This window comes from Balaenoptera ricei, chromosome 10 (assembly GCF_028023285.1).
Source record: "Balaenoptera ricei isolate mBalRic1 chromosome 10, mBalRic1.hap2, whole genome shotgun sequence".
In the NCBI taxonomy this organism is placed as follows: Eukaryota; Metazoa; Chordata; class Mammalia; order Artiodactyla; family Balaenopteridae; genus Balaenoptera; species Balaenoptera ricei.
Genome location: NC_082648.1, coordinates 59182973 through 59305383, shown reverse-complemented (window position 1 = coordinate 59305383; position 122411 = coordinate 59182973). Strand labels below are relative to the sequence as shown.

General features: G+C 34.6%; 1 protein-coding gene and 1 pseudogene across 8 annotated transcripts; one reads left to right on the top strand and one right to left on the bottom strand.

Moving 5' to 3' along the window:
• Positions 1 to 5457: 5457 nt before the first annotated feature.
• Positions 5458 to 118358, bottom strand: CNOT2 (CCR4-NOT transcription complex subunit 2). Of its 8 annotated transcripts, XM_059936490.1 has the most exons (17): positions 115225 to 115317; positions 76655 to 76797; positions 60178 to 60235; positions 49629 to 49751; positions 39166 to 39232; positions 28312 to 28459; positions 27380 to 27562; positions 25025 to 25104; positions 22259 to 22384; positions 20365 to 20489; positions 19225 to 19345; positions 18975 to 19131; positions 16343 to 16404; positions 16204 to 16253; positions 14254 to 14354; positions 12546 to 12690; positions 5458 to 6601 (listed from the first exon to the last, which is right to left on the bottom strand). In XM_059936490.1, the coding sequence occupies exons 3-17, from the start codon at positions 60196 to 60198 to the stop codon at positions 6515 to 6517; spliced, it is 1596 nt and encodes a 531-aa protein (XP_059792473.1). In that variant the 5' UTR covers positions 60199 to 60235; positions 76655 to 76797; positions 115225 to 115317; the 3' UTR covers positions 5458 to 6514. The 8 variants fall into 8 exon arrangements, with proteins under 8 accessions (XP_059792473.1, XP_059792470.1, XP_059792469.1 ...); XM_059936487.1 differs by lacking the exons at positions 60178 to 60235; positions 115225 to 115317 and adding an exon at positions 118132 to 118210; XM_059936486.1 differs by lacking the exons at positions 60178 to 60235; positions 115225 to 115317 and adding an exon at positions 118132 to 118208 and having other exon boundaries at positions 76655 to 76727.
• LOC132373847 (small nucleolar RNA SNORA18) lies at positions 66096 to 66208 on the top strand (annotated as a pseudogene).
• Positions 118359 to 122411: the final 4053 nt, after the last annotated feature.

The following is a 122411-nucleotide window of genomic DNA, read 5'->3' as shown; positions in this document are numbered from 1 at the left end:
ATTAATAGGAGACTAGTTCTGATTCATAGTGAAAATTTGTTTGTTTTCCTCAGCTAGTATCCTCAATTGTTGCTTAAAGGAACTACCACTTGGGGGACATAGGGCGTTTTATTTCACCTTCTCTAACAAAAATGTCGAAATATATTTGTGGTGTGGTAGAAAGAAGCCTATCAGGCCTTGGAAATGAAAACTTAGGTTTGCTATAGAGAAGGTAAGTAGGTTATTAGCTAAAGTATTTTGGCAAGTGTCAAGTGGTGGTCATAAGCTATTAGACTATGCAATAGTTTGGGTTTTCAACAGAGACAGGAAATTATGACAATGAAGACTATCATCACTGTGCATTTTCAAGAAGTCATTCATTTAGGGACTTCCCTGGTGGCACAATGGTTCAGAATCCACCTGCCAATGCAGGGGACATGGGTTCAAGCCCTTGTCCGGGAAGATCCCACATGCCTCGGGGCAACTAAGCCCCTGCGCCACAACTACTGAGTCTGTGCTCTAGAGCCGGCGAGCCACAACTACTGAAGTCCGTGAGCCTAGAGCCTGTGCTCCGCAACAAGAGAAGCAGCCGCAATGAGAAGCCCGCGCACCGCAATGAAGAGTAGCCCCTGCTCGACACAGCTAGAGAAACCCCGTGTGTAGCAACGAAGACCCAACGCAGCCAAAAATAAAATTAAAAAAAAAAAAAAGTCATTTAAATGACCGAGGGAAAACTGTGGCAGACAACTGAAAATATTTAGCTTTTTAAACTGAATATTGAATTCTTATAATATATCATTAAAATCTTGTCAGGTCGTAGTATTTATACAACAGGATGACTGGATTTTAAAAAAAGTTTGTTGATGGACATAGAGTTGATAATGCACATAGCTGCCCTTAGCAGTTTTTATGCATACAAATTGAAGTGGAAATCTAGCAAATGTATTCCTAGGAAATAGCTAAGATTTGAGGGGGGGGGGGGAAAGCATCTTTGTTGTGTTATACTTGGAAATGGATTTAGCTCTCCTCATTCTACTCTAATAAATGCTACTGTAATAATGTAGTTTCTGCACTAGAACACTGGTTGATACAGTAGAAAGTATCAAGTAAAAATGCCCCTGATACACAGGAATGCATTATCCCAAGATCAACTTAGTTGGGTTTCACCAGAATTTTATTTTATTCTAGTTAATACTTATACAGTAGGCAAAGTATAGTTTAAGTGTAATTGGTAGTTCACTAACTTCAGAAATGACTTGTGATACTTAACTAAATTTTGTATTCTTGGCCTCTCCCTAGACATTCAAAAATCAGAGTATGTAAACATGAGGCCTAAAATATATATTTTAATATGTTTTGCAGTTGATTCTTATGCACATTGTTTGAGAATTACCGAACTAGAGGATAACTTTGACTCTGGTGAGCTCCTGCAGTGGTCTAAATCCAAACTGAGCTTTTTATAATCAAATTTAATTATCAGTTTTATGAATAAGAGGATTATTGCTTAATCTAATTTCTGTGATCACTACTGTGGCAAAAAACAGGAGATTGCACACTAATGCAATGTAGAATTTCAGGCTGAAATTCACCTCAAAATTAACTCTCTCTTCACTCCTTTGAATGTAGAACTACATACATAAATAAATGCGGTGAATATACACATACATATAATTTACTATTTGTTGTGCTTTAATATTTCATGTTCCTATTCCAAAATTAAAAAAAAAAACTTGAGGGAAGTTGTCTTAACTCTTTTTTGATTAAATTTCTTTCCAAAGATATTGCAGTAATTTAAAGTAAACCTTACCTATGACTCAGAGAAGAGCACATTTTAGACTAGGTCAGTGTTTTAAGTATATAATTTTTAGCACTGATGACATCTTCAACTTCAGGTAAAGAAGAGTATCATCTTAAAAGAGCTTAAGTTATCAAATCCAACGTTATTCCCAGTCCTCTGAATAGCAGTTGATAGTCATCTAGTTTCTGCTTGAACGTTTTTGTTGATGGAATCCTCACTTCATGAAGCATTTAATACCGTGGGATAGCACCTTAAAATAGAGAACCAAAATCTGTCTCAACTTCCACCTGCTGGTTTGAGACTTGCCCTCTTCTTCATCTAAGACCTTCTTATATTTGAAGACGGCCGTTGTCTCTCCTTAGTTGTCCACTGTCTCTTCTTCAAAGGCTACATCTCATCAACTAAATTCTTCCCATGCATGACATCTTTGAAATTGCTATGCATTTTGTAGTTGATTTCTCATACTTCAATTGAACTTTTTTTTCCTTAGTGATATAAAAAATAATGGTGTACCTTAAAATTGTTGGCAAATAGGTTTGCTGAAATACAGTAATCCCATTTAAACATTTTTTCAGTCAATGACAGGAACTCTTTGAGGTCACCCAGTTCAACTCCTTACCTTATATACAGAACACTGTCCAGCCCGTCTCTCCTCGGTTATGTTGGATGAGGTTGAATTTAATGCCTTACAAACCAACTCATTTCAAAATCTCAATTACCTCAGTTACATTTTAATATTGTGCTGAAATCTTTCTTACGGGTCATTGTTCTGCCCTGCATTTACACAAATGAAATGTGTCTTTCACTGACAGCTCTTGAGTTTGATACTTGAAGACAGATACTGTTTCCAAAGTTCATTCTCTAATGCTAAACATTCCTTCTTCCTGTTTTTTTTTTTTTAATGATTATTTTGGGGATACTCAAAAACCTACCTCATGATGCTATGATGAAGACAATGTATTAATGCATGTAAAACACTTAGTATGTTGCTTGGTAGCTAGAAGGCATGCCACATTCTCTTCTTCTGCCTTCCCCAGTCATGGCAGCTCTTAAAAGACAGCAGACTTCCTACCTTGTTCTGAGCACTACTTTTGTTAATGTAGTTGAAGATTACTTTAGTATTTTTGGCAATAAAATCACAATTTACATTGATCTACATATGAACCACTCTTAAGCCATGGTATATTCCACCATCCTTTATTCTTTTAGAAACCAAAGTGTAAAACTAAGTAATTATCCTGGTGCAATATGTCCTATTTGATGTAACTTAAAAAAAAAAATTACTGGGTTAGATTTAGATTCCAATTTTGACTTTCAATGTGTTTATTTGCTTCATCTCCTAGATCTGTAATTTATTCATGGTATGATCTAATTCACTGGTAACACTAGCACCAAGGAGAGAACCTTGTGACATGCCATTAGGATCTAGGTTTTAAAGACAATTGAGATATGTCTGGCTTATCTTATTTTCCAGAGACTTGTTTTAACAGAACCAGTTACTAAGTATTCCTATATCTTCTTTGTTAACTACACAGACAAATCATGGTTAAGAGAAAACGTTAAAGACAGACATTCCCTTTCTTTACACACATGCACATTTAGGTTTTCAGCAACTTTTTTGCAAAATTGATGCTACCAACCAAATTTAAGTTAAAATAAGTGCAGCCATGCTCAGATGCCAAAGAATGGAAGATCTATGGTTTTGGAATGAAGGAGGATTCAGAGGGAAGGATCAGTTAGAAAGGGTAGAGTGGGAAAAATTTGAAAGTTTTGAAAATTAATTGAAAATACTTAAAAAAGATTCTCTTGAAAATGGAACTACAGCAAAAAAGTTATTTCAAAGCCAACTGCTTTAATCTGTACATTTTATTTTCAAATTAAAATTATCAATTTATACCATTCAATCAACATGTATTTACCAAGCACCTACTGTGTCCCTAGTTCAGTGGCAAAAAGGAAAAGACCAGTTAAATGGTTTATATACTGTAAGAATTTAAATAAATTTTCAGTTCTTAAAATTTGTTATATCTAAGGAAAACTATCTGTGCAATGAAAAATCCCTGAAGATGGAGTTTGTTATAGTATCACGACAAGAAGCATAAAATATATTTGAAACTAAATAGCTGAAAGGCCTTTCCTTTGCAACTAAATAGCTTTTGTTTCCAGAAAGCCAATTATAGTATAATCACAAAAATTGTTTAACATAATGTACATGGCACTAGTTACATAGGGAAAAATTAAGATAATTAAATCTAAGAAAGAAAATTTGAAATATTAGTTTATGTCAACTTCTGTACATGTACAATATAACCACAAGTTATAAAACCAAGGAATATAACAGTGTGTTATATTAAAGAGTTTAATATCGTATTTTAAAGATTTCAAATAGAATTTTAAAACTTGGATTTGGAGTCAAGAACATGGTAATTTCTGACAATTTTATTAACAAGTTATAAAAAGTTGGTTTACATATAAGAGTTTTCTCATTTTGATGATTCAGGGTAAATAGAATTCAGAAAACTGGAAAAGTGTGCACTTAAAACTTTGCATATGGCAGTTAAAGCAAACAGCTGGAGGCCAGACAACAAACCACTTGAGCTATTTTGTTTTTCTGAGTCATTCACACAGTACCTACCAGTCATGATGGTGGTGACACTTTATACTATTATGTTTATATTCATAAGAATAAAGATCCCCTTCCATTTTCTTTTTTCTTTCCAGCTGTTTCTTATGATTATGTAGGAAAAGTTACATTTTACGAAGTAAATTATTATGAAAAAATGTAACCTCTTTTTAAGAAATCGATTTCTGGATTTAACAGACGTCAAATTACATATGTGTTCTGTGAAGTTTTTTTGCACAAAAGTTAAACTAGAATTACGTAAGTTCCATTTTCCTACAGAAGAGATGCTTTGGTTTAAATCTAAAGATTAAAAAATCCTAATATTTTTATGTCAGTTTCTCATATCTCAAAATATATAGAAAAAGGTAAATTTAAGTCATTTTATATTCCTGATATACAAATACAGCAAGGTCATAAATGTTTCATTTTCAAACATGATTTGGTAGATATCAACAACTTCCACTCTTCATAGAAAAATATGTTAAAAATGAAAATTTAAAGAATCAAAACTCACTTTTTTGTTTTACTTCTATCTCTAGTTCTGCTTTCATAGCTTCAGTCTTCAAACATTTTTAAATATAGTATCTTTAGATGGAAAAGAATCCATCAACTTGTATGTGAAATAACCAGGCGATCAAATTGAAGGGGAAGTCTACCCCACTCCTCCTCTTTGGCTTACCTTAATTTGCACATTACTTCTTTAAGATATATCTCAAAGGTCTAACAAGAAATATCTTATACACTTCTCACAAAAGCAGAGTATTTTGATTGGGTCTCAAGAGTGTTCAGGAAGTTTTATTTCTAATGCTGCCATTGTTCATTTAAAAAATAGTTTTCTCTGTTCTGAACTTGGTTAATACTAAGAATGTCTACATTTTTAACCTACAAGTGAAACGGTATATGGTTCCATTAAATGACCTGTCAAAAGCTGGAAAAAAAGACTACGTTTTAAATTGTTTAGTCACACCGTTCAGTTGTAAAACTTTAGGTTGGTTTTCCTCTATTTTTCATGTTGAAGAAATAATTTCACAATTTCAAATCAAAGTCAACACTGCAGTGAGGAGAGCTTTTCTACTTTATTACAAAGAGAAGAAGCCTTTATGTGGTCAGAAAATACAAGATTGATCTTTTTTTCTCTTCCTATGAAACGCTGCTGTTCAAACAGCCAGAGTGAATTGTCTCAGTTCACTTCTTTAAGTCCCATCACATTCACTTGGGTATGGATGTCCTTGGCTGCTGAAAATCTGGCCCTTTAGTGCACAGGGCGACAAAGTCCCCTGACCAGCAGTTCCAGAATGTCCCATTTTCATATATTGCATCCATGCACACCTCCTAAAAATGAGGTACAGCAGGGCAAACATTTTCCAAAATAGATGTCATATATATAATATATACACATTCGTACATACATACCTTTATTCATGTGATGTCCAAAAATTTAAAAAAAATGTACACATTTATTACAAAATCGTAACAAAGACTGGACAGTGTTTTGCTCATTCTGGAAAGATGAAGCTCAGTAATAACACAACCCTGGAAACCATCCAGAGATTGTGGCAATATCTTTCTTCTAAACAGTCATATATTCTTGCGTTAAGCTTGGCGCAACTGCCTTTCAAAAACAGAAGGGGAAGTAAAATGAAGGAAGCAGACCTTGCTCATCTTTCCAAATGAAATACGAGAAGGATCTTCACATAAAAATGCACAAACATTTCTTATTTTATTACCAATAGTGCTACAATGAACAATGCAAATTTTGTGGTCTAATTCTGTTGAGTCTTTTGTGGGTTTTCTTTTTTACATTTTAGAAACTAAATGGTAAACTTCTGTCAGTGTACTTGCTTGTCTTTACAGACCCAAGTCTGTCTGCTGGCAAAAAAGAAAATAAATGAAAAAATTCAGACCCTGCTCGAACTAGAGAAAAACAAATTACAAATTTAGTTGTTGGGCAGCACATAATTAGTAAGGCAGGACCTCAAATGGTGACCCTTTGCGTAAGCCAATTGCCAGATCCTCAAGGAATTAAAACCAGGGTGCCTGAGCCACATCAGTTCTGCAGTTATGTTGAGTATTGTGCTGAGACAGCCATACCCCAAGAAAAGGGAAGTCTTTTTTTAGAAGGCTTGCTGAGCAGGGTTGTAGTTGAAGGTGGATGGCAGGTGAGGCCGTTCTTCTAATTTGTCATATTCCAGATGGAACTCCTATAAAACCAAATTTAAAAATTTAGATGATTTCCTTTCCATCTGATCTCACATTTTTGTCAAAATATATTTTATTTACTATACAAACAAAATAACTACAGGTATGAGAATGAACAGAGATATTAACAACTCTTTTCCGCTAAGTAAAATATAACTTGAAGAAAAATAATATGCTGTAGTTTCTATCTGATAAGTACAAAAATGTAGACTTTCTGCATAAAAGCCAGAGACTAGTCATGAACATTTATTTTATGACACAGAAATTCTATGCATTTTTTTTGCTCAAAAATAAAAGGTTGAAGGGAGCAATTACTATATCACTAATAAAAAGCACTGAAAATTATACGATATTTAAAGTAAAGCTACCTTCAATGAAGTATAAAACTTAAAATTTTACTTTTTTTTCCATGAAAAAAGTTTAGAAATAAAGGATTTTCCAATTTGTCTTATCACATGTTTTTTTAAAAAAAGCAAACAAAGTTATTCTAAACTTGTTATCTCGGGAAAACAATGAATTTAAAACTCACACATCTCCAGACTTCCCATTTCACAAACCCAAAACCCTGAGAAGATATAACTGCCACCCCAAACTAGACAGTAGTTTTGCTGTAGGCACATCTGAAGATGAACTATATAGCTCATTTTAATTAAACTTTCAAAACACTACATGAATTTTAAAATTTAAGAATGGTGAAGCAAATTCTTCATGATACTCCCCCAAGATCAAGAGGTGCAGAATATAACTTTGTATATTAAAAAAAAGCAAACCAAAAACATACCTTTTTAAAATCCAAAACCTAGAGGTTTGAAAATTACTAATTCTACAACCTGAATTCAAGTAGCACAAACTATCTCAGTTAATCCCATTTAAAACACTATGAACCGTAATATGTATTATGTACTAAAGAAAGCCAACAAGTAATGTTAGTACCATGGCTTAACATATTTCACCTTATCTGTCTTATTTCAAATTAATCCCATAGTAGATGTTTCCATTATTAAATTAAGTGAAAATTTCATTATTAAATTAAAATGAAAACCTAGGTCATGATTAAATTTTGAGATATAAAACCAAGTATTTAGAATTTAAGGATATTACAATAACAATTACAGAAATAGCAGGTATAATTTATCAGAAGCCTAATATGTGTCAAAACTAGAGACAAAGCTAAGTTTATTCTCATCTTTGTAAGCCTGTAAAGTAGATATCGTTATCTTCATTTTTGCATTGGAGGAAAATGAGGCTCACAAGTAACTTGCCCAAGTCATACAATAATTGGCAGATCTAGGATTAGGATCCAGATCTGTAGGACACCAAAGCACATGATTTTTCTAGTATAACACATTATTTTTAATATTTTTAGCCCAAGGTCCAAAACCAAAACTACTTAATTACACCCCTATCCATAAATAATGTTGAAAAAATTCAGTCCACTGACAAATGATGATAAAGAAGGCACCCTGTGATGACTTTTAAAAAGTTCACTTTAGAGTTAACTAAGGCACAGAGCTTCTTTGTCAGTAAAAACTAGCAAACACCAGAATCACCATCACAATCACCATAGCCTCCTTAATGCATTGTGTAGGCACCTCTCCCTCTCTCCCTGCTCTGTCCAGGCTTTAAAAGAATTTTATTGCCTGGCTGAAGATAAATATCTATATTAGTGGAGGAAGTATCTTCTTGCTGTAGCATACTTTTATTAAAATTGGCTAATTTTAGTTCTAAAATATGTGTAGTTATTGGGTAAAAAGTCTATTTGTAACTGACAAATCATATACTCCACTAAGTTATATAAATTAAAATTTTCTTCAATTGTCTTATCCTCATCATTGTGCACTGGTGAACTACACTGTATAATCAGAATTTAAACTAGAGTAACTTCATCAATGCACACAATTCCCCCCGCTACATATTAAAAAAAAAAAAAGATCAGTTTAAACCTAGGGAGCATAAATATTTTAATATGATAATTAAGAAAATCTCAAAGACCTTATATATCAGATTCAGAATCAAATTTTGTCTCCCATTTTTTTAAATCATTTTTTTCTCTTCTATGTATTTTCATTCTTCTTAAAAGACATAAAGCTTACAATCCATTTGCTCCCTAACTCTGATTACTGATAGTATCTTTTTTACATGTTTATGTTATATGTACACACACAACACATACCACCACACACACACACACACACCTTTGTATAATCTGTAGGGGCAAGAAGTGTGTCTGATTTGTTTATCACTACCTACTACTGAGAATACTACTGAGCTGCCAGGCTCCCAGGGCGTGTGTAATTAATGGCTGATTAATCAATGAACACAAGTTTTCTTCATTTGTTTTAGGAACAGAACACAAATTTTTTAAATATTCAAAGATCAGGTATTAGAAGTTCTATGTATATATTTGCTTTAATGGAGAAAAGATTTTTAGATTACAGTTTAATGGTTTAAAGCCTAGAAAGAGTTCTAGGTATAAAAAATCACATTTATAGCAGGTTATGATATGATAAAGAATCCTAAGCATTAAAAATCCTATTCAGTGTTGGACCCACAAGGTGAAGTCAGACTGAAAGAGTTCTGAAACTTTTAAGTCTTTAGTTTGAGAAAGCTATTGATAATAGAGGGGGAACTTCTATCACCTAAAAATTCTCTGTGGATAAAATTATTTTAAAAATCTTACTCATTGAGACTATATATATTATAACAAATTTTTAAATTAATGGGATACTGAATTATTCTAGCTGAATTACATATAGGATAGACCACATAGTCTGCTGACAAATCAAGATTATCTAAAAGAGAATAAGCAAATACAGTGTCAAAATTTTTATGTACATACATTACTGACATACAGGAAATTCTTTATATAAATAATGGGCTGAATCCTATAACTCACAGAATTTTTAGGGGATAAGGAATACTTCTGATTTAAATGATCTAATCCCTTACTTAAAATTACAGTTCTTCAATTCTCTGAAAATATTAAGTTATTTGCAAAAGTGAAAGAAAGAACCTCATACAAGTGAGATTAAAGACCTGATTATGGTCTAGATCAGGTCAATACTTTTCAATGATACCATGATAACATCAAGCTATTACTTATAATACTAATTCATACTGAAGGCTTCTTATGAGTTGAAGCTATTAAATGCATGTTCTTTACCTGTGAATTATAAACCACAACCACTTTACAGATGGGGACTTTGACTTGGGACATGGCACGTCAATGGATTTTCTGTAGTTTGATGAAGTCTGTTAATAAATATACTATGGAACTAAATTTCTTAATTCCTAATCCAATTTCTGGAAAAACACTGAAAACATCCTTAAAAAACAAAACAAACAAACAAAAACTCAGAAGCCTTTGTGAAAAGTTTATTCTGTGAATATAACACAACTTAAAAGTTTTAAGTCCATGAATTCTTTAAATATAATCAAAAGAAGTGAGCTGCATATTAATACTTGATAGAAACCAATATTTCTGCTTGCTTTCATCACTATGAAATGTTTGCTTTCATCACTATGAAAATAATTTTGTTGAAGAGTATCAGCACAAGTGGCCAGTAAATTACCTTAAGATTTTTCAAAAATAGTTTAATAATAATATTTCTCAAATTTTATTTTCCAACTTCACAGCTAAAAATTTTAAAGGTAAAAGTTAAGACAAAAGCTCAACTGTACATAGGAGAGATCAGATAAAATTAGGTAAAATTATTACTTTATGCACGCGCGCACACACACACACACACACATAAATAATTTTCTTTAACATGACATTTACCTGACTGAGGAATTGTTTTTGTGGGAAATTAGGGGCCTTATTAATGTTCAAGTTGTTTCTGAATATTTAATTTTATGGTGAGAACTTAGTTCTGGGAAACTGATTTTTTCACTTAAGTTGATTTCTTCACAGATACCAAACTAAAATTCAACTAAAATTACCCATCTATTATTGCAAATACCTATTTCTTTTTGTACGTATGTTTGGAATAATTTATGATGATATTGAGCAAAAAGCTTCAACTGAATAGAGAAAACTTCAGTCATTTACTATTAGAATTTTTCCCTTCCAAAGATACTCTTTCTCTCCTGAAGAACCAGGTTCTCAAACTATGAAGCCAAAGACCAGCATGATCACTGGCATCACCTGGGAAGTTGCTAGCAATGCAAATCCTCAGGTCCCATCCACAGACTTGCTGAACCAGAAACAATGGAGGTATGACCCAGCAATTTGTGTTTTAACATGGCCTCCAGGTAATTCTGATGCAAGCTAAAGGTTGAGAACCACTGACCTAACCTAACAACAACCAGAATTTTTCCATCTTGGAAGAACAGTTAACAAGCTGTAATAATAATGATGATAAAAACAACAGCAACAAACTACCACAACTACTCTCCTGTATCAAATACCCAATATACGCCAAGCACTGTACTCAGTGTATATGTGTGCCTGTGTAATATCAATTAATCTACATGATAAATCAGGAGGCAAAAATCATTTTGATTTAAAAGATAAGGAAGCAGACATGGAAAGGAAACTTATACAAGGTCCAAGTATGAATAGCAGAAACAGGAGTTAATTTCAAATCCTGATACAAAAAAACTAAGGTTTTCTACTTCACTACATTTCTTAAAGAACAGGTAACATACACAATGTACTGTATACTATTTGTAATTAATTATTTATTACTTATTTCATGGGTCTACCTTTTAAAGTCAAGACATGCATATTAATTAGAATTGTTAAAATAACTCAAATACAGTGTAGGGTGGTATACAGACTTGGTCTGAGAAGCAATGATATTTACCATTAGAGAAACACGCAAAAGTAATAATAAAAAAAGATTTAACCTTTTGTATGTGTCTTCTTTTGGGCGTTTTGGTTGGGCTCAGCCTTTCTATTTCTTTTTCATGTTTTATATGAAGTCTTCTTGTGATGTAAAATTTTGTAATAATTATCTGGTAAGCATTTTACACTATCTTTTTAAAATGTTTTACTCTTTTATCAGTTTAGTAAAACTGATTAAAAAAAAAAACCCCAAAACCCCAAGCCAACAACTAAAAAATTACCCAATGAACTGTCAAGAAATATTTTTTTTCTGTTTAAATTTAATAAAATCAACAAAACTAACTCTTTAGTTTTTAATCCTAAGCCTCATCAATGGAAAAGGCATTCAGAGAAATCCTGGAGTTATGAAATCAGATAATGTGAGTTATATTTTCTTCTAGGTGGACTAAGTACATACATAAGGAACTAAACACAAATGTGTAATATGCTATGACACTGATGCAAACTGTTCACATGGGACAGTTAGAAAGGTGTTTTTGTGAGGAAAAGTTGCAAACCAAAACAACTTTTTCCACTGGCCTCTTTCCCCAAATATTCAGCATACTAGTCAAAGGAACAATCATGATTAATGCTTGCGATTTTCTTTCTTTATATCACTTGCAAATAAAAACTCAAGCACACTTCCTGCAAAGAGTGCAAGTGTTTAAAAAGCCTATATACTGGTTTTATATGAAAAAATATATATATTATATAAAAATATATATAAAAATATATTTATACTGGTTTTAGGAAAAATCTCATATTTGCTTAAAGTAATAATAATATAAGAATACATGACCGGGATTGCAAGAGGGTATCTTTATTTTACAACTGAGTAGACACAAAAATATTTCAAATGTTACCAAGGCTTGTGAAAAATTACAAAATTTCTTACCAAATTCAATCATTTTCCTAAACTACAGGTAAAATGAACTGTTTCCAGATATTCTCCTAGAGTTTAAATCAAGCCAAGGAGGTGGAGACCTTTTAAAAGACTCAGCAAATATCTGGCACATTATTGGAATGGATGTACTGGTACATATAAACAGATAAAAGAGGACACTTCTTTTTAAAATCTAGATTTTTAGTTACACATTTGCACATGGAAAAAAATATACCTTAGCTACTTTCCTCCAGTTAAGACAGTCAAAGAAGTAATATGTTCCCCTCTCATATGTATTGGTTTTCATTGTTGGCTCCATGCCTGGTGCCCTGGTAATCCATACTCGTTCTTCTTTGTGGTATCTCCAATCACGGTTAAAACTTCAATTTTTAAGAGAAAAAGACAATTAATTTTTTCCTGTGGCTCACATCAAACATTTTCTACATTTTGTAAAACATTTTTCAGAAAATAGTCACACATAAAATACATAAATATTGATGCTTCTTTTCCCTGATTTTTGTTATTAAATACAACCTAGTAAAATAAATATAGGAAAAGACTTTCTTAATTTGCCCAAAAACCATACTCTTTAATTAACACACACATCTTTATTTAACTGAAGAAATTTTTTATGCAAGCGAAACAAGATCTTAAAACCTCTATGAGCAATGTGATAAAAACTTTGGCAGACCAAAGATACACTGTGTTCCAGAAACCTCACTCCTTTCTCATTCTTCTTAACATTCAATAGAAATTAAGATACCTATTAAAACAAACAAAACCCCCAACTATTTGAATTATTTTGTAAGAAACTAAATACAAAGTCTATTTGAATTAACTACATAAATTCACATAAAATTTGTAACTATGATGAAAAACCTCCATGCAAACAAATACCTTCCTATCAATACAATGAGGGGTTATTTTAGACATATATTTTATTTTAGACATATATTTTTTATATATTTATATATTTTTAGTCATAAATAAGATATGAGACAGAACTGCCAGTGATGAATGAATGAATGACTGATGAATTTATTTACTTATGAATAAATTAAAAGGAACAGGTAACAATTGCTATCTTACAAAAAATGAGGGAAAACATGGAAAAAAACATTCTCAATTGAGAAATAAAAAACAATTTATTATCAACACAGTGAATTTTACATTTTAAAGTATCTGATCCAAGGTCATTTATAGAAATGTTAGTAGGAATATTATAAAATACTTATTAAATCTATAAAAAGGTCTCCCAATCATTACATTGTAAGTTTTTAGTAACAATTCACTCTACAGTAAACATGATTAATAGAATAGTCTACTGGTAACAAAATGTTACCACCTGGACATATAAAAAATGACACAAAATTTTTATTCTTAGAGCATCAGGTAAAAACAAAAATGCTCAGAAAAACAATGTATTCAATGGACCAATTTCTTAAGACTAATTTATTTAAGTTGGCCAATAGGCTTCTGATAATGAATGTGGACTTTATCAATATTTCAAAATACACAAGAAATATGCACAGTGCCTTGCCCATATAATGCTCAATAAATATTTCTTAAATGATGAAATTCACTGTCATTAACATATGTGGTTCCACAAGGAGTAAGATGAACCACACACCCTATACTTCATATTTATAAAAATTAGATTCACCACACCCATGAATCAAGTTGATTCTATCTTCTTATACATTTACAGTTATTTAAGTTTGGAATTATTTTTATGTATACAGTGATTATGAAGACATGGTAATATAAGGTTTCAATCTAAATTAATTTTTACTAAATATAAAAAACTTAGATTTCTTGATGAAGAAATAGTTCCACTTTAAAAACAAAGACAAAAACTACAGCCACCATCATTTTAAAAAATGTTTTTAGAATAAACAATATCCACTATAATACAAAAGTTTTAAAAAATACTTTGAACATACAGCTCTACTGCAGCTAAAAGTTGTAATACGTCTCCTCCATTCATGTAATAGAGATAGAAGAGAAGGTCTTCTCCGTATCGACCAAGTTTTATTGCAGCCAGCTGGAAAAGAAATAAATTATTCTGAAATGTAAAATGAGTTTGAAAATCCTAACATATAATTGATTGCACTAAAGTAAAAATGGAAAGATAAAACAGAAACCCCTCTTTGTAGCAGATAACTGTTATTACATGATTACAGAAGTACAGTTATATAATTCTAAAGGGAAGTTTCATCATTTAAATGACTAAAGTCATTTAATAATTATTTCTGATACATTTATTTTAGGTACTAATAGGGGGAAAAAAGCTAAATAAAAACTTCTAAGCAAGACCTAATGCTGTCTTACTGGAGGTGTTTATTAATACTCAATGTGGCAATAGTGGAACACTGTGCTGCTCAGAGATGCAGGACTTACATTCAAGTCTTAATTTCATTACTTACTAATATGACCATATCCAAGTTATTTAATGTCTCTGAACTTTCAGTTATAAAATGTAGTCAACGATACCTATAAGGATTACTAAAAATGTAAATGAAATTAAGTGACACTGTGAATGCACCTTCTGTAGAGTGCCTCACAGAAGACTTAAAAGAAATAGTAACTGAATCTACATCTGACAGTGATTCACAAATCGATTATGTACTTTAGCAAATCACAGTTAAGTACAAAAATCATAAAGGGATAGTTCTTTATTTTGTTTAAATGGATGACGAAAAGATGACTGCTTCACATGTCGCTCCACAAAGCAGAAACATAACTGCCTATCAAACTATCAAACACAAGTTCAATAATCTCAAATTCTCACAGTAAGACAAATCTTTATTAAAAGCTCACTGAAATGAAAACATTCTTCTCTTTACCTAGTCCTGTATCTAAATGTTTAACCGTTGTTACACACTCTCTGAATGTTATTTTTCTGTCCATTCATATTATCCCCATTCAGGCAGCAGTCTTGAATGTGACAAATTCTCCTAAATTATTATTTCTTAAGCTGGCATAAGAAAGGGTTCTGGAACCCTCAGGTAATTGGAGCAAAAAATGAGTGCTATAGTGGAGGTGGCAGCAAATCATACAGTCCACAGACAGAAAAAACTAGCTCTCTCTATCTCGTACTTCTTATCTTCCATCTACTCAAGTATTACAAGACATGTCGAGAAATACGTGTATCTCTTTAGTTGCCTGTCCACCACATCAACAACCGTTTGGCTACACAACTGCATGGCACAGACGCAGAACGCTGTCATTTATATATATTTATATTATACATACTTATGCACCTAAGTATAACACAAATATATCATTTTTAACAAACTGTATCTATCCTTTCACATAACCAAAATCTAGATACCATTCTAACAAAACTGAACTCTCAACGCTTTCCCCTAAAGCAAAAGTGTTGTTTTCTTTCTCAGGAAAAAAAAAAAAGATTAAAGTTCTAATCTGTTAATAGTTATTTTATAACTAGAAATTCAGGTAATTAAAACACAGAAAAAGATGACATTAAAAAGTCAAAGATTACAGTTTTAAAATATATATTTTTTCATTAAAAACATTTTATCTGTAAACATAAAATGAGAATATCAGAAGGAAATTCATCAAATTTTCCAAGTTACTTTATTCCCATCAACTGTGGTTATGATTGTACTGTTACTAATAACTATAAGAAAGATTTTACTGGTCCTGACATTGTTTTTAAAATATTTTTAAAATATAACCCAGACCTCACCAAAACACAGGATTATAAACAAAAATAGAAATTAAACTGTTACATATAACTGAATGGACATACAAAAGCATACCCCTGAGACCACTGCTAAATATTTCAAAAATATTATGCTGTCTGAACTGCAAAACAGCACCTGAAAATAGATAAGTTCACGCTGAGTAGAATAATAAACTACACTCACCTTATCCCTAATGTGAATGTTCGTTAAGTACTCAGATGGAACATGGAAGTCTGGATAATAAAATGAGAAAAGCCTTATTAACTGATTCTCAGTTACAAATATATTTTTTAAAGGTCTAAACAAAAATAGATTCTCCTACCTATGTCTTGAGGTCGACAAGGTGAAGATGCCCAGGGTGATGCAAATTTGGGGTAGAGATTTCTGAATAAGGGAGAAAAAAAACATTCTGAAGTCCAAAGTAGAAAAAGAGATTTCTAATTTTATTTCAGCAAATCAGGAAAAACAACGACTTCAAATGTAAAATGAGCATCTTTAAATTTCTAATATCTTTTCTTGGTTTTACTATGACTTATACAGCAGGAAACCGAAACAAGGTTAAAAAAACATACATACATACACGCACATATCTGTATGTGAATTATTACTTCAACTCAGAATGCTTTAAATTCATTAATACAATGAATTAAAGTAAAATTACTTTCCCATTTATATGGCCAGAAAAAAAATATCAGTAATTATTAAAAACCAAAGCTCAAATTCAGCAAACACTGAGTGTCTATTATTATATGCCTGGCACTAGCATGCTTATACATCAGCAAACATAACAAAGACCACTGACAACGTGAAACTTACTTTCTGCTTGATGATGGTGGATTGGGAGGGAGGCAGACAAAAACAATTTACGTAATACATAGATAATATTCCATGTTAGTGGTGGGGTAGGGAGGGAAGATTAGTTGCATAATTAAATAGGGTAGTCAGGTTAGGGCACATTTAGAAGGTCACGTCTGAACAAAGATTTGAAGGATATGAGGGAGATAACCATATCTGTTATCTGGTAGAAAACTACTATAGTCAGAGGGAACTGCTAGAGCAACTAATGCAGAGTTATGACTGACATGTCTGACATACAGCAAGAAGGCTAGTGAAACCGGAACACGGTGAACAGAGGGAGAAGCTGTTAAGGTGTAGGTAGAGGAGAGACACAGATCATGTCTGTACAGATTAGGAGGCCTATCAAGATTTTGGGTTTTTAATCATAATAAAACTGCAAAACCTTACTGTGTATTGAGCAGAGAATGAACTTATTCAAAAAGGACTGTCCTGGCTGTCATATGAACAAAAGATTATAAGGGGCAAAGGGAGAATCAGAGACACCTGGTGATTGGCTAACGGAGTAATCCAGGCAAGAGAAGATGGTGATTCAAACCAGGGGGGGAGCAGTTAAACGTAGTGAGAAACAGGGAATTCCCTGGCAGTCCAGTGGTTAGGACTTGGTGCTCTCACTGCCGGGGCCCTCAGGTTCGACCCTTGGTGGGGACCTAAGATCCCACAAGCTGCGAAGTACAGCCAAAAAAAAAAAAAAAAAGTGAGAAATAATGTAGCAATGATTCCACTATGTCAGACGTTACTGACTGGTTAAGGAGAAGTTCCCAAAAGTAACTGCTGAATTTAATGACACAAAAGCAGTTTTAGTAAAATGGTGAGAGCAAAATCCTAAATGAAATGGGTTTAACAGAGAATAGGACAAATAGGAGATACAAAGATGGCTCTCCTGAGGAGTTTTGCTCCAAAGGAGAATAAAGAAATGGGGGGGGGGGGCAATAACTTACAGAATAAGCTGGATCAAGAGAAGGTATCTGTTAACATGGAAGAAGTAACAGTGTATTTGTATGCTGATGGAAATGATGCAACAAAGTGCAAAAAATTGTTAGATCCATATCTTTGAGTTTTCAAAGGTTTTAGGTAGAAAGCATGGATCAACTATGGCAACAGGGTGGAAGACAAGAGTAAGGTAGATGCAGATGGTTGTAGGTGACTGATTTCGTGGCAGGACTACGCTGACACTCTTCTGATTGCTTCCTTCGTTCTTAGTAAAGTAGAAATAAAAAGCAAGGTCACCATCTGACACTAAGCACAGGGGAAAAGGTATTAGGGGTTTGAAGAGGCAAGTGTAAAACAGTTGCACAAGAGAACAAAAGAATGAATGGAGTAGGCATGCCAGCTTGATTATGGCTGGCAGAATTAAGGGCTCATTCTTGAGGTTCCTGGCCATGAATCTGAAGTGAGACCAGGCAGTGAAGTTGTGTATTTTTCTCTAGCCAGACTTAGTAGCACAGGTCAAGAATGGAATAGGCAGATATAACCAGGGCTGTAGTTTTTGCCATGCAAGTATGACAAAGCAAGAGAGGGGCAAAGCAGTCAGGGGTATATGTAAACAAGCCATCATGACTGACCATAGAATTTAACTGGAGAAGAAGGAAGTGAATTCATCTAACGGGAAGAGAGACAGGGATGTTGAGGAATAGTAAAAAGGTACAAGAATCAGTGGGATGAAGATCCCAATGGAATCTAATGATTACAGGAGCCCACAGTAGAGGGAGAGAAATGGAAAACAGGAAGTGGCATGGCAGCACAATCTTACAGAGAAACTGAGGTTACCAAAAATGACGAAGTCAAAGGGATGACTAAAGAAGTGAGCAGCTGAGGTATGATGAAGGGTAAGATTTTTGGAAGAGAGAAATTCAAGAAGCTGGGATTTCAGGATTTAGGAAAGACCATATATGTGTATTTCGAAACTGCTAAATTATAAGAGGAATATTACTATAAAGTGAGAGTGATCCAGGAACTAATATAAGAGGGAATGACCCAAAGAGTCAGCAAATACCAGCAACAATGAGTGGCAGCAGATGATATAATTTGCAGACATGAAATTAAAAACTGCAGGGAGGTATTATACACAAATGTAGGGAGAAAAGAAAGAAACTTACTCAGGAGAGTTCAGATTGAGGCCTAATGTTGTTAAGTCACTTCCTAATGCAAGATGTACCATTCCTGGGTCTGTCTCTGCTGCCCTGATAAATGTTAACAGGCCAATCATTCCAAACTGGTCTGTCACCATCCCTTGGGGAATGTTAGTAACCCGACCTGGATAAGAAAAACATAGTCATTTTTATCTCTGAGGAAAAAGTAAAAAAAGTGAATTCTATAATATCTTTGATATATTTTATAGAGTCCCACCATCAGGTAACACCTGGATCCCTTTTTTCTGCTGGTTATTATTTTGTGTTGTTGAACTTTTATCTCCAGGGAATTTGGGTCCATCTGTACTTGAAGTTGTCTTGCCAGATGTATTCAAATTCTAACATGAAAAAAATTAAATGTGACATTAAAATTTGTTATGTATAAAAATTTCAAGTTCATATGCTAGTACTTTTCTATTCATTTTTTATTATATTTAAGTTGGTAGTAAATTATTACCTGTTTTTCAAGTTCTACATGAAATTTTTTGTTTCCACAACTGTGCCATGGTATACAAATAAATCCTGTATTGTACATATTTGAGTACTTAAAGGACAAGAAATATATGGAAAATATTCTTATTTATCTCAGATCTTCAGTCACAGACAAAAAAACCTCTCTATCTCAGAACTTTTTGTTTTGGGATACACTTGAAGTTACACTCCTCAATACTTTATTAGTATTTTTAGAAGTATATTTTAGAAGTATATTTAGAAGACAAACTAAATATAGTACATTACCTAAAATATCACCATAAAAGCCTCCAAGATAAGTTAGAAAATATGAACTTATTATTTTTTTAATTTTAATTATGAACTTTTAAAATTCATATTTATTTTAATTCTTACCCAATAATCTTCTTTTATCAATTATTTTAACAATATACAACTCCCATCACACACACAAAAAGCTATTTTCAGTGAAATGTGGAAGAAATAAACACACTCGTTAAGTCAGAAAGAGGAAGCTGGGTTGGCTGAATCAACACAGGAATAAAAATGTGTATAAAGATTCTTCAAGGAGAAAACTTACTCAAGAAAAACACAGCTCCTTAGAAGGCTATAATATCAAACTTCATGGGATCCAGCTGACAGGGACTACAATAAAAGTCTAAATTAACTCTGAGAAGTTCAACAGAAATTTGCAAACCTATATGAAATAGGGAAAAAAATAGGCTATCTTCTAAGTTATAAAGGTTTTCCACATTCTTCAGAAGTTAGATTATTACAGATATTCAAGATAAACAATTTCATAATAGTATTTAATAAGTCCTTAATATAGTGTACAAAACTGTTAATAAAACAGAAATCTGAAGGGAAAAAACTATATAATTCACATACATAATTCTCAGTTACTTACAGATTTACTGTCATCATTACTTGATGTTGGATCTTTATAACTGGAACCAGGTAACGCTGGAAAATCTTCGTTGTGTATTGAGAAGTCCTGGGATTGCTCATTTGCTGGTTTTGTTACCATCCCAACTATGTAATGAAAATAATCCAGAGAATTGCAATTGATATTTATAATATTTTGCTACAAATTATAAAAAGTTAACTTTTCTCACAATAATATAACAAAAGGATTTTTAAGTTACGCTATGAAAGCACACTTCAAAAAATTGGTGTTCTGGGTAACAATGAATAACTAAATTCTTATATACTGATTAATAACTAAATATACAAAACAGTACAAGGGAAATAAGTGGCAATCCTATAATTCTAATCTAATGTCATATATAGATGCTGAAAAAAACATAATTTGATATTGGTAATAATTATTGAAATTTTTGGTTTAAAAACTTGCTTTAAATATTTGACTAGTTATTATAAATACCAGTTAATTGTCAAATACAAATGAACAAAATAAATTTTAAAGAACATGTCAGTATTCTACTTGAAAGTGACTTACAGGGTGAGAAAATTGCAATCAATTATAAAACAACTCCACATTATTTCAGATTTTCTTGGACTCCATGTAATAGATGTAAAACATGCAAGAACTGGGAAGTAATCTTCCCACTATACTTGGCATTAGTCAGGCCCTTATTGGAGAACAATATCCAGTTTGGGGCTCCACAATTCAAGAACGATATGGAGAAACTAGAGATGGTCCAAGGAGAGCAACAGGAATGATTAAAGGGATGAAAAAATGGACCTATGAGGAAAGGTTAAAAACATTAGAGTCTGAACTGAGAATCAAGTAGCTAGGTACTCAACTTCCAGGGCAGATCATTTTTGTTTTTTTCTGGGGGGGAAGGCTAATTAGGAAACTCTTAATGTGTATAATAATAAATTTTTCCCTTCTTCACATGTTGTTATTTGTATTCATATTTTGAAAGCCACAGAAATCCCTCTTGGTTGAAAATGGGAAAAATAGTTATCTTAGAAAAGTGATGAAATGATCCCTCTAAGTTCATTGTTTCTGCTACTGGTCTGTATCAGATTCTACCAAAAGGAAACAAGTATGTGCAAAGGATAAAAAGAATATGGTTACATTCCTGTTACATAATTTTCATGTCTAGTTCATTTAGCATCTATTAGCCAAATCTCTTATTTATTAAAGACAGTGAAAAAGGGTATTAATGGTGACCAAGAGTCTACATAAACTATACATGACCCACAGGCAGTTCTCAACAGGAGGTAATTGTTTTCCCCATGAGACATCTGTCAAAATCTGGAGAGATCTGTGGTTGTCACAATGTGGGGGTGGGTGAGGGGTGCTACTGGCAGTGAGTAGGCAGAGGCCAGGGATGTTGCTAAATATTCTACAATGCACAGGACAGCCCCTCATTTACAAGAAACTACCTACTCAAATGTCAGTAGTGTGGAGGTTGAGAAACTGGCTTAGAAAAAATTGTTAATGTATGGTTAGTCATTATTAATCACTAGGAATGTGGGAATGTATTCTTTTAAAAAATGTGTGATGAATTGAGAAGAGGCAGACCATAGAATCATTATTAAGGTGAATTAAGGCAGAAATGCCTGAAGAAAATAACTTCTGAATACCAATGAAGACTTCCTTTTGGGATTTCTATACAAATTAAGTTTTCCCATTTAACTTTGCTATCATGGCATTCTGGGAGAAAAAAGCACTCTGCATTTATCAACTCTGACAAAATTACACTACTCTGATTAGAAAACACATAAACACATGTGTGTACACACACATGCATATACGTACATATATATATGTGTATGTGCGTGCAATAGAAAGTTTTCACTGGCCATAATTAAAAAGCTTAATTAATTACCATAAGGAGCTCTTCCAGCCAAGGGGTTTATTAATGGAGTTGGGTTACCACTTCCTTCCCTTCTATTTCGGTCTGCTAATGCTGGAAAATCTGAAAGGTCCAATCCTGTCACATTTTCACTTCCATCTAAATAATAAGAAAAAACACTAGTTACTGATTCTACAAACATTTTAAAGAGGTTATTAAAGACCAACTATAATAAAGTTTGAAATAACAGTGCCTTCTTCCTAAACAATGTACAGCACTGTACTTGGTATATGTAAATGTACAATAAATATTTGTGGATTGACTTCATGTGAAAGAATTTTATGAACAATTCAGCAAAGCAATATGTACTTACTAGCATAATAAAAATCCCAAATCCTAGAGACTTAACATAGAGAATAAGGAGTAAGGTGATACATTATTTCCCCTGTGAAAGATGGTACTCAAGTTATAGGATGTTAGTTAGCAAGAGGGGAAACTGTTGCGATAAAACTACTCTTTCATTATATCCAAAAGCAGAGGTTGTATCTGGAATGCTTGGCGCTTCATTTATAACACAGGTGTGACAATGACACTGCCTCCTGCAAACAGCCTGAATCATATTTGAGGCATAAGCAATGGAAGCAGAAGCCCTAAGGACTTCTTTTTTCCTGTGGCCTATTAGTCCCATACACAAATGTGTATGCATGTGAGTGTGTGAAAGTGTGTGCGTGCGCAAGCGCACGTGCGTGCGTGCACGTGTGTTTTGCAGCTGAGGGTATAAAGTAGGGTGGAGAATGTAGGTAAATGTAGGGTTCCCATGTCTAGTGCGTGAATTGTATGAGAATATGATACAAAGCCCAGAAGTTTATATTACCTATTACACAGTAGGCGCTCAATAAATATACAAGGAATGAATAAAACTTATTTTTGTTCATTTTGAATTTAAAAAATCAGTTTCTTTCCTTTTAAAAAATAAATTTAACCCAACATTTCTACTTTGCCTATTTTAATCGTCACCTTGATCTCTTCTCAACATTTATTATTCTATTATTCTTACAATCGTATAGTCTTAATTTTTGAAGAATTTATTTTCTAGCTTAGCTTTACCCTATTTTTCTTTAATCTGTTTCATCTAGTGTATTATAACCATGTTCAATTTATTTTGCCCCCTTTTCCAGTTAATTTTAATTTTTCTCTAAATTTCGTAATTAGAAGAATCTCAGAAAGAAACTATTAACTCAAGATTACTCTGTTGATAGAAAATGGTTACATTCCAAGTCAGGTGACAGTTTAAATTTATGAAGGGTAAAAGATAAAATCATTCATACCCATTGTTTTTAAAGAAATTGCAGTTCATCAATTCTGAATTTTAAAAAGATACTACTGTATAAAAGGGCAACAATAGACATTAACAATTTATATAGTGCTTTAATTTAAAAAGCAATCTCTTTTGAATTACTTGATTACAAATTAACTAAAAACTTTCAATAAGTATTAACTTTTAATACACTTCTTCAGGTCCTCTAAGATGGAGTTTAAAACTGCCATATGCTATTTGAGAATAATTTTAACCTAAAAATATTAACTCACAAATTTTTATTTTTAGGGTAAGACTTGGAAACAATTTTCCTAGTGTAAAATATACTTAGTTAAAAATGACTTTTAAAAGTAATTCTAAAATTTACAGAAGTGTATAAACCATAATTCAGAATATAAGATGGCACTGTGAGACACACTGTTACTTTATGGTTCATTTAGGGAAAAAACCCTCGCTAATTAAACTATGATATGCAGCCTAATTTCAGAGATATTAAAATATGAAAAAAATCTGCATTTGAGGAACAATGAAATAGGCTATTTCCTATTAGAACGCAAAACTTTAAATGCTAAAATTTGACATTTTCAAGTCTCACTTGGTCAATCTATGCTACTAAACATACAATAACACTGAAAAATTAAAAGCCGATAGCCAGAAATTCCATTTCAATTACTAAATCTTCTTGTGCTTTCACATACGCCCCATTTCATTGATCATTCTTTCACCTTCCACTTCCTTCACGTGTATTTCTCTCTCAACAATCATATTCATTTTTGCTCCTATGACCATAACAACATTCTTTATTTCCTTTCTCAGGAAAGGGTTTGGAGGCAAGGGTGGAAGAAGGTGAAACCTGAAGCAGAATAGCAACAAAGCCTCCTCTTCTGTCTGAAGCAGCTGATAAAAGAAATAAACCAACAGACTGCAAGAATTCTTTACTGTCAAAATCAGAATTGGTTTTCCATGTAATTAAATTCTGAATTTTACACATAAAACTGGATTAAAAATTTGTAAGAGTTAAATGCCAAAATTAGTATTATTAAAACTATTAAGAAAAAATTGTAAGCGCTCCATATAATTTTAAAGGTTTCTTCAATCTGGGTCTCTATAGCCAGAATGCCATACCACTCAACCTAGTTTAGACTGTAGTAACAGGACTGAGATAGGAAAAGCTCTTGAAGCAAAAAAGATTCTGAGGCACAAGTACAGACTAAGTAAATGTTTATGCTTTCTCCAGGTGTTAAGGAAACAAATCTGATGTTACAACACTATACTATTAACATGCCAAGTGAAAAAAATATATTTAACTATCTTTCAACTGTTCACTGAATTAAATCCTATTGCCTGTCAAATTCTCCCTAAATTAAGTTCTATCATCTTAACACAAAAATTCCTTTAATATTTTGACTAGTATGTTGAATTGCTTTATATTTCAAGATCTATCATATTTTTATAGGGTACTAGCTCCAGAATAAGCTTACCTGTTCCATTAAAAATGTTACTTGATAAGGAGTTATTCATTCCAAATGCCTGATTCCTGTTCATTCCAAATCCAGACATACTGGGTACATAGAAAATAATTTTAGATATACAGTAAGAACACTAACTTTCAGTTGAAGAAAAACAAAAGTGTTTACTTTTGATCTCCTCATATAAAACAACATGTTTAAAAACAAATACTAATTTTTTCTTGAGTTGAATCTTTATTGTTATTTAAAGCTTCCCTAAAGTCCTTCCATGAACAACTGAGAACCAAAACATCTTAAACAGATGAATTAAAAAACAAAAAGCAAAGAATTTATATAAGCCTTGAGGAAAATAGAGATTAAGGGTATAGTTTTGTATACTTGGAGAGCCAACTTACTGGATATAATGGAAGAAGTAATTAACCTCAAAAATATGCAATTTAGTTTAAGACTACTGTTCCTGAATACTTGTTTTTCTTCCACTACTGGTAAAATGTGCTATTATTACTTTTCATAAAAGATCTTCTTTCATACAGTCTGTCTTTCCCAACTAGAACATAAACTCCTCATGGACAGGGTTCATGTCATATACTTCTTTGCATCTCCTGCCCTTAGCATTCAGGAGGCTACAAAAGGCACTCTCAGTAAATGTTCAGTTGACGTGAATTAAATGGTGCTTTTCTTTAACTGAATTCAGTGTTCTAAAACACATCATCTAGTTTATCTTTTAGCTACTTAAAAAAAAAAAAAACTCTCCATAGTGCTCTTGATTCTAAAGTAAGGTATTTGGTAAATAGTTACCAAAGCTTCCCTTTTTTGCACAAGCCTAAACATGGGAAAACAAACAAACAAAAAATAAGGCTGAATTTAAAGCAAGGCCAGAGTAATTAAGCATGTCAAAAAGAATCGTTAACACAAATTCTAAAATGAAAGTATGCATCTTTAACATCAAATAATCTGATAAAAGACAGTGTATTAGTGTTATGAGTAAGGTTAAACTGTTTGAAGATGACAGGGTTTTAAATTTTTTGCCTAGATTTGTAAAACTAACTATGGCCAAACAATATTTTCATAAAATAATGCAGCTGGTGAAACACTCTAGAGAAGAGGAGAAAAGTCAATAGAAAGTTCTGTTTAATAGCATGTTAGAACTGCTGATGATATAGGTACCCTCAAACACTGAATAAGTAGTAAGAGATGAAAACATTCCATAATACATACAGCTTATCAATAGTAATAAGCAGGGCTTTAGAGACCCATACTTCATTGACAATTTATAAGCAAAGTATTTTTTAAAAACTAGAATGTGAAAAAATATGGAAAGGCAAAAATTTAAATATACATTCAATGAATGATACTACAAGAATGCAGAAAGATGTGTTAAAGCCCAAGAAGTATTATATCATCAGGAAACTGTCAAGGAGATGAGAATTTTGATAACCCTTTACAAAAATAACTTCTGTAAAAATTAAAAGAGCAGTCAAATTATAAAAGAAGTACTCAAAAGTCTAAATAAAAGTAAGAATTGGAGGTTATGGGATGAAGATTAAAAAGGAAATGTGCTAATAACCTATTTTAATTCAGAATTTACGAGTCCTAGATAAAAGAAAGTGAATTAAATGGCTTTGATGATAGCAACATCCTTTCCCCCCATATTCCCCATTAAAAAAAACGAACAATCAAACTAAAATGCTTTTTTTTTTTACAGTAAAGAAAGCCCTATTGCAGACATAACTCTCATATAAATTACCTGAATAGCTTTAAAATCCTAACAAAATGGGTAACTGTTTTTCATATTGTTAACTATTATTTGCATAGCAGTATATGCAATGACCAGTGCAAAAAGGAGTGAAAAGCACAAATTCATCTTTTTGTTTTAAATCCCAGGACATGACACTATTTTCAAATACTACAGATGTAGTCTTCAAAAAGTCTTTGTCATTAAGTCTCCAAAGAACAAAACTGAAATTCGGTTGAAAAGGAACTTAACCAAAGCATAAATGAAGGCAGTAATAGTCAAACATGTCTCCAGTCCTATTCATAGGTATAAAGCTCTTACCACACAGGTGACCAGCCTCATTTAATAGAGGAAGGACATATCAACAAAAAATCTGCCGGTTGGCAACCTAAGAACAATCCTTTTCTAACAACAGTAACAAAAAAGCAAACTGATTTTCAAAAGAACATGTCTTTAGTTTGGGAGGTTAAAGTTGTGATGTGTAACAGAAAGAGAAGCTTTGGTCAAAATATATGATGAAACACACTTAAGAAACAGAAGCCAAGACTCAAGAACAGAACGTTGAATATGAAAAGGCAAATTTGAAAATACCCAGAAAGAACAATTATACACAGTATCAATAAACATCTTACCTGTTCACAGTAAAAGGCTGTCGAGAAGGCTGCTGCTTTGGCATACATATTATGCTTGGCGAGCTTCTGTTGGGGCTACCTAACCCTGAACTGCTCATGCTATTTGTCCTGCTAGGAATTCCAATGCCCTGACCAACCTGGGAGTGGTTCATCATATTCCTAGGATTCATAGGCAAAATACCCCTGAAAAAGAAGTCCATTATACTAAATAAGCTCTCTACAATCACTCATTAAAATTCTCTGTAAATAATCAATTGGCCTAACCCTAGAATCTCAAATATACTTTCAAATTGCATTGCTAATTTTTATTCATTTAACTCTTTTGTCTGGACATTTGAAAAGAAAAAAAGCTCTTTGAAAAGCCAAAGTAAACAAACCAACAAGAAAGGGCAAATCACAGAAGAATATATGGTGATATCGAAGATGAGAGAACTACTGGTGTGACTATGACATAAAATACAAATGTATTTCACATATATATTTAGAATAATTTCATTCCAAATGTATGTCATTCTATCTTCTTCATACTAATATGCACCATTTTTGTAATCTGTTTTATTTTATTCTCACTAGAGTAATGGATGTGTGGTGAGGGAGCAATAAACAGAATTATCTGAGGAGTGATCTGAAATTGCACATACTCCTTTGAGGAAGAGTGCTTGCTTTTGAAAAAAAGCCCCCCAGGTGGTGATTAATCCTTGATACCCACCCCAGCTGATAACCAGTATGCTAGCTGCAAGATAAAAGCATCTTACACTATACTTATCAATTTGCAATGAAATAAAATGAGCATAGGGTATCAACTTTCTTTTCCTCAGTGAAAGGCACTGAACCAGAAAATCAAATAATTAGTTACCTTATTAAAAAACTAAAAAGCTTGCTTAATCTACAAAGATACATTTTGAGAAATATTCTGGTCCATCAATAAATACCTGCTTGGAGATGGAGGCGTGTGAAGTGACATTGTTGGTACCCCTGTTGTTGGCGTGACGTGGCTCGGTAACTGAGTGCCTTGTGATAAGCTGCGATTTAACTGAGGGGTATTGTTGCTCATCCCCCTCATTGGAAGGCCTAGTGCACCTATTAAAAAAATTCAGAAGAAGGAAATTCATTGCCATCAGGAATGAAATTGTTATCCATCTTCTGGAGTTGGTAATTTAAAACATTTAAAAATGACCTAACGTTAATAATATGCAAATTTTAAATGGAAATATTCATTTCACTCCAAATGGACTCTGATTTTAACAAAAATGTATGTCTGAAATTTAATATTATGAATTTTCATATTGCTTCCATTATTCTATCTTTCATATTTCTTCTTTGCTTTCATATTTCTATCTTCTTTGCATATTTCTATTTTACAATAAACTGTCTGCCAATGACTATAACAAACTAGATGACTTATGTTTCAAAATAAAAACATTTTATACAAATATGCCTTTAAGAAATTTGCAATCTTGTGTGTTTTTATGTTTTAAATCATAACTGAGGTACGCAGACATTTAATCCCCACTTTGCTGAAGTAGCTTTAATTATTATATGATCTTTTTCAAATGCATTTAAGAAAAAGTCTCTTTATTACTATTTACACATACATACTTCTCAACATTACAATTTTTTACAAACCCAACATAAAATGTCAGCAACTGTTAAAAACTCAATCTGATATAGCTATAAGAGACAAGAATATATAACATTTTAAAAGATTTCAAAGTACAATGACCTTCTATTTGTCTAGTATTTCTGGGGCCAGGTGTGGGAATGGATGTCCAATATGTGTATTTTTCAAAACCTACTGAGGAGTTTACCATTCAGAAACAAAACATTAAAAAGAAAAATTAACCACCTGGGATAAACTTAATTGTTTCCTGCCTTGTGTTAATATGAAATATAAATTATTATTTTGTTAATGATTCAGAATAATCATTGTGGATATTTAATGTTCTGGATGTTTTTTCCCCCTTTTATCCCTGAAAGCAAGGATGTTCAGCTATCACTTATGTTGTCATCACACCTGCCTATGGATGTCAATATGCCTCCTTGCCTCCATCTTCCTTACTCACACATTTTGGTGCCTTCTGTTACTAGTCTGCTGTGGAATGGCATATCAGTCAACCAAACATTCTAAACTGGAGGTTAAATAAAAGTGGTAAGATAGAATGAGAGTTAGTGAATAAGTAAGGACTTTAGCAGTAGGGATTTAAAGTGACTCCCTCCCTACTTTTTGGTCTAGTTTTGGGTCCAAGAATTTCAAAGACCTGAATATTTTGAAACTATGACTTCCAAAAACTGGAATATATATATTATGTTCTGAATATTTTCCTTCAAATATCTCTGCAAATTTATCTTTTTGCATAACAGTAACCTGTTTGTAACAGTAACGCTTTGTAACCTAGGGATACCAGTGAATCACAAAGATTTCACTGGAATCTGCCAGCTTCAGTACTCAGCTTGCAGCCTAACTGCTTCTCAACTGAACGAAGCCAATAAATCCAACTCAATATAGCTGTTATATTCTATGTGTACTCATATTCCATGAAGACCTGAGCTTGGTTCTGCATTTCTTTAAGTCACACAAAGGGAACTGATCTAGATCATATGTTGGTTTAGTCATTATATGTATGTCTGGTCACTACAAGTTTTGTGACCACGAGTATACCGCTAGCTACAGCCACTTTCTCTGAATTTGGGACAAGATAAGGAAGAACAAGAGATTAAAAACCAGCCTACGTAAGATTTCTTCAGAAGATACCAGTCTTTTCCTTTTCTCAAGCACACTAGTTTTCCTCTAGGCCCTCTAGATGCTCCCGTAATGAACCACCAACATGACACTTTTCACATCACTTACTCAACAAACATTTATTGTGTGCCTACCATGTGCCAAGCACTGTGTTAGCTGCTGGGGATACAACAGTGAATAAGATAGAAAAAGCTCCTACCCTCAGGGAGCTTACATCCTTTTCCCTAAATATGCTGTCCTAAAGTCAGCTATAGCTGCAAATTTCTCACAGGAATGTGTTTCTCAGTTACTGATAACCAAGAAACCTAATCCAATGTTCACATTTTACAGATGAGGAACCTGAGCCTCAGATAAGCTAACTGACTTCTCCAAGGTGACACAAAGAACCGAGACTCCTAGTGTTCTTAATGGCAGCCCTATGGGAGCCCAAGAAAACACTAAATGAGCACCCTTGTGAGTACCTACTGACTTGTAACACCTTTTATCTATTCTTTTTCTTTTCTCTTGCTTTCTTTTTCTGAATATGTTTACTTAAAACTTTTTCTAAACCAACATCTCTTATCTCTTCCCTCCATTTTCTTCCTCTTCTTCTCTATACCTGTCAAGTTTTCTTTTCCTCCACATTTACTTTTCCTTCCCATTTCACTCTCTACATCTTCATCATTATAAATATACATGTTCCAAAAAATTGCACCCTTTGGCTCTTCAATATAGGCCCTTCTAAAGACTCATGAGGTTTGTTTACTTCAACCTTTCATATACTTATTATTCTATGCTGTATTATGAAAATACGTAACTTCAGAAATATTTTAGAGATTGGAGATTATCTGAACATTAGTAAAAAAAATTTTGGAGAAGGAAACAAGAATGGGTAAGGTAATATATTTAGTCAATTACGGATTGGCACACTTGAATTAATTTATAGTGAGGAGAGTAGAGGAAGACAATATGAAATAAAGAACTCAAAGATTAGCATTTACTTTTATTTTTCCTTTAAAAAACACTTGATTTCATAAAAACAGCTAATAAATTCAAAAGCTCTGAGTTGCATTTTATTGAACCTGGTGGGTAGGAAAAAAGAAATCAAAAGAGAAGAAAGGAATGCATCAATTTCAAACTGGATCATCAACCCTTGAATACTTTATAATTGAGTTATTTTAAATTCTATTTAAAAACTGAATTCCTTTAAAACATATAGAATTAATACCACTGAGTAAGAACAGAGAAAGATTTATTTCTAGGAAACAAAATACATGGTCATTAAATTTGAGTTGCTTGAGTCAAACTATTACAACTGTGTAGGGTCAAGGGAGGGAAAATTTTACTTTTACTAGTATAATTAGAAACATGATAGAAAATTATCTAAAATGTTATACCAAGAAGAAGACATGTAAGCTGAAAGGCGGAAGAGGGGGAATAAAAAATTAGCTTAAAAAAAAAATTGACACGAAATAACTACAAGTAAAAAAACATAAATATGTATGCCTGAGCTTGTGCACTGGAAGGGCAGTAGAATTAAATTTTATCAAGCACCTAAGAAATATGTGAAGCACTATGCTACTTCATCTCCTTATAAAATATTATAGAGAAGGTATTTATCCCCTTTTTATAGACAAGGAATAAAAGAATGATCAAAAAAAAACAGCTATAAAGCAGTTTAAAAGGTTACAGTTTTGAAGCAAAGTTTTCTTTCTATTTGACAAAGTGATAATAAAGGATAATACCATATTAGAAGGAATACATGAACATATTCTAAGTAGATTCCTATCTCCTATTTGGCAGGGTGCTAAACAAAGAATGAACTGAATTCTGTATTGATCATTTTTCAGAAATCCAAAAGAATATGACCTAAGAAATGTTTCCATGAATTACTTCCATTGCACAAACTGATTAACAGCACATTCCTTAAATAGTTATGGAATGATATGCCATGCTTTAGTCAATCTTTTGCTAAAGATTAACAATATTAATAATAATACAAGTTATAAGAAAAAAAATACCAGCAACCAAATCCTTGAATACCTATACTTAAATGAAGTCTCCTGAAATCTTTAAGGAGAAGGGAGACAATTTTTAATTGATGCAAGAGGGCTTAAAGTATCCCCCATTCCATTCCCAAAGCAACTACCTTCCCTAAACTCACTGTTCTTGCCCACACATAAAGGGCAACCATCTTCTTACCTCCAACCTGTCCCCATGTCTTCTTACCTCCAACTTGTCCTGAACCTAGCTGGTTAATCTTCCCTGTAACACTATTGCATTATACAATTTCCTTAATTAAAATCAAAGTATTTTAGAGATAGAAAAGTCTCCAGAGAGTATCCAACCAAGTTACAGATGAAGATCATTTCAACTTAATTATAGATGAACTAACATCAGGCATTAAGTGACTTGCCCAAGATCACAAAAAATGAAGAATAAAAACCATGATCCAGGGACTTCCCTGGTGGTCCAGTGGTTAAGACTCTGTGCTTCCACTGCAGGGGGCATGGGATTGATCCCTGGTCAGGGAACTAAGATCCTGCATGCTGCTGATGCAGCAAAAAAACCCAAAAAACAAAAAATACAAAGCAAAAAACCATACACACACACACACACACAAACAAACAAACAAAAACATGATCCAATTTCTTGACTCTAATTTCAATCCCTTTTTTCAACCAATCACACTTTCCGCTTCTTGAAGTAGTTGCTAACCTTCACATCACGTGGGAAACTTTAATATCTGTGTCCCACACCCAGAAACTGTGACTTAGTCTGGGTCTGGGAAATTCATGGGCAGTGGGATTTTTTAAACTGTTTAGGTGTTTCTAGAAGGGCAGTCAGGGTTGAGAATCACTGTTCTAAAGTTAAATCCAATCACAGTGTAGTCTTTAAAATGCTCTGTCAAGACCCAAAAGATTCTTCTAATCTTTATTTTTCCCAGCTTTATTGAGATATAACTGACATAATACTCTTCTAATCAATTTTAATACTTTACTCACCCCAATACAAACTCTTTTTAGATACCACATACTTGACTTACAATCTTCTTTGTAATTTCCCTAGTCCCCTCCCCAAAATATGCCCGGGTATCTTTACTCATATCCTTCTCCCCACCTAGAATACTTTCCCTCCTCTTGTTCTACAGAGATATACAAGACTATTTAAAAAAGAAAACAAAAAAACCACCCAAAAAACAAACTGCTATGATCAAGGTGTTTACATGCAGTACATGTACAGTGTACTTGGTGTATATGGGGGGCAACACTCAGACATGAAAGTAGAATGAATTTGGGATCAGAACATGTTTGCTAGACAATACTGTATATGAACTCAATAATGAAAGAGACCTAGCCAGGCATTTGGTGGTGGTGGTGAGGAGTCAGGGGAATAAAAATGTCACACCAGTTCGGTATGAGAAAACTGCAAGATATATGAAAATGAGGACAAGTGATATGCCTGGAGGAAGAGTGGGCTTACCTTCTGGGTAGTAAGGATGTATGAGACAAGCATGGATGGAGCTAACCTGGCTTCAAAATCCTCAACTATGAGAAGTTGCTGCTGTGTTAGAACCAGCTGGGAGTCCCAAACATCTGGCTGGATCTTTACAGCAGGTGGCACTCCATCTGTGGAACAGCTCTGTGAATCTCCTACATATACTTTGTACTCCTCCTCCTCAACCTATGTTTGCATGATACATTAGCAGCACCCTTTCACAAAGTAATGCAGGTCTCTAACCTTAGATATCATCCTTGATCCCTCTCTTTCTTTCACATCCCACATCCCCAAATCATATTAGCTCTATGTCCAAAATATCCCAAATCTAACCATTTCTCAACACCTCCAGCACTAGTCCAAAGCCACCCTACTTTCCTGCCTGGACTACTGCAGTAATTGTCTTTTTCTTTTTCTTGTCACTTGTCTCTCCTCCACTCAGTCCATTTTCTACACAGCAAGGTGATCTTTTAAAAATGAAACTGTATCTTAAAATCCTTCCCATTAAACTTAGAATAAATCCAAATGCTTTACCAAATCTTTACAAGACTCCATGACCTGACACCTGCTACCCATTAACCTTCCACTTTCTTTGTTCATTATACTGGCCCTCTCATTCATCCTTTAACACATGAAGTTCATTCTTACATTCTCATGAGTAAGACCCATTTGCATTTGCTGTTGTCTGTACCTGAAAATCTCTTCCCCAGATCTTTCCAAGGGCTTCCACTTCTCAACAGACTGGTTTCCATTCAAATACTACCTCCTCAGAGAACAGCCTCTTTGCCTGCTCGAAAACTACTGATCCCATCCATTCATCCATTAACCTGACAATTTTTTATAGTACTTATTATCAGAATCATATTATTTATTTACTAAGTAAATAAATTTATTTGCATGCTTATTCTGTTTTCCTTCATTAAAATATAAGCTCCATGAAAGCAGGAACTTTGTTATTTGCCATACTCTTCAATCCTGGAATGATTCTTCACTCATGGTAGGTACTAGATAAATAACACAATAAATGAATAAATCCTATCATAATGCCTTAGTCAGCAGACTCTTGGAATCTGTGTATTTAACATATGCAGTTTCTACTGTGTGCAAATTGCTTTCTAGGGTCATGACATTCAGTAAGTAATATGTAGCATCCAGGTTTCAAAGAAACTGCTGTTCTCAACTCATGTTCACATAGTAAAACTTACAAAGTAAGGCAATCCTGGTTCTACTACTTACTACCTAGGCAAGTCCCTTAACCTTTAATCGGGTTGTTGTGAAGATTAAATGAGTTTATATTTATATCAAGTACTTAACATAGCCCCTGACACATAGAAAATACTGAATAACTATTAGCTTTTGGGGGGTGAGGGTCGGGTGGAGGGATGAAACATGCCTATGGAAAGAAAATCAACAGGTGGTCCTAAAGGTAAGATAAAATGAGATAGTCTAATGAAGTAACAACGGTTTTCACCTATAAATAGTTGTTTTCTGGGGGAAAAGAGTATGCTATAGCTGCGTTCTTGAACTTGAAAAGTAGCAAATATCTTGAGATAGATTCCATAAAATTGTGAAGATTTGTACTTCTTGGATGAAACCAATGTAACAACCTAATAGATTTCCCTTGTCTTGATAAAGCAAACCACTCAAAAATTTATCCCATGCTGCAGATTTTGTTCCCACTACTAAAACAACCTTACTCATAGTCTCTTCAAGGACAATGTCAAACATGACCTCATCTGTAAATCCTGTCCTGATCATTTAAGGTATGTGATTACTCCTACCTTTCAAGTCTCCAGAAAACTCTGTACTTCTTCCTCTATTCTGTAGGAAAATAACTTGTGTATTTATCCTACTAGATTATATATAAGGACCATATCTTGTTCATCACGCATTCAACAAACATTTAGTGAGTGCCTATCGTGTACAGAGTAATGAGGATACAAAGGCAATGAAGACATGCAATAAATAAACGCAGCAACACTGAAGGCGTATATACACTGTACAGAGATGGCATAAAAGAGAATGCTCTCTTCTACAACACATCTGCAGTCTCTAGCATGATGCAATATATATGGTAGGCACTCAAAAATATCTGTTAAACTCAATTCCTACCTCCTTTTTGAACCTTTCCCGTACTACTGTAGCTTACTGTGCTTTTCTCTCCAATCCGCAAGTCTGTCCATATCATTCAACATGATACCTTTTAACCTATGGTATTTAATACTTTGCATATAAATATGTCTTGACCTCCCCAACTATAAAATGCTTCTAGAGAGCAAGAACTCCCAGGGTATTCATTATTAATTCAAGTATCTGTTAAATGATCCTGCTATTTCCTAAAAGCTACCAAAATGTGTCACATGCCTAACTATACTGTCAACAGCATTATTTCTGAACCATTCCACCTGTGCTCTGGTTCCCCACAAAACAAGTAGCTTTCATATATGTATTCTTAAAATAGGAGGCCAAAGGGATGTTGTTGAAAGCATAAGGCTATGCCACTGCTTTTAAGCCAGGAGTCCGGATCCCAGAAAGAGAAGTTTATTTCCTTTCCCAGCTAGTGGTCTGGGTCCTCTGAGAATTCAGATACAAATGTATATAATGGATTCATTCAGACAGCTAGTTAACCGATGTGGCTAGATTATAGGCATATAAGAAGTACTCCTTTTTCTCAAATCCTCCAAGGCCCTAAATCCTGTTGGTAAGAAAGAAAAAGTCACACCAACGATACTACCACTTAATTTCAATGCATTGACTATCCAGGGGAAATTAATTCCTGGCTCCCTGTTCATTCCCATCTAGTACACAGCTTCAGGGAGCCCAGGGGTCTTTAAACCTAGACAGTGTACTTAAAATCTTATGCACAAGTAGAGAACAAGTAGAGAACATCATGCAACTTGAATACAAGATTCCATTCACCAGCTTCTACAGTTACCACTTGATGCACAGTAGTCACATAAACCCTTGGATGAAAAGTTACATTATTTGGATACAACTATACTGTACTAGAACCCATGATCACACAAGCTCCTAATCCAGCATTTTCTGGGTATCTTTGTGTACTATACAATCACTTCCACCCAAATCTGGAGAAAAGTCGCTTTAAGCAGCTCTGTATCCATTCCAAGAGGAATTCCTTCCCTTGTTTTAAACTCAGTGAGCCTCAGTTTTGGAGAGGGCACTCTTCCTTCTCCACCTCTAATCTCTCTAATCATCAAGAACACAAAACAGATAGTAAACCTACATTTTAATGGCTCAAATTCCTACTGAACTTTGCCAATCTGAATACAGAGTTAATGGTGGTACCCAATACACTTGGGGGGCAAAAGAACTTTGTAATATCAAGCCCAATGCACAATTAAAGTTAGCTGCCATAAGAATAACATCATGAATCTATTCCCACCTACTTTTTCTATCTCCCCATCCTTTATTAAGGTCAGCCCCTCAAGTTTTATCTTTCTGACTTACTTATACTACCGAAGCCCTGACCCTCAAGTCCTACATGTTAGCTGGTGTTCTCCTCTCTGAGAAGGTGTGTGTTCAAACTACTTAGCAGCTGAAAGACTTATCTGGCCCTGTCAGGTCTATCCTAACAGACAGAGACTAGGAATTCAGGCTCTGTTTTATTTTATTTTACTAGTTGTAGCTTCTAGATCTGTGCACTAGAAAGGAATAATTGTACCCTGACTTGAGACATTTCAGTTTCAGTTGATCTAAGGTTCATTTTTTAAAATAAGTTAATACCTACAATGTCCGTTAAAAGAGTGAGCCATGAATTGAAAATGCTGGTTCATCAATGCTACAATAATAAAGCCATTTATTATACTAAACTCCAACAGGAAATATTTGTCATATGTAACTTCTTTTTAAATTACTAAGTACCTTAAAATACTTTTCCTAATGAAAATAACTTTGCTCATTTATTAATCTTTGTATACCCTTAACCATCAGCACAATCATGTACACAAATTAAGTCAATAAATGTCTACCTTACCAATGAAATAACTATATTCCAAACCTAATCCATTCTATAACTTAGCCCAATTATAACTTCACATTTGTAGGTTAAAAAAATTAGATCAGATTTTCAAAGTCCATATAGCTGATTATATTGTAAAATAATTGCCATTCTCCTTCATTAAATAACCTTGGCTTCTCAAATATAATTTTTCTCCATTCCATTATCTACTTTCTGCTGTGATAAATTGTGGGCTTTAAAAAGAAAGCAATGTAAGTTCTTTGCAGTTTCTCTATAGAAATAAAGGGTAGCTTTAAAATTTAACTAGATATTTCCAACGTAAGGGTTACCAGAAAGATGAAAAGTAGTAGGCTTCAAACAAAAACAGTCCAAACGAAACAAACTGTTAGCTAATAATATTCCCTCAATAACTAGAATGAACATTTGCTGATAAATAAGCAACATCTTTTTTGTGTAATAAAAGGCTTAAAAATGTTTTCTACTTAACTAGAGGAAAACTAATATCTGTAATTAATAATTTTCCTTACTAATTCTGTACTAACAAAATTGTTTCATAGCAAAAAGAATGCCACAAGAGGTAGAGAGAAAAAAAATTAGATGGAAACTGTATTTGTCTAACAAAATAAGTTTTTTCCCCTTACTAAATTTCAAAATAAAATTGAAGGGTAAAGTGGTATGACAAACTACTCTTATATCTATCAAAACTTTGCCTTTCATTATACTGGGAAAGAGTTCCAAATCAAATAACTGATTTTTATTTGAAGCTGGTTAAATTATTTGGTCATCAGATTGTCTGCTTCAGTTACCCTATTATTCTGTAATCTTTGATGGGAATTTACATCCCTTTTAACACTCCCCTCCTACTACAGAGATGAGAGATTAGCAGTCTCTGACATTAAAAGATATGACAAATCTTATTAATATATAAAAGTTTGGAAAATTAATTTAAAAAAAAGGGAAAATTTTATAATTTAGTTTTATAAAAATTATGTCATAATAATAGTTAACATTTATTGAGCGCTTACTATGCGCCAGGCACTGTGCTGAGAGCTATAAAAGTATTACAACACATAAAAGAAATAAAATCTTGTATACGGAAAAAGCTTTGAACTGTTAGTCAAAAACAGAGATTGTATACCCAGACTGAGCCAAAGTAAAAGAAGTATTTGCTAAACAAAGAGAACATTTCACAAACTGCTAGGTAATGGGCTTACATTAATAATAAGACCAAAAAACACAAACAAAACAACCTACTTAACTGACCAATCAAAAAACCTTTAACTTCCTCCAACTGAAAACATAGAAAATGTCTATTTTTGTTTAGCAAATCTTCTTCAAAAATATTGCAAAGGAACATACACATACAAAAGATGAAGAAATAAAATTTGATCTACCCTGTATCCAAATAATTTTGAATTAGAAAGGTCTGAAATTATGAGGTTTTTTGCTAAGTAAAATAAGAAAAACTGAAAATTAAATATCTTTCCTTTTAAACCCTAGAATAAACCCACAAGGGCAGCATTATTCTTTATTTGGTAGTTATTTTTTTTCTTTAAATAAAGTATCCCAGAATAAATACAAAATTCTTACTTTGTTGCCCGTATAAACTTGCCCCAAACTGAGACAGCTGACCTGATGTAGATGGTGATGCCAGCATCTAGAAACAAATTAATTATATTAGAGCATAAAGAAAGTACACAGAACATTGCACTGACACTTTACAAATCTGTACAACATATTGTAATATGTGAGAATCAAATCCATATTTCCCAATCTTCAGAAAAACAAAAACAACATTGCATAATAAATTCCATGTTACTTAAGAGCGTATCACAATTGCATGACATCAAACTATGCAAATAAAATTAATTTTTGATAATTAAAGTTTTTTTCCCCAGTTACTCTAAATGAAACTATGACAGCATCATTACCTCACTTTTAAAAAAAGCAAACTATGCTAACAAATACATGAAGACAGTACTTCAAAAAGTCTAAATTTAAGTAAAATTACTTGATTCTTAAATAATATATTAAGCTAAATTCTAAATTCAGTTTATTAAAGTTGAAAATAAAATTACTTAAATAAAAAAGTTGTGTATTTTGTAATAGTTACTGATTTTTATATAGAAATATGTGTATCAAATGGGTAGAAAAATCTAACAAACATACACACAACCATGTACGTGGAGAGGTGATACAATACCAAAGGACAAACCCAAAATACTTACAAATATGTATAGGCATGGTATATAATGTACAGTGTATGTACATTCATGGCACTTGCGTACAATGCCTTTCAATTTTTTGCATCATCTTTTTTTCCCTAGAATAAAAATTCTTTGAAGGCATGTTATATTCATTTTTTACTTCTTCATAGAGACTAGCACTGCATGTGGCAGTGCTATAAAAAACTAGATACTTAACCTGAGTAAATGAAAATGTGTACGTGTAAGTGCATGTCTGTGTATTCCCTGTCTTATATTAAGCAACCATCAAAACACCGTAATTAAATAAGACATGAGCTACGTCATCAAAAGGGTTATAATCTAGTGGAAGGACAGAATGAATTACACAACTAATTATGTTCCAAGGCACAGTATGGTAAGTGCTCTTAAGGAAGTATAAAGCATCACTGGAGGAAGATATTTCTAAAAAAGGGTGAGGTAACAGGAATACTTTGTAGAATGGTAACATCTGATGTGGGTACAGATGAGGGGTCTTCCAGTGTGAGAATATGCAGTGAGTGCGATAAAAGTTAGTGACATGATTAGAACACAAACAAAATAAGAAACATCAGTGACTGAACAATAAGGTAATTAGGGAAGGGAGATAAGGCCTACCCTACGCACACTGGGGAATAGAAGAATGGGAAATAAAAGAGTGATGGGACCAGATGCAAAAGGTCTTCTTAAATGTTATGCAAAGACGGCTACTAACTGGCGATAAAGAGAAAACATAATTTTAAGCCAGGAAGTGACATGATCAAACTGTGCTTTGGGAAGATAATTCCAACAGCAAAACTGGATGGAAATGGTAAGATACTAAGCTAGAACAGGAGAACTGCGACTACGAAGGAGTCCTACTGAAATGGTTGAGATATAGGGGAAAAGAGATGGGTGGAGAATCACCAGACAGGGAACTATCAGAGACCTCTCTGGTTTCCAGTGAAGAACTGGGCTGACATTGACCACAGTAGGAAAGCCAGGGGGAGAAATATTTAAACAGTAGAGGTTTATACAATACACATTTCATGCTATTTTCATGTCAAAATTCAAAATTGTTTTAATTATTCTGAATTCACGCAAGTTTTTATATAACAGTAGTTTTAAACTAATGACATACACCAGACTCTTCTGGGGTTGGGCTAAGTTACTACTCTAAACACAGCAGTATTTAAATATAGTAACAAATTTTCTAAAAAAGCATCAAATCTTATAAATATTCCTTCTGAAATCCGGAGGGTATACAATATAAACAGTTAAACTGAAAGAATACGCATTTTATGCCTGACCAAGTTCTTCTGTTAGGTACAATTATCGTTACTATTACCACATAACCGCAAATATTTTAAGCACATTAAAGGTTCATTTCTAAATTGCAAGAACAAGATCAAAGAACATATGTAACATACAACGAAGCTTTAGTTGGTGACAGAAGGTAAAATGTTTATAATAAAATACCTTAACAATCATGATTTTCTGTTATCATTATAAGCTATAAACAAAAGTTAAGAGTATAGTTTCCAAAGGCTTCACATAAAAGATGCTGGTCAGCATGAATCCATGACTTAGAATGATCCATAATGTGAACATTCTAGAATGGACCACTAAAAATTTTACTTTTCCCAGAAATGTGTATGTTTATTGAGCACATAACTCCAAAGAACAGACATTTTATAGTCTACTTTCTCACAAAGGTTATACATCCACAAGTGGGTTATAGGTACGCCAACATATCACTCCTCTCAGCACTGGGAGATAAAGTAGAGAAGATGACACAACATGAAGGTAAAGGGGGAATGGCTCCCTGGGCCAAATATTTGAGTCGAAGAGCAGCAGGGTGACCCATTTACCAGTATGACATATTAAATATTATCATTTTCTCTATGTGTGAGTACATAGTACATAGAGAAGGTTAGTAAACAATGCTTTACAGAAACATGAAAGTAGTTTGTTTAATGGTTTATAACCTTCAGACCATCCAAGTAAAATAAGCATTGATCAGCTATACAAACCGATGTTAAAATGACTGCTTCAAAATGTGTCAAAAATGCAAATATATAATTTCTTATAAGATCAATCCTAGCGGTATGTATTTTTAAACTCTGCAAGCATGCTTCATGAAATGTATCAGTGCTAAAAAATGGATTTTAAAATGGATTTAACATACAATGAAGGAATATGGGGTAGAAACACTATTTACAAGCGTAAAGAAAATACACAAGAAATGTACTCTGGCACAGAAATTAACTACAATTAACAGATGATAGAAAATTTATATAATTTTTTAACTGTTGAAAGTTAATTGTATAAAGGTAAATTTCTTAGAAAAATATACAACTTTAGATCAAAAGACATATTAGAGTAGGGAATATAAGCATAAGTGGAAAGAGCCCGGCTTTGAGTCAGAAAAAAATCTAGGTTCGAATCCTGATTCTGCCTCTTACCTATGGGAGAGCCGAGCCTCTGTTTCCTTCCTGTAAGATGGAAATAACACTACCTACCTCATAGAGTTGAAGTGAAGATTAAATTAGATAAGATATGCACATATTAAGTGCTCAATAAATGGTAGCAGCTGCTGCTAGTAATCTAATCTTCCTCCCAATGCAGGACTCTCATTAATAGCAATCAGAGGGGCAGCCTTCGGGGAATTTATTGAATAGTACCCTAATTTTATATTCATTTTTGCTTAAGAAGCTAAAGAAAGAAGTTTATCAAATGAATTCTAGATAAAATAAGGAGCAGAACTTGTGTTCTTAGAGGGGGAAAATAGTAGAAAAAGATTAAATGTCACACAATCAGTAGAATGCTGAAACCAATAAGCAGGTTACTGTGTTCCCAGTCTAAAACCATTATAACAACTATATTCTTCCTCATTTCTCAAACAGTCTATAATACAACACTGCATTCAAACAACAATAAAAATCAGGAAGCAACTAGAAGAAACAGTAATGTAATACAAGTTATTTTCCTGACTCAACAAAGAGCTCCTTTATCCTTTTGCTTAATATACAGACTATCAAGGAAATCAACAAGTTAGAAACTGTATTTCTAAAATTATTTCCACTGTTACTAGATATAATTCTGAAATCCATGACCAAAAAAACTCTAAAATTATTTTGTTTTACAAAATGTATATTTGAAAAGCTTAATAATAGGCCAATCTGGCTCCTTCCAGCAATCCATAAAAGGAAAGAAGTGTTAATTATTCTATCCCCCTCATGCTTCCCAATAGTGATCACCTCTCGCAATTATTCCCTCCAATAAAAAGTACCTTCAATCACAAAACCTATTTCAAGAAACATTAAAATCAGTATGGTCAAGAAATAATTTTCTACATAAGAAATGACTTCAAAATGCAACAAAGTATTATTAAATAAAAATTCCCTGACCACAAAAGCAATTTAAAAATGAAATATATAAGTTTTTAAGTGTTCCTTAAAAATTCATTGTACAGTATACTTAAAGGTATGGTGATAATATAATTCCTAGCATTCTGTTATTTATTTCAGGATGAAAACAACAAAGAAATATGATTTTGCCTATATCATATCTACAAACAAAAAAAACCCAAAAAGTTTTAAATCTAGATAGAATATGAAAAACATTTAAAAATTAAAAACAGTATGGTTAAAAAAATAAGAAACCACTGAAGTCAGAATGAAATCTAGTAAACAAAAAGAAAGACTATTAGAAGATAATATATTAAAAAGACCAAAAGAAGAAAGGGACAAGAAAGGAAGCAGGCAGAAAAACAAAATAGTAAGTCATAGGATTTGGTAGCTTATGAATCAGAAATCAATAACAAATTATGAGTTTACCAGATATTTCAAGTAATTTTGATTAAAACATTAAGTTTTCAAAAATAACATTTTCAGAAAGTGTAATATATGCTGAAATAGTCAATGTAATTAATTCCTATAGAACATTTAACATTCAAAACATACTAAAGAAAGTATGGCAACGAAGATCTCTATATTATGTTGTCTGAATTTTAGGTTAGAGCCAAAGCACAAATTTAAAGGTATATTAAAGGCTCTTAATATGCACTGCTAAACTGTTTTCTACAAAGTTTGTATTAATTATGCTTCCACAGCAGTTACTTCAATGTTCCCTCACAGATAATGGCTACTCTTCCACTTAAAAACAAAAACCAAAAAACCAAACAACAACAACAAAAACCCTCTTTGCTAGTATGAAGAGGAATAAAATGGTATTTTCTGACTATGATTTTTTTATGATTGTTATTTACTGGATGAAAAATTTCGTAATTATTTTTATAGATGTATCAAAATTTGTTATATCTTTTAAGTATATCATTTTAACTCCCTTTTATAAATAGGCTTTTATCTTTAAAATAACAGAGTTTGAAGATTAAACGGCAATGAATTTAAGAGATTTTTAGAACACTGCCTTCAAATCATTTGACATTTAATTCTAATTTCTTTAAAGTCTGATTTATTTACATTTAACTCTATTAGGTTATTGTTGCCATATAAAATTTTGACATACTTATATACATTCAAATTAAAAGTTTTAAAGGTTATTTTTGAGTTTTTTTAGGTAAATAATCGTATCTGCAAATAATATTAATTTTGTTATTTTCAATATCAACTCATTTCCTTCCTTTTCTCTAACAAAAAGACTCAGTAAGAGCCCACTATCTCCTACATCTTATAATAAGTTTAAGAACACAGCAGTAAACTAGAGAGGCAAGGTCCTTGCCTTTGTTAAACTTAAATTCTAGTGGAGTAGACAGGAGAATAAATAATTAATAAATACATACTTCAGGAAGAGATAGTTGCTGTAACTGTTAAAATGCAAGAAAGAAGTTAGAAGGATATAGTAGTAGTAGTAGTACTGACAGTATATACAAGGCTACTTAGGAAAAGAGTGATCAGAAAGGCTTCTCGGGTAAGATAGATTAACAGATACCTGGATGTAGTGAGAGAGAATACCATGTGAAGATCTGAAAAAACTAAGCATAAGGTCCTGAGACAGAAACAAATTCAATGAGCTGGAGAGTCAGCCAGGATGACTCTGTATGTAGTTAAACACTAATCATGAGGATGACAACAATAATGGTGATAGAAGGTATCCTTATTTTATACTAGATTTTAACAAAATATTGATTATAAATTGGCCTGAGAGAAATCCTAGTTGGCATAATTGCTGTAGGCTAACACAAGTATGAAAGTTAGGTACGAGTTCAAAATGGTTGCCATTTGTCAAAACAAGGAAGTAGTCTACTCTAATCAGTTTCATGAGTTTTTTTTTTTTTTTAAGTAAGGATAGGTGCTACATTTCATGTCTTTACAGCACATATTAAAACAAGGGAAAAGAGGTTCCCACAAGTTTGTGCGTCTAAAATGATTATGCTTAATTAAGAATCACCAAATGAGTGCAACAAAGACTCAAAAGACTAGAAAATACGTTAGCAATCAAAATACAGATATAGTTTTTAAGAAAACCCTAAAATTGCTTAGATTATACTGCCCCCAAAGAGTTGTCTATTGTGTCTTATATGAATGTTTTTCATTTTCTATAAGTCTCCAAAAAAAGATTATAATTAAAAACAAATAATTAAAAATCACACAATTACATGATACAGGAACTATCAGTATCCAAGCTTTACATATAGATAAGGAAACCAAGGCATGGAAGAGGTCATATAACTTGCCTAAAGCCACAGAGCTAATAAATGACAGCGCTAAGATTCAAAAAAGGAAAAGGGAAAGGGAGAAATCAAGCCCACATCTGCCTACGATTTACTTAATCTTGTGAAAACATTTAAGTAATATATCTGTAATATTTATATTACTTTTATACCTCAAAAACAGCAAATTCAGCATTCTTCTGAAAGACACATACATGTACAGGCATCTCTTGAAATAAAAGGCCTTGGAAAATATGAAGCAGCCCTAATGAAATACTTAGCAATTTAATCAGCACACAATCTTATAAAGAACAGTTTACCAAGTACTTCTACAACCATGCATATGATGAAGAACAATTACGTTTTATGCTCTATGGTTAGGGTAAATCAGGAATTGGTTAGGTTTTGGGGGTCTTTTTGCTTTTGGGGTTTTTTTTGGATAGTTGGCTTAAAGATTCACTGAACTACTGCCAGTTTTCCTTTATCATAAATTACAATTTAAAATAATTTTCTCACTGTTGCCAGGAAGAAAAATAATACAAAATTATCCCAGTCATTTATTTATTATGTTTAAATTTTTTCTCTTCAAAAGCCTTATAAAGCACCAAATAATCATTATCTGCAGATGATATACATAACTACCGAAAAAACCAAAAGAATCAATGGCATAATGTTATTATTATTCATTATAGTAGCAACATTTAATATTTACTATTTGGTCTTCTATAAGTTTTGCATACAGTTATCATTCAGTCCTTAAAACCACCACCCATTAGACATGTACTATTTTTCTTATTTTATAGATGAGAAAACTGAGACATACAGAGACTGAGTAACTTGCCCAAGGACACAGCTAGTAAACCCTGTGACTGAGATATAAACTCATAAAATAGAATGTCCAGAGCCCATACTCCCAATCAACAAAAACTAATAAAAAGAGTTTTGTAAGGTAGCTGGTTATAAAATAAATATATACACATACAAACTATTTCATATATCAGTAAAAACCAATTAGAAAAATGTAATGAAAACGGCAACCATAAAACCCTACTTATTAAATGGCATAAAGAACAGAAATAGAAGAGAGACATACCTTTCTGAAAGAAGGTAAACATCAGTATAAATGTGCAACAGTAAAAAACATTTTTGTAAAGGATGTGAAAGACCTTACCTGGCTAAGATGTGAAAATTGCCTATAAAGCTACAGCTATTCAACTATGTTGTAGTTCTTCCAAAGAATCAATATGATATACAGAACAAGAGTTAAGAAACAGGCCAAAAAAATCAGACATTAGTATATATAAGGGAGAATTCCAATTAGTCATAAATGAATGGTCTAACTCAGGGGTGGGCAATTTACTGAATGCAGGCCAAATCCAGCACACTGCTTATATTTGTAGGGTGCATAAATTAAGAATGGTTTTTCACGTTTTAAATGGTTATATAAATACCTACATATTATCCTTTATTTAGCCTCTTGGCCCACAAAGCCTAAAATATTTACTATCTGGTTCTTTATGGAAAAGCCTTCTAACCTGTGATCTAAACTATAAAAAAAGTGTTGGGACAACTGGATACCAGATAACCTTATGGGGGTGGGGGGGTGGCACGAGGAGAGTAATCTGGCACCACAAAATTCACACCTTAATCCAAAACACATTTCTAATGAATGTAGTTATATGTGTAGAACTAAGCACAAAAGTGCTAGAAGAAAGTAGGTGGGGAAAGTCTTCCTAAGTATGATCTCAAAAACTGAAAACATTAAAACCAAAAAACCCACACAAAACTGATAAGTCAAATTCAATAAAAATGATAAATATTTTTATATTAAAAAAAACCGAAAGCAAAAAGCTGAAAAACTATTTATGACAAGAGGTTATTAACCTTAATATATGGAAAACACTGACAAATAAACAAGACTTATCCTCTCAATAGAGAAATAGAAAATGGCACAAAAACAGTAATCCACAAAGGAAGAAATAAAAATGGCCAACTACACGAAAAAGACACATTGCCCTGTGTGTGTGTGTGTGTGTGTGTGTGTGTGTGTGTAAATTAAGCAATGCTTTACTGCACATTAAAACAGTAAGTTTCTTTTGTCTATCTGTAAAAACTTAAAGATAATAGCTAGTATTCTCAAGGGCACAGAGAGTGCTGATGAGAGTAAAAATTGGTACAAACTTTCTAGTGAAAGACATGTCAATAGGGCCCAGAGATTTAACTATTAATATATTTTTAAATAAAAATATGTGAAATATAGAATCAAAATTTTAGCCGTAAATTATTCCCGACTAGCATTATTGGTAATTTTCCCCCTCCCCGACCCCACACATATTTTCTTAAATTTGTGCAATACCCCTTATTATTTTGTAATGAAAAAAGTATCAGCAACACAGAAATTTATAAGTAGCTACTATATTATTATTCCCATTTTCAGATGAGAAAACTGAGGCTTGGAGAAGTTCTTGCTAATAGGCAAAGCCAAGATCCAAACCCATATCTGTCCTGTTTTAGAGCCCAAATTCTTAATCTCCATGTCTTACTACCTTATTAATTCATTAAAAAAAAAAAGTTTTGTGAAGCAAATCATTCTGTTATTTCTGTGACAATTAACCTGGAATAGTAACTAACATGTATATGACTGTATGTAAGAATTCTGACTAAAAAATTCTGACATATAATACAGTATTTCTGTTCCCTAGAAGACAGACATCTCTGTCATTCATTTTCTGCACATACTTTTTTAAGAATTTCAGTTTGAAAGCTTTATATCTTCCTGATAAGAAAGAATGCTTTTCATCAATAAGTAATATTCCACTACCATTTTTGCATCAATCTTAACTTGCACTGTACAATCACAGTAACACACATGCAGATTAGTTTCTGCAGTGATGCTACCGGAAAGACATCCCAAATTATTTAACTATAGCATTAAATCTTAAGCTTAGAAATTTATGTAAAAAATAATTGTTATAATTTACATCAAACAGCAAATAGCTAGAAAGGCAGTAAGATAACAGAAAATTAATTAGATGATATTATTCTGTCAGCTACTCAACTGCACAAGAAAGCCACCAAACACAAAATTTGAAGAGTCCTAATAATGCACTTGATAGTCTGTTGCCAAAATGACACAATTTTCAAATAAAAATAAAGGGGAATAACACCAAAACAGGAAAACAAAACAAAACAAAACCCCACCAAAATTCTAACTTAAACCTTGAGTAAGCCTATTTGTGAAATTCTAAGACACAGGAAGTAATTTACTAATGATCAACTTTAATGAAAAATGATGGCATTTGTTAACAAAACTTAGAATTTTGAAAGTGTTTTAAAACATCAGTAAGAATCTCATTAGATTAATATCTAGAGTAAATTGCTGTATAGACAGGGAAATTAGGAATAGCAAGTTTATAAAAGTTTGAAAGGGAAAAAAAAGTTGGGCAGGTACAAAGCACAAGAATGCAACTGGTTTGACTACAGTATATAGCGTATAATTTAAAGTAGCTTAACAGAATTTGAAAACAACAGTGGAATTTATTTTAAAATATTTTATCAATTTGCTAATTATGACTTGGCTGTGTTCTAAATCCTTTCATTCCAAAAGGGATTACTGAACTACTAACCTTCCAAAGCATTTAACTCATACTTCTATAATATATCATCTTCCATGTTTTTGAATACAGTTCTTCAAAATTTTTCTATTGTAGCATACTTATAGCTAACAGAGGAGAGATGGTCTATCTGAGGCCTAGGATTATAACCAGAATATTAGAAAGCAAAGGAAAGGTTTCATTGCAGCCTGACATTATATCTTTAAATCTGTACAAATCAGCTTTCTGCTCTTTATAAAAGTATTGTTTTAATATAAAAGCAAGTTATTTCACAAATTAAAAAAACAATGGATGTTCTAGAAGTAATACCTTGTTTACCCCATGTCTTTTGAGTACTTCCTACCACAGTATTACCATATCCCAACTTGAGAATCATATAACATTTTGTCTCCAATAAGAATGTAAGAAAGCTCATCATCTTTGTATCCCCAGGGCCTAGCACTATGCCTAAAACATAGTCACTCAACCAAAGGTGGTACTCTACAGTTCATATACTGCTTTTCAGGAATCAGAAAGAGACAGACATATACTATTGAGTAAACACAGCTTAACTGATTAACTTACATCTTTTTCTGACCGATGCGGAAACATAGAAGACTGGCTGTAGTACATGTTTTCGTCATGGTAGTCACTGTCGACCCCCTCTACAAACTTCTTTCTTGAAGCACCAAACATGCTGTTTGTCACCTAAACAAAAATATTACTTTTATCAAGAATAACGTTTTGGAAAATGTCAGGCTTTACCTTACTCCTATGCGGAAAACATAAAATGAAGGGAGCATTGCTAAGATAAAGAAACAGATCAACTAAGAATTAATGATACAGGTGAGAAAGTCGTAACAGTGCAGTAGTAAATGTTTACTTTCAGGCCCTGAAATCAAGAGGAGAAACTTAAAGTCTGTCACATGCAATGATTCCAATTATTTTAAAAGAAAAAATATCACTTATTCTTGAAAATTGGCAACCCAATATAATTTTCCCATATAAAGATTTTTTAAAAATTGTTTGGGTTTAATTATTCAAAATTTTCACATGCATCTTCAACATTAGTGTCTTTGTCATCGCTACACCTACTTTTTAAATTATGTTTTCCAGAGCATATCATCTTCACTTACAATCTAAGTTTACTGAGATACAGCACTTTTTGAGTCCATGTATAATGGCACACTGGAAATCTTATCTCAAGCCACAAGCTCTCACTCATGTAATAGTAGGATAATTTTTTCACTCATCATCCTGGTATAAATTTATGATCTCTACTACATAACCTGCTTACTCTTTTGCTTTTTAAGTCTTTACCATATCCAACACTAGTAATTTTGAGCCCTCATCAAGATAATTACTAAATCTGTGCTAATTTTTATTTTATTTTATTTTTTTCCATAAGGTGACCTGTATAAAGCTTCCAAAACTATCAATTGACAGGTTATTTAATTAAGGTCAATATGTCTTATCCCTAATAGTACTTTGCAGTTCAAAGTAAACTGAAATGTCATGATAGGAAGAGATTTGTAAAGACTAGAATACACAGTGACTATATTTTTTCACACAAAAAAAAGGGGAAAAACTCATCAAATTTGACATCCATCTGGTACACTCATTATGAAGTGTACCATAATGTAAGGGTATTTTCTTCCACTGTAAGAAAAAAGGAACTTTCTTTTACTTCTCATTTCAAAATGAAACACTGTAGTTACTACTGTTAATAAGTAGACATGGTGAACTGGTATACTGCAGATCTTAAGGCCAAATTTGATGTGCAAGTTTGTTGAAAACATCCATGTTATTTAATAATTGCTTTATATTTTAAGTTCCTTGTTAAATCTGTAAGAAACTCAAATATTTAAGTATTCTTCCTGTTGAAGTCTGAGAAAAAGCTATTCAGTTAAATATGAACACCAGTCTGAAGACAACTTAACCACTGCTTTGTTTTATGTTTTTAGGCTATATATCTCTTTAGGTGTGAAATACAGAAAGATATTTTCAAGGATCTATTAATTTGTTAGAACATACTTTATTTTCTTTGGGCAGTGGACTCCCTGGTGAATCTCAGGCAAGTGCTTCTATAACTCTGAATGTAATTTTAGGGACTAGGTAGGGTCCCTCATGCCTAGCCTCTAACCCCCTAAGTAGTCCCTAATAGGAAAGAGAGGTGTTTTTTTAGTGAGTTTTATTTCAGAAAAGTAACAGTGGAAAAAAGCACTTTAGAGTCTGTAAATTAAGACTCTTTACACATGAGGTTTTAAAGGTTTGTTTTGTAAAAGTTAAGTATACATTTAATTCTCTTTAAAGGACAATTACTACTGAGTTCTAATTCTAAAAAAGGATAAACACAGGAAAATGGCATGAAACTTGCAGAATTCACTAAAATTTCAGGAGCGTACCAGGATATCTCTCATCAAATTTTACGTACATAAGTCAAATGGATGCAAAGTGAACTCTTAACAATTGTGATGTAACATTTATCATCAAAACCAATTACAGACTCTTAGAATCCTAAAATTGAAATTAATTGTACTGAATAAAAAAACTTCATTCTAATACTGTGCAAAGAGGTTTTACTGTTTTGAAAGCAAAACTAAACACGTGAAATGCCTCAGACAGAGGAAAACAGAAATGTTCTCTTTCATCAATACCAAATTTTCCCAGGCTCACTGTGTGTGTGTGCCAGAGGGAGGGAGAGAAAACACAAACATGTAGAATTTCATTTTTGTTTTGTGTGCTTCAACACAGAAATTACACAACAGTGAAAATACTAATTATTTTTACATGACTTCAGCAAAAAAAAAAAAAAAAGAAAAGAGGTAAGAGTGTAATACTCTGCCTTCAAATGCAAGCCCCAGTCCCAGGGATGGGTACTGGTATGAAACAAAGAATTCTCTGATCCATGGCAAAATCAGAAAGAAAAAGGAAGACAACATAGTAAGTTTTTCAAAAAAGCTAGTTTTGGGCTTCCCTGGTGGTGCAGTGGTTAAGAATCCACCTGCCAATGCAGGGGACACTGGTTTGAGCCCTGGTCCGGGAAGATCCCACGTGCCGTGGAACAACTAAGCCCGTGCACCACAACTACTGAGACTGCGTTCTAGAGCCCGCGAGCCACAACTACTGAGCCTGCGTGCCTAGAGCCCGTGCTGTGCAACAAGAGAAGCCACCGCAATGAGAAGCCCGCACACCACAAGGAAGAGTAGCCCCTGCTTGCCGCAGCTAGAGAAAGCCAGCGCACAGCAACAAAGACCCAGCTCAGCCAAAAAAAAAAAAAAAAAAGTTAGTTTTATTTAATTTTAAAGGGTGTGTCCTGTAGTCCATACAGAATGATGAAATGGAGTAGAAAAGTATTTTAGACTAGCCAGGAAGAGTGAAACTAGGAAAGTAACAATGAAGCAGAGAAGTAAAGGAACTAACTAGGTAAAGACAGACAGGAAGAGCAGTCAGTGCAAAGTGAACAGCAAGGTCCTCAGTGGTGCGGCTCAAGCAGAATGAATTCAGTGGAAGATGGTAGGAACTGAAGTCAGAGATACTAGTGTGAGCAGATCATGTGCCTTGCAGGCCTGGGGGGACTCTGGATTTTATTCTATGTGAAATGAGAAGTCAAGAGAGGATTTGGGGGAATTCTCTGGTGGTCCAGTGGTTAGGACTCGGTGCTTTCACTGCCATGGGTCCAGGTTCAACACCTGGTCAGGGAACTAAGGTCCCACAAGCTGCACGACGCAGCCAAAAAACAAAACAAAACAAAACAAAAACAAAAACAAAAAAAAGAGAGAGAGAGAGGATCCGTGCGCAGTTTAAGTGACATAATTTGGCATATTTTATTTATGTATATATTTAATATGATTGTAGCTACTCTGTAAGGAATGGACAAAAGAGGGGACAAGAGTGGAAGCAGGGAAACAGGTTGGTGAGAGATGATGGTGGCTCAGACTACAGTGGTAGTGGTAGGGGATATGTCAACACTGTACTGAAATATATTAAAATTACTGGTTATATCATATATATTAAAGTCAATTTGATAAACAGAAATTTTAAAAACTAATTTAAAAACAAAATCATACTTCATTCTACATTACATATAAAATTTGTTCAAATATTTGGTATATACAATTTGTCAGCTTTCTTCAAGCAAACATATAAAGGGCTTATATCAATTCTGTTAACTGACCACCTTCTCTCTCAACTCTCGTATCACATGTTTTAACAAAGGAGAAGTAAAAACTTGAGATTTCACCAAGAAAAATACATGAAATATGTTGTACCAAAAGCAATATTTCTTAAGTCTTTTTTGAATACAGATCTAAAACATGTAACTAAGACATTTTATATTTGCTTTGATTCCATAAGAACTAATCAGGAGATATATATATATATATATATATATATATATACACACACACACACACACACACACACACACGTTAGCTTACACTAATTCTTTCTATCACCCTGACAACCCCGCCCCCCCCCCCCAAAAAAGAGTTGGCCTCAAAATGTAGTAGAGAGGAATTAAACTGACAAGCAGAATGGAAGCACTAAGTTGGCTGGATTTTCCCAGTAAACACCTTCATTACTTCATTAGGACTAGCTATGAGTTCCTAAGGTCAAACATTCTTAATATCTAAATATAATATTTCAAAGCCAAATGCAGTAACTCAGAATACTCACAGAAGAATTCACAAAACCTCAAACTTGAGATAATCTTAACCAACAACTTCAAAGACGGGTAAAGTGGCCCCTGATCCAGGTGGGATGAACAGTAATTACAAAAGGGAAGGAATAAGAGGCAAGGCCTGGAGCTTTTTAAATGGTCACAGAAACAAAGTAGGACACTTTACAAGTGAAACTTCAAAAATAAATTTAGATAGATAGATAGATAAGTAGATAGATAGGCAGACAGATAGGAAAGGGTGAAAATAGATCATATCCAAGGCAGGATGGGCAGTATTTAATCTTGCACAATTTTCCTTCAGCAAGACCTCTGGAGAGGAACTTACTCTAAAATCATTTATTGTCTATCATGCTGGCATGCTGGCATGCTGGCCCAGGCATGGAATCTTATTCCCAGGGAACAGAAGAAACACATCCCATGGCAGAGTGGTCCTTTTCCTGATAGCAAACAAATATAGTTTGATTTTGAAATCTATCTCCAGTCTTAAGGTTCCAGCAGCATATTTTAAAGTGCTGCTAGACATTTCTGTATGAGAAGTACATTTTAATAAACTAAATCAGTAATATTTAAAACTGACTTTCCAAGTTACTTTCTCCTGTTCTGTTCCGCATATCATCACATTCTAATCTTTCTTCACAGTGGCTTTCACATTTGTTTTTTGCCATTCTACCTATCACCTTCTTAGTTTAAGCTATGGACTAGATTTTTTTTAGCCCTCTGACTGATCTCCCTTCACATTTCAGTGAACATGCTGAGGGTTTCCTATATGAATTATGCCAGAAACTGTGCTAATGAACACAAAAGCTGAGTAACAGCCCCAAGTCTTGAACAAGCTCACAGCCTAGCTAGGAGAAACACCTGTAAATAAACAATTACAGTATGAAAATCTGTACAGGTGTTTTGGGAACACAAATAAGGGAATATCTAACTATCTGAGGGAAACAACTGAAAGATCTTATAAAGTAATATTTGAACAAATATTTAAATGTTAAAAATTTTTTTAAACTAATTAATTAATTAATTTATTTTTGGCTGTGTTGGGTCTTAGTTTCTGTGCGAGGGCTTTCTCTAGTTGCGGCGAGCGGGGGCCACTCTTCATCGCGGTGCACGGGCCTCTCACTGTCGCGGCCTCTCTTGTTGCAGAGCACAGGCTCCAGACGCGCAGGCTCAGTATTTGTGGCTCACAGGCCCAGGTGCTCCGCGGCATGTGGGATCTTCCCAAACCAGGGCTCGAACCCGTGTCCCCTGCATTGGCAGGCAGATTCTCAACCACTGTGCCACCAGGGAAGCCCCCCAAATTTTTTTTTTATTTTAAAAAAAGGAGAAGAGTGTAGGGTGGGAGATGAAGCAAACTTTGGCATAAGAAACAGCAGGCATAAGTTCTCGGAAGTGAGAGAAAGCCCAGAAACACAAAACTTTTAATACAGCCAACAAGGAGGATGTCTGGAAGGACAATGATAGGTGGTAAGGAAAAATAGGCTAAATTTCAATGCCAGGTTAAGAGGGCAAGGATATAGACGGGAAAGCCAGGTACAAAAATCTAGGTGAAGACTTCCCTCAACTAACACTTTACTATGATGTCATATTCATAACCACTACAATGACTTTGTCACTTTCCTACTCTCGTATCTCTTGTTAATTTCCCCTAAAGGATGCAGACCAATATTCCTGCGATCACGACCTTAACATAATTTTGCAGCAGTAATTATCTCAAAATCCAACAACAACCTTATGCCTCAGCTTAATTTGGGTTATTCACAGTTGTTCCTATACATGATAATGTCTGGAAAATGCCATCTGTAACCCCTGACATCTTCAACAATTAAAACTTAAGCTGAGCAGATTAACTCTAAATATTTATTGAAATCATCCATATCTTTCCATCTCCGTCATTTCTGAGAACAGCATATCCAATATCCTTCAATCAGGTCTTTATTAATCCATTCTCATTCCCCTCAAATTTACTCTCCCACATCAGCCAAGTAAATTTTTAAAATAAAAATTTAACAGTCATGGCCCTGCTGATTGAAATGCCTCAACAGCTTTCCAAATCAGTAATAAGGCTTATAAGGCCCTATGTAACCTCTCTGACCTTAACTGTCTCCACAGGTCCCCTGTCACCACTAAACTGCTGCCACACCTTCAGTTACTCAAACCCAAGTTCTCTTCCGCCTCCGGACCTTTGCATAGGCTGATACCTCTACGTAGAATGCTCCTTCTCCCATTCTTTGAAACTTTCATACTAAATCAGGACCCCTGGTTTGCAGTCATTGAAAATACTTTATCATACCTATAATAATACAATAATAAGAAATAACTTTTATTGACCACTTACTATAATGCCAGGCAATATACTCCAAATGTTTCAAAATGTATTTATATAATCTTCATAATTTACTTAGTAATAACTATATAAACATGTATGTAATCCTCATGTATTTACTTATTTAGTCTTCATTTTTAGATGAGAAAACTAAGAACTGGAGAAGTTGGGTAACTTGCCCAAGGTCACATATCTGATGTGCCCAAGATTCCATATCTGATAAGTGACAGAGACGGGATATGATCCCAGACAATCTGCTAGAGTCCCCCCTTTTAACCACGATAGTACACTGACTCTCAGACATACAACGAATAGTTTAATGTTTGTATTCTCCCCAAACTGTAAGCTTCATGACAGGAGAAGCAGTAAAGGGCAAAAAGGGGTGGGGGGCTTACTTTGCAGTAAACAATGGTAAGTAGAGGGTGCCACATCAAATATTTGTGCATGTCAAAAAAAGATCTCTTTAGCAGAAGAATGAGAATGAACTGACTAGAGGTATGTGAAACAAACGTTAGTCTCTACCAGACTGATCATATTTATCTTAGAGAAAGCAACAATAATTTTAGAATAAAATTATGCTTAAAAGAAAGAACACCACTACACCAATTAAAAAGTAATTACTATTTCCATATTCTAAATTAACTAATATTTTTACTTTCAAAATATAGTGAACATAATTTAATTGTTCAAGGAATTAGAATGGTTATTACAAACCTCTAAATTTTTATTATAAGCTACTGAAATAGACACTGTAGCATTAAACGAGTAGAATATGTTTACCAATTGGGTTAAAACAAGACCAAATCCCTAATGGCAACTTTTTCTTGTGATTCTATTTCTAAAGTAGCCAGGAGTTTTACTGTTAACATGCTGATACATGTGTCCCATCATAAAATCAACTCTTTCACAACACTGAGGTACGAAGACTTTTCTATAGCCAGCAACTTTTCATCTTTAGCAACAGAGTATGCATCCACCTTGTATTATAAAGGGTAAAGAGAGCCAAATGTAGGTGGGAGTTGGGGGTGACAGGACTGCTCTTTTACTCCTTTTTCCCTAATGGAGATTTTACTACTTCACTCTGATTGCTGAATACAAAATTTGACTTCTTACTTTTCCCTCCCAATTTCATATTCACTATCAGCAAACACTTCACACACATACATATACACACAAGTTCTCTGTTGTTTATAAAGCAGGCAGAAAATTAATAAAAACCACAGTCAATTGCCATTAACATTTATATGCCTTTATCAAGATGTAGTCAATCAAAATTGAAACCAATCATGAGAAGCCATAATACCTGAAGATAATCTGGTTATCTTTATTACTGGCTTTTAGAGGGAAAAGCTGATAGGTCAAATCCACTGAGACACTGCCCAAATTCTATGGAACTAGAATACTGTACACCTATATCAAATATGATATACTACCACCTAGAAATATTAATAACCCAAGGAACTTTTGTTTTAGTGGTATTTTTTGGTAATAGGATTCTGAGCTACCAATCCTACTTCACAACTGTTATAAATAATCCTAATTTTATTTCATCTGGAAAAGACTAAAAAAAAAAAAAAGAAAAGAAAAGAAAAGAAATGGGATTAAATAAAGGAGAGAAAGGCACTTACATTAGAAAAAAAATCTAGCTCCTCAAAGAACAAAGAATTTAATATCTGGAAGTCTTTAGGAAAAGAACAAATGATCTTTCCTCCTATTAAAAAACATACTACTCTTGAAGTCCTACTAGTTCTAGAATACTATGTCGTGATATCTATAATATAAATAAATGTATAATGAATAGTTTATTAATCTACTTAGGATGGATCTAAAAAAAGTGAAGATTTAGATAAATTTTAAATTGATAATTTCTAAATTCATCAACTTAAATTGATAGGGAAATAAAAGCAATTCATTTCATAGTTTTAGTAAATGCAGACTGCCTGATAAATGAGCAATAAAAGCCTTAATGAATACTGAAAAAGGAGTTAATAGGTAGATGCAAAGGAAACTTTGACTGGAAATGTGATTCAGCAGAAAACTAGGGGCTTATAGGAACATACCAACAATCATTATTTTGGAGAGTAGTTAAATATTTTGGCACAGAGTTCTTTACAGGGGTTACAGGAATACTTCGTAAGAGATATCATCCCCCGCAAAACAGGGTAGCTCACATTTGATGAAAAGATAGAGAGGGCATGCCAGGAGAGCGATGAAAACATATCATTCTTCCTAATCCAAAAACTGTTTACTGAAATTTGGTACCTGAAGCTGCTTTACTGAGATGACATTCCCAAAACCATGTACACCATATCTTAGGGTGTGCCCCCACCAAATCTACAAACTCTCTAAAGAGTATTACCAAAAGGTCTATCAGCGCTCCTGATCAGTCTGACTTTGATCTAGGGAGAATATGTTGTGCATGCTTCAACTTGAAGAAACAGATTTTGTGGTTTTTCAAATTCTTAAAGTTGCCTGTATCAATATGCCTCATACAGATTCAAACTTATAACCACCAACATACAAGCTTTAAAAGACACGTGCATCATCCTAAAATCAAAACACTAATAACTCAAAAAGTGCTAACCATAAAAAAAGCACACAATCATATATTAACTAAAGAACCAACTATAAATGGTATGCCTTATGAGCAATAAGTTAGATTTGAGAACTCACACAATAGGGCCTAAAATTAAAATAAGCAATATTTTATCCTTAAATATTAAGATATAAATTTATAAATTACAAGTGGAAGAACATATAACAGTAGAAGGCCCATAAGTTTAGAATATAAAACAAATTCTCTAAGTATGAAGGGAATGTTTTTAATGAGGGTGACTATCTTACGCCAGTGTCAGAGGTGGGGGTGGGGAGCGCTCGCTAATGCAGAGGAGAGAGGGTGGGAATCCACAAGAAACTGATGGATGGTCTGCTTTGCTGGGGGATATGGATTTCTACAAGCCTTCCAATAAATTTAAGAAACGCTCAAACTTAGAGGAAAGGAGAGAGAAACTGCTGAGGATTCTGTATTTTGAGGCCCTGCTTTGAGACTTGAAATGCCAAATACGTGGTGCCCCAATCTCTTTAATCCTGACATACTTTCTCTGAAGAAATGTTAGCCATCACAGGCTATATTCTATTTTTCCTGGGTATAATTTTGAATGTCTTGTTATGTGCAAAAGAATCTAGAAATAACGTGAATAAGAATTATATGGGATAGATCTGGGAGAACTAAAGAAACAATTTTTGAAGCCCTTCTGAGAAGTAAGAACCTAAAATGATAGTATTTATTTGTGAGCAAAGTAGTGCAGACCCAGGGCTACACTGCTAAAGAACTATTTCTAAAAATTCTGCATTAAGAAAAAAAAATCTGTATTGTTAGATCATGATTTTGGATACAAGGAACACAAGCAGACAATGACAGGAGTGTTAGCATTTTACACACACACACACACACACAATTTGGTGAGCTTGTTCACTCAACAAATGTTTGCTGAACTTTGTACCAGATATTGTGCCTTCACTGCTTCTATACTTATTTTTGTTAGCCTCAAATCTAGAGATGGGTAGAAATGTTCCAGTCTTCCTGTCTAGATTTCAAGGAAAAAGATGTTTGAAGTTTCTATTCCTTCAAATTTAAAAAATATAGCTACTTGCCTGAAACTTCGGGAAACGGAAGAACAGCATGTCTAAAGCTAGTGGAAGGAAACTAAAATATGCCTCCTTCTGATACCAAGTTAAACGTAGCAAAATTTTTAGTCTATGGATTTATGCTTTCCCTGACTTTTTCTCTTAGCTTCTTTTCTGAAAATGAGTTTTCTGGTCCTGCTATACTCCGTGGAGAATATGAAGTTTAAAAAAATCTAACAAACGTCCTTTGTATTACAACATTAATGGTTTATTCAGTTTAAGGTTTTCCCTCTTTCACATCTAACTAATAAGAAATGAAATTATTTCTTAGAACACTAGGACTTTAATAATTTATGAGATAATTTTATGAAGAAAATAATTTATAAGAAACACTATATTTTTAAACTAACAAAATGACTCACTGACAAAATGGCCCAACATCCACCCTTAAAATACTGATGACAGCACCATTTTTCCCCCAGCCTTTCCCACCACCTACTTACCTGTGCAACTTCTTTCAACATTGGCTACTCTGGGGATTGGAAAGCTCAGGGCTGGAGGCTGAAGTGAAGAAGGAAAGGTTGGAGGGTGAGCCATGGCACCAGCCCCGCACTAGGAGCGCCCCTGAGATACTACAGCAGGGTTGACACCATAGCCCTGAAGTTCAAACTCCAGCAAACGATAAGAAAGGAGTCCAACCAGAACATGATAAACGATGGGATTCTTCCGCTCTTTGAAAAATAAGGAAATCATGCTATAAAGATCTGAATGTCCGGTTTCAACATTATGACTCCCTGTTCACCTCTTCATCATTCCCCAACCCCAGATTCACCTCAGACTGATTCAAAGTGCTAATCAAAACAAAGAGGGTGGGGGGTGAAGTGCACAAGTAGAGCTTTCTATAAACTTGCACACAGAAAATGAGGATAGGGTTCACCTGGCCATCATAAAAACATCCAAGACAATATGTTAAAATACTCTGCCTATCTGCCCCTTGAATACTTTCTTGCTCTCCTAAGCACTCAACATTAAATCTAAGGCTCTCATACACATTAACATTAATACCATCAGCCAGCAATATGACAGCTGGACTATTTGGATGTATTGATATTTAAATTCCTAAAAGTGGGCCAATGAGCTTTTCAAAACCCAGGGATAACTTTCGGTATAAGGATATTCCTTGGGGGAATTTCCTGGCAAGTCCAGTGGTTAGGACTCCGCACTTCTGCTGGGGGCCGGGGTTTGATCCCTGGTCAGGGAACTAAGATCTTGCAAGCCGTGCAGCATGGTCAAAAAAAAAAAAAGTATATTCTTTGGGAGGAAACTAATTTCTTAAAAGTGTTCCACTCTGATAAAAGCAAATAAGGACCCCCTCAACTAAAATAACTTTAATCAAACTAGATGATAAAAAAATTAGACTTTTAAAGAAATAAATCTAAATACAGGACTTAAACAAACTGCGACTTCTATGAGAATGTGAATCCTCATTTTATAATATAAAAAGTAAATTACTGATTCAGAGGAAACTAGACTCTGATTATTATGACTACTAAAGCTAATAAAAATAGATGCTCATTTAAGTTATTTAAAGATAACATCTACTCAATAACATAAATATTATTGGAGGTGGCAAATGTTTTAAAACAGTAAATTAAATATAGTGAAGTATCAGAATCCTAAATTATGTTATATGAAGCAATTAAAAATAAAAAGTACTCCTTTAGCAAGGGAACACAGGACTTTTAAAATACTTCTAAACATCTTGCCATATAAATTAATGCAGTAAACATTACTCAGTAAGCATCTACAATGTAATGTGCTAAATATAGTTACATTTATACCCTTATGTATTTTATCCATTTGATGCTCAGAATAAAGAACATCACAAATCAAAGGGAGTAAAGAAGAAAACGCATTTACAATGCTCCTGCACCATTACTCTGGCCTCCAGGCCTTAGTGAACTTACCCTTCATTACCTCTAATCTCCTACCATTTCCCCCTTCTCTTATTGTGTTCCTGCCCCACTGCCCTGCTCCCCTTGCTATTCCTCAAACACAAAAGGCATACTCCTGTCTTCAGACCTTTGTACTTCTTGTACCCTTCAAGAATGCTTTCTTTTTAGGTATCTACATGGCTTCACCTCACCATACTTCATATATTGAGCTATCCTAGTGAGGACTTCACTGTTTATTCTATTTAAAAGTACACTATCCTTTTCCCCAACCCCTTAGACACTCTCTATCCCCTTTCCTGTTTTAATTTTTCCTCCATAGCATGTATCAAAATATAATACACAATGCATTTTATTTATTTTGTTTAATGTCTTCCTATACTCTAAAACATCAGCTCCACGAGAACAGAATTTATTTATTTCGTCTCTTTGTTCACTTCTGTCTCCACAGAATCTGGAACAGTGCCTGGCACTGAGTAGGCCCTTAACATGAACGTGTCCTCCTTTTAGTCCACACATGCTGTTACTTGAGTGTTATTTGACAGTAACCCATCACTGCAGTGCTTACAGCACATGTGAAAATTTTATGAGCAAAACAATTATTTTAAAAAGTAATGGAATTATGTCAAAAATTAATGTTAATTTTTGTATTTCTGAAACATATGAATAAAATTGTTTTATGCCTTTTTCCACTGAAATTGACAACCACTTCCAAAATACCTAATAGACTAACAGACACCTTCAGTGGTTAGAATGCCATGCCATGAGAAGTACCAAATAAGGATTTGGAGATGAAAAAAATTTTTTTCTATTTCCCAAACTTTTTCTCAAGTTAGATTACCTTTTTAAAAAAAGCTGTTTCACGAGTATTTCAGACTTAACAGTTTAATATGATGAGACAACACACGTCTCTTTTCTAGCAAAAAATCCCACTAGAAGAATTATACTACTTAGAGCCACTGGGTTGCACTGTAGTCCATGGGAATATGCACTCCTTGAGAACAGTGTACTGCTAGAGCAGCCTAACACAGTGGGCCTGGTACAAATAAGCACTAATATGTGTTGAGAGTTTATCAAATGATAGGTATTACTCAAAGCACTTTAAATATATTACCTCACTTAATCATAACAAAACCCCTATAAGATGTACTTTTACCTCAAATTGAGGCACAGAAGGGTAGGGCCTATGGACTCTCTTTAGATTGAAAATATTTCTCTATCACAGTTATCATGAAGAATACCCAGTCCCTGCAACCCCAGTAAGATACTAAAGATTTAATCTCCACAAAAACCCAAGTGGATAGACTCCAAATTTTAGAAGTTAGCCAAAGCGTAGGTGAGGGTGGGGCATGGGCTTGAAAATTGAGAGATGAAGACCTACACTCTGAACTGTGGGATCCTCAGCTTTCTTTCCTTAACCTGCTTACAGAACACGATCAGTCAGACTTAAGAACCATCCCTCTACCCCACCTTTCCACCTGTGGAAAAACTGAATTGCTTCAGAGAAACAAATGTCACACACTATCAAGATAAGGTTCTCCCCAATAAAAAGGTTAACTCAACTACATGTTAACACAATGTCCACAAACACTGTTACCACTTCTTAAAAACTTATTTGGAAATAATTTTAGATTCACAGAAGAGCTGCAAAAATAGGACAGAGTTCCCATATGCCCCATCTTCCCCTAGTGGTAACATCTTATTAGTACAAATATCAAAACCAAGAAATTAGCTATTATCTAACAACTTCACATGGATTTCACCAGTTTTCCACTAATGTTCCTTTTTCTGTTCTGTTCTGATCTTGGTTAAAATGGTCTATCTGCCCATTTTCTCCATTGTAAATTACTATTTTCCTCTTTAAAACAATAAATGTTCTGAAAGAAGTACTTTGAGAGCATGCAAATACCTGTTTGTCCTTAAATTTTTGCTCACTAATTATGACATTCATCCATGGATAGTGCCTACAGCACCTATTACTGTGATGGTCTAATGATGATTTTCTATCTTCCTCATTTCTTCTACACTATATTTGTGCATCAAAATGTTTCTACAAGTAGACAAATCATCTTTTAAAGATCTCACTCTCAAATATGAATAAGTGTCAAAGACTTTACCTAACTGACCCAAAGTGATATAGGCAGAAAGTGAAGAATAACATCTCAAAACCAGAGTCCTTCACTCTATAACCATCATATTCTTTGTTTTATTACACTGCTTTCATCCCAGTAGAAAAGAACAGGTTTAAAATTTCATATGCCCCAAGCAGTCTCTCTCGGTACTTCTGGCTCTAAATAAGAAAGACCTTTACTTTTCTTTTTCCTAGAAACAATATCTTCCTATTTTCATTAGTACATGTAGTACAATGTCTTTAATTTACTGGGTTGGGTTAAACAATGAAGTGATGATTTAATATTCCATGTGACAGAACACAAATTTTTGAAGTAAGGAATACAAATTAGTAAAATTATTACCTCAGCTGATAAGACAAATGGCCAATGTATGTATGGCTCTATTAGATTCTAGGGAATCTTAAGGGAGGGAATGCAAGGGAAATTGTTCAACTTTTTGCTTCAGGTAAAACAGAATCACAGCTATAGATGACTCCATATATGAATTGGAAGTTATTTACTGACTTGTACTGTTCGATGTTTCTTTCCAAATGACCTTAAGTGGTGAGAACAGGTCTGATATTTCTTCGTATTGCATACCACATACTGCCTTACACAATAGAAAGTATTCGAGTCTTGACTGAACACTGACACAGAAGCTTATTCTCTCTCTCAGGAATGATTTTTCATCTATCTTCTCAACCAAAATATAATTTTTTTAAAATGAAATCTTAGGACTTCTACTTCCAACCTAGATGGAGGAGTGGGAATCCTCTTGCTCCCGTGTCACCTGAAACAACTTTAAAAATGGATAAAATATATTAAACAATGGTTTTCAGACATAGGACATCAGGCAGTACAAGATAATAACCCTTGAGAGAAGAGAAAGAACTGATGTGAGCCCTACAACTGCCCATGCTTACTGAATGGAGGAGTTTCCAGGTGCAGGTTGCAATACAAGGAGAGGGAGTCCTGGTGAAGGCCAGCAATCTCTGTGAATTGAGGAAGTGTGGCTGAGAGTCTGAGTAGGCTAAGGTATCTAGAGTGAGAAGGCTAGAGCAACAAATAAGAGAGAGCTGTAAAGAGAAAGTGTTCTAGAGGTCTGGAAAGGGTTCCTGAGTCTTCAGCTAAGTACTGATCAGCATATGCATGTGAGGAACTGACCAGAGGCTGGGAAAAGAGAGAGCAAAAACAATCTCTAGGGCTCACACAACTGTGCCCTAAGCCAGAGTAGAAAAATATTATAATTCACAGGGCGTCAGATATAGTACTCAGAAGAGTACAGCCTCAGTAGTTGGGAAAAATTAGCCCTAGACTATAGGCTACTGTGGTTCTTTGTAACAAAACTTACAGTTAAAAAGGGGGGTGGGGTGGGGTGGGGAAATGTCTCAAAGGGCTCCAACAGCTTCTAAGTAACTGTGCCCCTAAGAAAGCTCAAGAATATTTACAAAAGTACGAAAAAATGTATAGCACTGAACAGGTAAAAATTCCAAGAACTGGTACCCAAGCAAAAGTTTCCAGGCATGCAAAGAAGCAATAAAATAAAATACATAATGGGAAACCAACAATAGAAACAGACCCAGAAATGACACAGATGATAGAATTAATAGATAATAACATTATAAAACTGTTATTATAACTACTTTTTGCATGTAAAGGGAAGAATAACTGGCATGATGAAGAAAAGACTGGTGAACTTAAAAACACAGCTATAAAAAACGACCCTAAATACACGGAGAGAAAAAAGATTTTAAAAACTGAACAGGGCAACAGTAAGTTGGGACAACTTCAAGTGATCTAATATATTTGTAATTGGAGTCCCCAAAGGAGAATGGGAATAGAGTAAATATTTACAGAAATAATAGATTAAAAATTCCAACTGACTCACTTTGCTGTATACCTGAAACTAACACAACACTGTAAATCAACTATATGCCAATAAAAATTATAAAAAAATAAAATAAATTCCAAATTTGATTTAAAAAAATACTTATAAATACACAAATTTAAGAGGTTCAATAAATCTCAAGCATAACAGACACGAAAAAAACTATACCAAGATACATCATAATTAAAATGTGTAAAATCAATGACCAAAAAATGTTAATAGCAGCCAGAGAGAAAAAGTTACATTATGTAAAGAGGACAAAGATAGAAAGACAGAAGACTTTTTGTTGGAAATGGTCTAAGTCAGAAAACAGAGCAAAATACTCAAAGCACTAAAAAATCTGTCAACTATGATTTCCATATCCAGCAGAAAATTTATCAAAAATAAAAGTGAAATAAAGACTCTTTCAGACATCCAAAATCTAAAAGAATTCATCACAATCAGAAATGTATTACAAAAACGTTTTTTTGGTCGAAGTCTATCTCGATGGGGCTTTTTCTGTAGACCCACGTTGCTGGAAACTCCTCACAGAATAATACATGGTTTGCTTTACTGATTTCTAGGAAAGAACTATAAGACAGAGATGCCACTAAAAGTGTGAAAGATCTAATGGTCATATTTTTTCATCTTAGGTATTGGAATATCCCAAAGACCTGTCCTAGTCTAGGATGTGATAGTTTAGGGTGAATATGACTTGAACTTATGTTTAGAGGGCGTGTGAAATTGAGAACCAGGTAGATTCACCTACTCCAACCCTAAAAGTGGCCCTAAAGTAAACTGCTTGAAGAAACTAGATCCTAAAGACTATAGGTGGGGAATTTTTGAAGTATGTCATCAGTATGTCCATATTCAAGCAGAGATAAAAGAAGCTCAACTAAAAGAACTGTGGACTGGGACTTCCCTGGCGGTCCAGCGGTTAAGACTCCATGCTTCCACTGCGGGGGGCGCAGGTTTGATCCCTGGCTGGGGAACTGGGATCCCACGTGCCACGCAGCACGGCCAAAAAAAAAAAAAAGAACTATGGATTGACATGACAACTGTGGGTTAGGTAAACTTTCTTTTTAAAGGGGCTATCTTGAAGATCATGACTCAAACTTTCAAGGAACTAAGGTAAGGTGACAGGCAGTGGAAGGAATCACAAAATGCCAAATTCTTAAATAAAAATTTAATGACCTTAATGTTGTCTATGTTACACATAACTTAAAAAGCTTTTTAAAAAATTTAAAGTCCTTCAAGTAGAAGGAAAATGATACTATAAAGAAAGAAGGGAAGGAAGGAAAAAAAAAACCACCTCCTGGATTGGTAGTGTCTTAGGCACTAGCAGAAGCAAACACAAATCCCCTTGGGAAAAATGTCTTTCCATCTAGTCCTCAAAGAAGTCACACAGATTTCTAAGAAACATAAAATGGTAACTTACACACCTACAAGAAATCAAGGTATCATAAGTGAGAACCAGAGGAAACAAAAGACATGAGAATGATCTGTGGCAACTTTCAGCTGCTGGATTTATCACATATTAAACATAAGCATGTATAAAATGATTAAATAAATAAAAGAAGATATATTAGAGCCAAAATCTAAACAAAAAAATAATGTAAAAATGCGAAAAATAATGATAAATATGTGGGTATAGAAGATATAGATAAGATTAACGAACTTGATCTAATGGAAACAGAGCAATACACCTGCCAACTGGTCAATATGCATTTTGTTCAAGTACGTAAACAAATAATTGATATCATACTGACCACATTCTCTAGCTACAGCGGAATATGTGAGAAATCAGCAATACAAAGATAATTAGAAAAGCCTCATAAGTTTGGAAAATTAAAAACACTTAAAAGAACAGTAAAACAAACTCTAAGGAACAAAAGGAAATATCAATAACTTAAAGAGTATAAATTGATGAATATAAAACAAAGAAATTTAAAGCAAGGGTGACAAATAAGATGAAAAGGCACACAGAAAACAATCTTACGGATGAAAAAAGGTGCTAAAAAGAAAAAATATTTAAGACGGTAGCATTATGAATAATTTCTTAATCCTGATAAAGAATATCTACAAAAAAAAAACCAAAACCTGCATCAAACATCATATTTACTGGTGACAAAGTTTGTAAGTAACAAGAGAAAGATTCCTACTATTAACACTTCTACTCAACCTTGTATCAGAAATATGAGTGAGTTCTGAAAAAAAATGCAAGTTATAAAAATTATAAAGTATCAAAACTGGAATTTCCAGATGATATATTTATTTACATGAAAGAACCCACCCCACAAAGAACCTACAGATAAATTATAAGAATAAAAATTTAGGGACTTCCTTGGTGGTCCAGTGGTAAAGAATCCGCGTTCCAATGCAGGGGATGTGGGTTCGATCCCTGCTCGGGGAACTAAGATCCCACATGCCGTGAGGCAACTAAGCCCGAGCACAACTACTGAGCTCATGCTCCTCAACCAGAGAGCCTGCGAGCCACAAACTACAGAGCCCATGTACTCTGGATCCCGCACACCCTGGAGCCCACGCACCACAACTAGAGACAAGCCCGTGCCCCCTGACAAAGAGCCCACACCAAAATGGAAGATCCCGCATGCCTCAATGAAGACCCCGTGTGCCGCAACTAAGACCTGATGCAGCCAAAAAAACAGTAATCAAGTTTAAAAGTCAACTGTATGTCAATATAACAGTACATCTATAAAATATAATTTTAAAAATACAATTTACCAAAAAAAAGCAACAAAAAGTACTTATGTATAGCTCTGACTAAAGATTTATAATTCCATTATTAAAAAAAATACAACTTTATTGAGAGAAAATACAGAAGACCTCAGTGTATGAATTCAGGAAGAGGAAGAATAACATAAACGTATCATTTCTTCCCCAAATAAAAATGAAGTCAATAAAATTCCACTTGTAAACACAATGCCTTTTTTTTTCTTCAAATTCTAAATTTGTCACTGAACAAAAGGCCAAGAAAGTGAAGACAATAATAAAGACCAAGGTGGAGAGACAGACACGAAGATTTAACACAAAGCTATAGTAGTTAAGGAAGTGGGACACTGGTGCAGGCAGAGACAAACACATCAAAGTAATAAAACAGAGATACAGGAAACAGACCCACAAATATAAACAAACTGATTTATAACAGAGCACTGCTAATTAGGAGGAAGAAAGAAGAAAATCAATACATGATGCTAATATAATTGATTATCTTTATGCCAAGAAAAGGAATTTGGTCTCCTTAAACCATATACAAAAATCATTCTCAGAAGGATTTAAACATGAAAGACAAAATTAAAAATCTTTAAAAAGACATGAGAATACCTTCTTTTACTTAATTTCAATAGGGAAATATGTCTCAAACAACCTCAATAAATTTGAAAAATTTAAAATTTGACATTATTAAATGTCAGGTCAATATGAACACTGTTGATGGGACTCAAAATTGGTATGGCTAAACATACCTAAACATATTCCTAGAAGACCTTTTGTGAATTTAATTTTTATAAAATTTGAGACTACAACATGGTTCAGAAAACTTCTCTAACTTCATAAAGCTTCCTCTTCTGTTGTTTTCATGCAGTCTCTAAAAGTACAATGGCAAGTTTTCTGAGGTCTTCTTGGCTCTGTTCCCCTCTCCCACTTTAATCTGCTCCTTCTCTTTCCTCTGTCTCTGTTGTCCCTATCCTGCTCAATTTTGATTCCACTCCCAGAAACTTCTTAACAGGGCCCTGGAAGGGAGCACTGGTGGGTCAGTCTTGAGAGTTCAGAGCTAGGCGGCTCAAGTCACTTTAGGCCTCACCACAGGTCCCTTACCCTGATCTAATAAAGTGGGCAAAACCTCCCCAATTTCAAATTGGCTAATCACACTTACCACTTTCAAAATGGCTCTTCACCACTTTGAGGTGCTTCTATGCTCAGGTCCAGACACCCCAATGCTTCTATGTTCTTATGCATAAAAAACTGATAAATTTGGGTCTTTTGTTAGACTTTCACCTGCTTATATTTTGAGGTTCATGGAGATATTTCATCCCCAGTTTTTGTTACAGATGTTTTCATGGGTTTTGGTTTTCTATCTAGTTGTTCTATTTTTATATGGGAATTCAGAAAGACTAAAAAAACAAAAAACAAAAAACGAAGCTGTCACCATCAGTGCAATCATCCCAGAAGCTAAGTAAGGCCTGAGATTATATTTTAAAAGGTAACTATGCACCAGTGTTTTCTTAGGTCAGTCTCCCAAAGCAACAGAAATAAAAGCAAAAATAAACAAATGGAACCTAATCAAGCTTATAAGCTTTTGCACAGCAAAGGAAAACATAAACAAAATGAAAAGACAACCTAGGGACTGTGAGAAAATATTTGTAAATGATGCAACCGACAAGGGCTTAATTTCCAAAATATACAAACAGCTCATACAATTCAATAACAACAACAAAATCAAATCGAAAAATGGGCAGAAGACCTAAACAGACATTTCTCCAAGGAAGACATGCAGATGGCCAATACGCACATGAAAAGATACTCATCATTGCTGATTACTAGAGAAATGCAAATCAAAACTACAATGAGGTACTACCTCACACCAATCAGAATAGTCATCATTAAAAAGTCTACAAATAATAAATGCTGGAGAGGGTGTGGAGAAAAGGGAACACTCTCACACTGTGGTGGGAATATAAATTGGTGCAGCCACTATGGAAAACACTATGGAGGTTCCTCAAAAAACTAAAAGTAGAGTTGCCGTATCATCCAGGAATCCTACTCCTGGGCATACACCCTGACAAAATTGTACTTCAAGAAGATACATGCATCCCCATGTTCATAGTAGCACTATTTACAACAGCCAAGACATGGAAACAACTGTCCATCAACAGATAAACAGATAAAGAAGATGTGGTACATATATGCAATGGAATACTACTCAGCCATAAAAAAGACTGAAATAATGCCATTTGTAGCAACCTGGATGCAACTAGAGATCATCATACTAAGTCAGGCAGAAAGAGAAAGACAAATACCATATGATATCACTTAAATGTGGAATCTAAAATATGACACAAATGAACCTATCTATGAAAAAGAATCACAGGCGCAGAGAACAGACTGGTGGTTACCAAAGGGGCAGGGGTTGGGGGAGCGATGGAGTGGGAGGTTGGGGTTAGTAGATGTAAGCTTTTATATATATCTACATATATATTGATATATAGGTATATATCCAATAGGATGGATAAACAACAAGGTCCTACTGTATAGCACAGAGAACAATATTCAATATCCTATGATAAACTATAACGGAAAAGAATATTTTTTAAAAAGTATATATATGTATAACTGAATCACTTTGCTGTACAGCAGTAATTAACACAACATTGTAAATCAACTATACTTCAATTAAAAAAACAGTAACTTTGCTTCTATATTTTCTGATTGATAGAAGTATCTACACTAATGTTTTAACTTTCTATTTAATGATGAACACATTCCATATTCATGATTGGGGCAAATTACTTAAATATAAAATGTATTTCTGAAAGAGAACACAATATTTCATGTGTAAAAGCCTAGAGCTAAGTTCCCAAAGGAGCACCACAGTGAACACAAAAGGATGCCCACCAGATATTTTAAATCTTCTCAAGAAACACGTCAGATATCAGATATCTGTCAGATATCAGATACCACCTGAACTACTAAGTGGTTTAGACCTAATTACTTAATTTAACAAAACTGTTAACATTTCTGTTGGCCCAGGGGCACTGTGAAAAAATTACTAAGATACTAAGGGTGCCATAGAACCATGTATCTTAGTGAAACTTGCTTTTTGGAAAACAAATGTCACCTCATTTAATGATTTCATAAGATGAGTAAAAAAGTATCAGAACATATAATGCATTCTAAGAAAGACCAACATTGTTAGCATCACGTAATAAGCCAACCAATGAGGAACTTGGGAATTCATTTAATTTGATGTTTTTGGTTGGCCAGAGGAAAAAGAAAAAGATGAGCCATGAATGACAAATAAATGTCAAAATTTATTTGAAACAAATATTTAGGTCATGGAGTCAAAATAACTTTTGTTGCCGATAATATGATAGTGACATGAGCAGAAGCATCACATTTAAAATGCAATTACAAAAGCGATCTCATTTTAGCAGGAATTGTATAACTTCAAGTGAAGACAACTTAACAGTCACGCAATTCGAGTTTTTTTATTCCCCTTCCTTCATCCTGTGGCTACAGCCATTTGTTTCCAAGAGTTTCAAGAGCAATGAACTGTGAACCAGTTCACTGATTTCAGGTACTTATTTTTGAACAAATTCCCTCCTCAGCTCACTCTTGCTCACCTTAACCCAGTGCCAAACAGCAAGGATGTCTAAAGCCTCGTCTTTCTGCTCTACGCACTAGATCTATTCTGACAACTCTTGAATTGCTAAGTACTCATTTTTAAAAAATTCTTTTCCATTTTAAGTGTTCTTTATATTATGCATCTTTAACATATGTAATATATCAGATTCCAAGTGCTTTGATGCTGGTGTTGTTTTCAATCATACTAGAAGCTATCAAGAAAAGGTTATAAGCTACTATGTTACAACTATGACTCTAAGATACCATCAGTTGTAAAATACATCCTGATAGCAGAAAGATAAAAATTTTCAATAATGTGTTATCACTTATAATAAAAGAAATGGGGTACTTCATTGCTTGTTTACATTAAATTTTTACTGCAGTGCAAAAGAAAAAAATGTAATTTGTATACAGTATTGTACAATACTCTTGCATACTGAATGGAAGCACACCTACCAGATGAGTTTGTATGTGCGTCATTGATTGTTAAATAATTAGGTAACTTGTGTTTTAAATGCTTTACATTATGCAGAATTGTCAGATATCTGAAATGTCAGATAGGTGTTGAGTGTTTTAGCAATATCTGGGAAATTGTTTACGGTTTGGGGTGGGCTGGAAAGTCATTATTTTTTTTCCTATTCAAAATAACAGAATATAGGGTACCACTTTTCAAAAAATTGCCACATAATACATAAAGATGCATCTATATACTGAAATATATATGTAATAAAAATATAAAAACAAAAAGAATGAAACAAAATTCAAACAACTGAGTACTTCTAGGGAAGGAGGCAGTGGAAGGGTGGGACACGGAAATATCTCCATTAAGTACAATATGCAAGCTGTAGAAAAACGCGTATTTGTTAAAAACAAAGACAACAAATCACATTTGCACCTATATAATCACTAGAAAAGATACACACTAAACTGTTAAAAGTAAAATGGTGAAGGTAAACTTTCACATTCTATAGCTCTGTAATTTAAAAAACTAATAGAAAGGAAATAAAATAGTTAATGGCAGGGGGAGAGAGGAGGAAATAGCAATACATTCACTGCCATCATTCTCTGACAGGATACATTCCACAAAGTTAATGTGGTATTCTAGATAATGAGGTATTCTTAAGGAACATACAGACTAGGATGCATTAGATCTAGTTTATAAATAACATACATTGAACTAGCTAGCATATGATGTGATCAATGACCTCAAAGTAGCATTCTAAAAATCTTGGAGATATATATATATAAATGGCATTTCCCTCAGCACACTTTGCAGTTTCTTCCTGTCACCTCTTTCTTTGTTTTATTTAATTTTATTGAAACAACATGCATTTGAACACCTATTATGTAACTGAAACCATGCTAGGTACAGGCAGTACCAAAATAAATATGGCTCCAGTTTTCAAGACACTTGTAACATACAGTAGCACTGTCTAATACAACTCTGTGCAATAATGGAAAAGTTCTATATCTGCACTGTTCAATATGGTGGCCATTAACAGCATGTAACTATTGAGCATTTGAAATGTGGTCGATGTGACTGAGAAATTAAATTATTTTATTTTGTTTAAATGAATTTAAATACCACTTATGGCTAGTGCCTATGGTACTGGACAGCACATTGGACAGCACGGGGCTACAGCAAGACAAGGAAAAACAAACAAAACTACATTGTATCATGGTACACACTAAACTAGAAGTATGCACAAAAGCTACAAAAGCAAGGGGAAGGAATGCTGAAGCCCATCACAGAATGGCTTCTGAAAGTACTGATACCTAATTCTTGAATCATGGAAGAAAGGTGAGGCATTACATGAAGAGGAACCCAAACAAGTAAAGGCTTAAAGTGTAAAAGTGCATAGCATGGAGATTTAAAAGCAGTTTTATATTACTCAATGGAAAAACTAACTATAAGCAAACAGAGGAGACAATGGAAATAAAAGTATGTGGGGTTAGAATGTGCAAAGATTATATGTAATGTTTAAGAGCTCGTCTGCATTATATAAGAGAGGGGAAGAAGGCACTGGTAAGTTAACCTGGTAATTAATATGGTTAGATTTGTGCATGCTCATAGTTGGAAGAAATTAGTGTAAATTAGAGAAAGAAAAGAAAATTCTAGCCAAAAACTGGAGTTACATTTCCTTGGAAGAAGCTTGACAATCTTTCTAAAAGAATAAACTATAAACCATTTACATAATTAAATTATCTCATCTGAACTAATACACCAGTCTGTCTATGCAAATAAACTTCAACTACTCTAGTCATAACTCAAAAAACTTTTACTGGGCTTAAATTCGTAGTGAGAAATGAAACACACAAAGTAGATACCAATAGAAAAATCAATACTTCAACCAACACCCATTTAAAAGTCATTAGGTTTTAGCACAAAGCTGAGGGAATGCACCTTCCCAAATGAGTTCCTAAGTCTTTAATCAAGTCCACAACAAAAGGAGAACTGGGGAAATATTATCCTTTTTATTAAACTCTGGACTATTAGCTTATTATTATCAGAATGCTTAAATAACACTATAAGACATCAAGTACCCTCCAAATACAAAAGGCCTCAAAGATAAATTAATGAGTATAAACACGGCTACAAAGAAGTCCTACTTTATCCATGAAAAACAACAAATAAAATTCCTCCGAAATGGAATTGTTAAAAATCCAGACCATTTCATCTCAGCATATACACACTCTTAGTGCTACCAATATAAATATTAGTAATTTATCTACTATTCCTTTGAATTTCCCATATGCTCTTAATATACTCATCATAATTATCAGACAGGAAATTATATTTCTATACATGTATTTTTCAAAAGAGGCTTTTAAAAATAATTTTACAATGGCAATTTAAACAAGTGTTTCCAAGAATATTTCAACATGCATTAACTGTCACTAAGTAACAAGAAAAGAGAAAGGGGAAAATATTTTCAGGCAGAAAAACCCTAACCAAGAATGCATTTTCAGGTAAGCTAAAAAACCTGGATTATTTGTAAATAATGTGACTGAAACAGTGTGACTCTAAACCATTTTTTTAGAGTAGAATGAACAGGAATTAGGAAATCTCTTCATGTATAAAATATGATATCCTTTTATTCCTTTAAGTGTAAAATTTGGAATTCTTTATTAATATGATTCCATAAAGTAAATTAATCATACTGTGTGATCATACAAAAGTTCTATACTTACACTTTACAAACTGGATTATAAACACTGAAAAGCCACACAATCTAGAATCACGATATTCTTAAAATAATTTAGCAGAATCTACCAAAAGATACAACAACCCAAGTAGTGTAACCAATTAAAATCTTATGAGTCAAGGTAGTTGGAAGTGGTTGTGAGGCAGGAGGAGTTACAGCAAGTGTAAGTAATGAACAGAGGCCATGTTGATCAACTCTATAAAAACAATTCAGAACAGAAAAGGTTACAGGGAGAACTGATTCTGCATAGCCACAGCTTACTATGGCTCATTAAAATTATAAAAATCTGGCAAGAAACTTCAGACATAAAATTAGGTCAAATTCTAGAAAGGTTAAATATGACACTACTTTTCATTATGGACAGTGCCCAAACCAGAACCTAAGTCTTGTGTTCAAAGGCTCTTTGTTATCTCACCATGAAGACCCATTTACAATTTTCTCCAATGTTCACTGTTCCAATCTGAGGGAAGAAAAGACTAACTGGGCTAAAATAAATGATTAGAAGATAAATGGTTAGTTAACAAAAGCTGCTGCTATCACACTAGTTGCCTTCACAGCCTGGAGGGAACAAAACTTGTGGGTGGAAGAGAGAGAGGGAGGCTGGATATTTATTTGTGAAAGAAGCCTAAAGCTTATTCCTACTTAACTATGAACTACTGTGTATTCTGAGTCATTACATAATTTGATATTAAATTATTATCAAATGAATAAAGCAGATTTTCTTTGAAAAAATTAAATTCAAATGTTAGAGTTTTTAAAATCACTATTTAATAGCACTATCTTTAAAATTCACCTTCTTTTAAAAGCTCAGAAGGAAAACAGGAATATTACACTTAAACCATCCTTTCAGCATCCTTACATATTTCATAGGGGATGGATATTATTAACTAACTTAATAAATGAGAAAACAAGAATCTAGCATTATAAGGACAGCAAGCTAATGACAAATTCAATAGAATTGGGGTCTGAGTACCCTGGGATTTTCATTTCTATTTCTTCTATACTCTAACCAACTTTGTCTACATTCCTGTGATGCTCTAGTACCCTGAATATAGCCTAAGACTTCAGATTTAGTCTTCCAGAAATAATATGTATAAAAGCAATCAACATTTTGTTTTATGAAATACTAGCTTTGAATCCAGCCATGAAGTCATAAATTGTGTTTTAGATAATCTAAGTTTTGACACAGATATACACACCAGAAAATTTATGTTCTGACACTAATAGAATATATATACATTTATAAGAATATATATACATTATTTATAAGAATAAATATACATTTATCATAAGCATGCTTTACTCTGAAAAATGTTCCCACTATTTCAACTGTCAAACCCAATATACGTATTTTTAAAATTATAACCCCAAGTTTTCAAACTCAGGTGTATCCAACCTGATTCCAATTAAATACAACATGTTAAACAGTTCATGTAACTTATATGACCAACAGAAAAAAGGAAAAAAATTTTTGATCTTACCTGGTAGTTTCTTTTCTCAGATAATGTATGTCCATCAGTCCTCACCATAGAGTCGTGTCCTTTCCTCACAGTACTGGAGGCAATCAAATAGAACTGTCACTCAAGGGTCGTGTCACAGGAAGGACCGCCCACCAGTTCTCCCTCTAGAGTGGAATTATCCAAAAGCCGTCAAAATTACTAACATGTAAACATATGAACAGCAGCAAAAATATCCAATACGATATATAGAAAACAAAATCAAAAAGTACTCTTTTTATATCCTAATTGATCTTCCTCTTAACCATCCAGGGAGGGCTAGACTGGCAGACATACTTTATTTGAGATAGAAGTTATTAAATATGAAAACCTTTCCCTTCCAATTAAAACTGTCTGCCAGACCTCACACATAGGAAGAAACTTACAGTGAATAAAAATGGAGTGGAAAAAAAAGTTCAGCCCTGAATTGACACATTTTTTTTTTATTTTAAATAAACATCCTCCTGTTAGTCTCAGAAATGTTCAATTAATTCAGATTCAGTCATTTAATTTCAAATCCCTCTCCTCAAAATGCTTATTTATACAGCCGCTATTCATTCAGTTTATGAGGTTTATTCCTATGCCATAAGACGGGAATTCATCCTATAATGTTAGGATGATTAACAGATGCAAATCTAACTCAATATTCTATTAAAATTTACTCCAATGAAGAGTAGCAACACATGTCAACTTTCTGGAAGCCTTTGTCCTTCAATCCTCCAATTTCATGCATGCTCTAATAGAATTTGCTTATTTACATTAGGGCAGAAAAATAATGGGCCTTATTTCTTAACCTGGACAGAGCTAAATAAGTCCAAAATGACTAGGCACTGTAAACCTCAAGTACAAAAAAAAAAAAATCAATCACTGAAGCAGAGGTAATAGTCTCTAGAGATGCTAACTCAAAAACATAAATTGAAAATGGAAGACCAAAAATTCAAAAGTGGTACCTACAAAGAATTTGTAAATAGTCGTTTTTAAGACAAAAGTCTTACTTTTACCTAACTTTTAGTAAAATGTTTACCCCAGGAAAGTAGTAAGTTAGTATACCTACTGAACTAACAATAGTTGCTAACCACTAAAAATTATATTCAAATTTAGAGCAATTATTTAATATTAGACAAAATTTACTTTCAGAGAGGATAATAATAACATCTAATTTAATTTCATAAGAAGTATGAATCAATTTTACTAAAACCAACAAACACGCACATACACATGGATTACATCTAAAAAGCAATCTAGTAAGACGGTCAGAAAATTTTTCAAGGAAAACATTAAAAATTAATATCATTAGATTTAAGTTTTAAAAAGAATTCATGTACTGAAAACCTACACTCCACCTCCTCTCTTATGCCTGATCACAAGTTAGTGGGTGCTATATACTTTTACTTAATTTTCACCATCTTGCATTGTAAATGTTTGGCTGAAATACTTCAAAGATGCCTGGCTCTATAGCAAAAATGTAAATGTGCATTACCAAATTTATATGTACTACTGGAATTAAATGTCTCTCTCAAAAGTAACAAAGGAGAAAGGTTTTTTAAAGCGTTAAGTATATTTACTGCTGTAAATATAATCCTAGCAAGGAATTAGGTTATTCATAAAGAAAAACTATCTACTGAATTGGATGTTCAAGAATCGTTAAGTGACATACATTCAGCTCCAACTTAAATGTTCATGACTGTCACAAAATGAGAACAAACCTATTTATTATGCATCCCCTAAACAACACTAACCCTGTTTTAATGTATTTTTTAATATTAAGAGAGTTTAAAACAGTACTTACTTTACTATTAACATGTTCATGACAAGTCTGAATTCAATGGACAATAAGTGTAAAATTTCAGTTTTTTCTTAGAAAATAAGCAAGTTTTCCTTCTTAAATAAGTTTAAGAATAAGTTTAAAGTCCATGCACTATCTTCCATTTGTACCAGTTTCATCAAAAGATATGTTAGAAATCTAAAATCAGGCAAGGCTATTCTATTTTCAACAGCATAACATTATATATATATATATATATATATATATATGATAATTAGGACTTTATATGCTAAATAATATAATTAAAAATATTTAATCTGTACATTTACCAAATTAAGAAAAATATTAACTTTGGAATACTATGGATTTAGTACAAAAGTAAAGCTTGTTTTGTTTCTTTTGTTTCCCCATCTTGGGATAACTTCAAGTATTTCATGGCTTAGGGTTCCAAACAACAGCCACTATAGGCATACCTCAAAAATATTGCAGGTTCAGTTCCAGATCACAGCAATAAAGCAAATACCACAATAAAGCAAGTCATACAAACTTTTTCGTTTCCCAATGCATATAAGTTATGTTTACACTATACTGTAGTCTATTAAGTATACAATAGCATTATGTCTAAAAAAACAATGTACATCCCTTAACTAAAAAACACTTTGTTAAAAAATGTTAACTGTCACTGGAGCCTCCAGTAAGTCATCATCTTTTTGCAATACTAACATCAAAGATCACCGATCAGAGATCACCAAAACAAATATAAGAATGAAAAAGTCTGTAATATTGCAAGAGTTCCAAAATGTGATGGAGATGTGAAGTGAGCAAATGCTGTTGGAAAAACAACACCCATAGACTTGTTTGATGCAGGATTACCACAAACCTTCCATTTGTAAATACACAATAGAATAATAAAGCACAATAAAGCAAAGTTGTTAAGGGAACCACTGACAGAAACTGCCTGCCCTGGCCAGACACGACAGTAACCACTTGCTTGAGTTATCTTACAACAGGAGGTCCTGGTAAGGAACACAGAACTAACAAGCTACCACCAGCCAGAAGAATTTGGGAAAGGTCAAAAGGAGAGGAGAGGGCTTCCCTGGTGGCACAGTGGTTGAGAGTCTGCCTGCTAATGCAGGGGACACGGGTTCGAGCCCTGGTCTGGGAAGATCCCACATGCCAAGGAGCAACTGGGCCCATGAGCCACAACTACTGAGCCTGTGCATCTGGAGCTTGTGCTCCGCAACAAGAGAGGCCGCGATAGTGAGAGGCCCGCGCACCGCGATGAAGAGTGGCCCCCGCTTGCCGCAACTAGAGAAAGCCCTTGCACAGAAACGAAGACCCAACACAGCCAAAAATAAATAAATAAATAAATAAATAATAAAAATAAAGGAATTCCTTAAAAAAAAAAGGAGAGGAGACACCAGTCCATATGTCCTACCAACCTCCCAGAATCCTTCTCGCTGGAATCCATCTTGGCTGAACAACACGTGCACCACCAGGAAGAACCCTGAGTCAGAATGATTGGCCAGAGACGACCTGGAAACTAATCCCATCACCATAAAATCCCAAGACTGCGAGCCACGTGGTAGAGCAGTTCTCCTGGGTTCCCTTACCCTGCTGCTCTCCACTTGGGCGCCCCTTCCCAATAAAGTCTCTTGCTTTGTCAGCACATGTGACTCCTCGGACAATTCCTTTCCGAGTGTTAGACAAGAGTCCACTCTCGGGCCCTGGAAGGGAAGGGGTCCCCCTTCCTGCAACACAATGAAACAAGATGTATGCCTGTACGTGTTCTCACCAATACAGGAATCAACATTCTATATTGAACAATAACTAAAAATCATTATCTCCTTTCAGTAAACAAAGGGAAAAAGAAATGAAGGCACTCTATTTTCTTCTGGGTAAACATGAAAAGCTAACATTTGTCACCACTATCTTATATTAAACAAAGATGTTCAATAACAGATTGTGTTGATACTCATCATATTAGGAATGAAAGGACAGTGAATAGATAAAGGATGTGAATACATGTGTGACACACAGAATATGTGAAAAGAAGAAAACATGAAGGAGAACATGCACCCTAGGTGCCTAAATTTATTAAAGTTTATGCACTGCTTTCCCCACAAAGTCCTAAAAATATTTAAAAAGTCAGAAAAGACAAATATTTATAAAACTAAAATGAAATTTTCTATAAGGCAGGGATACCTTCCAAGACAGAAAAAGAGAGACTATATTTACCTTCCTACATTAGATAACTAGAAAACTAGAAAAAAAAATGTATGAAACAATGATTTTCAGACACTGAACACCATCTCAGGACAGAGATCATCAAAAGAAAAAAACAAAAGAAGTAAGCTCTATTGCCTGTAGAGTTACAAGGCTGAAACACAGGGAGGGGGTTAGGCATTGGAACCCAACTGGAGCACAACAGTCTCACTGAGTTAAGGAAAAAGAGTTCAGAGTTAGGGGAAACACCAAGACAGCTAGAATTTGCAGGGCAAATGGAGAGAAGGAAGCTGCAAAGAGCTCCAAAGATATGGAGAGAGATTCCCCTCAAGGTTTTAGCTCAGTAATGATCTGTACATGCATGTGACAAAACTACTGAATATAAAGAAAAAGCCTCTGAAAAGGAGTAGTCAGAACAATCCTGAGCTCATGTTCCCATCAATGAGAGTAGGACCTCTTAACACACGGGGTACTGAATAGAGTTCAAAAGGTAATGAAAACCTCAGTAATGAAACCATATAAGCTTTAAACTAAAGTATGTTCTTGACCAGCACTAACAGAGCTTAAAACCAAGCCTCAAAAAGATCAAAACAATTCTAAGTACCATAACTGTACCCCTAAACAAAGCCCAACAATATTTAAAACAATACAACAAAAACCATCATTAAATAATGTAAAATTAAATGTTTGGCATCCAATCAGAAACACTAGCCATGCAAAGAAGCAGGAAATACAACCCATAACAAGGTGAAATATAATAAATGGAAATAAACCAGCAATGATACAGATGATAGAATTAGTGGCTTAAAGAGGTATTCTAAACGTATTCCATACATTCAAGCAAATAAAGAAAACTATGAACATAATACCAGAAAGGCAAGGTATCGGGGCTTCCCTGGTGGCACAGTGGTTAAGAATACACCTGCCAATGCAGGGGACACAGGTTCCAGCCCTGGTCTGGGAAGATCCCACGCGCCGCGGAGCAACTAAGCCCGTGCGCCGCAACTACTCAGCCTATGCTCTAAGAGTCCATGAACCACAACTACTGAGCCCACGTGCCACAACTACTGAAGCCCGTGCACCTAGAGCCCATGCTCCGCAACAAGACAACAAGAGAAGCCACCGCAATAAGAAGCCCACGCACTGCAACGAAGAGTAGCCCCCACTCGCTGCAACTAAAGAAAGCCCTGAGCAGCAACAAAGACCCAACTCAGCCAAAAATAAATAAATAAATAAATAAATAAATTTTAAAATTTTTTATAAAAGAAAAAAAAGAAATTCAAGGTATCAAATATATCTAAGTTGGCAGAAAGAGGAATTTTTTTTTATGGTGACAGAAAAGTTCTGTATCTTGCTTTTAGTGGTGGTGGTTATACGACTCTACACATGTGAAAAATACCACAGAATGATAAAAACATACAAAAAAGTGAATGCATGCAGAAAAGGGTAAAGTGAATTAATTTGCAGCCTAGTAAGTTATATTATACCGATTTCTGGTTTTGATAATGCACTACAGTTATGTAAGATGACATCACTGGAGGAAAATAGGTGATGGGCATATGGGACCTCCTTGCACTATTTTTGCATCCTATGAATTTATAATTATTTGAAAGTTAAAAGATTTTTTAAAGGCTCAAACTGATCATCTAGAGATAAAAATTCAATGTCTCTAATTAAACATGCATTGGATAGGATTACTAGCAGATTAGATACTCCAAAAGAAAAGCTTAATGAATTGAAGACATAGCAATAAAAAAAATCCAAAATTAAACACTGTAAGAAAAGAGGCTAGAAAAAAAAAAGGAACCATGGGACAATGAACAGTGAGATATCATCACTAGGGACAGTGAACTGTTGGGCAACATCAAGCAGTCTAAAATTAATGTAATTAGTATCCCAGAAAGAGCAGAAGAGCAGGAGGACAGAAAAAAAAGGCCAAACTTTCCCTAAATTTGTTGAGAACTATAAACTCACAGATCCAATAACTTCAACAACCTCTAAGGAGAACAAAAAAACACACTTCATCATTTGACAGTCAAACTACTGAAAAACAGTGATAGAGAAATCATAAAGCAGCCAGAAGGAGAAAAAAGAATACACAGAGAAACAGAGATAGAAATGATGGCAAACTTGTCACTAAAAATAATGCAAATCAGGGGAGAGGTAATCAAGTTTTTTTCTGGCCGTGAGGGGTGTGGGATCTCAGTTCCCAGACCAGGAGGGATTGAACCCGGGCCATGGCAGTGAAAGCCCAGAATACTAACCTGTAGGCCATCAGGGAACTCCCCTCAACATTTTTAAACTATAGAAAAAAAATTTAAAAAACTATCAACCAAGAATTCTAAATCTAGCTAAAATATCTTTCGAAAATGAAAGCAAATACATTTGGAAGGGTTTGACAGTTTTTTATAAAGTTAAACATAGACTGAACATACAACCCAGTAATTGTGCCCCTAGGTATTTACCAAAGTGTACTGAAAACTTATGCTCATACCAACACCTATATGTGAATGTTTACACCATGGAAAATGTTCTTCAATAGGTGAATGGATACATAAAACAATACATCTACACAACACAATTCTATTCAACAATTAAAAAAAAAACCAAGCTATTAATTTATGCAACATGGATGAATCTTAAATGCACTTGCTAAGGCAAAGAATCCAGACCAGAAAGGCCATATAGTGTTTCCATTCATGACATTCTGGAAAGGCAAAACTATAGAGACAGAAAATAGATCAATGGGCCAGGGAACTGGAGGAGTGACTGACTACAAAGGGGACACAGAGAGAACTTTTAAAGAGATTGAATTATCCTATATGGTACTGGAGTGGACACAGATGCTATGCATGTCCTGAAATCCATAGAACTTCACAACATGAAGAGTAAAGCTGAATGTATGCAAATCTTAAAAATCAACTAGGAGGTTAGAAATACAGAACTGGCAAAAAGAGTAACTGTATTACAAATGTATGACACAGCCACACTGAAGGGGGTATGGAAAATGGTGCTGGCCTAAATAACTTTGGAAAATGGTATTGTGACTGGTTAACTGTAACAGAAAAAAAGAACTCTATATAAACACTGTGTTCTGGTTGGTAAAGTGATTCCCTACAAGGCTATGGATTAGTAATGCTGAAACAACTATACATGTCTACTGAAGATAAACAATAAGTAAAATAGATGGTGGTTGGTGGGAGCCAGATTTCCCACTTCAGGAAAGTTACAGGTAAGCAAGGAGGAAAGGCTAGAACGAACTATGTAGTACCTCTATTGGTATCAGTTTGTTCTCAACTACAAAACACTTTAAATATGGTAACCATTCAGATGATTAGATAATGGATCATTTCACTGGTATATTGTATGTTGCTTGAAAACAAAAATTTATAAAATGCTAGGTGATTAACACGTATGTCAGAATTATATTTTAAAAGACAGGCTTGATGAAGTAATATTTAAAAGATTTTTAAACAATGTAAACAAAGCTAATTTTTTAAAGCCTCCAAATTGTACTGAATATTTGCAAATAACTAAGTCAAAAAACTTTATCTCTAATCTTTTTAACAGACTGGTAACAGAATTAAATTTCAAGAACCCAAAGTAATTCATGTAACACATGTATCACTAGTGTCTACTCATGCAATAACTTCTCTCAAATTCAAGATACTTTTAGAATAAAGTTACTGAATATACCCGTATAAATGATAAAAGAATAAACATTTTACACCTTCTTTTCTGTGTTGAAAATCCGTGAAATAGATTTAGTCATGCTATCAGCTTAAAATCCGACAAGAAGCCAGTAAGAGGGAAAATATAAACCAAATCTTAATTAATATAAGATAAGCAGGCTTATTCATCCTAGGTGTTTCCCTAAATCAGAGGCTAATAAAAATTCAGCACGTAATATTATCTAAATAAATGCTAACTGAACCCCAATTTTCTTTCAAAAGAAGATTTCTCAAAATAAGAAATCAATTGAGTAAAATTTCTAGAAAATACTTAATTGGAGAGAAAAAATAATTAACTTTATTCTCCAAATTCTATTAAATTTTGGATGTCATCATCATACAAAAATATACACCTTGAATGGAACAATAACCAGAAAACCTGAATTCTAGTTAGTATTAGCCTGATCAGTTTCTCCTCTCTGGCTTCAGTTTCTTAATCTGTAAAATAAAGTGATTAATTTAGATGAATTTTTTAATGTGTGCAGTTCCAAAATTTTATATTTTAAATGTTCTGTGTCAAAGTAATCCATTTAGGAAAGTGGACAATTACAGTTGATTTTTTTCCATGTTTTCTTTTTTCCTCCCACTTTATTGCTCAATAGTACTTTACAACACGGCCCAAATATTTTGGAGGTTGGGAATGGTATCTAAATAAAAGATTTTAGGGACTTCCCTGGTGGTCCAGTGGTTAAGACTTCGCCTTCCAATGCAGGGGGTGCAGGTTCCATCCCTGGTCAGGGAGCTAAGATCCCACATGCCTCGCGGCCAAAAAACCAAACATAGAACAGAAACAATATTGTAACAAATTCAATAAAGACTTAAAAAAAAAACGAAAAATGGTCCACATCAAAAAAAAAAAAAAAAAAAAAAGATTTTAATTTGGTAGTCTTTACCAAACTCAACTTTAAGCTACAATGTGAATTTGGTCAGGTTAAGAGAGTTGAACCCGTTGGGCAGGTTTTATTTTCGGATATAGAGGACATTATATTCCAGGTTGGCTATTAATTAAAACACACTACCAGATGTGACCAATTTCACTGGAGCTCAATAAAAGCTGAAGTAAATGCACTTAGCATTATCTTTAAAATCTTAGGGTTTCTCAAATTCCAGAACTATGTTAAGCAACATTTTCTTGTTAGTAGGTAGGCTGTAGTTACAAATATTTTCTGAACTATTTTCTGAACTAATTTTTGGTTCGATCACATGGATAAATGTTTTCAAAATTCTGAGTTGATGACTTGTGTTACATATAAGAAACGTGGGCAGACAAAATAAAAATAAACAAAACTCAGGAATTTCTGTTTTATACCAAACTTAGTCTGGGAAAAATGCCACATCAACTAAAAATAGTTTTTCTGAATGTTTTAATAATACATGTTTCAAGAGTCTATGATTAACATGTAAAATGAAAAGTTGCCTATATTTACAAAGGAAGACAAATAAAAATAAATCAACACTATTCTTTTGAAATCAATTTACTCTCTGGTTGTCATAATTTAATGTTTTGTAACTTAATTTTGTGTGTCTTCTATTTTCTGTACTGGTAGCGTTCCTGATGCACTATTTCTTACATATCCATGTAGTTCTGTCACATGTATTTCAAGGCGGCTTCTAGGTCCCTGACACATGGAATTTACTGAGTAATAGACAGTAGATCTATCTGTCTAAAAGGCCCAGCATCTCGAGACAGAAATTTTCTACTACCAAGTCTAAAAAGTTCCAAATAAAGTGAAATACAAGAGTCCTACTGAACATAAATGACAAGAGTTCAATAATTTCTGAACCACAGGCTTTCAAAAGTTAAAAGCTCCTAATTTGTTTTAGGCTTAAATGAAATTGGGGTCCAAAATTAAGATAATTAGGGGGTCCTCCTAGCCTTCCTGCGGCCTGAAACTTACATATGTGTTTATACAAGTTGCTTAAACTCTGTGTGATTCATAGAAGACTCTGTGTGTTACTTCTTATTAAGACAGTAATATCTACAAAAAGTAATATTAAAATAGTAATATCAAATAAGTTTGTGAAATTTACAATACATAAAACCTCATTTAAGTAAACAGTTGTTTGAATTAATTAGAGCAGACTACCAGATGTGAACAATCTGAACGTGTAAATGGCCAAACTATTAATATTAATACTTACTAATTTTCTCCAAGTTTAGAGCTAAAGAAAGTATTAAAATTAATGAAATGTTGTTGAAACTTTCATTACAATTAGATAAAAGTCCACAACTTTCCAAGGATTGAAGTAGTTATTGCCAAAGCAGTCCCTCTAAAATAAGACCAAGTAATATTAGTCTCAGGACTTCCCTGGTGGTCCAGTGGTTAAGACTCCGCGCTTCCAATGCAGGGGGCACAGGTTCAATCCCTGGTGGGAGAACTAAAATCCCACATGTCACGTGGCGCAGCCAAAAAAAAAAAAAAAAAAAATTAGTCTCCCAGTCTATTAGAAGGGACATACTGGTTCTATTACTTCAACAAAGGAACTTGTGTAAGTTATAATCTATAAGTCCAATTCCTTAAAATATATAACAGCTCCTTTCTTACTCTTCCTCGTAAAATGGCTTTAAGTTCATTAAATGTTGTTATTTTACATCAGCGACTGAATATAGCACATGGAACCAGAAATCTGAAAACTTTAATGCTAACAATTTTTATAGATAATACATACATATTTTTTCTCATAATTTATATAAGTTGTTCATTCTACTGATAGGGTAATATTAAAAACTGACTAGTTCATATCAACTATTTAGACTTAATTATTAAATTCATGACAATTGATTAAGCTCACCAAACTACCTCATTAAAAATTTGCTCTTAACATAAATCTAATAAGTCAGTTATATATTAAAATAAATTTTTAAGATCGCAAAACTAATTTTTTCCAGTTTTCATAAGAGTATTAAAATAAAGCTTAAGGACTTCCCTGGTGGTGCAGTGGTTAAGAATCCACCTGCCAATGTAGGTGACATGGGTTCAAGCCCTGGTCCGGGAAGATCCCGCATGCCGCGAAGCAACTAAGCCCATGCACCACAACTACTGAGTCTGCACTCTAGAGCCCGCAAGCCACAACTACTGAGCCCCTGTGCCACAACTACTGAAGCCCAAGTGCCTAGAGCCTATGCTCTGCAACAAGAGAAGCCACCGCAATGAGAAGCCTGCACACTGCAATGAAGACCCAACCCAGCCAAAAATAAATAAATTAAATTTAAAAATAAAGCTTAAGTAAAAAGCAGAAAAGAATAATTACACCCCTCCATTTAAAGAAGATAACACAGTGAACACTAACTAAGTAGACATTCTCCCAACTCCTCAAAGTTTATTTTTTGTAAAACACAAAGGGGCAACTACTGGTACACTGTTTCTGGCGTGAAAGTCAAGGGAATAGCCACAGATGCTCTGCAAAGCACTGATACATGACTGTCTAGGGCACTAACACAGAGAGGAAGAGACAATAGGCATATTTATAGAAGATAGAAATAGGCTAAAGGATTTACACTGTTTTTAATCACAGGATGCACATCAGAATCACCGAAGGTTTTTTTTTAAGAAATATTAAATGTCCCCTCCCTTGCCCCTACTTTAATTAATTTGTCAGGGATGGAACCTGGTCAGCAGGTGCTTTTTAAAGTGCTCCAGGTGATTTGAATGTACAGCCAAGGTTAAGGCTGTCGGGTTAAGACTTTATAAGAAAGTGAAATTCAAAAATATTTTCATCTCAGTGTAAGTACTAAGCAAAAAGAAACATTATATAAGTTGAAGGTGGGGCTTCCCTGGTGGCACAGTGGTTGAGAATCTGCCTGCCAATGCAGGGGACACGGGTTCGAGCCCTGGTCTGGGAAGATCCCACCTGCCACGGAGCAACTGGGCCCGTGAGCCACAACTACTGAGCCTGCGCGTCTGGAGCCCATGCTCTGCAACAAGAGAGGCTGCGACAGTGAGAGGCCCACGCACCGCGATGAAGAGTGGCCCCCGCTTGCCACAACTAGGGGAAGCCCTCGCACAGAAACGAAGATCCAACACAGCCAAAAATAAATAAATAAATAAATAAATAAATTTATAAATTGAAGGTAGTATATAAGAGACGGTACAGTTCCTATGCATGCCAATGCACCCTTTCCTTGCCTCTTACTCACTCTACCTCTGAGAAATAATGCTGGGCCTTAAACATTAATTTTTACACTGTTTTTTAAGCACAAGATTTCTTTTGTTGAAATACATAAGTTTTAAGTGCAGAAGCAGATAATCAGAAGAAGCAGATTACAATAAAACTTCTTTATTACAAGAAATTTCTAATAAAAAAAGGTCCTCTAATATATTCAATACTTAGGTTTTAAAAATATGTCCACTATCTTAACATTTCTTCCTAGAAATGTAATATTAACTGTCATTTGCCAAGCATTAGGCACTTTGCACTAAATACTTTATGTATAATTTCTTTCAACCCTCAAAATAATTCTATAAGGTAGATATTACTGTCCCTTTTTTACAGATGAGAAAACAAACTCTAACAATAAGGAAATAACACAAGGTCAAGAGGTAGTTAACTAAGCTGGAAGTAACAGGGCCAGAATTTGAGCTCATGTTCACTTAACTTGAATTCAATCTTTACATACATATATGTATATGTATATATACATATACACATGCACACACATATATCTCGTACCAATTATGGTTTCATGAAGAAAATGTGATATATATATTTCTTCATGAAACCGTAACTGGTATGATATCATATAAATATCATAAATATATCATATACATATATCATACCAATTATGGTTTCAAAAAAAATGAAATCATTTCTGGAAATTCCAGCTGTCAAATAATACGTCTATTCAGAAGTCTCACTATTCTTCTATAAGAAGGAAATCAGCAATGGGGTGACAAGTAACAGACATTAATCAGCTGGAGATTCAAAGTTCAGAAAGACCCCTAACAGGAAATAAAGTACCCACAATATCCTTTCACACTGAGCTTTAGACTCTAAGCAGAGAAAAAACAGGCACTGTGTCACAAGGCAAACAGCTAAATTGTTTTGTTAAAGTTTTAAGGCTACCAGATTACTATCGTCAACCGAGGTCTCTGTGTCTATCTCAGTCACAGAAACGAATAAATTCAATGTACCTTATCTTTATACAATTCTCTAAGACGGAAGCTTCAAAATACCTTAAAGAAGTCCAGTTTCTACATCCTTCTGAATTTTTGCAAATGTTTTCTTTTTAAATGGTCTCTCTACAGCAGACACTCCTGGTTGACTCCCTAACAGTCCAGTCCTTCTCCCTGTGACTGCCACAGTTGTTCAGTGGTTCAAGCTTTCCCACATGACTTAAGAGGAAATGTTGATTGATTTAAGTAAATATGATAATGCTACCCGACCACCCCCATGCCCCTGTCAGTAAATGATTTGTGTAAGGGCATTTGAACCAACTCTGGCCAGTGAGGTACTAGGAGAAAGAGGAGAGTAGAAATCTGATTGTAGGATTTCAGGAAAGGAGAGAGAGACAGCCCCCTTTGTTCCCCTAGATGTTGTTATATCAGACTATCACATTTAGCACTACCTACCATAGCCATCTTTCAACCGCAAGAGAGCTAGCTTGGGGAATTCCCTAGCGGTCCAGTGGTTAGGACTCTGTGCTCTCACTGCCGAGGGCCCAGCGTTCAATCCCTGGTCAGGGAACTAAGATCCCACAAGCCCCACGTGTGGCCAAAACAAACAAACTAAACCTGTGGAGAGTTAGCTTAAGGAGAATCTCACGCTCTAATAATGGCAGAACAGAAAGATGAAAAGAATTTGGCTCTGGCCTTAATCACTTAGCTGTTGCATTAACCAACACACAAATGACCATTCCTCCAGAGACACGAGAAAAAAAATTTTAGTCAGTTGAACCAAAAGCTTCCTAAACCTTTAGGCTTATCCACACCTAATCCTTTAGTAATTTTTAAACCATTTTATGTAAAGTCTTTCCAAGGCATCTACCTTACTTTTCCAAAGCATATACAAGCAGCTTAAAACAATAGTTCTTTCCATACTCATATTTCATTAGCTTAGATCATACTTAAACTAAAAATTGTATTAACACTGGCATAAAAACAGCTGATTCTTAGGCATATGCCTAGCCTAGTAGGGGGAAAGGTACATGAGTAAGCTAGAGTAGTTCACTAGCTTAAGTGCTCAGAATACTCTGAACTACAGGAATTGAAAGCAATGGTTTAAGAGCATGTCAGTTCAGTGGAGGCTTGTTAAGGACATACGTCACCAACACATCTCTGCATATGACAGATTCTGTATATAACAAACATATATTCTTCCTCTACGGGAGGTGGGGGGTAGGGTGGGGAGGAAGTTAAAAAGTCCTACAAAAAAGCCTAGGACATATGTTTCCAGGAGAGAAGATTAGAGTAAACCTAGAGTCAAAGAAGTAGGAGTATGAGTCTACTTAGTCTCAACTCCGGCCAGGTAGCACTGTAGTAAGAGGACACAAAAACTATAAAGAACCTTTACAACCTTTAGTTGTTTTACTGCTAATGAATTAAGAATAATGACAAAACCCCACAATTCAAAAATTTCAGGCAATACAGACAAAATGTACTATTTGCTTAATATGCATAACAGCCAAGTTCCATTTTATCATACGTCCTATTAAGAATATCTATAGCAGTGTGCCATTGATAAGGGATATTTGTATTCCCTTTTAAGAAATACTAGCTAGACAAATTATTTCAAGTAGAAATTTACCAGACATTCTGGAACAATTATTCAGTATTAAAACAGCCAAATATCCTTGATACTAATAATCATATTCTTTTCTAACTTCCAAAATTATTTAAGGAGCTTTACTATATCCCAGGTAGTAAATAAAGACTCAATTAGAAATACCCATAAGAAACAAAGAACAAGAGAATTTATTTCTGTAATAAAAACTCCATTTGTACAGACCCTGGGGTCAGAAACCATGTTTCCAAATTATTCTCCACAGAGTTATAAAGCAATGAATAACACAAAGTTACAGTAACATTCACATCTTTAATAGTAATATTCATTCATTGAGAAATGTATTTAATATTTATTAAGCACAATTTACGTTTACCTAACGCACAGTAGACACTAAATTAACTGTCTTCGCAGACTAGGACTTCCCTGGGGGCGCAGTGGTTAAGAATCCGCCTGCCAATGCAGGGGACGCGGGTTCGAGCCCTGGTCCCGGAAGATCCCACATGCCACGGATCAACTAAGCCTGTGTGCCACAACTACTGAGCCTGTGCTCTAGAGCCCGCGAGCCACAACTACTGAAGCACGTGCACCTAGAGCCCGTGCTCCGCAACAAGAGAAGCTACTGCAATGAGAAGCCTGCGCACCGCAACGAAGAGTAGTCCCCACTCTCCGCAACTAGAGTAGGTGGGGAGTAGTCCCCACTCTCTGCAACTAGAGAAAGCCCACGCACAGCAACGAAGACCCAACGCAGCCAAAAATAAATAAATAAATTTATAAAAAAAGAAAATGTCTTGCCAGACTGATAAGAGCAGGAGTTTTTAACCTGGGTTCTAAAAATATTCAGTTTGTTGGGAATTCCCTGGCAGTCCAGTGGTGAGGACTCGGCACTTTCACTGCCATGGCCCAGCTTCAATCTCTGGTGGGAGAACTAAGATTCTGCAAGCCATGCGGTGCGGCCAAAAAAAATAAAAATAAAAAATTCAGAGTTTGTTGATCAAACGCAGAGGGTATGAACTTGGATGGAAAAAGTTACATCTTTATTCTACTAACCTCTAATTGAAATTTAGTATATCTTTAATTAAAAATGTAAGTAATACAGGGGGGTGGTGGTGGTGGGATGAATTGGGAGGTTGGGATTGACATATATACACTAATATGTAAGAAATAGATAACTAACAAGAACCTGCTGTATAAAAAATAAATAAAATAAAATTCAAACATTCAAAGAAAAAAAAAAAGTGATAATCACCAAAAAGACCACAAATAAAGGATATGGAGAAAAGGGAAACCTTGTACTCTGTTGGTGGGAACGTAAATTGGACAGCCACTGTGGAAACCGGTATGGAGGTTCCTCAGAAAACTAAAAATAGAACTACCAATGATCCAGCAATTCCATTCCTGGGTATTTACCTGAAGAAAATAAAAACACTAATTTGAATAGATACACACACCCCCTTGTTTATAGCAGCATTACTTACAATAGCCAAGATAAGGAAGCAACCAAAGTGTCCATCAACAGATGAATGGATAAAGTAGAAGTGGTGTGCGCAAGCACGTGCGCGCGCGCGCGCACACACACACACACACACACACACAACTAGAATACTACTCAGCCATAAAAAAGGATGAAATGTTGCCACTGGCAACAACATGAAAAATGAACCTGGAGGATATTATGCTTAGTGAACTAAGTCAGACAGAGAAAGACAAATGCTATATGTTATCACTTATTGTGGAATCTAAAAATAAAACAAAGGAATGAATATAACAAAACAGAAACAGACAGAGAAGAAACTAGTGGTTACCATGTAATTCTATGGGGAGAGGGAAGAGGAGAGAACAAGAAAAGGATAGGGAATTAAAAGGTACAAACTAGTAGGTATAAAATAAATAAGCTATAAGGATATATTGTACAGCATAGGGAATATAACCAATATTTTTAGAGTATCTTTAAATGAAGTATAATCCATAAAAACTTGGAATCACTGTTGTACAACTGAAACTAATATATTATAAATCAACTATACCCCAATTTAAAGAAGTGTTAAAAAAAAAAAGTAAGTAACAAGCCACAGTGGTATTAACCGCACCTGTGATTTTGTTACCATTAGAAACTACAGATATTTTCAAAACACTTCAGTTGCTTCAAATCTCAAATTTTCATTTATGTTCATTACTAGCCTAAAAATTACTATACACCACTGGACATTGTTGATATGCACATTACTGAATTTATTTATTTGATATTTTAAAAACCATATTCTAATATAACTTTTGTCCTCATAAGCATGTATATTTAATTTTGCACACCTAAAATATTGAAAAAGGGTTGACATGTGTCACCAGAGAGTCAAAGGGGTTCATGGCCCAAAAAAGGATAAGAACACCTGGGTCAGAATTTCAGGGCAAGAAGAATAAGGTTGTTTGCAGAGGATAACAGAAAGCACAGCAAATTAAGAAAAAGAAAAAACCTCACAGCATATTCAGTTGAAACTTCTTGTTTTAAAGATAAAGAAATTGTGGTCTGGTGGGAGTGTTGAAGGTCACACACACAGCTAAATTAGTGACAGAGCCAGAGAAAACAGAATCCAGGTTTTCTGGCTCAGGATCCAAGGCTAAATGAACTTTGATGTGACTTGGCTATAACAAAGCAAGACAGGGCAAAGACAACTCTGCACAAGACACAATTCTTTGCACTGAATGCATAGAAATAGCCCAAGTACCTGAATATTCCAAATGTTATTAAAATGTATTGTTTCTCCCACTCTTCCTGAAACATGTACTTCTTGGTCTATTTTCCCACTTTATAGAGAGACATGGGTAAAGTGAAATTTTTACTTCCCTCCTGATCTATGATAAGTACAACAGCATAAGCACAACAGTAGATATCAAATAACAGCTAGTATCAATATCAAGGAAACAACAGAAAGCAGAGACTGTGGCAAACTGGAGAGTCTGTGAACCACCTAAAGAAGGTAGCTGCTACTATTCAACTCTAGCTAAATGCTATCAAGAAAAGAACCGTCAACTCAGAATTCTGGATGGAACAAAAGTATCCTTCAAAAAATAAAGGTGAAATAAATACATTCTCATATGAAAGAAAACTAAGATAAACCATCATGAGCCAACCTGCTCTAAAAACAGGAAGTTTTTTTGGACAAAGGTAAATAATGAAGCTTAGAATTTCCTGAATGAAAAACAACAAAAATGGCAAATATGTGGGAACGTATACTAGACCAGGAAACAGCAAACTTTTCTGTAAAGGGCCAGCCTGATGATAAATACTTGAGGCTTTGCAGGCCCAAAAGTCTCTGTTGTGATTAATCAATTCTGCACTTACAGCACAAGAGAACCCACAGACAATACATAAACTAAGAGCTGGGGCTGTATTCCAATAAAATTTTATTTATAAAAGCAGGTGGCACGCTGTATTTAGCCGATATCATAGTTTGCCAATCCCTATTCTTTTCTTAAATTATTTAAAATATGTGTGATAATTTAAAGGAAAATTTACATCACTGTCTGAAGGGGTATATGAACCATGTAGATATAATATGACAATTACAGCATAGATGATGTGAGGAACGGGGACTACATGGTGACAAGATTATAAACTGTAATAACTGTAGTGTGTTGAGCTGTGTACCAATAAAGATATATTCAGGTTCTAACCCCTGGTATCTATGAATGTAACAATATTTGGAAATAAAGTCTTTGCAGATGAGGTCAAATTAAGAGGAGGTAATACTCAATTTGCGTGGGCCCAAATCTAATGACTAGTATATCTTTCTAAGAAAAAAGGAGGACTTCCCTGGTGGCACAGTGGTTAAGAATCCGCCTGCCAATGCAGGGGACACAGGTTTGAGCCCTGGTCCGGGAATTTCCCACATGCTGCGGAGCAACTAAGCCCGTGCGCCACAACTACTGAGCCTGTACTCTAGAGCCTGTGAGCCATAACTACTGAGCCCGTGCGCCACAACTACTGAAGCCCACACACCTAGAGCCCATGCTCTGCAACAGGAGAAGCCACCACAATGAGAAGCCTGCGCACCACAACGAAGAGTAGCCCCTGCTCGCCGCAACTAGAGAAATCCCGCATGCAGCAATGAAGACCCAACGCAGCCAAAAAATAAATAAATAAATTTATTTAAAAAAAAAAAAAGAAAAAAGGAAATAGAGACATAGAGACATACACAGAGGAAAGATAACCAAGTGAAAATGAAGGCAGAAATAGAAGTGATGCAGCTGTAAGCCAAGGAACATCAAGGACTGCTGACAACAACCAGAAGGCAGAAAAAGCAATAAAGGATTCTTCCCCAGAGCCTTGAAAAGAAGCATGACCCAGCTGGTACCTTGATTTCAGACTTCTAACCTCCAAAACTAAGACACAACATGAATAGTCTTAAATCTGCTGAAAAAACTGAATTCACACAGTTATCCTCCAGGTCAAGATAGTTTCACTAGTGAATTCTTCCAAACATTTCTAAAGAAGAAATAGTGCCAATCTGACACAATGTCTTTCAGAAAACAGATGGGAGGGATTATTTCGTAAGTCACTTTTATGAAGTTAACATTACATTGATACCAAAACCAAAGACAATACAAGAAAAAAAATCTTAAAGACCAATATTCCTCATTTTTTGCAAAAATCCTCAACAAAATATTAGCAAATCAAATTCAACAAAATACCCAAAGATTAATAAATGACAAATGAATAAGCCTTATTCTGGGAATGTATTTGCTCTCCCTTCTTTTCTCAGTTTCTTTAAATAAGATAAAATCATATGAAATAATAACAACATATTGTTGGGTTTATAAAATATTCAGCTGCAATATGTACAACAATAACAGCACAAAAAAGGGAGAAGAGGGAATAGAGCTATACAGGAATAAAATTTCTGTATCTCACTGGAATTAAATTAGTACATCTGAAGTAAATCCTAATAAGAAGAATATAGTAAGCCCTAGTGCAACAACAAAAAATAATATAAAAGAATATAGTGTAAATAACATTAAAGGAACTAAAATGTTATAGTAGAAAATCACCACTTGATGCAAAAGAAAGCAGTAAAGGAGGAACAAAACAACAAGCAAGACATGAAAACATACAGAAAATATAGCAATATAGCAGACATATATTCCACTACATCAATACCAATATTAAATGTATCAATAAATGATTAAAGAATCCAATCAAAATGCAGAGTGTCAGACTGCAAAAATAAAAATAACACAACTTAAATGTCCATCAACAGATGAATGGATAGACGATGTGGTGTATATACATACATACATATATATGGGTGTGTGTGTATATGTATTCCTACATATATATAAGAATATATATATATATATATGAATATTACTCAGCCATAAAAAAGAATGAAATAATGCCATTTGCAGCAACATGGACAGACCCAGAGATTATCATACTAAGTAAAGTAAGCCAGACAGAAAAAGACAAATATCATATGATATCACTTATATGTGGAATCTAAAAAAATGATACAGATAAACTTACTTACAAAACAGAAATAGACTCACAGACATAGAAAACAAACTTACCCTTTGATTACCAAAAGGGAAGGGGGGGATAAATTAGGAGTTTGGGATTAACAAATATACCCAACAAAAAAATAAAATAGATAAATAAGGACCTACTATATAGCACAGGGAACTATATTCAGTATCTTGTAATAACCTATAATGGAATAGAATCTGACACACACACACACACACACACACACACACACACACACACACCCCTACCTGAATCACTTTGCTGTATACCAGAAGTTAATACATTGTAAATCAACTCTACTTCAATTAAAATAATAATAAATTAAGAAATACTTTATTGCTAAAAAATGCTAACCATCATCAGAGCCTTCAGCAAGTCATAATCTTTTTGCAACAGTAACATCAAAGATCACTGATCACAGACAGAATAACAATGAAAAGGTTTAAAATATTGCAAGAATTAACAAAATGTGACACAGAGACACAAAGTGAGCAAATGCTGTTGGAAAAACTGGCACCAACAGATTTGCTGGATGCAGAGTTGCAACAAACCTTCAATTTGTAAAAAACAAAATATCTTCGAAGCACAATAAAAAAAGGTATGCCTGTATTGGTTGTTTCCCCTCATGATCACGTGGCTGACTGGGAGCTTGTGGCTTGCTGCTGCTGCTGCCCAGCATCACTAGAGAGTTTCCTACCATATATCGCTAGCCTGGGAAAAGATCAAAATTCAAAATTGTAAGTACAGTTTCTACTTAATGCATGTCAGTTTTGTACCACTGTAAAGTTGAAAATTCAAGTCAAACAATCATAAGTTGGGGACCGTCTGTAATAGATTTTATAAAGTTTAATAAAAGAGTTCAGCAAGTTTGCAGAGTACAAAACAAATATGCAAAAATCAACTGCATTTCTATATATTAACAATGAACAATCTGAAGATGAACTTAAGAAAACAATTCCAGTTATGAAGCATCAAAGAGAATGAAATACTTGGGAATGCATTTAACAAAAGAACTACAAAATTTATCTTCTGAAAACTATAAAACATTGTTGAAAAACCTAAAGATCAACTATATAAATGGAAAAGACAGTACAAAGACCAGAATACATAGATGGCAATACTCCCCAAACTGATCTACTGACTCAAAACAATCTGGCTTCTTTGAAGAAACTGACAAGTTATTCCAAAAATTCAAGGGACTCAGACTACTAAAAACAATCTTGAAAAAGAACAAAGTTGAAGGATTCATTCTTCCAGACTTGGAAATAGATATAGCAACAAAAAAAGAATTGAAAGTCTAGAAATAAATGCTGACATTTTATGGTCATTTCATTTTAGACAGAATGCCAAGATAATTCCATGGGTGAAAGTATAGTCTTTTCAACAAATGGTGCTGGGACAACTTAATACCCACATGCAGAAGAATCAAGCTGGACCCCTTTTCTCACATCACATACAAAAATTAATTCACATGGGCTGTAAACATAAATGCATGAGCTAAAACTGTAACACTCTTAGAAAACAGGGATAAATCTTCGTGACCTTAGGTTCTTCAACATGACGGCATGAGTAACAACAAGGTAATATGCTGGATTTCATCAAAATTAAAAACTTTTGTGGTGAAAATATACCATTAAAAAAGTAAAAATAAAACCCAGAGAATGGGAGAAAATATTTGAAAATTACATATTCTAGTTAGGAATCTGTACCTAGAGTATACAAGGAACTCTTACAACTGGTTAATAAAAAGACAAACTAGTTTAAAACTAGTTTAAAACTAGACAAAGGATCTGGATCCGAATAGACATTTTTCCAAAGAAGATAACACATATTTGTAGCCAAATATGTACACAAAAAAATGTTCATGTCATTAACCACCAGGGTAATGTAAATCAGGTATCTACAACATACACAGGAGGATGACAACAATAAAAATGACAAATAATAACAAGCATTAGACAGGATTTGGGGAAACTGAAACTCTCACATACTGCTGGTGGAAATAAAAATGGTACAGCTGCTTTGGATAACAGTCTGGCAGATGAAGAGGTTAAACACAGTATCATCATTTGACCAAACAATTCTACTATGTATGCAACCAAGAGAAATGAAAACATACACAAAATGAAAATCTACACAAAAACTTATACACAATATTCATAACACCATTATTCATAATAGTCAAAAAGTAGAAACAACAGAAATGTCCATCAACTGATAAATGAATAAATGGGATATACCCATACTGCGGCATATTCTTCAGCAATAAAAGGATTAAGATATTGCTAAATGCTTCAACATGTATGATCTTTGAAAACATTATGCCAAGTGAAAGAAGCCAGTCTCAAAAGACCATGTATTCCACTTACATGAAATGTGTAGGATAGGGAAGTGCGTAGAGACAGAAAGTAGATCTGTGGTTGCCTGAAGCTGGGCGGAGGTGGGAGTTGAAAGAAAAGGGGAGGGCCCGCTAAAGGGTATAAGAGTTCTTCCTGAGGTGAGAAAAATGTTCTAAAATTAACTGCGGTGGTGGTTGCAAAGCTCTGTGAAAATACTAAAAACCACTGAACTGCACATCTTAGATGGGTGAGTTAAAACGTGGTATGTGAATTATAACTTAATAAAGCTGTTACCACTTTAAGACTGCAAATCAGGCAAGGATGTCCCAGGCAGTACAATTATGCAAGAAAGAGAAATGAACAAACAAAAAAACATAGATTGGAAAAACAGAAAAAATAAATCTTCCCTATCTGCAGATGGCACGGACTGCCTGAGTAAAATATGCTAAACAATCTACAAAAAAACTCTTAGAACTACTATGTAAGTTTTACAAGGTCAAAAGCAAGATCAAGATATGAACAAAATCCTCCTTCTGTATGCTAGTAATAGCTAGTACAGCTCCAAATAGTTTCCTCAAAATTAGACACTCAGGCATAGATATGAGATACATAGTTATAAATCTAACAAAACATGTGCAAGTTCTGTATGCTGAAAACAACGAAACACTGATGAGGTAAAAGACATACTATGTCTAAGAATTGGAAAGAAATATAATTAAGATGTCAACTCTCTTCTAATTGATCTATAGATCAATTAAATACAATGCCAATCAAAATCCCAACAGGATTTTTTTTAATAGATAAACAGATTTCCATTAGTCATTAGGGAAATCCAAATAAAAACCACAATGAGATCAAACACACAAGAATGGCTGCATTCACGAAAATAGACAAGTATTAGAGAGGAAATGGAAAAACTGGATCCTTCATACATCGCTGGTGGGATGTAACACTGCTCTAGGTGCTGGAGATACAGTCAAGATACTAAGTAAAAATAAGACAGGATAGATACCTGCTATCATGGAATTTTCATGTAGCTAGCAAATAATGAACAGAAATGATATTTTATAGTGATAAATGTTAAGCCAGACAGAGAGTATTGTGATATTGCAAAAGGTATACTGGATAAAAATAATAGGAATTACTTTCTGAGATTACAATTGATAAGTCATCATCAAAAGGATGAGGTGGGTAGGTGTGGGTGTGTGTGTGTGTGTGTGTGTGTGTATGTATAAAAAGGCTCACCTGTTCAATAAGGACTCAAAAGTATTTTCTCCTATTTATCATCTTATTAAATAAAATGGTTTTTCTCTCTTTATTAAACACATGTAACTAACCAAGGGATTTTAATCTACAGAAAATGACCACTATTACCATAAACAGATATACTTTTTACGAAAAGCCAAGAACACTAATTTTAATTAGGTTTGATTTTTGAAATACTGAAATAACGAACACACTCCTATCTTCATTGATCCCTTGGGGTATAAAGCACTCAGGATTAAGAACCACAAACCTAAATGAAGATATTTCTAGTCTATCTGAATGCCTAAAAACTGAATCTTAACTCATTTTTTTCTATCTTCAAAGGCACAATTTATTATCTGTCCCACTTTAATTACCACGTATAACCCCACTTAATTTCCACTTTGTACTTGTTCTATTAACTTTTCTTCTACATTACACACTGTCAGACTGAACCATCCTTCTTCCTGTTTTCATCTAATAACTTTTTGCTACTGATTGTGCAGTTAAACAGTTATCAATATTTGGTTTAAACAGTTATCAATAAGACAACAAATCAATTAGACTTATCCTGTAAAAACTGTTCTAAAAAATGTGACATATTGGCAAACTAAAATTTTGTAGTGAAAAAACCACCAAAAGATATCCTTCAAAATTTGGCGTCCTTATTCTCAATTTTCTACATACTATATACAAGCAGCAAAACCTACTATTATTCCTCTAACATTTTAATTTGTTCTTTCCAAGCCTAATTTGATACAAGCACAATCAATGTTTATGGTCAAAATATAAAATTTAATAACCTTTTAGTTATTTAGATAAGTTTAAAACTATCTTCTGGCCACAAGCACACACTACCGATTTAATCTGCTGAAATCCACATTAACTCTCCTCAGTTCCAAGGCCAAATAAAAATATTACTGCACTCAACAAACATACAGGGGATTTAAAATCATCATCATCATCATCATCATCATCAATCTCAAAAGTCCACAAAAGTGAGGTGGAAAAGTATGTCCTAGAAAAGTATCTGCTACCTAGTAGGCATTAATTAAAATTTGCTGAATGAATAAATGGTATGTGAAAAGCACCTACTACAAGACGTAACTGAAAAAAACGTTAGTTTCCTGGTTGCTTACTCCCCACTAGCATATTACTCTTTGAAATAATTATCCACCAATAATGAAGAGTTGATATTATTGGTCTTTTTCCCCCTTCTTTGTATTTTACTAAGCCTTCCAAGCTGTTAAAAAATTTTATGACTTATTATTTTTATTAGAATTTTAATTAGCAGAAATTTTGTGACCTAAAGCAGCGGTCCCCAACCTTTCTGGCACCAGCGACCGGTTTGTGGAAGATAATTTTCCCACGGACCGGCGGGGGGGTGGGGTGGGGAGATGGTTCGGGCAGTAATACGAGCCATGGGGAGTGGCAGATGAAGCTTCGCTCACTCACCTGTCGCTCACCTCCTGCTGTGCGGCCTGGTTCCTAACAGGCAGAGGACCAGTACCAGTCTGCAGCACAGGGGTTGGGAACCCCAGACCTAAAGTAAACTAATCAAGACCTTAATCACTTTCATTAGATGAAACTTTTAGTAAGCATAAACACGTGTTTCTTCAAACTACTAATGAATACTAATAAAAAATACAAAACTGCAACTACATGGGTAGGCACAATTTTGTTAAGTAGGTAAAAAGCAGATGCTAGACACCACCACCCAAAAAACACCATTGAATTACACTCCCATTTTTACAAGAGCCTAGTATGTTTGCTTTATATACAGTGTTTATATACAACACCTTTAATACTTCAACAATATTCAAAGTTAAGTATAATTATCTCCAATTTAGAAAAAAGGAAACTAAGCTTCAGAAAGGTTAAGTAACTTGCCTATATGTATAGGATGGTAGAACAAGGACAAGGTTTCATGTCAAGGTCATTTAGCTCTAAACCTTGTACATTTTTTACTATTAAATCACACCTTCACATAATCGATACACAAATTTAAGTCTAGCAACACACACAATCTGGAAGAGGATTTAGCATCCTCATGATAGAGGAAGAAATGCAGCAAAACTGTGGAGGGAGGGATACTCACTGTACCAAATATGCATTCATTCAACCAACATATTTTTAGGCCCAGTTAGAACAGCGCAACAAAAAACTATCCAAAAGAAATGAGAGATTGATACATGAAACAACCCTGAGGAAGCAAAAATATTACGTTGAGCAAAAGATGTCAGGCACAAAAGAATGCATACTGTACAATTCCATTTGTTCAAACCTCTAAAAAAATTCTAATCTACAGTGATAGAAAGCAAATCAGAGGTTTGCCTGTGGCTACAAATGAAGACTGCCTGCAATAAGAACTCTGGGTGTGATGGGAATGTTTCTATCTGGATTGTGGTAATGGTTACACAGGTACATAAATTTGTCAAAACTCTTGTTAAAAAACCTGAAATGGCTGTCTTGTATTATATGTAAACTTCCTTGACAAAGCTGATTTAAAAATAAGAATGGTTAGAAAAAACCTTGAAAAAAAGAAAAAGAAAGGCATTAGTTCCTATAGATATCAAAATGAAAATGGGTCCTGCCCTGAGAAAGGAAAATCTTAATAGGAGATACATGTAAATATATTTTAAATCTTCCTAAAATATTTAAGTAGCATATTAATGTGCTTAAAAAAAAATCTTAGTATAATAAACATTTGACAGAAATCAGTAATAGTAATACCAGCAGCATTAGCTTCCTTGTTCTTAACTGCCCTGTCCTCTTACTACAAGATTTAATTCAGCCAACTAAAGTTTCCTTACTAAGTTAGAGTTTTACTGCAAGGAATTTAAATCATATATGAATCTTCAAATGTTATATATTTTTGTAATCTACTAATTGCATTACACTTGCTTCCCAATTTAAGAGCTAGTTCTATAGATATAAGAAATGCTTTTGAAATAAACATAGAAGCCACACTTAGCATAATTCAGAGCCATAGATAAATACGGAACTTCTGGTATTCCAAAAGAAACAGCGCAGTGATTTTCAAAATACAGACTCCAACAGTGGGCCATGAAATCAACTGAGTCAAAACTACCATGTTTAAAACATGATATATAATAGAAAACATCTGAATGCATCTTGCAGTAAGGAAACTGCTTTCTGAGGTTTGTTGTTGTTTCTTTTTTCAGTCACACACGTGTGCATCAACACTCAACCTGAATCCACACTATGGATCCTGGTTTAAGGGGGAAAAAAAAAAAGTGAATGCCTCCAGAAATATGCTAGAGCAAGAAGAACAACAGTGTAAAGAAAAGTCATAAGCTTTGAAGTCAAAGACCTAAGTTTCTATCTTAGTTCTGCCACTCATTAGCTATATGAACTTGGAGAAGTTAATTATAGGCTGTCCTACAGAACCTTTATTTAATCAACTGTAAAATGAGAAGCATTCAACAAACTTTGCATAATAACTGTGAAGAGTATATGTAAGATCATTTTACATAAAGTAAAAGCCAAAGACCTTATGATGGCTTTACAAAATCTTTCCTAACTTACCTCTAGTCCCTACCTTTTCTTCACCCATCTACCATTCTCCTCCTTTCCCACCACACTCCAGCCACATAGACTTCCTGCAATTTTTCAATCATAAGACATCAAATCATAAAACGTCCTCTCCCAGGGCATTTGCTCTTGTTTTTGTCCCTTTCTGGAACCCCTTTCTCCTGAATATGCACAGGATTGCTCCCTCACCACAGGCTCACTCCATCACTTTCTAGGGGAGGACTTCCCTGACCAATTTAAATCTGAATCCCATACATACATCATACTCCTTTGGACTCTTTCTCTCCATACCCTTACCGCCATCTGCCAAACCATGTTTTATTTTTTATTTTGTACACTATAATTCCCTTAGAACAGTGCCTGACACATAATAGGAGTTAAACATTTGTCAAATGAATGAATAAATAACACACAAAGTATCTAATGAAGTACCTAAATCTTACTTTGCATACCGTCCACTAGCAAACCACTTACTCTTTTCAAATTCATCCATGGATATCAAATTGAAGCCCTCCAGACAGCATAAGCTTAAGAAAATAATAAAACTATAATCTGATTTTTGCATTAACATAACATTTTAGCTACATTTTTAGTGTTGCTACAGTATATTAGATAAAAATCTCCTTAAACTTTCACATTGTTACTTTAACCTGTTTAAACCACTTTGTGGTCAATTCTGGTACAGTACCACTATATGTTTGCTAACTTCATTTATTCGTGTAATATTAATTATAAGTTACTTTTTCCCACAGGATGCTTAGGAAGGGACCACCGACAGGATTATAATTATTTTACTCTTATTCTTATTCTTATTATTACTGACAATAAAGAATATGAACAGAAAACAGGTAAAACACAAATTACACAAAAAGATTCACTCTTCAGAAAAACAAAACAATTCAACTTTTTTTAAATTATAAGCTTACATCTTCAAAATTTAGGACTTTTTTTTTTTACACAACTATACTATACTCAGTTTCACTGACAATAAAGTAAAAAAGATAATTCACACATAGCTGGTGAGAATGTAAACTGGCACAGCCTTGCTGTAAGGCAAGTAAATATTAAAAGCTTTGGAAAATAACTTTTCATACATTCAACAAATATTTGTCAGGCCCTATATGAGGCTTCAAATACACATTAGTAAATAAAACTGACTTGATCCCTTCTCATGCTCTAGTGGTGGAATAAGAGACAAACTGTTAAATAATGATTAATTGTAATAGATGCTACAGGAGGAGGGGCCTACTTAAGAAAGGGCAGTTGAGGAAAGCCTCTCTAAGAAGTATCCTTTATGCTACAGGCCGAGCTAAACGCTGTGCATATACTGTCATTCACTCCTAACAATCCTGAGATAAGTATCATTATTATACCTATTTAACAGGAAAGGACACTAAAACTTGAAAAGTAATTTGACTAAGGACACAGCATTACATAATAAGCATTGAAAGTACCTCTAATACTTTAAAATAATAATTATACTTACAGAAATGTTTTCTAAAGAAATAACCAAATATGTAAACAAAAATTCAGGTACAAAACTGTTCATCACAGTGCTCCTTATATAATTGGAAAATCAAAATAAAATTAAATGTTCAATAATAAGGAATCATTAGGTCAGTTATGCTCTGGCCATTAAGAATCATGTTTTGGGTAAATATTAAATGACACTGGAAAATGCTTACGATGTAAATTTTAAAAAAACAGAAATGATAAATCAGTAAGTATAGCCCAATTTCCCTATTACAAAAATGAAAAGAGTGGTTGTCTGTGGATGTTTTATCTCTTTTATTTTTTTAAATAAATTTACTTATTTATTTTTGGTTGTGTTGGGTCATCATTGCTGCGCGCGGGCTTTCTCTAGTTGCGGTGAGCGGGGGCTACTCTTCATTGCAGTGCACAGGTTTCTCATTTCAGTGGCTTCTCTTGTTGCGGAGCACAGGCTCTAGGTGCGCGGGCTTCAGTAACTGTGGCACAAGGGCTTAGTTGCTCTGGGGCATGTGGGATCTTCCTGGACCAGGGCTCGAACCCGTGTCCCCTGCATAGGCAGGCAGATTCTTAACCACTGTGCCAACAGGGAAATCCCTCCTCTTATTTTATACTTCTCTTAATTTTCCAAATTCATTTTTGTTACTTTAATAATCAGGAAGAAAAACCAAAAGAGACTGGAGTGCTTTTAAACATACACACACACAAACAGTGGAAACAACAAATAATGTTTGCCCAGGTTAACAGTCTTCTAGTTTCCAGGACTGCAAGTCGTTTTTATTTTCTTCTTTTCCTCATCTTTATTTTCCACTTTTTCTGTAATAAGTATATGCCATTATTACTACTTTTTTTTAACCACAGGCTCCTTCAGCACATAACCTCACATTTGCTTCAGCCACTCAGTAACAGTATTACTTCCTTGTTATGCTGCAATAATATATATCTGTATTCAAGAATCCAAAACTACAAAATAGGCAAGTTATAAGAAAATCACTTCTGGGACTTCCCTGGTGGTGCAGTGGTTAAGAATCCGCCTGCCAATGCAGGGAACACAGGTTTGAGCCCTGGTCCAGGAAGATCCCACATGCCCCGGAGCAACTAAGCCCATGTGCCACAACTACTGAGCCCGCGCGCCTACAGCCCGTGCTCCACAAGAGAAGCCAAGGCAATGAGAAGTCCGCGCACCGCAACGAAGAGTAAGCCCCCACTCGCCGCAACTAGAGAAAGCCTGCGCACAGCAACAAAGACCCAATGCAGCCAAAAATAAATAAATAAATTTATATTAAAAAAAAGAACATAATTTCCATTACAACAGCCTTCCCTTTAAAAAATTCAAATCTCCATACATTAATTTGAATAATGTTAGAAATCAAAGGAACATTAACTGTCCTTTTTCTGTGCCAACTGATAAATCAGAAATAAACACTATTTCTGAAATACTGTTATAACTGACAATCTAATTTTGCAAAAGCAAAAATACATATCTTTATCATGTCTTGGGATTTTGGCATGTACATTATTTGCCCAAGGCTGGCACATACAATAAAAATAAAATCTATTTAACCATGTAGTTCAGGATGTAGACTATTCTGAAGAATGAATTCTCTAATGACTTCTAGTTAATTGCAGCAAATTAAGTAAAAAGCCTTTGGCTTTGTAAACTTTTCTAAAATGTGCTAATAAATCGTCTTCTTAGAATAATAAACATAGTGGACATAAATCAATATTTGATGCCTGAGCATACTGCTGTACCTGACAATCATTATTAAAACCATCAAAAATTATAAAGGGGCGTATCTTGATCAAGATCTGAAGATATGGAGAAATTTATTTTATAAGTTTTATATGTAAGTTTTAGATAGGAGTAAGTTGTCTTTACTCCATTTAAAATTATTTGCCTTAGATATATGAAAAAATGGAGGAGCAACCTGAGAATTGGGGGTGGCAAGTTTCCAGTTTCTAGAGTTTTAGTATATGTTTTTAGAAGGAAAACATATTTTACTTGAAAGCTACTTTTTAAAATAACAGTACGAGATTAAATAATCACAATCAGCAGAACTCACAGGCACATACCATCACTAACTAGATTTTTAGAAGGGTGACATGAAAAGCAATGCCTTTCCCTTCAATACACAATCATTTTCCAAATTCATTACTCTGTGATTCACTTTCCTGACTTTGCTACTGCAGCTACTTAGTACTATTCTACTCTCCTTATATGGTATTTATTTTAATGCTTCAAAAGGCTCAGGCCCAAAAGATCTTTAAAATTATTCATACACATTAAATAATGCAAAGAATATACAACAGTTTCAAACTACTGCACTGACTTCTCAATGCTCTAATTATAAATTACAAATGAATTTCATTTGTAGGGAAAAAAAGGCACGCATGATATTCACAAAAATATGTTTGGCTAACAATAATAAGGAGAAAGAACACAGGTTACAAAAACGAGGAATAAACCAGAATATTCAAAATCTTTCACCCTTAATGAAGAGGGAATGAAGACAAGGTAGACCTCCTTATATACACTTACACAGAAAGTATCAGGAGTTCATCGTGCAAAAAAACATGCAAGTATTAACTGGCCTACTCTGAGACATAGCAGAATCATTTTTTCCCGCACTCTTCCACGCTCCCCACTCCAATAGACAAATATTTAATTAAATAAAAATGAAGGGCAAACCACATGAATGCAGCAGTACCACAAGGTAAATTGAATGAGTGAATGAATAAATGAACCACACAACTTAAGAAACTACTAGTTTCATTACAACCACTAATAATCAGTACTCATTACCATAATACTTTCACATGCTTTACAGTTAGCCAAACATTTTTGCTTTCAATATCTCAGTTCTCATCAGCAACATTAGGAGGTATAAATGACTAAAAAGCTGAAGTTCTCCAATACTAATCTGCCCAGGTACATGGCTAATAAATTCATGGAGCCCAGACTAAAACCCATCTTCTGAATCCAAGTGTGGTAGTCTTTCCAAAATAATATATTATCCCTCCATTAAAAATGAGCACATGCTCAAAGGTAAATAAGTGACCTTTCTCAACTTCCAAAAAGTAAATCATAGGTGCTATATTATTTCCTCTGAACTTCCTCCAGAATTCTGAAATATTTACTCTGTATAAAGGAAAAGAGGAACCAACATTGCTAAGAACCTATTGTCAGGTGTTTTGCACTGTATTTAATCCTCTAAATAAGCCTAAGAGAAGATATTTTATTAATTTTAAGGAAATGGAAACTAAGGCACAGAGAAGTAACTTGCTATAGATAACCTAACATAACTCAGGCTGTAAGTGGCAGACACAGTCCGAGTGCTAAGTCAATGCTCTCCCCATTCGATTTATCCCATTTAACAAAGGAATTATTAAGTGCCTATTATGTGCCATGCACCATGCCAAATGCTTCAGATAGAGCAATGCTAAAATGTATCTATGTTACCCAAAATATTACACATTATACTTAACACCATCTAAACAAAATTCCTGGTAGGAAAAACATGTCTAGACTGTAAGAACAAAACTGCACTCTTCTTGTTTACATTTATAAATTTGATACAAAAAAAAAGGATAGTGTACTCTATGAAATAAATTGTGGCTAATTCTCATTTGCCTCAGAAGCTCATAGTTAAGTGGCAAGTCCCACTCCAAAAACAAAAGCAAAAAACAAACAAAAACACCCACAAGAGCCTTTATTCCTAATATCAACCTTATGAGGTAAATACAGTTACTTATCCACATTTTTCGAGTGAGAAAACTGAAGTTTAGAGAGGATTAAGTCACACAGCTAATTAAAAGCATAATTGGTGATTCCAATTCAGGCTGGTTAGTACCAGAGACTTTAACAAAATCATGTAAAAGTCCAGCAAAATATAACTCTCTTTAATAGGAAATAGTTATAATGAGCTCCATTTTATTCAGTCAAAAATGAACTAAACAATTAGGCAACTTGGGCAGCTCCAAGTCATCACGTAGAATCATTAACTTTTGCTATGAAAAAGTGGTATATAATGCATACTATCAAAGTAGTAATTTGCTCAAACAGCATTCTTAGGGAATCAATTCTTTTTATTTAAAAACATTCATTTGGGCTCTTTTTTTTTCAGTGTCAGAATAAATAATGCTAGCAACCTAAAATAAATGCACAGCTGTTATGTGCAGTATTTTGAAGAACACACACACCTCAGCATTGTAAAATATGCACTGCTAGCAATATATTATAGGTATAAGCTCCTATGAATGATTATATTGCTAATTTAGATTTTTTTGGTATTACTCTAATTTACTGAAGTAATGTTAAATCTCATGCCTGCAAACAATGTCAAATAACAACATTCAAACTCTGCCTGCCCTAAAACTTACATAACAAATTCCATCCATTAATATGAAACTTTTCATTATGGGCATTGGTTTATATGTATAACAAGTTCTCTGGAAGATAACAAACTATAGAATTTCAAAGTTCTTAGTAATTAAAAAATCCTGCCAACATGAATACAGAATAATTATAATTTGTCTAACAGAGAGAAAAAAAAATCCTTCAAAAACTTTAGAAATACACTAAAGCATCAAGCTTGTAAATTTAATCATAAATCGTCTGTGGAATCTAAAATTTCCTCCTGAAGCACAAATCTGATTTTCACTCGCGTTGTCAAAATAAATTGGTTAATTATTCCTCATCATGTAAAAAAAAGTCTCTCACACTATGGCAAATTCATTCCCTCAGTCAACTTCTCATGAGGTTGCAGAACTGCATCAAGAACGATAGGAGATTACTGCGCCATTCTCTAAATCCAGCCTAGTCTTCCAGACTTTTTGTATTTGCAATGCTGATTCCGTATCCTCCCCTACCTAAGTGAACTCCAAATCACCCTTCAGAACCCAGTTCAAACATCACTGACCTGAAACCAACTCTTTAAACTCCCTCAAACAAGGTTGCTCTACTCTAGCATGTACCCATAACATGCACCACAAAAAGTGAACTTCAAGAATTATTCACTGCATCTCTAACAGTGTATGGCACATAGTAATATGTATTGAACTGTACAAGGAAATCTAAGTAAACATGAAAATCATTACTGATTAATTTCTTAGAAAAATCTATCTAAAATATTGCAAAAACAAAATCTTTTAGAGGTTTTGATAATTCTACGCAAACACAAAGAGAGTTTTAAGTTTGCTCTCCTTTATAATTTTCCACTAATACAGAGATACCCCCCACAACCTGATCCAGAAAACATCATGGCCTCTTAAATGAAAAATAATTCCTCCTCCCTATAGTTCTTCATAAAATGTATTATAAATTACTGGGTCCATCACAACATTTTCAGCAGTTGAAAGACACAGATTTACATCTTAATCATCTCTTTTTCTTTTTCCCTTTAGAGTTTACCCCTATTTATGCAGAAAGCACTAAGTAACTACTGATGAAATTCCTGTTTTCATCAAACATGAAAAACTTGACTCCATCTCAGGGTCTTCTATTCTTTCTGCCTGGAAAAACATTGATCCAGATTTTTGCATGGCTTTCTCCTTTCTCAGTTTCTGCTCAAAAGCCACCTCCAGAGAGGTCTTGCCCTCATCACCCTACTTAAATAGTCTCCTCCTTCCATCCCTAACCAATTGCTGTACCCGTATCCCCCTTTATTTTCTTCATCATAGTTGCCACCCTCTGAAATTGTGTCTACTTGTTTATTATCCGTCTCCCCCCTAAGACGTTAGCTCCATGAAGGCGGAAACTTGCCTTGTTCACCATCATATATACCCAGCACTTACAGCAATGTCTAGAAGAAAATAAACACTCAAATTATTAAAGGACTTAGTTGAAAGTGTCTACTGAAAAACAAGCAAGTTCTATGAACTTCGCATCTGCAGAGAGGAGAAAAAGTCTTCACTTTCAAACTATGCTCTGAAACATCTTAATAGCAGTCAGAGGTCAAATTCCCTGAAGCACTGGACTATATATAATTGTTTTATACATACATATCTATTTTAGATGTGTGATTCACAATCATACATAACACAAAAGTGCATCATATATCAAATTTAAAATTTGGAGACTGCTATCTCTTCCATCAGGTTAAATAGTTTTGCTATAGACCTCAAAGTTTAGCCTGACATGTCTATGAATATATGTACAATTTCTCTTAAGTGTGCATAGATTAGTTTCTATAGCTCTGAATTTTTTCTAATCTAAGGCCAGACATGCTCACTCACATAAAATTATAAAAACGACACCCCAAAAGCACTATTCCATGCACTACTAAATCAAGACAAAGTTAGCACATGACCTCAAAATATAATTGTGCGATAAGTAAATGTGTAAAATGTAGTATCTGTAATATAATATTATTACTTACTCTCACTATAACACAGGATTATTACTAAAAGTTTTGGTGTTTCTTGATGAATATGTTTATCATTTTTAAAAATGTGAGCAGCTGTTGCATTCTCCCAGAAAGTCAAGCTTGAAACACAAATTTCCTAATACTTCTCTTTCAAATTTCCATATTAATTTAATTAAATGATCCTGAATCTGCAGGATGATCAATTAAAAACAAAAACAAATCTTCTACTTACATCTACTTAATTTGATAAATCAGGATTTTCCCTATAGAGTAGCATTAAATTAAGTGAGAAAGACACTAGATGCTGAGTCCAATCTAAGGATAAAATGGCCTTCAAAATTCCCATTTACTAATTTTCATACTAATCAAAACAGTTTGATTGTTCTATTTTTATGTTAATGTTAAAATTTAACCTTATTTTAAATCTTAACATCAAAATGACAGCCACATAAAATTATGATGGTGTAATATGGAAGTGCTCTGCAGGCTGTAAAGCACTTTTTAGGTACGTGTTAAGTAGTAAAATTAAGTCAAAAGGAATGAGGTCCTTTGAATGGCATGGTAAACTTACTGAATATTATTATTTTACCAATCTATGAAAGACTCTTTTACAAACAGAAAATTAAGTACAAAATTTGCATGAAGAATAAGCATCGTAATTTACAATGTAAAAAGTAACACAAAAACACATTCCTGCCAGATATGACACAAAACCAAATGTTCCTCTCGGAAACACATTGTATTACATAATCTGTCATTACATTTTGTCCAGATGCTCATACAAGATGGAGTAATGTTTCAACATCCAAGTATATAAATGGAAAAATGGTATATCAATAAGTTTGAAAAAAATGCAAGTGTACTTACTCACTGTTACCTAAAGTGCCAGAACACAAAATTTCCTCTTGCTTATTTTATCATTCCTTGGCAAAGTAAATATGTACTGTGAGTGCATTCTCATCTACTTTCACATAAGGAGAGACCTTTCAATCCACTAAAAGCAGAGAAAAAACTGATGTTCCCAGTACCAGAACAAACTCTTTTAAAATAATATACTCTCTGTATCTTCAGTAGCTTTTAGTCATTAAAAAGTCAATGAAAAAAAAAAAGTCAATGAAAAATACGTAGGCAAATGAGACATTTCTAAGATCTTAAGTCAAATGTTTAGCATCTTGGGACTTCCCTGGTGGCGCAGTGGTTAAGAATCCGCCTGCCAATGCAGGGGACACGGGTTTGATCCCTGGTCCGGGAAGCTCCCACATGCCACGGAGCAACTAAGCCCTTGTGCCAGAGTTACTGAGCCTGCGCTCTAGGGCCCGCGAGCCACAACTACTGAAGCCCGCGCACCTAGAGCCCATGCGCCACAACAAAGAGAAGCAAAGGCAGAGAACAAATAGAAGCTGGAGCACTGCAACGAAGAGTAGCCCCCCCCCGCCCCCCCACTGCAAATAGAGCAGCAACGAAGACCCAACGCAGCCATAAATAAATAAATAAATTCATTTAAAAAAAATGTTAGCATCTCCACTAAATGCAATTCTGTATATCATTTACTGTTTTGATTTCTACAGTTCAAAAAAGGGACACAAAACTGGTGCACAATCTCTTATTCAAACCCTTAAAGGCCACGTATTTCCCAGAATTGAAATTTATCAGATTTTAGAAAGTTAAGATAGCATATATATTATGTATGACCTAACACCTCCCAGGGTGGCCTAGACAGCACTTGCCATCAAATACATTAATATTTCTGCATCAAAACAGAAAATCAGGTTAACACAGATAGACCATGATTAGGCTACCAATTTCAGTTGGAATTTGCCTTCACACTTGCTTTTTTAAAAAGTCAGTTTGTAGAGCTTTTGGAAATTTGGACAGCCAATAAAAATACATTAAATCATCTCAGCCAGTTTTCATAAGGAGAATGGTATTCAAAAACTAGAGAACTCCTACTTTGTACTAGGCACTAGGTCAGGCACCAGGAGTAAAAAGGTGGCGGCCAAGGGGGAGGACATAGAATCTAACGTCAAAAAGCCCAAATCTAATAGAAGCTCATGGTTAAGCAACTGTAAATATATTATGGGGTAAACACAAAGTATCTCCTTCAACCAATGACCTTAGCCATACAAAATACAGCAAGAAATATAGACCTAAACACTGCCAGAAACACTTTGTTACTTACATCCTTCCCTCAGTCCTGTACTCACTCCACACACATTTTTCTAAGAAGCTGGTTATCTAGTTTCCCATAGGTAATTAAGAAGCAGAACTGTAAGAAATGACTCAAGGAAGTAAAGGAATGCAGGATGCCCTTCTTCCCATACCCTTTTCCAATCTGTTGTTTCAGACCAGTGGATTGGGAAACAACACATGACAGCACTCTCAAATGACAATTTGGCACCATTTCAGTTTACTGCATATTTATTGATAACCTACTAAGTATTACGCAGTTAGAAGGTACCAGAAATGTAAATATAAATAAGACAAAGCCCTACCTCTCAGGTGCTTACAATCCAGTGGAGGTTAAGGTGGACGGTGGGGATGGACAGTAAATTACAATACCATGTGACACATTCAATAATAGAAATTTGAACAATAAAAGCAGTACAGCAGAAGGATTTGGGAAATCAGGAAAGGTTTCTTTAAGAAAGTGACACCAGAGTAGTTTTGAACGATAAGAAATTTGTCAAACAACAGAGAAGTGATACTAAAAATACCACCACCATCCCCTCCAAGCCCCGCATAAAAACATATGCATGAAAGCAAAAAAAGGGAAAACTTTCAGGGTAAGTGGCAGGTATGTCCAAAATATCTAGCTATATCTAAATAGACTTAGGTCCCTGGTGTAAACATATACAAAATATTAAAGTGTGTCCAGAAAAGGAAAATTATGTTTTTTTCCTCTTAGATAATTCATTTTGCATTTCATGATTATATAAGCTATGTGGCCTTAACAAAAAATAAACATTGTAAACCATTTTATTAATGCATAATGTAGCATACCCCCAAGTGATAATACCAAGAGATTATCATCTGTATTTCAGAGAACAAGATATCAGGAAAAAAATATTAGGAATTCTTTTTTCCAAGTCATTTCTAATAGTATAGACAAAGTAAATAAATAAACAAGCCATATCAGCATGACTTGTCATGAGAGGAATTTTAAGAGTTTAAAAAAGGATGTCAAACAGAAAAACTAAAGCAACAAGAAAAAAAAAATATATATATAGTATTGAAGTTGAAGAAGGAAAAGTTCAACGCACAAAACCAAGGTAAAAATTACAAAATAATTTTAAAACCTTAAAACCCTAGTGTTCATTCTATTTGTTTTCGAAGGTAGACGTTCTACAACAGACACCAATTTTAGTATAGATCTTTCCAAAAATACCTAGTAAAAGTCACAATGAAATTCAACTCCTCTAAGTATCATGGGTAGAAATCATCCATAGCAAGGAAGAACAATCACATGTATCATCAACCAGAATGATTCCTGTCACAGCACTAGATCCTTTGATATCAATATTGTGATACCAATATTGCATGTAATTCTATTCAAACATTACAGTGCAACTCAGATTACCTCTGCCTCTAAAACTGCCCTACCTGGTACCTTGGTTTCTTTGGCTTCTTTGTGCTACAAAATCCACTAGAAGTCTAGGTAACAAAATCTTGTTAAGTAGTATCTTTTCTGAAGATTGTATCACTGTTTGCATAAATTGTCCTCAAATGCCTATTAAGCAAGCACATGGAAAGTTTGCCTTTAAATATGTAATCATCACAAATGAACTTCCTACAGTTAAAAATGTTGACAATTAAAAAATACTGTTTAACACTGCTTTTTAAAGAGCAAAGAATAGTTAACTTATTTTTACCAATCTAGTAATGTCTAATCATTATTTCATATTTAGGTGTGAAGCATACCTTTTCTTTATTTTTCTGTATTATTAGAAAATCTTATGAAGCATATTTGTGAGTAAAAAGGGTAAAACTATAACTTCCCACATGTTACAAAAATTTCTGTAAAGGTCTTTCAAAATACAAATACTTTTAATACCAGTATCTGCTGAAGAGATAAGAACCAAAACAACTGGGTTAGAAGCACTTCTAATGAAATCTACTCATAAATCTAAATATTTATTTACTTTTGAACAAAGAAAATTTTCAGATAACTAACTGTGAAGTACCTATGAAAAATCAAAAAGTAAATTAAATATCCAAGGTTATTAAGTAAAAACACAGGTAACTAGTTCTCTTGGGGAGGAATATCATTCTGAGGTTTATTTTCCAAGATCAAGTAGTACTTTGAAATGGAAGGGAATATAAATCACTCACTCATGCATTTTGTCTTCGTTTTTCTGCCATATAAATTTACTTTAAAACTAAAGTATTGTAGAAACTAAAAATCTTTAAAAGGTTGTATTTCTTGCTTGGTTAAATGTACAGGCAATTCTAATTCCCCAAGAGTATCAGATTAGGCTACAGATATCGCTATACAGTATACCTAGAATAAAAGGGTTCTGCCAACAAATGATGCTTACATTAATTAGAATGCCAAAAAATGGGAAAGTTTCTCAATTCCTATCTAAAACACAATACAAAGTAATCACAGAAGTCACTGCAATTCAAGCCCTCAGGAAAAAAAAATGAGAGTAAAGAACCTTTTTAAAATTAAAGGAGGATCTTACAAAGTCAAGAAAGAAGTGGAGAATTTTTGTCTTTTTTTTACATGTACCTTGTATTTTTCCTTTAGATTTAATATTACAAGAGAACTACAAACTGAAGCGGAGTTCAACATACAAAGTTAACTAAACATCTTGGTCCATTAAGAAGTATTTCAATGAAAAGAGATCTGAATGTACACATCAAACCACCTTAATGTAGCCATTTAGCCATTTCAGTCCACTGTGATTCTTAAGCAACCCTTTAAATCTGGGATAAAGTTATCTTCCAAAATTGCAAAAGAGATGTCTTCACTGGCGTTTGGGAAATAACTTGTCAAATATACCAAGTATTCCCAAACAACAACATATACCCGGTATGTAAAGAGATATTTTCAAATTTCTAAGCCCCACCCCCTACTTTATTACTTCCACTTATGTTGTTTTAAGAGGCAAATAACGCTGCACTTATGATTCTAGAGGTCTAGAAATTCCTAAAATCAAGCATGACAGAAAATCTGTTCAACTTTGAACTCTAAATTCAAGCATGGCCTCCCTCATGAACAGATTCTAACTAGGTATTTCCTACCATTTCGCCAAGAATCTAAGGGTTGATATCACTGTACTTATTAGAAACCGTCCAGAAGATTAAGAAAGGAGTAGGATTCTTTGACCAAGAGTTTTGAAACAAAATGTGTTGCATTCGGTCTTCTGGATGTTGAAAAGTGAAGGCATCTCCTAGGATTCGAAGGAAGCTGATGTTTAGGTTCCTTCCAAGAGTGTGGTACCCGTATGTAAGACTTTTGTAGTTGTAATATCATACCCACAGTGCCTGGAATAAACGCAAATTCTAAGACCTTGGAAATGTTCTCATAAAAGGAAAAAACTCGTATTCGCTAAGGCCCACAGTTACCAAGAGTTAGAGGCTGTCTCTCCTAGACGGACCACAGAGCCTAAACTAAGAACTAGGAGCGCCTCTTTTAACCCCAGTCACTTGTTCCGCGAAACTTTTAAGTTAGACCCAAGACAGCAAAAGGTGGAGAGGCCCCGGCGGAAGTAGAAACCTAGGGCTTGCAACTTCACAGACTGAGGCGCCTCGGGTTCCTCCGCCGCCGCAAGATTCTCCGGACTCAGTCTCTACCAGACCACGGAACCTTCACCCCCCGGGTACGGAAGCAGAGGAAGCATCCCAGTTGCACTCTTTCTCTTCCACCACCCATAGCCTTCGGTACCCAAGGGCCTGGCAGCTCCTGAGGCCCGTTAGCCAGTCCAGCGTCCCCCACCTTTTACATGTACATACACAGAAACACACATAAGTTGCAGATGATGTGCGTGTACTGAGAGAATGTGAAGAGCCAGAGACCGCGGCAGCTGCCAGGAAGGCGGCAGCGCCGTCTAAAGCGGGCCCGGGGTCCTTGGCCACCGCCGCTGCCGCCTTCTCTTCTTCCCCAGGAAGCAGCGCGGCGGAGGCTCCTCCGCGCTGGAGGGAGCCCGGGGGAAAGGAGTCTGAGGGAAGCCCCAGCGCCAGCTGAAGGGACCGGGCCTAGGATCCAGAACTGCCGCTGCAGCGACCCGACTACAGCGACGCTTTACGTCCCGTCCACCACCCTCCCCATACACACCCCCTCCCTCCCTCCACCGCCACCACCCCCCCTCCCCACCCGCTCTGCTCTCTCTCTCGATTGGAGCCGAGACAAAAGCAACGGGAAGCGGCGGGCCGGGACGCTGCCCGCGGACTCCGGGCGCGACCGGCCCGGCCCCGAGGCATTCCCCCGCCTTGCGGGGGCCCCGAATCCGCCGCCCCCGCCGCGCGCCCCACTGCCAGACTTCCGAAAATTTGCCAAAAACTCACCGCATGAATTTTCTTGTCCCGCGGATCCAAGATGGCGACGTATCCACCGCGGAGGCTGCTGGGAGCAAGACCTTTACCCTCTGACCCCCGCCGTGACCCCCGTCGTTCCGACTTCCCTCGAGGCGGCGGCGGAAGGTGGGAGCGGCGATTGCCGACGGGACAGAGTTGGGGGTGGGTAGACCGCTTCCCGCGCGTTCGAGGTGGGTTGGGGAGGAGCGCTTCACTCCCTCACCTTCCTCCCCGCGGCCTCCACCGTCTCTCTCACCGACTCGCGTGGAGGCTCGTAGCTTCTCCGCAGTCGTTACAGGGAGCAGGGCCTCTGCGGCCGCTACGGCTCCCCTGGGGCCGCCGGGTTGCTTCGCAAGGACCACGGGCCCTAGGTCCGAGGAGGACCGCGGGCTCCAGGGGCGGGGAATGGTGAGGTGGCGTCGGTCCGCCCTCCCCGGGGACGCGGAACGTGTTTGTGTTTGTGTTCGTGTCGGACACCCCGCCCCCCTCCACGTCCGCCTCGTCCCGGCCCCACCTCGCTCCCGCCACCTGAAACTGATCTGATTGCTGTCCCCTTTTCTTCCCTCAGCCCCCGAAACCTCCGGTGCTTGTTCACGCACTTCCAGGGACCGGCAGCACGTCACCATCAACTCTTGAGAAGTGAGTTCCCCTCAGTCGAAAACCCTTGGTATTTTCTACTCACCCCCCTTCCCTTTTTGTTGTTGTTGTTTTTTAACTTGTCGGAAGGGAGCATATTGGGGAGCAGGTTTTTAAAATACTGTTGGGTGAGCTTTGCTGAGTTAGATTTATAGCACTTTTCTCGCTCCTACTCCCCAATCCCCACGTAAGCTGGAGTGACTGTCTGCGCTGTCACCAGGACCGTTTGAAATTACGGTGGCTTTGGGGGAAACTTAAGGAGAGTGAAGTCTCTGCTTCCCAGAAAAATAATTGTCACTCAACGTGAAATTAATTTTATTTTCTTTGAAATAATAAATCTCTCTCTATTCCTTTGTGTATTGATCAACTCTTCCCTTTTTACTTGACATTTTTGGACCTAAAAAGAGCCTCTGCATGCGTGTTTAGGAATTGTGTAGTTTCATTAAGTGAAAATTGTTAATTCCTTTCTACTTGAGTAATAGAATTCACTACTGTAAAGTACAATTCATTTGGAGTAAATAAAATGTCTACTTCCCTTGTTTTGTTTCTTGTATAAAATCATCCTTTTCTTCCAAAAATTTACTGTGATTCAATTTAAAATTTATCACTGAAGGGCAAGAGGCATCTGTCAGTCATAAATAGCAAGAAAAATAAGCATACTATAAAATATTAGGTGACTTTGTTGTGTTTACAGAGTACAAGGTATTTTGATAAATTAGCTGATGTAGCCAGTAGAAAATGTTTTGCCTGGTTATTCATTTCATTAAACATTCTGCTTCATTGTGTTTTTTTACTTCAGGAAATTTCAAGGAGGAGCAACACTTTATGTTCTTCCTTCCCTTTTTCTTCCCCTTCCCCCAACAGTTCCTTCCTGCCTCTTCAGCTTTCCCTTCTACTATGTAAGATGGTGTGTTAAAATAGTGACTATACCTCTAAGTATATGTCATACATATAGGTATATTAATACATATATCTGTGTATTATTGAGCATTTTAATCTAGCTATTAATAACTTGACAGTTTAACTATTAATATTTGGAATTGTAAGACAAAATGATAAAAGTGGGGTGTGCGTCTATGTATATAGTAACATCAAGTATTACTTACCATTCTAATCTATTAGTTTGACTTATATAGAGCATAGGACTTTGTTAAAGCCAAAAGATGACCCTTATTTTTATCATCCCCATGTTTACTCAGAGCACAAGTTTTTTTTGGGTGTTTTTTTTTGTTTGTTTTTTAATGGTGCCTCGGGTCTCTCAACACCCAATTCTGTGAATTTTATTTTATTTTTTTATTTTTTGGCCACACCACATGGCATGTGGGGTCTAGTACCCTGACCAGGGATCGAACCTGTGCCCCTTGCATTGGGAGCGCGGAGTCTTAACCACTGGACTGCCAGGGAAGTCCCACAAGTTTTAAATAGTATAAACTTTGGTAAAATTGGAGAAATCACTTCCAAAAGGAGACAGGTCTAATTTGAGGGTTTTATTCCCTTGGGTATTTTACTGGAAAAGATAGAGCAGCAAACATTTTCATGGTAAATGTGTAGCATAGCAGTGTTGGGGGAAAAATACACTGATACTATTGTTTTATTGAGAACGCTATTTGTTTAGGATAAATTTACTTTAAGCCTTGTTGAGAACAAGTTTAAAATTGTTCTATTAGTGGTGCCCAATCTTTCATAAGTTTGCGAAATTTGTTTAATACCTACCTTAGAGGTAGCTTCTAGGTATTAAATAAACCAACATTTCTTATATTTATGGCTTTCTAATAAGCACTCTAAGTATTTTTAATATTGTCCTATTGCATCTAAAAGTTCGTCTTTATTGCTAATATTGATAAAATTTGCCCATTTGGTACGTTGTGAATTTTTTCTTTAAACCATTCACTTTGATAGATTGTCTTACTTGAAAAATAGGCCATACTGAGTATGTATTTTGTGTGTTTTTGAAATGTAGGATGCATCTTACAGAAAAATTACCGATTTAGATTGAGAAAAAAATTCCTTATTAAGGGAAGAATGACTTTGTATATAACTAGTTTTAGAAAAGGGAGGCCTCCCATTTTTTAAAAGGTATAGACAATCCTGAAAATCTTACCATGCCAAGGAATAAAAAAGAGGCATCTCAAAATTAGCATATGCTGAAACAGAACATTTGAATCCAAATTGTCTTCCTGTAGTCTTCCTGATTTCCGTAAACAGTACTGCCAACAGTTCACTCACTTGCTCAGGCAAAAAAGTAGGAATCTTCTGTGATTCGTCACATTCTCGGTCCAATTCATCAGCCAGTGGCATCAGCTCTTCCTTGTGTTTATTCTGCATTCAACCACTTCTCATCACCTCTGATGCTACCACCCTGTCCAGGCCACCATCATCACTTGCATAGCAATATCCATACCATCTCTGCTTCCACTTTTCCCTGCACCCCTTTTAAACCATTCTCTCCGTACCAGCCAGGGTGATCATTTAAAAAACTTGATGAGGTTATGTTACTTGTTTAAAAGCCTGCAGTGGTTTCCTTGAAATAGAATAAAATCCAGTTTCCTTACCATGGCCTTTAAAACTGCATAATCTGACTCCTGCTTTCCTCTCCAGCCTCATCGTACTCTCACCCTTCTCATTGCCTCCTTTCTGTTTCTGTCATGTACCAAGCTTTTTCCAGTCTGTAGCAAACAACGACTGTTAGTTGTCCCCTAAAATTTCTCCACTTTTTTCATAGTAATAGACATGGTCATATGGCTGTCCAGAATAAAGACTGTATTTTCTAGCCTCCCTGTAGCCATGTGGTAGTTCGCCAATGGGTTATAAGCAGATATGTGGCTCCCTTCCAGAACCATCCTTAAAAGATAGCTGGTGCACACCTTCAGTCCTTTGCTTCTTTTCTTCTTATATCCTGCACCCTGGAATATAGATGTGATGGCCTGGGACTCTAGCTGCCAATTTGGGTCATATGCAAGCTCCCCCATCCTAGGGGTGGCAGAACCTCAACCTGGTGAAAACATGGGTCCTTGACCTTTCTAGAGTACCATATCAGCCCCGCACTCCTACATACAGATTTTGGTGTGAGGAAAATGTAAACTTCTGTCTTGCTAAAGCCACTATTTTTGGCCATCTTATTCTCAATTGAACTTAACTGATACTCCATCTCAGGACCTTTGCACTCCAATTTTTTTTCTGCCTGGGATGTGGTTTCCCTCTGTCTGTATGGCTAACTCATTCTCATCCTTCAGTTCTTAATTCAGATATCATTTCTGACTAGCCTTCCCTGGCAACCATATCTAAAGTAGCTCCTTTTCCCATTTACTCTCTCTTACATGAGCCTCTGTTTTCTGAATAGCATTTGTAATTGTATCATTATCTTCTTTATTGTTGATTGTTTCCCTACTAAAAATGAAAGTTCCATGGGAGCAGAGACTACATCTCTTTTGTTCACTGCTTTATCCCCACACATAATACACATTAGATAAATACTGTCGAATGAATGAGACAGTGAATAAATTAACCATTGAATGAATGAAATAGATCCTTATCCAAGATTAGGTAGACTTTTTAAAACTAAATGTCTTAAGTTTTCCTTCAATACATAATGTATAAAATCCAAGGTAGGAAATCAGCTAGGAGAAATAGTGCTA

Coding starts and splice junctions, on each gene's coding strand:
- CNOT2 (XM_059936486.1), bottom strand. Junction 27,563..28,311: donor ACGCCTCCATCTCCAAGCAG/GTATTTATTGAT, acceptor CTTCTTTTTCAG/GGGTATTTTGCCTATGAATC. Junction 12,691..14,253: donor CTTTTAGCTGCAGTAGAGCT/GTATGTTCAAAG, acceptor TAAAAATTGAAG/TTTTAACCGTGATTGGAGAT.